This window comes from Pseudochaenichthys georgianus, chromosome 7 (genome assembly GCF_902827115.2).
Source record: "Pseudochaenichthys georgianus chromosome 7, fPseGeo1.2, whole genome shotgun sequence".
NCBI classification, from domain to species: domain Eukaryota; kingdom Metazoa; phylum Chordata; class Actinopteri; order Perciformes; family Channichthyidae; genus Pseudochaenichthys; species Pseudochaenichthys georgianus.
This window is the reverse complement of record NC_047509.1, coordinates 24,640,426-24,759,257: the sequence shown is the minus strand read 5'-3', so window position 1 is coordinate 24,759,257 and position 118,832 is coordinate 24,640,426. Positions and strand designations below refer to the sequence as shown.

Below are 118,832 nucleotides of genomic sequence, written 5' to 3'. Positions count from 1 at the left end.
GACTCTGCGTTGTGTTCCGTATGTGCGATGGGTGTCATGCAGAGGGGAGGAAAACAGGACACAGTAGATTGGGATTGTGGTGGAGATGCTGAGCAGTTATTTAATTGTTGCATGTAATTATTATTATACTGCGTGCTTCTTAGTTATTCCATCTTTTGCTGTACATACATTGTATGCAACTCTATATTTACTTGTTATCTACCACACTTCCTTCTACATCATACACCATCATTATACATGATGGTGTATATAGGATATATATATTTGTATACATTACATATCTGTAAATTGTATAATTTAATTTTTCGTATTTGGGATTGTTGGAAACGTCTTTTTGATCTCTCTGTCTATAAACACAAACTGAGTAAGATTGACAATAAAGTTGACTTTGAAAAATATATATATTCTTTATGAAAATAGTTGCCTGTTGGCGAAATGAATCCAAATGAAACGTTGGACTGAACTACAACTACGCCTTTAAATCTCTACGGACTGTTCTTCAGTGGGATGGCAAGTTCCTATCTTTAAACATTTATTAGTTTTTTCTCAGAACAGATTTGATTGAAGTTAATTTAACTTTGCCGACCATGTAAGGTCATTATTAAAAAGGTACAATCAATTTGTTTAGGGTTGACTAAAATAATGATAAACATTTCATTTGGATAATTTACTGACAGAATAAGAAACTCAATAATGCTCTACTCACCTGTTCCTTTTTATAAAGTGAAACAGTTGAAACGATAGATTTTTAGTAAACTTAAAAACAACCTTCTCCAAAAGCTATCAAGGAATATACCGAATACTTATTTTAGAACTTTATTACATATTATTTGTATATAGTTTGAATGATCCATAATTGACAGAAGCTTGTGTTTACACTGACCTGTTACTCATATAGTAATGTCTTTGTAACTTCAGTAAACCACTACCTCACTAATTTCTTTCATTCATCACGGTTCAGTAAACTAAGTGACACATGAACCGGTTTGATCATTATAACAACGTAGGATTGCAACTCTTTGAAACTGTAGGTGGCTCTTAAAAGAGCCGTTGTGTTTGGGTGTGCTGGTCTCAGGTCAGTCTAAGCCAGGGCTATTCAATTACACATTCAATTGGGCCAGATTTTATAACTACAAAATTCAGCTGGGCCAGACATTCAGCGGCCTGTAAAAAGCGGGTAATGACACATTTTAAACCAACACATATTACTGCGATGAAAAACATGCCATTTGTATTCATTGTTCATCTAACAAAAGTGCATAAACACAACAAATTAGCATTAATTTAACAGAATCTGAGGCATCAGTGCATAAAAAAAAAAGTGCACAGTTGTAGCATTACATGTGTTCGCTTTAGAAGTAAAATATTCAGGTAATTTTTTTCGACCCAGACACATTACAAAGTGCATTTAAATACAAAAATAACTGTCAAACCCTTCAGTGCACAAACCCATAACAAGGGATAAGGGTAACTAACATGAATGAATACTACACTACACGTCTACTATGGTAAACTAGGTGCTTACTATCACCGCATGTGTGATTTGTCATCGCTGACTTTCTCAATGGGAGAAGTGACATTTTTAGTTTTGAACAAGAGCAGTGATTTTTGGCTCATAGGATGTCAATGCAATCCTAAGACATTGGTGAAGAGTGCTGTCAGTCAGGGAGCAGCGAGTGCTACTTTTGATTGAGTTCATGTGTGAAAAGCTTGACTCACATTTGTATGTTGATCCAAACATATTGAGCACACAGATCGCTACTTTCTGAACGAAGGGAACTGCCGTTTGTTGACGTCACTCCAAAACTTCGCTGGCCCGTTAGTGCGCTGCGCTTGGGGCATCCGGTTACGGATGAATGCATGTCAATAAGTTTCAGTGTACATTTCCCCTCGTCGATGGAGGGGACCACTTCCTTTGCTCTGGTGGATACGCCCCCCTCCATTGCAACAGTGGAGGGGTCTCTGACAAAGCCCATCACCTCTGTGGGCAGAGCAAGTCCATCCAATTGACCAAAGTTCTCTTTCAACCTCGCAATGAAATCTGTCATCACATCCGTGATTTGTGCCGGGGATGTGATGTGTTTGTGGAGCGTCGGAAAATGCAGCATCCGACCCGTACTCAAGTCGGTCGCGAAAAGGTCCAGCTTGACTTGGGCAATGACTCGCGCATCTGCTCCACAAGATCAATGACCGTTTTGTCTTTGTTTACACTTCAGAGTTGAGAGAGACATGTTTTAGAGTTGCTATCATAGGACCATCGTTGCACTTTCAAAAAACGTGCTGCGTTGTGGTTTGGTGGTTTCTAGCAACGCGGAGTGTTGCGTTCATGGTCTGTACTAGTGTAGGAATTTGGCCACGAGAGGCTATCCAGGTTAGGTTGAACCAGCTTCGTAGCATAGGCCCCTGGTTCAACCTAACCTGGATATGTTTGAGTTAGCCGGTTGGCCTAATCCAAAACATACGCGCTCTCGCTAAACTGTACTACGACGCTGGTTATCAAGTGGATCGCTCAAGCCAGCCGTGTCCTATCTAGTTAGGTGCGCGTTCACATGAAAGGGGTGGTATTTGGAGCATTCGACCAATCACAAACATGGAGAAGCGTACTGACAGCACAGCGTCATACTTCCTGAATGAAAAGTGAACTTTAATACTTGTCAAATATGAAGAAGTTATACTTTAAACATCCATGACTTAAACACTTTATCCAGGATAAAAGCCACATAGCTGCACCTGCAAGGTGAATACAGCTGGCAAAAGAAAAAGTGTTTGAATGCATACATTAACAGGTTTATGATATCACTGCCCCGTCGAAAACACGATCTGACTTCAATTACATTTGTCTCGAGTGTTTCGTCAACTTAATGTGTTGCTTAAAATAATACTTCTGCATACAGTATGTGACACTGTGATTGTTGCACGGCCAGATACGGCTCAGCTGACTCAGATAAGGAGATATATGATACATTATGAAGTGATATGCCGCGGACTGTACTTAATGTACTCTGATCCGGTTACTTATGTTGTGGCCGATATTTAAGTACGCTTTCTTAACGCTAATGTTATAATAGTCAGATTGCTCTGAAGATGGAGGTGATATTCTATTAATGTTCACGTTCACACAGTCGGTGATTTTTGCCGGCCGTCTTTCCTGCGACGGCAGTTTTTCTGTATTTCCTTTCTCCTGTAATATGACTTGATCGCTTTAAACTCCGCACACTGAGCTCTGATTGGTCAGCAGGCGGTGCTTTCACTGAGTTGAGCTCTTAGCCTGCAACCTAACCTGGTCCCGACCAGGTTAGCTGCTTAGCATATATTACCATGGAGATCTAGCCTGCTAAAAAGAGAACCAGCTTCGGATGACCGGAAAGCCGGAGTTTTCCCTGAATTTAGCCGGCTAAGCGAAAATCCTGCTTCGCAGTATACCCCCCAGGCAGCTCCCGTTCGAGCATATGCCTTGAGTTGCACATAGCTCCAACGATCACACACACACACACACACACACACACACACACACACACACACACACACACACACACACACACACACACACACACACACACACACACACACACACACACACACACACACACACACACACACACACACACACACACACACACACACACACACACACACACACACACACACACACACACACACACACACACACACACACACACACACACACACACACACCGGGCTGTTTACTCAGATGGTATGATTTAATATTCTTTAGGTTTTAAGAGAAAATGGCCAAAACATCATGACTAATAATCAAAATGTACTTGAATACACACACACACACACACACACACACACACACACACACACACACACACACACACACACACACACACACACACACACACACACACACACACACACACACACACACACACACACACACACACACACACACACACACACACACACACACACACACACACACACACCATTTGTATTGAATGAGAGAGGTTCCAGGTTGTTGTGTTTAATATTCATGAGAATATTTGTCATTGTTCAAATGATAATAAACATTAGCATAACGCATATTTGTCCACTCATATGTTGATAAGAGTATTAAAAACTTGAAAAATATTCCTCTAAGGTACATTTAGAACAGATAAAAAATGTGCGATTAATCGTGATTAACTATGGACAATCATGCGATTAATCGCGATTAAATATTTTAATCGACTGACAGCCCTAGTTTAAAGGCTTTACAGTCAATTGAACTTTCACGTTTGATTTGATATACTTTAAATTGATTTCCTCTGATCAGGGATTGAGTTTACAGCACTTTATTGATCTGAAATCTGTCTATATTTGATTTAAAGTTGAACTTAAATGTTCTTTCTTGTTTATGAACAGAAGGAAAATCGAGCTTCACTACTGTGCCCAATATATGCTCCGTGCCTACGCTTTATCTTACACAGAAATTATTATCATGTTTGTCACCAGTTCCTGAAATAATAAGAGGTGCCGTGAATCATAGGAAACGATCAGGAGCCCATTGACGTTGCCACTGATAGTTGTGTCAGTCTGAGTGTGTGTGGGGAGTTAACATGATCTCATATTGTTTCCTGTTTCTCGCAACACTTCTCTGAAAACACCAGAGAACTGACATCTCTGACCCACATGCACACACACACATCCACACACATACTGTACATACACAGGCTTCCTTTAGAACTTTATCTGACTCAATTTACGAGTCAATCTAAAGATGGCTTGAAGTGAGAAAGCCTCATCCTTCTGCAGAATTTAGCAGTGTCCTCACATGGTGATGACCATTTTTTTTTTTAAATGACTGAAAGTAACATTGCTCTAAAGTTGGTTGCTTAACTTCCTGATGTTCTGCTCTACCAACATGAACTTTGTTTTGGTAAGTAATCCAAATCATAAGTTTTATTTTTTATCATTTTCCTGATAATTTAGCTGCTATATGTGGATTATAGATCATCATTTATACAGTTACAGTAATGCAAGTACCATAAAAATGACCAACCTCACACATTATGTCTATTCTGCTTATTGAAGGTTGGTTAAAGTGAGGGAAATTGTTATATGTGTTGTCATTTGTATATACTGCAGTGACTGAATCATGGTAGAGCATAGGTGACTGTAGGTGATGTCGCTCTGAGAGAAATATACAGTATTCTCTTGTGTGGTTTAAGTGTTAAGTTAGCGTTCAGACTTCACATGTTGCTTCTTACCCTTTGATTCAAAACACCATGGCTGTACTGTTGATGGGAAGGCTCATATGTGGATGGTTTTCTGAACGATATGGCTGTGTAGATATTCCGCTGACTGTCATCAAATAACAATAACTACTTTATGCGACTGAATCCACTGAATCTTTTGCATTTGCATTTAAATAATAAGATTTGATGTTGTCTGTGAACACCAGTAGGAAGCTTAGCTGCTGCACTATGAAATAGTTGCAGTGATAAAGTGACTGCGATAATGTTCTGTTTACTATCCCTTGGTAGTGTGTTTTTAAATATAAATATATTTGTTAAATATTTGAATATACACAAGAAGACCTGAATGATGTATAAAAAGGTTCATGAGAATAACACAAAAGATGCCCGAGCAATAACATGATGAGTTTTATTGTGTCATGTTTCTACTACAGCTGTAATTATATATGGCAGTTTGTAGTAGCGTGAAAGTCAGTTACCTTTGTGAGAATCTTCTTTCCACGCAGACCTGTAAACCTTTTTTTTTTGTAGGTGTTCCCACTGATACTCATCTTCCTATTCATCGGACAGAGTTACACTGAGGTTAAAACCCAAAATTCAGATTCATGTTTTAAACTATGCCCAGCCGGTAAGTTGTGAAAAGCGAGCTGTAGGACCTTGGCCTTGTCTTTTACAGTTATAGAGGAATAATCGCATATGATCTCTTCCCCTTTCTTTTTTCCCTTTTGTTTCCCAGGATATCATAAAGTTGGTCCATGCGAAGGGAAAGCTGAAGGGTACAGATGTGAAAAGTGTGTTGATGGCACATACACAGCAATAGAAAACTCCGTAGGCGAATGTAAGCGTTGTGAGAGTTGTGGATGTAAGTACCTTATTCAAACCCAATTATAGACCCATAGAAACACATGCTGTCCACCTGTGGGATATATATATTTGTGTCAGCTTTTGACGAAGATAATGAATTTGATTGACATTTTCTGGTTATTTAAATGAATGCTTTTTGTTGCAGTCCACATTTTTCCTTCTAACTATGAGATTAATTATAATTTCTGCTACATCATTCTGATGAAAATGACTTTGAAACTGGAAAATATGATAACATTAGCATATCATATCTATTGTTGTTGAGTAGTAGAGGAAAGGTATTCAACATAGCTGGTTGAGGCTATATCTAAGATTAGAGACTTTGTGAATTCATACGCTGAGTGACATTTCTATTTTAGTAGTCATAGTATTAGATCATAAGAGTTTGTCTTATTGTCTGTTCCAACCACACAGACTGAACCTGGAAAGAAATATGCTTTTCTTCTCTTACGTAGGATAGCCTGAAAAACACCTCGAAACTGATTATATTGTTCCCTTTGCTTGATTTTAAATCTCTTATAAGTACAAATCGATAGGTACTTATCATTTTGCATATCTATTTGAACATGTCAACTTGTTATTGCATTTCTTCTGAGTTTTCTATGGTTGATGTCATAGAAAACTATGGTTGATGTCAACAGGTCTCACCTTGTTAAATATGGGTTGAATAAAAAAACGAAATTTATTTAAATTCCAGGTTAAATAACATCTTGTCTTTAAAGTTATTCTTTATTCCAAAAGTTGAATTAGATCGAAGAAATAAACTGAATGTTAAAAACAATAATCTAAATAATCCCCAAATCTTGTTTTCTGGTTTATATTGTCCTTTGAAAAACCCTGAATCCATTGTGTCATGAATGTGTTAATGCTGTGGATTGAGACAGACTGGTTTTTGTTTTTTACCCAGATCATCAGTTTGAAGCTAATCCATGCAACTTTACTAGTGATAGGCTGTGCAAGGATTGCAGTTGTAAACAATGCAAAGGTAAGTGAAACCGAAGGGAATTGAAGCCCCAAACTAGCATTCACATCTGCTCTTTTGATCCATATCCTGGCGTATTCAATATAAAACCAACACTCTCCTAGGAAAATGTATAGTATGTTTGACTCTCACAATCTTGTGTTTTTCAGGACCCAACAACCACAGGGAGTGCAAGTCCTGCCAAAGGTGGGATATCTTGCAATGTGACAGTTGTGGGAAAAGACATGTTTAGATTTGATCTTTTGTGACATTTTTGAGAGCGCAGATAGAACTGCAATATCAAGTGAGGGCAGAAATCAGAACAAAAAATCAGTGTACTGTAGTGATGGCTCCTTTACGCACATTGACATTTTCTGCCATTCAATACATTGTTTCTCAGATATGTTATCATCATCACTATCTCTTTATTTTTTAACTTTTCTTAGTTGCTATGTATTAAACATTCTATCATATTTATACATTTAGAGTTAATTTTCGTATTTTTTTTATTATCATCCTATAATACTTTCAATTTCTGTTGACGATTCATTTTGAAGATTGCAACCAGAGTTTGTTAGTGTCTCATCCTCCATAAGGTTTCTGTCACCTAGCCTGACAAAAACGTCTGTTTGGTCGCAAACAAAAAATGTGACAAATAGCCAATCAAAAAAATTCAATTAGACTGACGGAAGATGAATCTCTAACAATTTTGATAATCTATTGTTTCATCAAGCAACAATGTCAACTTTTTCTGACAGCTTCTCAACTGTTATAATTAGCTTTACCTCGTTTATGTTATTTGAAATTATGTGTTCAAAAACATTTGAAGACTTTTTTTCATTATAAACTATGCAAAAAGCTATTATGGCCATCAGCATTATGGTTGCACTCAAAGGGCCGGTTGTAACTTTAAGACTATATAAATATACATATATAAATATATAATACATATAAAATAATGTATTATATTACACTATTGGCTCTGCCTTGGATTTTGATCAGTTCTGGTAATAACTCCATAAATAAAACATCTGAAAGCAGAAGTCTAGGGCACATAATTGAAAGCAAATATTCAACAATTACGGCAATTGTATTGTATATTATATTCTTTGCAAGATAAAATGAGGTCACGGGCCGGATTTGGCCCACGGGCCTTGAGTTTGACACACCTGCCCTAAAGAGGTGATTTTGTGATGTCATAAAACTCATCCCTTTATGTATGGATAAGACAAGTTGTCAGATTCCACTGTTGTCTTCATTTAGTCTCTTCTTTTTTTTCAGCGAGAAGTGTTTGCATCTCCCAAAATGCAAGAGGATATGTAAACAATTTCCTATAATTGCAAATCAATCTTCAACTACAACTGCAGCCACAACAGCATCTACAACTTCACTTTCAAATGACGCTCCAAATCCTGGTGTGAACCGAGTTCCACCGAATCCCTGTTAGTGCTAAATATCTGTGGTACTTTAACATGTGAAATGACAAAATAACTCTGGTCTATTGTTTGTAGTTGCATACTCATATGCCCTAACATACTTTATTAGCTTTGGATATTTTAGTAAGTAAAACAGAGTCTGATTGATTCCTCTTTGTTTAAGCGGTCCTGTTGATTAGAAAGAACTACAGAATGTCCGAAATAACAGTGTTTCTCTGTGTCTTCACCAGTGAAGGAATTTCAGTGGCTTTTGCTCACTGGGGTTTTGGTGCCGTTTCTGGGCTTACTGTGGTTCGTGCTTTTCATTAAGAATCCATTCAAATGTCTCTGCTGGAGAGCGAAAAATGACCTGGTGCCCCCTGTCGAAGATGCCATATTGAACGGTAACTACTGGTGGATTATTTATTAGCGTGTTTAATTTTGTACAGTAAAAAAGTCCAGCAACTTCTACCTCTACTTCACTATGCTTCAGAGGCATACTTCACTGTTTTATTCTATTATATTTTTTAATTGGTCATTAATCAAAATATTGTAATGTTTTTCAGAATAACTTTTCCCAAAACTGAATATTTAAGTGTTTTATATTAAACTAATGAAATATTTTTTAAATAATTGACACATAAAATGCTTCTTACAATTCAATTCACCTGTAATGAACATCCAATATAATAATTTAACACATCCATGTGCCTTTCTGAGTATAAAATAGTATATTTTTCTGTTTATACCACTGTCCTTTTAATTACTTTTTGAATGGAGGGCTTTTACTTGTGGTATTGTGAACAGATATATACCGTTTTTTGGGGCGTTTGATAATTATCTACTGAGAAGATTTACACACAGTGAACAAAAAGTTAAAATGTATTAAAACATGTGTAATTTGTAGATGTGCAGCAGATGTTGTCACACAAATAAAGATACCTCATTTAGAAATCCTTACTTAATAGAATGATGTGTATATAATGCAACTTCAGAAGACATTTATTGCCACAGAAAGTATATCAAGTGTTAAACAGAAAGTGTTTTTCACAAAAATATAACCGAGTTTCAAATGTGCTTTCTTAACAAGCAGGAAGCTTACTGATAATATCTGCTTTCCTCCTAACAGAACAAGGCAGTCATCAAGATAGCAGCCCACACACACTGGTTTGTGCTCGTTTCATACATTTTGTGTTCATATTGAGATCTAGAATGGCACTATTGGTGGACATGTTGACCACAATTTATTGTCAAATTTAACTTAAGCTATCAGCTGTGAACATTTTTAGAATCACATTCACATTAAAAAGAGGAGGTTTGACTGAATTGAATTGGAGTGATTTGAATTTATTTGTTCTTCTTTGTACTTTGAAGACATTACACATATCTGAGGAAACTCCCATGATGACTCTCAGTCAGAGTGCAGCCACACCAGAACATCCTGCCCACATCAGGCCTCTCCTACCAGAGGGTGAACACAAAGGTAAGATTCAGCATCACAGCCTGTGAAGAATGTTGTGGTCTCGTGGTGTCAATTTACTGTGTTGGTTGAGATCATTGTTTGTCTACTGGTTCAGGGGGTGTTTCTGAAACCCCCCTCATGTTGCATTGATAATCTACCTACAAGCTTTTAAAAATAAATGTTTTTTAACGCATGGCATTGGCAATACATCTTCCAAAAATAAGCATTTCTCTACTCTCAGGCTTTTCCCAACAGGCCCTTAAGCTACCCCTCAAAATAAATTACAATTACAGGCCCAGATGAGACCTCTTCTGTTAAGTAACATCTTTGAAACGACCTTCTCGGCCCCAATCAATTATTCAATAATTAATAATCTGGATTTTGACGGTACACTGTAGCACAAACATGTTAAAGACTGCTCTTGCTAAGCTCTTAAATTACATCCACAGACGTTTGTCAATCCGAAACATCACATCTGAGCATATTAAAATGACGAGGAGTTCCCCAAGCCTCTTACCATTATTGTGAAGAGGACACAAAGATGTATTCAAAGATTTGTTTTAAGCATTAAACAAATCAGTACTTGTATGTGCCAAAATGTTTGTTAAACATAAATATAATAAATAATTGTCTTTGGATCCAAAGTAGAACAATACAAGTCTGTTATCGCCTTTAGTCGCCACCGTAAATGACCACAAACCATGACCAAAATTGTAGGGTAATCATTTTCTCAGGCCTACATTTTAACATCTACATTAAGACAAACCAGCCTTCTATGCCCAAAAGAGTATATCAAGAATTAGAGGTCTAACGTTTTAGTAGGACTTAGAAAAAAGAGCCTTTACCATTACCTTGTGTTTTAAACGTCTTATTCAAATAAACTTAATCTGCTTTGCCTTGCCTTACCTTTGAGTATAAAATACACTTGAATTATAATACTGCATGTTTTTACAGACTTAATGGGCTGCAGCTATTTTTTACAATCAACATTTAGTTTAGTAAAGTAATAAATTAAAAGTACTGTAAGATGTTGGCAGTGCATTGATCTGCTCTACTTGAGTCTCCCTTCACCCTTTATACAAGAAGGTCAGAGGTCATCTCATGATCTTACAACTGCTGCTACTGCTACTAACAATATTGTTTATATAGTCACAGGAAGCAAACACAGTTATGGGTTGTTGTGATCCGTTTCAGCACTGTGATGAGAAATAGAATAGACACATATTATCAAAGCGGCATTTTTCTTCATGAGAGTATGAAACTACTTTCTCAACATTTGTAAAGAAACATTTGTAAAATTTGCCTGAAAAAGAGTAAAATCAAGACTTTTTGTGAGTGTTTATAAAATTGCTTTTTTGAGTTGGAACTACGCTAGAAGAAAAGATAAATTGTGTGTGATTGATAGATTAATTTGATCTTTGATCTAAGATCATCTTTTACGCAAAGCTACATGTATGTCATTACTGAAAGTCAAAATGTTGTCTCTAAACAATGTCAAGCTAATATAAGCAACTATTTTGCTAATGAGCGAAGCGTTTCAGTAATTTAATGTTCCAATGATTCCAATATTCACTAATTCCAACTTCTCAAATAAAAACATGTCTTGCATTCCTCTGTTATATAACATTGTAAACTAAACTATTGCTATTCAAACCTTTGGTTCAAACAAAACAACAACATGTGAAGACGTCCGTCTCATTTGGCTCTTTGAAATTGTTTTTTTTCATACTGGTGCAATGTATTGTAAAAACAACAACTCTTGTCACCAAGTGGTAAATTCTCACAATGTGTAAACTTTCTCTGCATCCATATCGATCTCTTGCTAGGTGTACATGCTTTGTAAGAGTATTTGCAAAGACAACTATTTAACATGGGTTCAAGTGTCACCTCACACCTACTTTGCAGAAAGAGGAAAACATTAAGGAGGTTTCGTTTCTTTTACGCACAACTTGTCATTTTGACACTTTCCCTAAATCTGATAACCGATGTTGTGTGCTATCTTCAACTGCAGTGTTCTCAGTCTCAAAGCAGCAGTCCTTTCATCTCTGCATGTTTAGCACACGATGTATCATTGATCAAACGTGTGGCCCGCATTGTGGAGGCGGTAACTGGGAAACAGGACACCCTCACTTCTTCTCATGGGTCAACAGTTCGACCTTAGGGGAAATGGCAAATCAGATAGTGAGTGCATGTCTCTAACTATGAATGATTTGCATCCGTGTACATCATCTTTTAAACCCTTTGAAATGGTCAACAGCCGCACGTGTATAAGTCGTAGTGAGGGTAAAATGTTAATTAAAGCACATATTTTCCAATGCTTCTTTTTATGGCAGTGTAAATGTTAAACACACAGACACTTTGTTATCTGTGGGAGGTGAACATAAATGGCACCCTCCCTTTTAATTGCTCACTCTTTAAAACACTTTAAAGCAGTTGATCAATGCTTCACTCTAATAATGCAGAAATAAAACCTTTTCATATTGAATGTAGTGAGTGCAATGACGATCTCTTGTTTCTGCCTCCGCACCGTTTTTTATATCTTGATGACCTTCAGCTTAGCTTGAGTCTTGGTTTGCAGCACACTCTTGCAAGTGACCTTTTCCACAGCAGAGTTTTGATCTGCTCTGATTATCTCTGATCCTCTTTCTAGTTATCAAACAAATTGAGCAAACTGAGCACTGGCCAGCCATCGTCCTCTATGCCATCATCAAGGAGGTGCCCCTGCGTAGGTGGAAAGAGTTCTTGCGTCTGCTCTCGGTGGCGGATCAGCAGATTGAGCGGGTGGAGCTGGAGGCTGGTCTGGGTATGGGCTCCATGGAGAAGCAGTACCAGATGCTGAGGCTGTGGAGTCAGCGCTCCTCTGGCTGCCTGAATGATGTCTTCTCGGCCCTGCACTACATGGATTTATCTGGCTGTGCCCAGCTACTGCAGGAACACCTGGACAAGCTGCAGTGGAAACCTTAACTGGAGCCATGTTTCCCAGTCTGCAGAAGTTACAAAGACCATGGTTTTAATGGGGCACTGCAGGACACGTGAGGCTTCAGCACCTGGGAACACAAGAACCATAAGAGGAAACTGTGCTTCCTAAAAAGGACACCAACTGGAGCAATAGTTCATCCCCAGGAAACTGAAGTGACGTCAAAAGTGACTCATAATGAGTAATGCAGATGTTTTGTTTTCTACATGTTTAATGGTTGAACATCATCAAATGCCCTCCAGATAAGCGTAAAATGTGTGCCTTTTTGAGTCTTTATTTGGTTGACAGCTGATATTGTACATATCAGTTCCAGGTGGGTTGCAGTGCAAAGTAATCTGAAGAAACGGCTTCCTCAAATACATGTCACAACAACTAAACTATTTTAGAAAGCCGTGTCATGGCCTGTAACAACTTAGGGCAGAACTCTAGTAATATAGGTGGAGATTTAAGAAAAACAACATGAATAAAGGGGAATCCCCTTCTTTTTCTATACAGCTTAATCTCCAGCTTCTCGTGACCCTGCTCTTAAAGGCCAACTGTTTGGTTAGGCTCTTGTTCAGTTTGAGTATTTAAACTGTGTGAACAATCTTTGATGTTGAAGCAGCACACCAGACATCCCTTTTATCTCATTTGAGAATGAAAGTGTATTGGTACAACGCTGCTCACGTCAGTTTTTCAGTTTCCTGCAAATAAAACGGGTCAGGGCGCTGAAGACTGGGTTTTTCCTCACCACACATATTCCATCTAAACGATGGTTTCCTGTTGTGTGGTTGAAGGTATCTCACTTTGAGAGTTTATGTGTGTCATTCCAGTTACTGCAGGCAGTAATGCACTTTCCAGTAAATCCATGTAATAATGTTTTTATATGAATCTAGGTCTGTAGTTTTTGGCTTTTATCTTTGAAATATGCATTGTTTACACATTTTTAAATGATTGTGTTTTAATTTGGTACAATAAATACAACGCTTAATGAGTGGATTATTATACTGAGACTGTCAGGGTTAGTAATTGGGTCCTCACTGGAGTCATCTGGTACAAATGTGTGGTACCGTGGTATAGTAATAGCCAGACCGTTATCATAAAAGAAGGATGTGATGAATAAAAGTCGTGGCCACTAGGTAGCAGTATTGGTATTGTGGTGTTTGAACAGTGGCAGCTGGTGCGCAGTTTTGAGAAAAGGACCCAATACAAAGAAAACGTAGCAGGGTGTTGAGGAGCTTTTATTCTTGAGGTGGATTAGACCAATCTCATGAATTGCAAATTCCGCTTCAGCAGCAGGAACAGCTGTCCACATTGTTCTTGGTATAAAGTAGAGATACAGAGACAGATTTTAATATTGGCATTATGCTTTTACATTCAAATAACGCATTTAAAATTCTGACAGAAGGGTAAGATTAATATTTAGTTCTTCATACACATTAATATGTTGCAAGTGATACGATTTTTAAATTTTTAAAATACTGATGGGTTTATATTTCATAGGAGATATAAATGTAAATTATATGTATGGCTTGTCAATTCTTAATATTGGCCATTTTACACTATACATGAAACAAATAGCTTCACATTCATATGGACGGGCTATTTATGTAGATAATAAGACAACTTTACCCTAGAGCTTTTTCTTTGTGAAACTGCCTGAGATTTGACTTTTTTTTCATGCTTTCAGCGTTCAGCACTCCTATAAGCATTCACTGTCTTTTTCTGTCTACGTTTTCTGTTTACGAAAAGGAGCAGATTTTTTCGCTGCCTTTAAGCAGTGAATCTACGAGCTGCGTCTCTTCCAATGAGCACAGGCGTTAGGAGTTTCCATTGGCAACCGGACGCGTGGAGGAACGTCCCATCAACAGAGGACAGAGACATGAGGAGTTTACCACGATAAGAAGCACATTTCAGTTGCTTGGTTTGTATATTATTGCTTTTTATGTGTCTTTCCACCTGCTAAAGAATTTTTTCTTAACCCCAAAAAACTTCGCTGCACTTTTGTTGTTTGAGCGGACACCGTGTTGCCGTGGTAACTCTGAGTCAAGAGCTATTGAGTTACAAAAAATAGGGCCCGGACCTATTTTCAACCACAGAAAATGAACTGACAACGACCGTATTGGTAAGTCGTTTAACAATGACCAATTAAGTTTGTTAAGTTGTTTTGATATAGGCTACTGTTTACAACAAAATGCAAAGCAGCAAGCAGGTGGGCCAGAGAAAGAGAAAAAGTATTCCGCCCCTCACAAGGGTGCTACGTTTTCATTATGCACATCATCTGTTGAAACCATAGACTGTATATATAAAGGTTGAAACTAGGAATCATTTAATGAATTCTGACCTTTTTCTAACTTGTTTGTCAATCTAATAGTAGTGCACTCGTTTTTGTTGTCTTTAGGGTAGTGTATGTCCTTGAATTTACCACAGTCATATTTTGTACATCGCTTACGTTATTGTAATAGGGTAATATATATATATATATGTATATATAATATAGGCCTATATATATATATAAATATAATATATTTTCAACACAATTCCAGTATGAATAATGTTCACCTATTTTTAAATTGGTTAAGACTTTCTAACATGCTTGACACTAAGTAATTAAGTGAGTCTTAAGACCATAATATTGTTGCTTAAGAGGAAGTTTCATCAGTATTATACTGCAGCGTGAACCAGATAATTATAAGAATGAATGATGGCTGAGTTTCCTTTGAATGCTTTAGTTTCAGGGTCCTGGTATTGTTCACACTGTCATAATTCTTGAATATGACACATCTATTGTTAATGATAACTCTGCTATTAAACATACTAACTTGAAAGGGAAAAATAACTTGAATATTTATTTTTCAGGTGACATCAATGTTGTCATCACTGTGATCAGCTGCAACAACGGATTGAGGGGCTCTGCTGCCTGACCATGACAGCTGTGGTCCGACCTGGGGTCAGTGTCTCAAAGCTCTGTGGGGATGGAGACAGGCTCCTGGGGGCTGGAGATCTGTGGAGGGCCACCTCCTTCTACATGTCCGCCTTCAGGACCCACGCCGCCTCCACCGTGTCCCACATGCGGAAACTAGAGTCCGGCCTGGATGGGGTGATCTCTACTCTGGAAAGTTGGCTCGACAGTCATGGGGAGAACCTCCCCGCTGAGGCTCTTAATAAAGGTCTTGCAGCTGTGTTTCTATCCACACTCTGCCCCAACAATCTGTCTGCAACCATTTTCAAGATGGAGTCTCTCCTTCAGAGTGGGGGGCATGGCTGTGAGGAGATGTTTGCTCGCTGCAGTGCTCTGCTTGAAGGGATGCGAGACCCTTACCCAAAAGATGCCTCTCGCATGGTGTTGATGTTAACTGGTGCCCTGGCCTGCTTGTTCTCGGAACCTCACAGTGTTAAGGGATTGAAGCTTTATCTCAAAGCTTACAAGAGTAACACATCTGAAACTGTCACAATGGTCAAAAGCAGACAAGCTCAGCATGTACCCAAAATAGTGAAGGCCTTTGTAGACCAAGTACTGCACATACATCCCTCTTTAACATTTGACAGTGAATGTGCAATTACAACAAAGGACAAGGAGAAGCTAGATGTGGAGACTTCTACAATTTTAGAGTTGTTATTGGCTATCTCACCTGATAACAGAGAAGTGCAGGAGCTTCAAGCAGCATATTTGTGTTTGAGTGGCAGGTTTGTTGAAAGTGCAGAGGTCTACTCAGCTCTCTTGCATCATGATGGTCAGAACTTGTCAGAAAGGTCATTCCAGGTCACTCCTGAGAGAAGAGCTGGGCTCCTAACCAGTCGAGCAGCTGCCTGCTTGTCAGCTGGTGGACGGACTGCGGAGGCTTGCAGGGATCTGGGGGAGGCGTTTGAGACCCACCCTGCCAATGCCCGGATTTATTTTCAAAAGCTATTCACAGATAATGGCACAGGGTTGGCTGCTCGTAACCATCTCCGTCAGCAGGCAGAGGGAGGCCTGTCTGGGTACAGAGAGAGGGTCCTCCTCCGCCCAGACCTGCGGTCCACTGAAGGAGTTGAACTACTGGACCCTGTCATCACTCGGTTACGGACCCTGTGCCACTTAGAGGCTGACGGGGGAGGGAGGGAGCTGCGGGTACGGCTGGCCGACTGTCTTCTCCTCAGAGGGGAACACAAAGAGGCCCTCTCCATCTGCAGCCAGCTAGCGGCGGCCAAAGGTCAGCAGAGCTATCAAAACACAGTGCAGGTTCTCCGTGGATATACACGACTTCTCTCAGACGACCACAAGGGGGCGTTAGAAGACTTCCAGGCTGTGATTGAACACGATGCCCCCCACCCGTCCAGCTGTGTGCGGGCCCTCTGTGGCAGAGGGCTGCTGCGCATGATGGGGGGATCAAACTACCTCACAGCTCTAGACTATGTGACAGCCAGCGGGCTGCACCCTCAGGAAACAGCGCTGACTGTCCGCTGCTTGGTGCCATGGAACTACCGGGGGCTGCTGTTCACTGTTTTACTGGAGCAGGGACGGGTCATGCTGGAGGGGGCAGCAGAGCACAAAGCCAGGACCAGTGAAGACTCCCAGCAGCCCCAGCAGGGGGATAAGCCACAATCAAAGAAAGACAACCACAGATCAGGGTATAATGTTTGTCATACAGTGTACTGAATATGCCTTTTTGGGGGGAAATGTTTATTAGTCTCATTCATTTTATGATTAATTTTCTAATTGAAATCCTCATTTGAGTTTTCTCACCAACATGCATGTTCTTAGTGTTGCACGTTTGCCTGCTCTGTGCTTCAGGACTCCTGCTGGTGTCCAATCCCTGGCTGTGCTGCTGGTGGAGCTGCAGCCCGGTGCTGATGGGTCTCAGATTCTGGCAGCAGATGCCTTGTACCAGCTTGGCCGGGTGGAGGAGGCCTACCGGCTACTACTCTCCATCAGGCCCACCAACCCTCGGGCACCTATCCTGGCTCGTCTCGCCCTGCTGCAGCTGCACAGAGGCTTTCTTTATGACACCAATCAGGTATGTGGGTCAACAAGTGAGGTCCAGAGGCATTCATTTGGGCTCCTTATTTTACAAATGTTTCATTGAAAGAGATACAGATTCCTTTACTGTCCTTTTTCTCTGCAGCTGCTGAAAAAGCTCATTCAGTGTGGTGATACCAGCTGCTTGCGCCCCTTGTTGGCTGTGGCACAACAGAAGGACCGGGCTCTGCTGCAGGCGCACTGCCACTCTGTTGCCAAACGCATCCTGGAGGGCACTAAAGAGGAGAGTGCCATGAGGGAGGCTGTGGCATACCTCTCCATCGCTATCATGGCCTCTGGTGATTAGAATGTGATTGATGAGATATTGATGTAGTTGCTACTGTTCTGTTTCTGATTGTTGACATAATTAAAAGTCGGTTAAACTTTCATTTAGAGATAAAGAGAAAGCCTGGCTCAAAACTGAAATTTTTTTCTGTTTTTGGCTGCAGTTAATGAAGAGTGTTTTTGATCAGTGTTTCTTCATTTATTGTTAGTGCGTCTTTAAATATGGATCAGTCGATAACATGTAAAATGATTACAGTGTGAATATGGTAAGACCAACCATATAATTGTATGTTTCCAGGTGGTGAAGCAGCAGAATCTTTACTGGAGAGAGCGAGGTGTTACGCACTGCTGGGCCAGCGAAAGACGGCCATCTTTGATTTCAGTGCTATTCTGAAAGAGCACCCTAAACATCCTCAGGCCCTCTGTGGGAGAGGCTTCACCTATCTCATGCTGAACCAACAAAAGGTATTCTTAAGTCAAAACGTTCTTTAATACAGTACTTCAAATAATAAAACATTTCCCCATGGCCTCTAGATTTTTGAGCTTACACATAATTAGCTGCATGGCAGTGAAAGGTAAACTAGAATTTCAGGAAGCTCATAATAGTATCTTCTATAATACTGCCATAACATGCCCATAGGAAAAAATTGCCACAATATACTTACCGCATACAATAGTCAATATAACAGAACTAATAAAAGGATAATTTGGACACAAAAGAACGGCAGTATTTCAGGGGATGAAATGGCGTTTTATATTTTTACAAACATTTTTACATTTTGGCTGATAAGTCATTCATAAACTGTAACATTAATACTGCCTCTCCCTCTCAGGAATGCACTCATGATATCTTGGCAGCCCTTCAGATAAACCCTGACATGGGTATCAAAGACATCCTGTCTCTTAATGACAAGGCACGGAAGCTCGTCTGTGATTGGCTGCATCAATTCTGTCGGAGCAATCTGTCAGATCTCCTGCTCACTAACACTGTCCCCTGCCATGAAGAGCAGCTCAAAGAGGCTTTTATAATTGTCGGAGCTCTGATGAGGACGGACTGCAGAGAGCCCAGGTGGCATCTCCTCTATGTGGACATACTCCTAGCCAAAGGTGAGCCGGGAACTTTGTCAAACTCTGCCCTAACACTCCCAGGGGGATCTTTGATGTCACTGAATGTAGTTTGGATAGGAGATTTTTCAGGCTGTCCTGTGTGGACCATTGAACCTTGGGCTCCTTGTTGACTCTAATCCTTCCTCCTGCTGTTCTGGTCCATCTGCTCAGGTGAAGTGAAGGCAGCAGCCGCTCATCTGTGCCAGGTGTTTGGACAGGAGCCAAGAGATGCAGTGGCCCAGGCCCGGGTGGGCGTGGTGGAGGCCTGGCAGCAGAACTACCACAGCGCAGCTCGCCGGCTCAGCAAACTGACTGAGAAACACGCATCCAGTCTTCCCCCCCTGCTGGCCCTGATCCCATTCAGTCAGCGGAAACGCATGGCACAGGTAAGCCTACTGTACGTGCAGGAATCCTGAATTCAGCTTGCTGCATGCCAGAACTTTTGTGTGATGGCTATATGGAAAGATAGTTGCTAGAGAAAAAATATATATTTATAAAATAGAAAAAAGATCTATGATATGTTCAAATATAAATCGCTTGTTGTTTGGTGTTCAAGAGTCTTAGATGTAGCAACTGAACTGTCTTCATGGTTTTGTTTTTCTGTCTCTTTTTAATTCTGTGAAGCTCCTCGAATCTTTTCTCAAGATAATTTCTCATTTCCAGATTTAATCTCATCTGTCGGATTTTTTTCACACGCTATCATTCTTATTTACTTCCCTTATTATGGTTGGACACAGGGCTGGCTAAAATATATTTTAAAATGCTAAAACTATACAAAACCGTGCAAAACTGCCATGTCACTTCCATCAATGTAGGTTTCTCTCTCTGAAGGTATCACGATAAATATTTCAAAGTAGTTTACAATGATGGAGAACATCAATACAATGCTTATAAGACAGGGCAACAGCATATTTCCTGAATCTCGATAAGGTATCGTAAATTAGCAGTATTTATGTATAAATAAAGTGTATAAAGGTATTGTTCTGTATGTATATTGTAACAGGCAGCAGCTCAGGAGGCGAGCAGTGTGTCTTCAGGTGGCCGTTGGGACCGGGCCCTCTCTCTCCTCTCTGTGGCCGTACAGGCAGCAGGAGATCACAGACTCCAGTATCTCCGGCAGCGGGCCGCCTGCCTCGCTCAGCTGGGCCTACACGAGCGGGCCGTATCCGACCTGGACCGAGTTATCAAGAAACACAGTGGGTCCCAGGCCAGATGCTCAGATGACCCCCGGGTCAGGGCAGAGGATCTGTGTCGGCGGGGCCGCAGCATGGTGCTCTGCTCCAGAGAGGCAGCAGCTCTGGAGGACTTCTGTCAGGCCTTGGAGCTTCACAGGAAACAGGCTCTTCAGTGTGTGGAGGCTGGACTGGGGAGGCTTCGTCTGGCTGAGTGCTTCCTGCGGGGGGCGCTTCAACTCTACGGGGAGCAGCAGCTCAGTAAAGCCTGGACACTGATCGAAAGTGGGCTCCTTGTGGATGGTGAGAACGCAGAGCTCCGCAGACTGAGGGCAAGGGTCAAAAGAGAAGAGGCCAGCTCCTGCAATATCAACTAGTGTTTATAGTCCGAAATTCACATAATGGAGACATGTCAGTGCCTAAACCTTATGAAATCTTCATGTGTAAGTCGATTTAACACAGTTTGATAGCAGGCTTGATAAGTACATATTATGTCTTTATGTAATTTAACTTCATTTTGGAGCATTGAAAAAATAGTGTGTTATAGTTTTCAGCATTGTCTTAATTGCAGCAAATGTTGAAATTGAGAGGAATGTGAATGGTTGAGGATTATAACACCACACGTTTTATTGAATATTTTATTATCCCGTATTTTATGAACAGATTTAACTATGGCACTTCATACATTTGATGTCTGAAATATCACTAATATGATTATTGTGGTTACATAAACAACAGATGATGGTCTTGATCATTATATGATATAAAGGAAATCATGCAAAATGAAATAAAAATATTGCTTAATGCAAACAATCACACCTAGATAAGATATTTAAGAAAGTGTCCAATGTGCAGGTTTTGTGCTTTTGAGATAAAGAAGGCACAATTCTTTTGAATCATATCCATAACAGCAAATATAATTGAATAAGCATAAATACAGGAAAACATATACTAGTCTATATAAAGCAGGTTTAAACACAAGAACAAAGTCAGAAGTTCAGCACTCTTCTCAGTGCACCTTTTTGCTGGTGCTTGCTACATGTTCTTTGGTATTATGCCATAACAGTAATGTATTGTGGCTCCATATTTCCGAAGACGGACTTCTCCCACTCGCTCATCAGGTCAAAGTGCAGCGGGCGGGCACAGAAGGTGCAGGAAGCTGTGGCCGGGCTGCTGACCAGGAGCCCCGCCTCCTGCCATACCTCACACAGTTTATCTGTCAATCAAACATAAACCCTCATTAGAATGAAAAATGAAATGCCAGAATGTATTTCTCTTTTAAATCTCTATCTTAAAAGGTAATCACTCTCGAATGGATGAACATGAATCACTTTTACTGGCTTTTGTGTCCTGTTGACTTGATTGGGACATTCACTAGAACAACTCTGGATCCCACTCATCCACAAAGTACTCCATCATGGTGGGGTTGTGATGAAGAGAGGGAGTCAGGCGCAGCAGCTCCTCCCCACGAGGCACTGTGGGGTAGTTGATGGCCTGGACGTAGATGTTGTGTCTTTCCAGCAGGGTGTCGCACACCTTGGTGTTCAGCTCAGCATTGCCCACCTAGGAAATGGATCATGAAAAGTGATGTGAGCCATGTAGTTAAAGCCTTCATTATTATACACAGAATGTATGCGATCGACTTGCTGGGTTCAAGAGCGTGCCACGGGAAATAATATTAATAACTTTCTGTGTTAATAATAATAATATAATAATGCATTTCAGAAAACATTTATTAGAATAATGATTCAATTAGCAATATATGATGCATGGTCATGACTGATGATATCACGAAAAGATTTAAGTTTCCTTAATTTCAATGCAAATGTAATTATCTTAATGGCTTATAATCGCTTTTTAAGATCATTGGTTTGAATATAACTGGTGAATGAAAAAGGCTAATCATTCCAGTGGCACACTTTCTGTGTGGAGTAGACTTCAGGATTTTTTCACTGCAGACATTTTGAGATTTTACAGTATTACAAATGTAACATTAACAGTGTGTGACAGTGAGCCATAGCAGAATACCCGGAACCTGAAACTAAAGCAGCTAAATGTATTCAGGTCTCATTCAATTCAATATTTATCATATGCAGCCTTTCTAACTGGGACATTTCACAAACAATAAAACACCTATTCAGGGATGTGCATAAAAGCATGTTATACATCATAACATTAGGTAATTATACTACCTACAATGTGAAGGGTATATACAGAAGAAATATGTTATTAGTGCAATATTTGTATCCTTTTGATGTAACAGGCAGGATGCTGTTATCCAGTTCCTATATCTGTGACGATTTTAAGATAAATTGCGTTCCCCAAAAGATGCTCTAAATACAAATTCTAACAACTCGAATAGTCAGGATAGGAGTAGGTGGAGTAGGTGGAGTGAGGTGGAGGTGGAGGTTGCAGCGGTGAACCTTCATACCCGGATGGGGATGATGTGGCTGGGACAGTTGACCACAGGAAGGCCCTTGTCCATGAGCAGCTGCCTCATGTGTTTGACGTTCCTCTGGTGGGACCGGCGCAGCACCTGGCCCTCGGGGCTCCTCAGGACCCGGACAGACTCCAGGGCTCCAGCCAGGACCATGGGGGGCAGGGCGGTGGTGAAGATGAAGCCGTTTGCAAAGGAGTGCACAATGTCCACCAGGGCGGCGCTGCTGGCCACGTAGCCTCCAACGCAGCCGAAGGCCTTGCCTGGGACAAAGGACAGAGGTAGTGTGGAGTGAGGAATCAGGGTCCTTATATTGAATCTAACAAACTTGACTTGAGTATTTCCATTATATTACTTTATCTACACTATTACATTTCACAGGGACACATTTTACTCAATGCTTTTTTTTTTTACAGCTAAACCTTGTCATTTTTCAAACATGCTTTGTTATAGATAAAACTATACCTAACAGTATATAAAGTACTTCAAATATTATTTTCCTTATAATAACTAGTATTAATATAGATATATAACCTGAACAATAACATAACAATTGGAAAATGGCTATCTTGCATAATGTGTACTTGATTGTGCATTTTATTTATTTCTACTTTTCCTAAAATAATAATGCTCGGCACAATGACACTTAACTCACTGTTACATTTTGAAGTCCCAAATCATATACTTTTACACATTTAATTGATCATAATTGATTTGTTATTTTTTCAATGAAGACACGTTTTCTGTGTTGATTCATAACAGTAATATGTTATTTGAGTTTGAGCTTGTTTTTTAAATGTATTACCAGGTAAACACTTGCCTGGTCTAGTTGACTATAACCATTCTATTGTGAAGTGTTGTAATCCAGGGTAAATTCACACAAGATAGTTGTCATCATAAAGCTACACACAGCAGCACCGACTCCCTCATGATGGTTTTATCAGAAAGACCAGAGAGGGAGTAAAGCCGGCTCCCAGCTGATAAAACCTTTGATTTCTCTAATGAGAGCGCACTCCTCTCTTGTCCTCATTTAACCAACATGAGAGACATATCATGCCTGTAGATGAGTATTGCTGCCATGTTGGCAACATGACAGTGTTAGTTAGAGCAAGCAGCTGTAAATGGGAGTTTGGCCAAGAAAATAAGCAGTTAATCTAAGACAGTTTAAAACCGTTGGCCTTGCACTTTTGGTGTAATAGTATACAGTTTTTCAGAAATGGAGATTAAACAAAACAGTTGGCTTACTATTAAATTGACAAGAAGGTTATTTCTGTAAATGTTACTCACCTAAGGTTCCAGAAACAATGTCAAGCTTGTGCATAACATTGTCCCTCTCTCCCACTCCAGCTCCATGGGCTCCGTACAGGCCCACTGCGTGAACTTCATCAACAAACGTCAGCGCTCCGTAGCGATGAGCAACATCACACAGCTCCTCCAGAGGACATATACCACCTGAAAGCCAAGGGCAAAAAGTGTCAGTGTATCCAACTGTGTGAAATAGCCAAACAGTAAGAAATTCACTTGGCAAATGTCATCACTGTGTCAGAGTTAGGAGAGTAAGGTTTTAATATTAAAATGAATACCTCTCCGAGTGTTTATATTAACACAACCTTTCTGTTTCTGTTTTTAAAAAATACTCCTCGATATGGTTCCAGTCATCCATTTAGTCTACTTCAGTTTGTGTTTATGGAGCTGTCAGCAGGGTAAGAGCACACCAAGACAGAGCTGAGAGGAGAACACTACTTCCTCCCATGGGAGACAGTGATTAATGGCAAATAATATTGACTGAATTGATTAGCTATGAATCCTAAATGACTGCTGGAATTGACTTATAATCCACATAGAGAATTAGGACCTTTAAAAGTAGCATTTTTACTCATGAAGGGTTTTTAAAACCTGGACATGCCCATTGTGAATTTGATATCTTGGAACATTGTTGCATTAAAAGTATTAAAATAGATTGGCTTTAGTGTGAGCAGATTATTTCCATAACCGCACAGCCACAAATGTAAAGTAAAAAATGATAATCTTACTTTTTTACCATTTATTTATGAACATCTTTTACATAAAAACAGTGAGCAGAAAGGCATTGTGTAGCAGGTAAACAAACCCATCCTATAACTCTGTTCAGTATATTTAACATCTTTTAAATCTTGATTCAAATCATTTGATATCAAGTATTTCTGCAAATAAAGGCAACATTTAAGTATGTTTACCCTCAACAATAGACATGAAATCTATATAATCTGATCTATAAGTGAAAATTAAATTGTTGTTGTACTCACCGTCCATCGAGTGCACGGTTTCGAATGCCACTATTTTCGGTGTCTTGGGGTCGGAGTGCTGCAGCAGCTCCTCCAGGTGTCGGCTGTCGTTGTGGCGGAAGATGAAGCGCTTGACTCCGCTGTTCCTGATGCCCTGAATCATCGACGCGTGGTTCCCTGCATCAGAGTAGATCTCGCACCCTGTACGCCACCATGAACACAACATCCATGAGACCAGTGGAGCTGACTTCCCTTGAATAATACTGAGATTTAATCAACTTCTCTACAATGTCAGGGTCAGAGGTCAGTATTTACCTGGCAGCATCTTAGCCAAAGTGAAGAGGGTGGAGTCATTTGCCGCAAAGCAGGAGGAGAAGACCAGCGCTGCGTCTTTCTGGTGAAGCTCAGCCAGCTCTTTCTCCAGAGACACATGGAAGTTACTGGTGCCGGAGATGTTCCTGGTCCCGCCTGCGCCTGCCCCGTGTCTGTCCACAGCATCTCTGAGAACAGCCAGAACAGAATCATAAAACACTCAGCTCCCATAATCTGTTATATTAAAGGTGTCCTGTTGTTTTCTTTCATATTATCTGAAGGCCATCTTCAGAAGCTGCAAAACCCACTAAGTAGCAAATAAATACAAGTGACATACATTTGGTAGGAAAGTGAAAAATAGATGACTTTGGACATGATAATAGCTGGATTCTGCTTTAGTTTTGCTTTTTTGCAAGAGCTGAATCAATAAGACTTAGTTACAGAAATCAAAAAGTGTGACTTGAATGCCACAAGACTTGAATTGACTTGAAACTTGCCAGTAAAAAACTTTCACATCTCAAATTTTGACCTGAAGTAATCTTGTTAGAAAAGGAAGTCAGTGACATGCAGGTCCTTGAACATATAACCTTTCTGAAAATGAATTGTAAGGTGTATAAGGACTTAATCTTGGGTATCTCTCATGTAATACATAAAGATATGTAGAGCTATGAGAGAAAAAGGCAGTCGGACAAATGAATTTGAATTTTATACTAGTTTTAAAGCATTAACAAACATTTACTTTTTCCCCTTCTCCTTTTACCTGATGGCACCGAGGACGGGGTGCCGGCTCATTCCCAGATAGTCGTTGCTGCACCAGACGGACACCTGGGAGCCCCCCCGCCCAGAGAGGGAGTAATCCTCAGCGAAGGGGAACACCTCAGCGCTCCTGTTCACCATCTTGAAGACTCTGTATGTATGGTCCTTCTTTTTCTCAGAAATCTTCTCCATGAAGAAGTGGTCGTAGTCGTAGCTGGAGCCGACTGCAGGGGGACAGCTCGGACTTTAAATCAGTTACAGCACTCAATGAACGAATAATCTAATCAGACAAATAAAGACTTTTACCGTACTAAGATGTATTTTATCCTACAGTAAATACAAAAGCTCTTGGGTTGAAATGGACAGATGACAGGGCTCTATGCTACGTTGGGATGAGGGTGGAATTGGTACTTATAGAGGGTTTGAGTTTATTTCAACTTTAAACATATGTTGTCTTTGAGCAGGTGGGTGACAGTGGCGGTTTGAGCTGATGTTGGGAGGATTGAATCCTTTGAACCCTTCAACAGAGAAGTCATCAAACCTGTGAACGAGGAATGCAGGAGTGTCACTGTGAGAGTTTGTCTCCTATTGAATATCTGACTTCTCCTACAGTTTGAATGATGTCCTTCTGGTGCTATGTTCGTTCACTTTAGCCTTATTACAGCTGGCTTGTTCTTCTTACCTTCTTGTACGTCCTCCTGCACCTCGGGCCTGGCTTGGACCACCCCGATCTGAGAGGTGACGAAGGGGCAGCCCTTGGATACGGACACAGCCACCTGAGTAGCGGTCTGAGCGAACAGCCTCCTCTGCTCCACAGTGGGCAGGGGCTTCGGTTTGGAGGGTGAGACGCTCAGCTCGGCCTCCAGGTAGTCTGTGCCGCTCAAACTGATCTGACGGGCGATGATGGGGCATTGGTAAGCCAGAGAGAGCAAGGCGGCTCCTGTTCTCCTCAAAGCCGGCTTATTCGCAGACTTCAGGAAGGGGCAGTGATGAAGGAAGGTGGCCATTGTAAAGCAGCTGTTCTTACTCTGAGATAGTACAGAAGATAGGAAATTATTATTCTACACAACCTCAAAGACATATGGCAGATCTGAATTGGGCAAAAACATTTGACTCTGAAAATTCACACTTTGTTCTGTGTTGTCCTTATTATAAGGAGGGAGGAATATATGAAATGGAATGTCAGTTCAAAATCTTTTGACTATGACTTTAATGCTTATACGTTGGCCACCTAGTTTGTGAAGTTTGGTGAAATCATCAGGATGGTTTATTTGTTAAGTAGTATCTGTATTATATGTAGCTATTTTGGTTTCTGTCTTCTTTCCTAAATAATGGTGTTTTCTAAGCTTGGTTTGACTAGCGTTTTGTATTTACTTGTTGCTCCAAAATGTAAAATGATGATGACTGGATGTGACAATCCCATCATACTTCACAGAGTTAAATGGTTCTGATGAGCCAGAAAGACCTGGAGAGCTTGGGTTTAGCTACGCAGAGCAGACGGTGCCTCCTCCAGGGTGCGGCAGGTTGCTGCTGCTTATCTTAACTCTGCAGGCGCTCAAGTTCTGCCCTGACAGACGTCATCAGCTGATGCAGGATACCTTTACAATAATCCTTAATAAAACCCAGCAGGTTTTGCATCTGCTCATTTTTGACAAATACGTTTAATTTCCCTGCTGGTAAAAGTTTCTTCGACTCAGCGGACAAAATTAATGTTGCTGTGATACTCGACCAATAAATAACTCACAAAATGATAAAAAAAAGAAATTAAAATATATCTTAATTTGCTTATGGGCACCTGTATGTGTAGTTCAGTTTACAAACAAATGCTGGCTGTATCACTTCCCTCACAATCCCCTGCAGTCAGCTGATAAGGCAGTTCTTGGAATCTGTGGCTCTCTCTTGTGGGAGATGTAATCTTCCCAGTAGTGTGTCAAACACCAGGGTCTTTAAAGGCCACAAGTAAGTCAAAAGGTTTATCTGAGTTATGTTTTTGTTTTGGTTGAATATATTTAACTTTTAATCACAAGCAAAATTGCTATACAGGCTGTAGTTTCCACATCTCATGTTTCTTCTATTGACTGTCCGCAAAAGTATTTAGGGATACAATGTATGTGCATTGATATTCATTTATTTAATGTGTTCTCGAATACACTGATAAATAAAAAAAGCTTACATTTATGTACACAAATATTCCTTATTTGATGCTGTGTGTATATGTTGCAAAAAACAACAAAACCTTTATTTATACAGATAAATCCCATTGAGATCATTGATCTCTTTTTCAAGGGAGACCTGCTCAAGTAGTTCCACATGAAACATAAAAACATAAATAGAACAACAAAAGGACATCATACAGCATCATTTACAAAATCATCCACATAAGCAGGTACCAATAGCTTCCGATTGAGTAGCATCCAATCGAGCTTTAAAAACATTTAGTGGCACCAGATTGTTCAGTTTCCATTTAATCTGCAGACTATTCCAAGACAGAGGAGCTGCGCATCTAAAAGCTGTCTTCCCTAAGACAGTCCTAGCAGTTGGCACATTTAATAAAACCACAGCATTCGATCTCAGGCAGTAGCCACTTACAATTCACTGTGAGATCAGGGAGCAGATATAAGATGGAAGTTTCCCTAACATGGCTTTGTATATAAAAATGTACCAGTGACTGAGCCTCCGTACAGTTAGTGAAAGCAAACCAGCCCTTGCATACAGGGTACAGTGATGGGTTAATGCTTTACAGTTTGTCACAAATCTCAGTGCACTGTGATAGGCAGCATCTAACTTGACCAGGCAATTGGCAGGTGCATTCATATACATCAGATCCCCATAGTCCAGCACAGGTCAAAAGGTCACAGTGACTAGCCTTTTCCTGGCCTCAAGCGAGAAACAGGACTTGTTCCTGTAGAAGAAACCTAGCCTAACCCTCAGTTTTTTAAGCAGGTTATTGACATGAAGTTTAAAAGTAAGACAATCATCAAGCCAGATACCAAGGTATTTGTAACAGTTAACCACTAAAAAAAAAATATAGTAGTTTATCAAACAATAACACTAATTCTAATATTTGTATAATTACTACTACTACTACTATGACTATAAATCAAATGATAATAGTAATACTACTAGCTACAACAACAACAACAGAAATAATAATAATTATGATTTGTATTTTTAAAGATGTACCGCTATTAACTAATTAAACAACCACAACTGTTATGTAAATACCATATGTATTATTTGACTAAGTGAATGTACGTAATGTTTTCTATTTGAATTACTGTCACCTGCCCAGGGGCTGGGGATGAGAAGGAGATATTAGCTATAACTGTTTTTTGATATAATATTACATATAGCCTCTGTCAAACCATAAATACATAAATAAATAATAAATGAGAAGAAGCTTACCTGTTGACCTGCACTGAGGACGAACTTCAGAACAGAAAGTAGTCAGAAGGTCAGAAAGAGTCAGAGGCAATCATCTCTACTCCCACCCCCAAAGACCCAGGGGGTGTGTGTGTGCGTGTGTGTGTGAGAGTGTGTGTGTGTGTGTGTGTGTGTGTGTGTGTGTGTGTGTGTGTGTATATGTGCACAGCAGTTTTCAAATATAATTAAATACATTTACTGAAGTACTGTACTTAAGTTAATTTTTGAGATACCTGTACTTTACTTGAGTAATACATTTTCATGTGCTCTTATTTTTATTCTATCATATTTATTAACAAAACATATGAAATAAGAACAGCTGAAACAACACATTTGTTTGTAGGAAATTGGCACAAATGATGTCATCATCTTTTGTAATGTTAAACGAATCTTATCACGTGTGAATATTTGCTGCTTTTCCTTTTGAATTATTTGAATGAATTTTATTTTATTTTACATTCTTCAGGTTTGGACTGTAGGGTGTCACTTTGGGCTCTGGGTAATTGTAACAGTATTTCTCGGCTATTTCAGAGTTTAAACAAACCAAACGATCAATAATGGAGAAACTAACCATCAGATGAATACACGATTTACAAATATTTTTAGATGTAGTTGCATACAAAAAAAATCATGCGTCCTAATTAGATAATGATATAATATATAGCAGCATAATATGTAACAGCAGATTTACTTTTGATTGATTAAACTATCACTTTAAGACTATGAGGAGTTTTACTTGTAACAGAGTATATTTACAGTGTAGTACCTGCTCCACCCTGGTGTAGTATGGGAGGTGCAGAGATGCTGATAGGGTTCCATGTAATATGTGACACTCCTTCATGTGAAGGGACTCTACAGTGTTTACAGTGGTCATCTCACTTAATCTGAGTTTGAATAAGGCTAATTCTAATAACTACTTAATCTGTTTACACGTTATACACAATGAAGTCAAATTAACTCACAATTTTTGAGGAATATAAATGGTATATTGACACATTAATAAGCCATACAATACAATAGGCAGTATTTTTATTTTACTGTACAGCATTTAATTGTACCTTCTAATTTTAGTTAACTTGTATATTTCTCCTGCATGCACATTAGTCTTGCAATTTTGTTTTGCAGTACTTTTATTGTTTTTTATTTGATTTATTGTTTTATTTTATATATATTTATGTTGAATTGTTGGAGTCTGGGACTTGGTCATTGCCATAATAACTACACGGTAGCTGTGAATATGACAATAAAGCTTTTTTAATTTGAATTTGAACAGATTATTTATTTAAAATTCAAATCAATCTAGATAAATAGTTTACTGCCTGTCAATTTGAGCTCTTTTGATCAGCTGTTCTCTGAAAACCTCACTGCCTGTAATTGTTTCATCTCACAGTGTGTGTGTGTGCGTGCGTGCGTGCGTGTGTGTGTGCGTGCGTGCGTGCGTGTGTGTGTGTATTCTCACCAGCAGATGGTGCATTTTATGAATCGCTGCTCGTGTAGAGGCGGAGTTAGTGGACGTGCAGCAGGCAGAGGGCAGCAGGCAGTGTCCACATCTCCTCCTGACGAGATCACAGCTCCAACATCATCCTCCACCGACCACCCTGACAAGGACAACCCTCCCAAAAGCACAGGATCCGGACAATCTTTTTACAATTTTAAATCAGAAATCGCATCGAAAGCGTCAAGATGCTGGCCTGCACGGAGATGATCACCATGTGTCTTCAGTCTGCAAAACACGATCACATGAGGAAACAGAAGGAGCTGGACCGCAACCAAAATCAAAGCATCTCTCTTTTTCATGATGTAAGTCCACCCTTTCTTGTTTTTTTCCAATGTTTAATTGGCAATATAGGCAAAAGATCCCCCCTTCTCACTGAAGTATGGTTTGTATACATATTTATACCTGTTTTGGTATAAATATGGAGGAGGGTCGTCTTTCAGAGGTGCAATATGAGTAATACACCGTCCTTCATCCTGCTCTTTATGAATGGTTTAAATGGAGGTAGGGAGCCGTCCATTCACATCGTGCTTGATGTGCAGCAGCCCTATTATGTAAGCAAGGTGAGTTGAGTGCATGCCCATTAGTGCGTGAATGACACAAATAAATGCCTTAACACATTCATCTGACAGACCATTTTATTCATTTGGTCTGTAAAGCACCACAATGTGATTGTTTGAATTTGGTTGTTTTTTCATTTCCCCCCACATGATGACGAAGCTCATGACATTGGTTGTACCCTAGAAGAAACATGATATATAAAGCATGATGCAATGATTTTTTTAATGAGCAGCTTTCCCTTCACACAGCTGCAAACAGAAACATAAAAATAGATGGATGTTACATCCTGAATTATTTAATCAGGAGTAAGAGTGTTGCTAGAGAGAGGGTTACATTAATATGCACAGAAATGTTCCTCTACTCGGCTGCCTTTTGCTACAGTGGTGAAAAATATGGTGAACCATCCATATACATATTTATAAAAAAACAGCAATCAGCACATGCAAAAATACAGTAAAACATTGCTTTGTGTTTGAAGCCTCTATGTCTGTTTTGCCTCTGGGCTACTCACGACACAAATACAAAAACTGATCAGCAGCATCATTTTCCAGCCTTCCTGACAGCTGGCCGTAAATACATTTCCTCCAGGCAGATAATTGGCAGGTAGAGGGGGGCAGTAAGCCTGCAGAAGGTGCGCATTTGTTCAAATGCAGTCAGCATCTATTCACTCCAGCCCATAACCTTTGTTTACTGAACCTATTACTGTTGCTGGTGGACTGTCCTTTTTTCATAAACAACTGCAGAAATAAATAGTACACTCGCTGGAGGACAACTTTCTAACTTGACTGTCATTGACCTGCATGTTTCTCTTTTATGTTTAAGACCTGAACCATACTGGTGCCCACATATCTGCAGGAAAAACTGAACATTTAACGTTTGCCGATATCAGTCTCTCTAAAATAGGATGTTTGTCTATTTATATAATCAGTCAAGCTGAAGGACTGCCCTATGCTTTTTGTGATTTTCCCTTTCCTTTAGTGTTATATAGGTTTGTGTGCAAAGTTTCTTTCTCAAATACTCCCTCCTGCCTGAAAAGCCTCAATTGGAATCCTTTTTTAATCTCTAACATAGTGACATCATCATGTTATGCTCGCGCTTCTATTGGCTAGCGCTCCAACACATTGTATGTGATAGGCTAAGGGGCAGGACATCTCTAAGCAGTTGACCAATCACAACAGAGCCGGCCAGCTAACCAATCAAAGCAGACTGGGCTCTGGTTTCAGACAGAGGGTGAAAAGAGGTGCTGCAGCACAGGCAGTAAGAGAAAAATAGAGGCTCAAAATACAAATACGAACCTGAGAATTAGCATAATATAAGGCCCTTTAAAGTAAGCTTGAGAGGCTAATTGGAGGTAGTGTCATGCGTTTGATAAACAACCGGATTTCTGTAGATATGCAACTAATGAGTAATTCTGATCAGTCTAACAATTAGTTATTAATCATTTGATAAATGAAATTAGAAATGTCCATCCCTGTTTCTTAAAATCCCATGTGATAACTTTCTTGTTTTGTCAGTCAAAACCCAAAGATCTTCTGTTCAATGTATACATTAACAGAAAACTCTGTATTTGAGAGGCTGAACGTTTTTGTAATTTTTGCATCAAATCTGACTTCAGCGTTGAACTCAGATTTGAAAAAATCATTTCAATTTTTGAATTGATTTTCAAAATAGTTTACAATCCTTTTGACTCATTCAACTATCGGATTAGTCAGCTAAAGGATGCAGCTCTAATGAAGATGTGCTGTAGGTGTCGGTCCACCTGCTGTAGTTTTATTATGAGTCAGTGTGACATCAACAGCCCCCATAGGAAATTACAACCGAGCAGCATCCAAGCAGCTAACACTGCTTTTAGAAGATCTTCATTGGCTCAGTGGGATGAGCTTCGTTGACTCATTCTTAACGACACAATGGAGGAATGAGGACCAGTGAATCTCCTTCTCAGGTTTCTCCTGAGCCGACATTCTCAATTTGTTTCCCAGATTTAATTTACGGAGCAACTTGGCTTCCTCTGAGGCATGCTGCACAAGATGCTGGCATCAGCACTTTGAGGAATTTGGGTACATTTGACAGTGATGACACAGCTTCCAGGTTACATGGCATTATCTGCAGCCAAAAGCCTTCATGGCTGCTCGTCACTCCGGAGATGATACCTGTAAAAGGCAAATAAGGCATTTAAAGGTTATCAGACAAATCAGAAATAAACCGTATATACATATATGGCTAATGTTTGATTACAAATATTTTTCTTTGCTGGTATTTAATCAGAACACTAGTACTGAATGTTTTGTAAATTGAGTTGCAACACTGTTTGTGACTTATCTAATTACCTGTTATTGCTTCAGGGCTCACTTTTGGTCTAATTATCAATGAGCAGTGTCATTTGTGTTTTAGCTATTTGAGTATTTTTGATTTGTTTTGAATGTTTGTAGTAGTATATTATTCGTACTTACAGTATTTATTTTTGTAGGTCTAGCTTTTAAAATGTACTGTTAATATGTTGGACAGTAAAGGTCCTTACTTTGTGTATATCTTGGTTACAACCCTTTAGGGCATAAATGTAATGCATGGCAAGGCAAGTTTATTTATATACCACCTTTCAACACAAGGCAATTGAAAGTGCTTTACAAAAATAAAAGACATTGAGAGCATTAAGAAATAGTGCAGCAGAAACATGTTATATAATTACATTTAAAAACAGTCATTTAAAAGCTATGTACAACATAGTGTAGCCCTTCAAGGGCCCTCTGAATTGGAGCATCCACCTTTGAAGGTTCCTGAGACATTCAGTGCCATTTTTCTCTTTCTGTACACACCTTCAGTATCATTCTTTCTCATATAGATTTCTTTGAGGCTCAGTGGATGTGTATTGAATTGAGAGGATGTGAGCAGAGCGTGTCCTTTACGCTATGATGTGCTAGAAAGGTGACAGCTGGATGTGCTCCGCTCTACTCTGATGAAACACTAAATCAACCAGTCACTGGACTCTATCAGTCCACACAGGCTGATTGAGCAGGGGAAAAAAACAACACTTTGAAATAAAAGAGGTGCCATTCTCACACAGAATACCTTTCACTCCAACGGATCAGACTTCTCAGGTTGGGTGTTACACAGAGATGGGATGCAAGATATCAGTGATGACTTCATTAGTGTGCGCATAGCATAAATCAGGGAATTCAAAGGACTGTTACATCCTGCTCGCAGAATTTGCACAAAACCAGGGAAACAGCATGATCCTTTTCAATGCCCAGAGAGAGAGAAAAACATAAAAGCTATTATTCCACAGCTCCTGTCGGGTGAATATAAATATCAGCTTTTCATTTCCTGAGACGTCTGTTTTGTTATTGAATTGTGGAAATGACAGCTCCTCTTATACATCCTCCTTTACATATAAAATAATAAGCCACTCACCAAACTCGTCTTCCTTTTTCAATATAGTTGAATTATGTTTTTAAATTCTTCCACTTTCTGTCATCCATGCCTGCAAACAAAAACGTTAACATGATCTTCTCCTCTTATTGCAGATATTCCGCCGGGCAGACAAAAATGGTGAGTAAGCAAAAATATTCAGCTAATTAGACTACACGGCTAGTTAAAATTCAATTAAGTACCTCGTTGCAAATTAGATGCACCAGAGAAATAAAAAGGAATGACTTTGATGGTTCTGTTCAGACAGTTTCTGAAGGGGTTTATTGGTGCATCTGTGTTATGGCCATCCTTGAGATCGAAGAAACGCTATAAATAACAAAGGTCAGGTGCAGCTGCATCTTTTTGGTTTTGGGATGTGATTGAATCTGACAGGATGCCCTGCAATGCTCGTCTCAATGACTTCCAATGATCAAACCTCAGTGAGACCACAAAATACTCAAACCTGAACCTTACATAATCTTCCACACATAATCAAGGCAAGGCAAGGCAAGGCAAGTTTATTTATAGAGCACTTTTCAACGCAAGGCAATTCAAAATCAGTAGAAAATAAACGTTTATCTCCAAATTCACTGGAGACTTGCACCTAATGCGACTTTAATATATTCCACCTGCAAACATATCACCATTACATTTGATTAATGTGTTACAGTTACATTTAAATGTATGTGAACTCTTACTTCAAAGGAAGCCCCCCCCCCTTGCATATCTCCTGGGAAAACATAGAACATTCGGCTCTGCATGAAAAGAAACAGTGTTGACAAACAGGAACATGTTTGTGCTCTTAATGTTCTATTCATGCACTGCATCTCCCATTATATGGAATGTGAAATGCAAAGGATACATGCATGCAGAGTAGAGACAAACTGATCAGTTTCCCCGGGGGGGGAGGGGCGGTGAATGTGTTACATAAGAGTGGGATTAATGAACCAACATGTGCCGCTATGAGGGGGGGGGGGGGGGGTCCTTGCAAGTTCCATGCTTCAAGTTGTGTCTCCTCTACTTGTGGCTGATGGAACTTTAATAGAAATAGAGGTTAATTCCGTATCTCCATCTTGCATTTTCGTGAAGCTTTTTGCTCCTCCAGTTCTTTCACACCACGCGCCGGCCTCTAGCTCTCACACAAAGCTTTTATTTTTCACTCTGTGTAAATCGAAGGGAGATACAGAAAGAGAACTCTGGCGTAAATGTAAGATGTTAGCTATCTTACATTTGCAGCTCTGCTCGGTTCTCCTCTTTACAAGCTCACTGAGTCGTGCACCCGAGAGGAGAGCCAATCAGCACTGAGTGGGCTGCCGTGAGGCGCCTGGAACACTGCGGATTTACCACATAATGAGGGGCTGGCTACCAACCAGCTACACTCTTATTCCTCCATGCTGTTGTAATGAGGAATTATAGTTTTAAGAAGCAATAAAACAATCGTGTATATTACACGAACAATGAGTACAAACTGGAAGCCTCGTGCTGAGATTCTAATCCACTTATATTGACGCACACTGAGTTCAGACATGCACACGCGGATCTGATCAATATATTGACAAATAGGCAATTAGTTTTCAGTATTTCAAAATTAACGAGGAGACTTTCATACAAATAGACTGAAGTGTTTTCATATGAGCTGGATTTTTATAACAAGCAGTGCAAAAAAGGATTAGTCAAGGCCATTGATTGGTTTTGTTGGAAGTGTTACAACACAAAAAGGCAGTGTTTTACTTCATTTATTTTTCATGATTTGAAAACAGTTTTCGATTTAATTGTTAGGTGCTTAGGGGAGTTTTTTCCCTCTTGACACTAACTCAATAGGAACCGGTGAGAGGTTTCTGCCTCACATCCTTTGTGCTGTACTTCCTGCAGAGGATTGTAGACTGCAGCATATTCCTCAAAGGATGCATGGATGTACAGAAGAGCTGCCGCTTTAGTTGAAAGAGAGGAACATTATCAGTAATGGGTGAGAAGCTGATATCTGGCTCTCATTTTTACATTTTCGGAACACATCATAAAGTGCTTTTCTAAATACACTGAACAAGAAATACAAATAAATGATCAACCAATATTCTTCAAACTATTCCTATCAATGAATTTCACTTGCACTTTTGGATTTAATGAAAGGATGATTTGCTGCTAAGGTGTTCTTGAGGGTTTTTAGCTTGGGGCTACCCATAAGGAAGCTCATTCCTGAAAAGACTGAAGCATCAGCACTGGGAGAGGTTTTCATTAGGGTTGCAGGTAGAGCTGCAGTTTTGCTTGGTTTGAAATTAAACAATTAAAGCTATTACACTGCCTCGATGCTGTTATGAGGTGCTGATGATTATCCATCAGAGGTGTTGTATCGACAGTTGTTAGTCTCGAAGCAGGGGATCGATGCTATACAAATCTGCATAATCTTTGATTGGATCTCACTGCCTCGAAAGCTCAATGTTGATAACAGTCCAGCTCCTTCACTCACACATAACTGTATGAGATTCTTTGTTTTCAGTAACACAGTTTAGCTGTGCATGCACTATTCCAATACAAGTGGTAACACATGTGGAAGAAACAGACAAAGAAAACAAATCTTTACTTTTGAGAATCAGGAAGCAACAAATGTTTGCCACATTTACGAAATAGGTAAGACCATTTAAATTATTGTTGATAGACTAAACAAACGAGTGTCCTGCCTTCTCAAAACAAACCCTACAAAGATCTTGATCTGGTTGAAGGAGAGTTAAGTTATGGTTAAGGTTTTTATGTGTTTAGCCAACTCAAAGCTATAAAAGCATCCTTCCACTTGAGTAGTGGAATGCTCTCAGCCTAAGAGAGTCTAACTAATCAATTCATTGAGTAATCGTTTCAATACTAACTGTTGTTTAATGCTTCAAAGCCTACTTCTGCACATTCTTATTAAGCGCCTAATTACTAATTAAGTGTGGAAACAAATCGTACATCTTTCAGGCAAAGCACTTGCTGCACAGATTACTGTCCTTTAGCTTGTGACACAAACACTGTCTACAGTTAGAAGCTCCATCACTGCAGCTCTGCTCTCTGAGAAGCTGCGAACGCTTGCGTAACGTGCCACTGAGCTGCACTGAAACTCGTATTCGGGCTTCTAATCGTGAATCCACACTGAAGAAGTTGTGATGGAGAAGGCTGGAGAATGAGTCAGAGGTACAACAGATTGTGGTCACTCCTACATCATTTGGAAAAAGAAGATTTGTACAGCAAAGTTTGAGTTGGGAATTTGTATTGAAATAGTTTCATCTTCCATCTGAGGTTTAACGCCACAACAAATGCTCCGTGAAATCACAGATTGTTCTCCTTAAGGGTTTAATGATAACAACAAAACAATGTTTAACAGTTCACTTGTTATTTAATGTAGCAAACACAGAATACAACTGGCTGATATCAGCCAATCTCTCCCAAACAAGCCTTTACTGTATGGTATCCAAAGCTGTCCATTGTGAGAGATGGCAACTACTCAAAATAGTTCTCACACATGATGATGTGATTTCCTCAGTCTGAGCTCTGTTGCCTCGTGGGGATTAGAGTCTGGTCTCAGAAGATTTCAGTGCTTACAGAGCAAGACTGGAGAGATCTCATTACCGTCTGCAGTTATTCTGCAAGTAAGGTCTGCTCTGACTACTCTAACCATCCCTCAATCCCTGCTCCTAATTTCCACAGCACCCTGCAGGCCTGCCTGAGTCACATGCAACTGCTCTCCAGAGGTGGCCTGGGATTACCTTAATCACACACTTGTCTTTGTGTTTATTAGCTACAGACAGTTATAAGATTCATTGATGTGCAACCTTTTGTGATTGCTATAAAGTTGCCCAAAAATCCAAACATTGCTTCATTTATTTTACAGTATCAGGTTTCAGGATTGAGGAAATTAAAGCAGTTATAGGGTTGTTTCAAAAGAAAATGTGTTCCTCACTTAGGTAATTATTACTCCCAAGAGCATGGATTGGATTTTGGTCTTTATCACTTAACTAAAAAAGCATCATTAATAGCAGTAAATGAGTCCCTTAATGGAAATAACTTAATCATTGACAGAGGTTTTAAAGCTAAGTAAAGACAGTATTTTTTATACTATGCCGCAGCACCTCTGAGTTTATCGCTGGAAATAATTTAGTGACGTGAAGTCAAAGTAGCCTTGTATCATTAACTTGAATAATGGTGAATACTCTTCATTAGGGTGATAAAACCTCTGAGGCGTCAGTGAGTGTCATTTTCACGGTTTATCTCCTTTCAGATGACGGGAAGCTGTCCTTGGAGGAGTTCCAGTCGTACTTTACTGATGGTATCCTCACTGACGACCAAATGCAGGAGCTGTATTCCTCCATCGACAGGAAGCAGACAGAGTAAGCTAATCTTCCTTTTTGGACGTCCTCCAACTCTGCTGCCATCTGCAGCCCCTTCTGCTGTTGAGATGTCAACAACACCTCACTTCAGTGAAGAGATTGTGTCAATATTCCACAAGGAGCCCTAATTCTGGTGTGAAAGCCTCAGAGTTTGCGATTTGCCTGCAGATGAGAACAAACACTATTCGACTAACATGTATCGGAATACATTGCCTGGTATTATAGCCCAAGAAAAACCCAAGAGGACTTTTTTTGCTGTGTCTGTGGGCACAAAACAGATGAAATCTCCTTTTTGCTGTTGGCATCACTGAAGTACCAACCAATCACAGTGAAGAATTGCCTCTCAAGTGTGGCAGATTTAGCTGCACCCTTTTTTGTGTGGTGTCAACTTTAGACAGAAAGCTTGCAATACACAAACGAGCAACCAACCTCGATCTGTCATTTAAAGATAAGGTTAGGGTTGGGTTAGCCTAACCCTAACCTCTGAATGTGCAGTAAACATGTTCTAGGTTTAGTTGCAAGGCAGTAGTGCTTGTGTGTAGTGTTTTGTCTACTGTATGCACTTAGTGAAAATCAATGCCTCTTTGTTTAATCGAACACAGATCATGGCTTAAACTGAGCACTGAGATAAATGCAAACGTTAGTATGCAAACATGCTCGCAACGACAATGCTAACTGGTGATGTTAAGTAATTTTTTTACAGGTATAAAGTTCCCTATTTAAGGCTATCATGCTAGCTAAATAACACTAACACTGAATATAAAGTACAGCTGAGGATGATGGGAGTGTTTTAAGGTATTTTGTTTAAGTTACCCATGTTTAAGTACATGATAACCTGATAATTGTTGTTGATAAAAAGTCAGAGGTTCACACATGTCTCACAAAATGAACTTGAAGAAAATATTTCAGGCTTCCAAAGACTTTATTTAATATTTTTGTTTTCTTCTCATTGCTTTACAGCAACCTGGACATAGACAAACTCTCAGGTACAGTAAGCATGCGTCATTCATGCTACACAGATATGATCACCACTTAAGCCCAATGCTTTCATGTTTTTACATATTTCTATTTGCTAGAATTGTCAATCACCATAACTTAAACACAACATGTCCCAGTCTCAGAAGTTATTGGAGGGACCAGACCACTTCCATTCTATTTAAGGCAATCAATGTTATTAGTCATTCGACAAAGTATGCTCAACTAATGTTCCTCTCCTTCAGGGTACTTATCTCCACATGTGGGGGAATACGTCAACGTCCTGTCTGCTCTGGAAAAGCTGAATGTGGCCATTTTGAAGGCCATGGATAAAACTAAAGAGGTGAGTGATTATTGCGTTCACGCCTGCACCATGATTAATTTAGCAAGAAAATACATGATTGAATGTAGCTCGACATGAGTGGACTTTTATCCATTTCAGCTTGTAGAACATTTGTAAGCGGCTGTCATGCCTCCGAGCGTTCAGACTCTGGCTGTTTTTGTTTGTGCCTCTCAGCTGTCAGTGTGAAACCCTCTCAGAGGTATTTGAGATCGCTCTGCTGTCGCACCTTTACAAGAGAACTGCCCAGCATGACAGACTCTGCCTGCTGTCTGCGCTGCCTCTCTTCACTCACAATGCATGAGCTCACAGAACCTTAAATCACAGGAGCCCTTTTAAAAATGGTTCTACTTAGTGTGAGAAAAATGTGCAGACGTTTGTCCCTGTGAATCTGCTGGATAGCCACTAAAGATTTTATGCAAAAATCATCGTAATGGGCTAATTTTTCATTTGTTCTTCTTTTCATGTTAATTGTGTAGTCCATTAAATGTCAAATTATCATTAAAAATATAAAATTTCCGAGCGCCTAAGGAGATATCTTAATATTCAGTCAAAACAAGGAGGATCACTGATGTATTTTATCATGAGGAGTCATGAATGTCCGAATTTTACTCCAATAGTTAAGACCTTTCATTCACAACTATGTGAAAGTGCTAAAGGAAAAGCCAGGGCACAACATGAAATGGGCACCAATAACGTCTGTAAACAATTGATTGGCACTCCATCTAATAGTTATAGAGACATTTCAGTCTGAAACAAAGTGGTCTGACTGACGGACATTGTGCTTGCGGATATCATCAACTCAAAGATTTTCAGCTAAGATATAACAAAGAGAAAAGCACCCTTTCCCATTTTAGAGCTACATTTTGTGTTTCATCATCACACGACAACACTGACTGCACTGCATTGTTCAATCAACACCACATACTGTGAATTATCTTTTGCTTTTTATTTCAAACCAGTATCCAGGAACTAGAATCATAACATGTTTTCATACCTTTGGTTTTACTCCTCACATGTTCCCTCCTAATTGTAAATGTATGGCTATAGAGCTGAAATGGAGATCAATGCTTTTCAGTTCAAAAGAAAGAAATCTCCAGCACTGTTTCTCTTACATGTTCTCCAGATAATGAGACCGAGTTGCAGTATACATCACCAGCCTTGGAATGTGAAATATGCTAATTAGAGCGTTATGAAATGCTGGTCTGAATCCCGGTAGAGCAGAACCAATACAAAGTGTATTGCATGAGATGTAGAGGAGATTAAAGTGTCTGCGCCCGACTGTGCAACATCAGAGAACTTCTTCTGAGACAAAATCGATAGCTCGGCTCACTTATTTATCGGTCTCAGCTAACCCTGTACGTTAAGCAGGCTAGGTGAATATTTAATTTCATTTGGAAGAGAAGATAATCAGGTGCAGGGAATATATCTTATTATGAGGTTGGCATCCTTGATTTTCAGCATCTCATTCTCACTGCAGTGCAGGCAGAGGCTGTTCCTGATGTAGAGAGAGAACTCAGAGCGATAGTAGAGCGTAGCTGACAGTAACTAAGGCTGACAAACCTCCCACTGATCTGACGTCAGATGTTCTCCACAGCACTGCATCACAAACACACAATTATTTTTCCACTGCTTAAATCTCCTATTCTTTTAGTCTCTTCCCGTCTCTTTTAGACACACGCTTCTGTTTCGTTGTTTTATCTCCTGTCTCTGAACATCCATCTTCTCTGACATTTTCTTTTTCTCCTGAAACCTTTCCTTGCTTTATATCACCCATGGCTACAGCTCATGAATTTTTCATGCTGCTATTAGTCAGTCAAAAAGCTTTATTTGATGGTGATCTTAACAGGGTTCATTGCCCATGAAGTAAAAGCAGCCACTGCACTTACTGTATAGAACATCCTCCACAAACTACACATCCATTCATTATCATCACATCACTCATCATTATCACTCTTTCTGTTTTCCATTCATTCATTCAGTGTGATCTCAGACTGACACAATGTTTATGTGTTGAAAATACTATTCTTACTTTGCTCCTCTCACCAAAACAACAGCAATGAGATACCTGATTAATAACGTGCAATTCTTTTTTGAGAATGACACATAATCCTAACAAAGCACAAACAACCTTGAATTCAAGGTTTCTAGGGTATAAGAAATGATCTGAGAATCATTCAATTTTGTTTGAAAACAAGATTAACAAACCATCATGTGACCTAAGATTGTCATCGTCATAACTACACTGTAGCTATGTTCGTATGACCAATAAAAGCCTTGAACCTTGAACCTTGATCATATCAACAGAAAGAATGCAAGAAACATTTCTCGAGATAGGAAATGAGAGAAAAATGTAAACAACAAACAAATATTTTCCCTTATCATGGCTGACCTTGTTTTATTTGTCCCCACACTCTTTTATTCAGGACTATCAGGGTTCATCAGTGCTGGGTCAGTTTGTGACACGTTTCCTGCTGAGGGAGACCTCCACCCAGCTGCAGTCCCTCCAGTCATCGCTGGACTGCGCTATGGATGCGGTTCATGACCAGGGCTGTACTGGGAGGAGGATACTGAAGAAGCCAGAGGAGCTTCCTATCCAGAGGGTGCCCAAGCGCCCCGGCCGACGCATCCAGAAGAACATGTGTCTCTCCCCGACCGACCCGTACTCTGGCATGCTCACCACAGGTAGGTTCCAGGAACAATGGGGTTCAGAGAGTGGTTGTATATGAGCAAAATACTGACTATTTCATATTGCAGCTACTAAGCTCATGAGGATATTCACAACAACAACAAAAAGCATCCCGTCATTGTTCAGACTTCCTGTGTTGTGCTGATGTTTTGTTTCTGGGGTCAGGGGTCAGCGTGGAGCCAGACAACCACTGGGGCTCCCAGATCAACCAACTGGAGCAACTCATTGACAAACTGGAGTGCGAGGTCCGTATAAAATCTGTTCATGTGCTAAGCTCTGATAAGCTAACTGCTAACTGCTTGCTTCATATACAGTACAATGGACAGACATGATCATGTAAATCTTTCCATCTAACTCCAGAGACAAAATCCCCGAAATGAATATAAATTCCTTTTATAGAAATTATTATTTTTTAGAATCTCAGCCCTGAATGTTTATAAAAGTCTTATTTTTGGTGAGGGTCATCTCCAAGGCATAGACGATTATATTTGACCCTAAACACCATTTACATGTCATTTTTTTTTTTTACATGATGAGTTTTAGATGCATTCTGGTGGAGCTTAAGTCTCCTGTTATTCTGCAATAATAGAGACTGTCCTTTAAAACTCTAAATGTAATTTAACTGCAGATTCTTGGCATTGCACGAGATTTGGATCTTGTGCGGTATGACTTTGTGTTATATATGATGTATATTGTATGTATTCAAATTTCCCCTCGAGAACCTTAACGTATTTGAATCTTTATCAGACTGAATGGGCACTCATTTCATTTCATTCCAAACCTTTATTTAACCAGATTGGACCCATTGAGATCATAGATCTCTTTTTCAAGGGAGACCTGCAGCATATAGGTTCCACATGAAACATAAAACAATAAAGGACATCATACATTATATTTACAGGATACATAGTTATAGACATTTACAAGTGCCCATTGTATCGGCAAGCATTTCATTTAGCCTAGCTTTAAAAACATGCAGAGGAATGAGATTGCTCAGTTTCAATTCTTGCTGAAGATTGTTCCAAGCAAGTGGAGCTGCGCACATAAAAGCTGTCTTACCTAAGACAGTCCTTGCTCTTGGCACATCTAACAAGACCACATCATGTGACCTCGGACAATAGCTGCTTGCAACTCTCTGTGTTATCAGCGAGCAGATATAATACGGGAGTTTACCCAACAAAGCTTTATAGATAAACGTGTACCAATGACTGAGCCTCCGTACAGAGAGTGATGGTAAACCTGCCTTGGTATACAGGGTACAGTGATGAGTAAGCGCTTTACAATTTGTGACAAATCTCAGAGCACTGTGATACGCAGCATCCAATTTGCTCAGGTAATTGGCAGGTGCATTCATATACAACAAATCCCCATAGTCCAGCACAGGTAAAAAGGTCACAGTGACTAGCCTCAGTGACTAGCACTGATTATAGACTGTTAGGTTGCCGTACAGGTCACTCATCATATCCAAAAGATCACTGTGCACATTTATAAAATCGTGTTCATCATCAACGTATATAGAAATCATCCATTGCATTTGCAAACTCTGAATTTGAATGGTAACCATCAATGATGATTGATAGTATTTTTGATTTGGCTGTTCATGGCTATCCATTGCCATCCCACTCTGCCTTTTATTCTTCTTTATTCTACTTTTATATATAAACAACATGCTTAGTTTCAGTTGTATGAACTCACAAAAAACGCTGCCAAAAGGTTTGTCTCGTGATGGCTTTCTGTGAAGATCAGGTTTAATTACAGACGCTCATCTGCTACAGACAGAGATGTCAGACCGTATGAGCTCTTCTGTGTGTTTTCAGAGACACAGTGTTTGCCCAGCGGACAGAGGACAATCTGTAAAAAGTGTGTGTGGCTGTTCAGGCCAACAACACAAGCTGTGTTCAACCACACAAACTGAATGTCATGCATAAATATCATCCTGTGCAAACATGCTGTGATTCACTGAAATACTCAACGCTTTAAACAGAAACACAGATCAAATATGTTGACAGATGTTTCAAATATTCTGACATTTACAAAAGGCCACCAATATGTTACCTGTAGGTCTGAATAAGAGCATCAGTAGCTTTATGGTTCTCCTGTGGGATTTATTTAGTTTTTTACTTTGCATTTTATCTTCAATAATAGATGAGGCTTTCTCCAAGGTTAGATACTGTATCAGAGCCTGGGGGATAATGAGCTTGCTTGCTAACACACTAATGACTATTGTTCTTATCTCGGCCATGCAGAGAGAATATAGTGTTTAGGCTGTCGGAGGGTTAACATGAATATGGCTTCCTTGTGGGAGCCAATGCTTTGTGACAGATTGTATATACAGGCCCTTATTTTGCTGGACTCGGTTTTCTGGTTCTGCTCATAACCACTCATGAAATATGTATGTCCCTATTTTCAGAGCCCTCATCTTGAACCTCTCAAAGAGGACACATTGGCAGGGACATACAATTCGGTGAGTCCAGCATGTGTGAGCTAGTGTCTGATTATATTATATTAATATATATATGCAAAGATTTTACTGGTAATTGTTACATGTTCTTTGTATGTTTTATATTTATATATGACATGTTTGAAAAGCTGGAAATCACGTCTACAATTACAACTACATTCAAAATGAGGCAAATGTGTTATTGAAGATGTGATTATGACTTTTTCTCTCTTCAGAACATTCTTCTGATCCAAAGACAAATGTCTGTGAAGGAGAAGGATGTGGATCAGTTTGAACAAGCTCTTAAAATCTACACAGAGACCACCAGCAGCCAGCCTAACAACCTGCAGTATGTCCCTCTCTCTGCCTCAGGGTCTCTCTGTGATTTAATGCTGCCACTTGAAATTGCTTACATGTTCAAGACCATATGTGATAATCCCCCACTGCCCTTTTTTTTCTCTCTGTCTGTTTTATTTGTAGCGTTTCAGTCCAGAACCTGCCAGACAGATCTTGCTTCATCATGTACGAATTTTGGCAAGATCGTCTCTCCTGGATGAGGTATGATCAGAAGAGCTTCACAGTATATTAGACAGGAAAACATGTTCAGAGAGCTTCACTGCTGAACCAAAATGCTCCCTGTACACCAGGCTGTTCACAGCTCTCTTTGAAAGCATTACTGTCAAGCTGAGAGGCAAATGACAGGTTCATCCTTTTCCTTTCCCCACAGCTACCTGCAGTCCTCCATCAGTAAGACCTTCCAGCGCTGCATCATCGACTCACTGGAAGAGCCGGAGATGGTCTCCACCATGCTCCTCCCAGGTAGAAACAACACCTTTAATATATTCGCTATCTTATTGAAAGCTGCTATGTTAACGTTTTGATTCACACATTTTAAATCAGATTAAATTAGAGCCTTTTGGTAAAATGTTATAGCACATAATAATAATAATAATCTGTATATTTATATGAAAGAAGTAGCATTTCCAAGTGGTATTATTGTTGGTACCGCTGTTGCAGACTTTTTAGAGCTATTTTTATTGAAAAAAAGTTGGCATTACTGCTCAGGAATTACTACATTTATACTCCAAACTTACTTTTCTTCTTTCACTCTCCACCATTTTCATTACTGGTGATAGAGAGGCGAAGTCCCTCCCTTTCTAGGGAGCTCCATGGGAACCTTATTTCGGAAAAAATATGTATTGAATTCAATGGGGAGAGAAAGATTATCTTTCGATTCCGTTTTGAATTGTGCCACAAATTACACATAAGATGTTTGTCAATTTAAAAGATAATTTTGCAAGTAAATGTTGAGAGCTGTACATACACACAAGGGAGTTAGTCGGTTCCGTAAGAGCCAGCATGCGGTACCCGAGGGATTCTGGGATTTGTAGTCTTTCTAGTTGCGTATTTTTGTCTTATTTCAACAGTTTTACGACAAACTGTGACTTTTTTTACATGGAAATCATTTTTTAAGATTGACAAATATCATATGTGTAATTCGTGGCACAATTCAAACGGGATCGAAAGATAATTTTTCTCTCCTCATTGACTTCAATACATAATTTTTCCGAATAAGGTCCCATGGGTCGGAAGTAAAATGGGTGGACGTCGCCACTCTATAGTAAGTTCAAAAAATGTAAAATGATACGTTTTGGTAACTATGGATAGCTATCGAGGCGGAAAAAAAGGTACCCTCTTCTTGTTGGGCCATAAATGAAGCCTTCATTTTCCTAGAAGATTGTACCTGGTGGCAAACAGGATTTCAGGCGTTGATGGAAATAATCTAAACGCAGGTGGTGTCATTATACTATCCACTGCCAGTGAATAGACAACTATTTGCTAACACCATTTGAAAGTTTAATGCGTGAGAAAAATTGATGATTGTTATCTAAGGAGTCCATTGTTTTCTGTAGTAAAAATAGAAAAACATGTTGGCTTCTCTTTCTGTAATTTGCTCATTTGTGTGGTGCAAGCAAAGAGCATTTGCCATTGACACTTCATTGTTGTTTCATTTAACAGCCTCTTGGTGGATCATGAACAACAACTGACCGAGAAAAAGCTGCTGCTACTCAACACAATAAAAGCCGGAGGAAGAGCTGATTTATCTGTTTAAATCTTTTTTTGTTCTTTGAAATCCACTTTTTCCTGATGGCATGAGCAGGATTGTTTTGGCAAAGCTATGCTCCGAGGGTTATAACACAGAAGACTGCTCAGATAAATCAGTTAGGGAGTAAAACTAATTAAAACCTTGGAGATGAGGAATTGAGGCACGCAATATTTTATTGTGTGATCAGGATTCTTGCTTCTGATTTGATATAAATGCAAGAAATGAAAAGAAAAAGACCTTTGCATGATTTCTTATTTCTCAGTGCTAGTTTATTTAAATCAAAACTACATCTTAGAATAGATATCATGTACCCGATGTCACAAAAATATAACACATGAATGACAACTGATCTGTCCATCCATCACTATCCCTCATTCTCCAGTACAGACTAAACCAGTCTTAGTGGTAGGGTTTTCCTGCATTTCCCCTTGTTCTGTCTGTGGTATTGTGCTTTGTTGTCTCCTTCAAAGCTTCGCTGCCAAGCATCTTTTATGCTGATGGGTTAGAAAGCCAGTAGATAGAACATACTGTAGTTGATTGTGGTCCGCATCTAAAATGTTATTATCAGTGTGTCACTCCTGCACTTTAGAAAAATATGAAACGTGCACCTAATTGTAAAGAATGGATATTTATTGTAGATCGTCTATTATTAAAGATACAATTAACTGATGTTATAACAAGCCAATAGCTGCACTGAAGTGTAGTGAGACATTAGCAGACGATAACAAATTAAGTTTACTTGTACTGTTACTCTAGAAGAAAAACCCTCAAAAGCCATTGTTTTGCATTTGCAGTGTAAACAGTACAGTGACACATAGAAGTCTATATTTTGAGTACATAAATCCAGGAGAAGGTGTTCTGTGTGATGAAAGTCCTTTCAGATTGTGTACAGTATTTAATGAAAGCTGTAAGTAGTTGTTGTAGAACATTGGTAAATGTACAGTATGATAGTAAAGTAAGCTGTGGTTGCTCCGATAACGTGAGAATGAATGTGTTCACTCTCTCTTTTTTAAAGTGTTTTATCTTTTCTTTTATGAAGAATATACCGTTGTTATGTGGATGCTATGTTTGTTTTTTGGCATGAAATAAAGTTCATGGCTTGTTGATGACATTAATGTTTCATTGATTGTGCCCTGGCTAAGAATGAGTACAATATTTATGAATTGTGATCTAATTGAAAAATCACAGGTATTTACTTTCAAATGAAAAGTACGGTTTACTGTATACTTTTAATTGAAGTTATTTGACTTCACAGCAACTTACTTAACAAAATTAAGCAGTGTAAGTCGTGGATTTTAATACTTAAAAAAAATCCAACTAATACATAATCGAATTAAAATGTAACGTATGAGGATTTATTATAAGCATTCTTTTTATTCTGATATTGAAAATCACCCAATGTAATGTGCTACCACAGCAGCTGAAAGTTATACTCACATCATTCTTAATAAGTAGTTTATATCAATCCTTTTACATATCACACATGATTCCAAAAAAAACTCCAGCAGGGAGAGATCCAACATGTCAGTCCGTATAACATTATAGGTTTTCTCTATGGTGCAAACTGAAGAAAGTGAGGATGATGCAGTCTTTCACAGCTGCATGAATGCTTGTGCTGCTTCAGATCTCAAACTATAATCCTTTCCTGTTACGATTTTCTCCTCAGTGACAGTGAGGCTCCTGCTGGTATTTTCAGGTGAAAACAACTGCCAACAGCGTGGGATAAAACATCATGTTTCATGTATTGGCAGCAAGTCAGGTGTCCCGCCTGATTTTCAATCCGCCTACAGCCTCTATTTTCTGCGCTAGCAAATTATTCTTATTCTAAAACAGACTGAGAAGACACTAGTCATGTAAGGTGGACATTAGGGAGGTCAGTGTGGTGTGGATTGATTGCTTGTAAATGGGTGCCATATGTGGGGTTTGGCATCCATTAGCTGTCTTTCCACCATGTCAAAGCACTTTAACAGCTATTTGATCAATATGGAGTATATTGTGCTTGTGTTTGTGCTTGCGTATCATTAAGATTAAGTGGTTAGTATAGTTGAAGACAGGTTGAGAGGAGAAGAAGTGATGTGAGAGTAGGGGAGAGGGGGGTAAATTGAGCCAGTGGGTAAGTTGAACCACCCCTTGTAACCAGGCAACGCCTTATAGTTGTAATCACGTGACTAGAAATTATTCAAGCTCCTCCCATTTCTCATTGCCTGTGAAAGAGAGATGCTCTTGGTCTAGTACAGGGATGGGCAACTTTTATGGTGGTGGGGGCCACATCATTGATGTACTGGCCACCAGGGGGCCACAGATTCACTTGGAACACACACACACACACAAATTCCATGTGTTGTATGTAATTATTAACAAATATACTAAGTCTGACATCTTCATTGACATTTTACAATCAAAGGGAACATCCCCAAAAAATGGGAACATCCTCTAATAAGCTCACTAAACAAATATCAGTTCACAGAAATGTTATTTCATTTTTACAAGTGGCGTGTTTATATTGAACAGGTTATTAAACAGTGGAATACAACTATTTTAAACTATTGGAAAGCACGGAAAATGTGCGTGTATTGAGATTAACCATTAGATGACATACACATGAAGTCATGAACACTAACCCAGACATTAGTTGTCTAACTTGAACCTAAAACACTTGTAGCCAGTCTCTGCATTCCCCTTATTCCACAATAAGGGGAATGTCAACACAGACACCTGTCAACCAGCACTCTGCTGTTCCTCAGCACCACTCCCCCACCCTCCCGCTGAAATTATGAATGAAAAGCGTAGTAATCATAGGTAACACGGCAGGGTCCGTGACAGTTCGTTTTCATCTGATTTCAAATAAACAAAGTCTTGGTTTTAAGAATATTAAACTTGTTTCGCCAAATTCAGATGATAAAAACAACTTTTAAGCTTTTAAAGGCATAATTACAAGAGGCAACTTAACGTCACAGCAGGCATAACAACAGCTGGAGTTTCTTGTGAGGGTTTCCCTGGGAAACAAACACAATACACACAAATGCGTCACAGATTATTTCGCGGTATTTGAAATCATCTACGCAGCTCGCGACGTAACTAGGAGTCTAGTGGACGGTATCAGTACTACAAGTAAAAAAAAAATTCTAAAAATGTTTTTTTATTAATTACGTTGTTTATAAATTAATCTGAGGGCCGCAAAAAGAGGAGGTGGGGGCCGCCATATGCCCATCCCTGGTCTAGTAAGTAAACATTTTTACAAAAAAACGTTTTTTGCTTGTCAAAGTACATTTTCTATGTCAGCTATATCGGCTGTCATGTCAAAAAAAAATCCAGGTTTAAATCATGGTTTAAACACATATATTGTATATGTTGATGTGTTGGCAGCGTATTAAACCATGTGAATCATTAAGCTAAAGATGACTCTGAAATGTAATGCTAGGCTATTTTTCTAAAATGGTGGCTATGGGGTAAAGTGAACCATGGGCCTTGGGGTAAGTTGAGCCAGTTTTCCAATGGAGAAATTAATGAAAGTAGGCCAAGTTGATAATAAGAGCTCATTGTAGGCTACATTTAAAGTTGAATTTACCCTGTGTTTGATTGGTAAAATGTATGAAATTGTATCACCATTTCTATGATTACTTTTCCTTTCAATCAATTCAATCGAATTTATATAAAACATATTTGAAAAACTAAACTTGTATTTGGTTTGTTATTTATTGTTTAAAGTTACCTTTAAGATTTGTTGTAGGTATGCCCAGGTTTGAACAGTGGTTCAATTTACCCCCTGACCTGGATCAACTTACCCCTACACTGGGGCAAGTTGATAAGTAATATTTTCACTGTCCTTGATAAAATATTAATTATTATCATTGCCATTGATAGGAGACATCCTGAATTATAGGTGTGTGCTTTCATTTTACTATTTGTCATTTCTCCTTGCTTAGAGGACAGCATAACTAAAAAATGGCTCAACTTACCCCACTCTCCCCTACAGAGAGTACAGAAAGATATTGGTAGGGGAAAATCAGGGTCATCTGTCAGGGTACAACTCAAGCAGAAAACCTGAGCTCCAGGTTTCCTCGACACACACAAACACACTTGAGTGGCCAGATTTGTGATACACTATAAGGAGGATGGATGGGGGAGGAGGAAGTGGGAGTTTGCAGTAGAGGATGCAGAGAATGCAGCAATGATCCATTGCTGCATTCTCTGCATCCTCTACTGTATCTACAGTTACATGTCTTATAGCATTTTCCAGTCCATCTCAGTGACAGTTTATCAAGGAGGATTTACTTAAGACCCTATGGGCTAAATATATTTTTGGAATCAGAGGGCGTTTGATCCGTCTTATCAGATGGGCTCTAATGTCATTAGCTATTTGCTGTGGCATCAGCGGCAGATGACACAAACACAAGTGGAGCATCAGCTCACGGGCAGAATAACTGCAGAGAGGATGGAGTCTCAGTTTCAGTTTATGTTGTACAGGTGATATAATTCAGCATTATTTGACCACTCCTGCCCATAACCAGGAACAGTGAAGGCTGCTCTTTTGCTTTGAGCATAACCATACATTGCTGCAGCACTGAGTGCATACAGAACACTGCAGTAAGTGAGCACATCATTTAATTGTGCTCACTTTTTGAAGTTAGTTTCAAGGTCTCCTAATGGCTTTGTAGCCACAGAGATGCCAGAAATGAAGACTGAACCTGCAGCACTTAATTGTGTCCCTGTCTACAGCCTCTGCAAATGTGTGTTATTTTACTGAAAAGGAAAAACATTTACAGTTTGTGAATTATATACTGAGTCACTGTTTCAATCAATCAATCAATCAATCAATCAATCAATCAATCAATCAATCAATCAATCAATCAATCAATCAATGTTTATTTATATAGCCCAATATCACAAATGTTACATTTGTCTCAGTGGTCTTCACAGTGTGTACAGAATATCAGTATGACAATATGACACCCTCTGTCCTTAGACCCTCACATCGTACAAGGAAAAACTTCCAAAGAAAACCCAGTTTAAAGGGAAAAATGGGAGAAACCTCAGGGAGAGCAACAGAGGAGGGATCCCTCTCCCAGGACGGACAGACGTGCAATAGATGCCGTGTGTAAATTGAAAAGATAATACATTTGCAACATAGGTAGTCCAAATGTTTGGAAATGCATGTGTGTATAATAGGAAGATGAATCCACGAGGATATCCATCCAGGACCTATGATCCAGGACCACAGCCACGACTCAAGATCCAGCGCTCGCGATCCAGGACACAGGACCGCAGGATCATCCATGCCTCCGGATCCCGGCGTATATAGACACCAAAAAGAAAGACATTTGGGGAAGCTGGGTTAATCGGAACATGAGAGTACACAAGTATAGACAGAGAGAAGGAAGAAGTAAGATGTCCCCCGACAAACTAAGCCTATATCAGCAAAACTAGGGGCTGAATCTAATCAGCCCTAACTATAAGCTTTATCAAAAAGGAAGGTCTTAAGTGCACTCTTAAAAACGGATAGGGTGTCTGCCGCCCGAACACAAACTGGAAGCTGATTCCACAAATGTGGAGCTTGATAAGAAAAGGCTCTGGCTCCCATTGTACTTTTAGAGATTATAGGAACAACCAACAACCCTGCATTCTTGGAACGCAATGCCCTAGTAGGACAGTAGGGTATAATGAGTTCTTTAAGGTAAGATGGCGCCTGCCCATTAAGGGCTTTGTAGGCGAGAAGAAGAATTTTAAATTCTATCCTGTGTTCTATAGGGAGCCAGTGTAAGGCAGCCAGAACAGGAGTAATGTGGTCCCTTTTCCTAACTCTGGTTAGTACACGAGCTGCAGCATTTTGAATCAGCTGAAGCGACTTGATTGACTTCTTGGTACTCCCTGATAATAAAGAGTTACAATAATCCAGCCTAGAAGTAACAAATGCATGGACTAGTTTCTCTGCATCGTTTTGAGGCAAGATATGCCTGATTTTTGCAATGTTACGTAGATGGAAGTAGGCGGTCCTTGAAATTGATTTTATGTGGGCGTTAAAGGATAAATCCTGTTCAAATATAACACCAAGATTCCTTACAGTCTCACTGGAGGCCAAATTAATGCCATCCATAGTTAGTATGTCTTTAGATAATTTGTTTCGTAGATTCTTCGGGCCAAGTACAATAACTTCAGTTTTGGTCGTGTTTAACATCAAAAAGTTTAAGGTCATCTACGTTTTTAAGTCCTTAAGGCAGTCTTGAATTTTATTTAGATGATTAATTTCATCAGGCTTGATTGATAAATATAGTTGAGTATCATCCGCATAACAATGAAAGTTTACAGAATGATTCCTTATAATATGTTTGAATAGCCTGGCTACAAAAAACACTTGACCAGCCACAGAGTAGTTGAGAGGTTCAAGTGGATGTGAACTCAAATGCACCACAAGGGTCTACGAGGGATGGAGAGAATTAAATGAACAACTAAAATACAAATATACGGGATAAAAAGATATGGAGGCAAAGAAGAAAGAGCAGCAGGGAGGTAAGTAAACCCAACTTTCAACATCGTCCTCATCACGGTGAAATGCAGTACGTTTGAGTAGAGGAGACCTAATGAAAAGACTGATGAAAAGAGATATGAAACCAAAAGGAATGTGGGCGAGTGATTGAAACCGGGGGTGGTTGATATTTGAAGAGTGGAGAAACGGTCAATTGGCCCTGTGCAATAGGAGAATAAAAGGAGGGAGAGGACATTGAGAAGATGCAAACCTAAAAAAAAAGGGGAAATGGGACAGTGAGGTTTAAGATGGCAGAGAGTGGGATTTAAAATCTTTCGGTAAGCCTAATGGGAATAATGATGATCATTTAAACATGTATTAAAAAATTACATACACTGTAGGTGATAAATCTGCAAGATAATGAAAAACAGAAAATAAATAGCAAGGCAAAAAAACAAAACATGAAAGCAATCTGACTTTAAGTGAATACAAAATGTTGTAATGGTCACTGGTGGCCATGTTTTGCTGATATGTTTGTTTCACAGAGATGTCATCATGTGATCACTGCCAGATGTCCATAGTCACTTCCTGTTCGTCTACCTATGTTATTCATTGGTAAGAACTTTGAGGTTTTTATATTACACTCACCTGACACCTGAATTCTGCATTTAACATGACTCACAAAACAATATATTATAAATATTGCACTTTTGTAGCACTCCGCATATTAAAAATGATGTCAAAGCTCTGTTTTGATAAATGTCTTCCTTTTGTAGGAGCAACTAATTCTTTATTTCATTTGTAAACATAATAACTCCCCAGATAGAGATTTAAGATGTCGTTTTTGAGGTATAGTGATGATTATGACACACTGCTGTAGTTTAGTGTGTCATAATCAAGTCCAATCCCCAACAGTAAAATGGCATATACATAATGGGATTAGCTGTACCATACCATAGGTGTTTTTTTTTACTGAATAATTGTTCTACCATAAATTGGTTATTTTACTTAAATCCAGGTTTGAATTCTTCCTCCACCTTTGGTTACAACAATCTATTTTTAAACTCTGCGTCTGAAAGTATTTAATTAATACCGGCCAACTTTTAACACATTGTTGTCTTGCAGCAGATACTGAAGGAGATGGAGCACAAACTACCAAGACTTGTACATTTACGTATTTTTCACAGAGCAGATCGATCCTTAGAGCCTTCCTGTAAGACGCTGACTATCTCAGAGATGCTTAAAAAAGAAAAACCCCAACCCAGTTTATTCCTCTATGTGGGCCATCTTTCCTATCTGTCATAACTGTCGCCGCAAGCAGTAATTAATGTGCCACCATGCTGATGCAACACATTGGGTGTAGTTATCATATCAGTTAAAATCATGACAGCAATATATTTTTAAATACACAATGCAGTCACACCACTTATTTATCCAAAACACTTTTAGTCTATCATAATGTTCCTGTCTGACAAATTGGCCTTTCATAAATTAATGTGTAATAATTAAAACATTTCAGGCAGAATTTCAATGGTAGAGTGGAGCTAATTGATCAGAATAATCATCATTGTTGTACACATTTGCGTCACTTGAACAAACTACAGCATTACATTCTTACACAATAACATATGAGAAATACAAATCATTTGTAGTAATTAACAGTATTATTATGACAAATGATTGCAAATAATTGCAAATGTCCCCTCTGTGGGACGACTAAAGGTATTCTGTTTCTGTATTCTGATAACTCTTTCTTAGGATTCTTGTGTACATTTTGGTGATAATACTTGTAATGTATTTGTATTTTTTTAATCTTTAATACAAAAACTTTACAATGTGTTTAAAGTAACATGGGGGCTTTAGAGAAGAGTATTCTATATTAAGATTTGGAGCTGCATCTTGCATCTTGCATACATCCATCAATCCAATCCACTTTATTTCTATAGCACATTTGAAAAACAGAGGGTTTTTCAAAGTGCTTCACAACGAACATATTATTATAACAAAATATAATATTACAAGAATAGATAGACACACATAAGAATACATACAAGGCACATAAAGGCTATGGACAGACAATAAAAACATACAAATAGGGAGAGCATATCTAAGACTGACTCGAAAGCGAGGGAAAAGAGGTGGGTCTTTAGGCGGGACTTAAAAGTTTGAAGAGTGGGCGACAATTTGACATGGGGCGGCAGGTCGTTCCAGAGCCTGGGGGCTACCGCTGAGAAGGCTCGGTCTCCCCTGGTCCTTTTCTTTGTTTTAGGGACTACCAGCCGCAGCTGATCAGCCGACCTCAAAGCAGTGATAGACGTGCAATCAGTACTAAATGCACATTAATACATGGGTATCTCCTCTTGCACTTTAGGTAACACTGATGCTCTCTTCAGGAAGGGACAGAGCAAGCTGTTCTTCCTGAGGAGGCTCAGGTCATTCAATGTGTGCACGAGGCTGCTGCAGATGTTCTACCAGTCTGTGGTGGCCAGTGTGCTCTTATTTGCCGTGGTGTGCTGGGGTGGAAACACAAACACTAGGGACACTGGCAGGCTGAACAAGCTTGTGAGAAAGGCTAGCTCTGTAGTTGGAGTACAACTGGATAATTTGGAGGAGGTGGCAGAGGGGAGGACGAGGAGGAAGCTCGACAGCATCCTAGAGAACCCCTCCCACCCACTCCATGCAGAATTAGTGAAGATGAGGAGTACGTTCAGCCACAGACTCATCCCTCCACGACACAGCACCAAGCGCCTCGGACAGTCCTTTGTGCCTGTAGCCATCAGGCTGCACAACAAGGGGTCAATAATGTAAAAAAATCCATCACTGGACATAAATATACACTGTTTTCACAACCCATGTTAATATATTAGTAGTAGACCAAATATGTAGATAGATATGTCACTATATGTACAGATGTCCATTTTCACTTGTCACTTTAACTCATTTCGTACTTCATAATTTATATGACCAAATATGTATATATGCTGACAGTTATTTTACTCTTATTTTTACTCATCTCCTATTTCATAGTCTTTTATTATTATTATCATTATTATTTTAATTATTTTTCTTGATTTTATTTTATTAATCTGTGTGTGAATCTGTGCTGTCCTGTTTTTCACGCTTACCCTGTTGCTGCTTGTACAACTGAATTTCCCCATGGGGATTAATAAAGGTCCATCTTATCTTATCTTGTATCTTCTCTTGCACTTTATATGTCGTTGCTGCTATATTGTATTACCATGTCATAAATACTTGTGTATGCTGCTCTTGCTCTCTTGCACTTTTTTGCATAACATGTATTTTGTTTTTACAATGTTTGTAAAATGTAAATTTCTTAAATGTTTTTATGTGAGGGACTGCGGATGGAAATTAGCTGAAAGCTAAATCTGGCACTGTTACGCCTGACACATTTGAATGTGTTAAGTGTTCATACCGTGCATTGTCCCTGTGAAATAAACGATTACATAAATAAAAAGTAAGCCCTTGAGGGGGTGTACACCTGTAGGAGATCGGAGATGTACTGAGGGGCCAGCCCATTAAGCGATTTAAAAACAAACAATAGAATCTTAAAATGGACAGGAAGCCAGTGGAGGGAAGCCAGAATTGGTGTAATGTCGACATGTCGGGAAACATCCTCTAGGGTGCCCCATGCATAGCGCGCCGTCAAAAGCTGCTTCATAAGTTACGTTTCGCTGCACCGCTCCGCTCAGGGGGGGGATTGCTGCTGGTTGTGCTTGATCTGTTGGGTGGCATGTCTTTTCTGCCTGGGGCCCCCAGAGTGTTTTGCTGCGCCACTGCTCATGCTTGTGGGTTCCTGTAAGCAGCCGAGCCGCAGCATTTTGCACAAGCTGCAGGCGTGCAAACGAGGTCTGGTTTAGGCCGGCATAAAGTGCATTACAATAATCTAAACGAGTCGAAACAATTAAAATCAATCAATCAACCCAATAAATCAATCAATGTTTATTTATATAGCCCAATATCACAAATATTACATTTGTCTCAGTGGTCTTCACAGTTTATACAGAATATCAGTATGACAATACGACACCCTCTGTCCTTAGACCCTCACATCGTACAAGGAAACACTTCCAAAGAAAACCCAGTTTAAAGGGAAAAATGCATGAATTACACGCTCAAAGTCTAAAAAAAGGATAAAACCGGTTTAATTCTGGAGAGGAGCCTGAAGTGATAAAACTGGACTCAACCACAGAGTTTATCTGTTTATCTAATTTAAAAGCACTGTCGATTTTGATGCCAAGATTTGTGACTATGGGTTTTGCAGGGAATCAAGGTCAATGGAAGGGACATCACCATTTGGTCCAAACACAATTGGAGTGCAGTAGTGCTGAGAAATAGCGCCATCTGGTTTCCCCCGAGATAACTATACTACCTTACAGTAGGCCAACCTCTGATTTCTCTCCTTCGTTTCTCCACAGAATCAGGTGATCATTAGCAATTATTAGCAGTTTCTGACCGTCTCTGAGGTGGACCTATAGCAGGGGTGGGGAACCTTTTTCCTCTCAAGGGCCATTTCAATTTTTTCAACATCCTCCGAGGGCCGTACAAATGATTGACCTCTGCTTAAAAAAACTAAAATCACAGCCCATTCATTTGGCCTTTCTTTCCTCTTTTCCAGATATCTTACCATGACTCGCGCATGCATGCACATGCACGGTCAACACACTCTCACTCCCTAAGCGTCCAATAGCGACGTTTGGTCAGTGTCCGTGGCGTCCAATTGTGACGCTCCTAGGCTCCTTCAGCGTCATAAAGGGACGCAAATAGCTTTCAACTGATTGCAATATATTCCCATCTGCGTCGGGATGTGACGCTCATGGAAGCACGGCATTCGTTTGTGTCGGCTGCCCTTAAAGGTAATGTGAGCGTCCATTCCCATTGGATAACGGAGAATTGTACACCCGGATGTAAGTATTCCTCTTACTGTCGATTGATTTTACAGTGATATCTGCACTACTCATCGACTAAAAAACACCAGATTATCCTTGTTAATTACACAACATTGATTGGCTTAAATTGTGTGCAATGCTTTTGTATTTTTCCCCTTCGATTCGGAGAAACACATATTTGTTCTGAGTAAAGGATGGCAGAAGACACTACACTACCCAGAATCCCCAGCTATCGTTTGGACTACACCATGTGCTCTGACAAACCCCGTTTTTAACACTGTATGGAACCCATACAGTGTTAAAATGATGAGGACATCACACACGACCTCTAGGATGAGCTTCCGCCCCCAAAGATAAGAAACATGCAAATCTTATTTCTTGCACGGCTGTTGTGAGACAATAACTTGTATCCTCAATGCATAACATGCATTTTCATTTCCTTCGTCTATTATTTTTAAATGACTTACGAAATATATTTAGAAAGCTTAGAAATAGACTTATTACCTTAAGAATATTTTTATTTACTCCCTGTTGTTTATTCTCTCAAATCCGTTCACATCTTGCCTGTTTATGCACTTGTTGACGACAACAAAGTTCAACTAAAAATGAATTATCTGGAATTTGCAATGCTTTTCTAGTTACTCACAGGTGTAAACTATAGCAGTAACAGCTGCACGCTAATTGCTATCATCACAGGCTGAATGTATGTGTAAATCTAGAAGTGATATCAGTCAGGATCAAATCCTATGTGTAGCAACGTTATGCATTTTACCGATGCTGACAAACTATTGCGTGTATCAACTAATCATTGATATAATATGATTACTATTTGTGGTGGTCATTTTTTGACTGCTGTGTCTTTAAATCCCCCATGATCCCTCGCGGTTTTTGTTGGAACGTTGTGATTTAAAAACTAGCTGCTTATAAACTCAATAATTGTATGCGACAACTACCTGCAGCATTTTTACAAGAGTATAATTATTATATTATAGTATTACATACATTATAGATCCAGTTCCAAATATAGTGACACCGTGACTGTAAGTAACTGTTATGTGTCGTCCTACTTATTCTCCCCGCCCCCCTTTTGCATTCGGGCATTCAGAAGGCTTGCTATCTGGGCTACTAGCTGGGAACTTGTTTCTCTACCTCGCCCAGGGGAAAGTCCCCGGACATATGGCAGAGAGTGTCCTGGTTGAAATCAGTATCGGCTTGCGCTTACCGTTCATTAGCTGAGACGTTCTCGCGAACAGAGCTTGGTGATCGCGAGCCGACTTTGTCAGCGTTACTAGTAATGCAAGTGAGCTGAAACTCACGCGGAAACAGAACGGGGCTCATTCTCGGAATGTCACATCTTTTCAGAGGTGGGAGAAGATTGTGTAAAAAATAAATCTCTTACAAGTAAAAATCCTGCATACAAAAGTATAAGCATGCAAAAAATACATATTATTTCACAACAGCCGTGCAATACATATACTTAATGTGTAAGTAAAATAACTACGCTAATTGGCCCTTTTCAAAATAATATATTACGTGTTGTTTATCAAATCATTAATCAAAGTAACGAAAGGTATTACAAAAATATAGTGGAGTAAAGTTACACAATTGATCTATTTTAATGTTCTTAGTTAGTTTATACCACTGCATTTTTTACAACAATTTTAGATAATCATAGACTTCAAGTAGCCTATATAAGGCTATAATTCCCATAATGTAATTTTAAACAGGGGCAATCATAACAACTTTAAGATTTCTATAATTTATTTGGATATGACTTAAATCAATAATTACTTATAGGCTTACTAATGGCATTGCATTGATCTACAACCTAATTACAACTGGGTCTCTAGAAAACATTCACAAAATGATACAACGCAAACCCAATTTTTTTGAGTTTGAGAAATATTTGTATTTATACATAGACTTACTATTCTCCCTGTTGTGCATTACTGTAGTTTATATGTTGTAGTTTATGTAGTAGGATATTATGTAGTTGTGCATCACCTTTAGTTTATATTTTAGGTTTATATATTAGGTTTAAATACCACAAGATGAATCCCTATAGTTCCAGAAACAAGTTTCCAACTTGAAACATGTTTTTAGGTCGCCATCCAGTGGTTGAATATGTGACGTGCAGCCCAAGACAAGTGCCTGACATACATTTAGGGAAATTCACCTGACATTTTGCACTAAAACCTTAAATCTCTCAAAAGATGTCACAATCTTCTTCATCCTTTTTTTGTGAAATGCTCCAAATGTTATTTATTTTATCAATTGCTTGAACATTTTAACAGATCAAATCAAATCTTAGAAGCTGAAGTGAAATAGTTATATTTCTATGTCTAATTGTTTAAATTAATCACTGCCCAAATTGCCCAACAACAAGTTGATTTACCTCTTGAACAGACTTTTCTATACAGACCAGAATGTGTCAGCATTGTAAATGACATTTTATCTCAATGCTTTTTATCTGGTTAAATAAAAATAAATAAAAACAATTATGAAGCAGTATTGGAACACTTTCTTTGTTGTGCTGAGTAGTTTTGGACCTCTTTGAACACCTGGTGTCAATTTCACAATTCCACAATATGGTGGAAAAATCATCAGGTGATAGAGAAGCATCATGTGCCTTATCATCATTACTCAGCATTGTCTGTCCTGAACATGACCAGTGGGTATCCATTTTCTCTCTGGTGTTACCTTTCTGCACAACAGGGAGAACAAAGACACTATTTTCCCATGTTGACACCACTAGAGGGAGCGCCGGATCTACAGCATCCTGACTAATGCATTCTGACATGAGAACACAGACACAGGCACACATGGACATAGTGTTTACTACTGGATTAGCAGCAAACAAAAAGCTTACAGCATCACATGGTGGCCCCTCCAAATGGAGCCTGCCAGTAACCTACTTCCCCCTCTCAGCTATCCCATCATCCATTTGGAGTGGGCGTACTGTATAGGCTCAGGCAGCAGCAGCATCACAAAGGTTCAGCTCCTCCCTGCTGTATCCTGGAGAAACAGAAGGAGGGAGGGAGAGGATCAGGGTCAGATGAATACCAGTGTGAGTGTGACGAAGGCAGCAAATGAAGAGGAGACTGTGTGTACCTGTGTGTGAGAGAGGACGAATCAGGGAGGGCTAGAGAAAGAGAGAGAGAGTTGGACTGGGGTGGGTGGCATTGTATGTGTGAAAGAGACAGAGAGGAAACCCAGACAGGAGGAGGAAGAGGACCTTAGAGGGAGGAAGGAAAAGGGGGGCACGAGGGAAAAAGACAAGACAAGAGGACCCAGATTAAGAAGGAAGATGGCTGAGCCGGAGCTGAAATCCAGGAGCAGCCGAGAGAGCGTTGCCAAGGCAGCGAGCCAGGAGAAGATAGGGGGTAGGTAGTGCATGCTCACACTCCTGTAGATACCACAGGGTGCATGGCGGCATTATGCCGCCATGCACCCTGATGCAAAAGTACCTTCAGATTGATGTGGCTATAGAGATGCATCAGGGTGATTTGGGTGTCTATGTGATGGTGAAAGGTGGGATAATGTGAGACGTTGTACACATATATACAGCTACTGTTTCCTGTCCTTTACTGAAAATCTAAACACAATAAACTGCTTTTGGGTGTGTCTACCAGAACAGAGGGAGAGGTGAATAACAACAATCACCTCAGCCAATAGGTTTTTACAATTAATTATAATTAGCCTGTTTTTCAAAAGTTCATGCCAGCAATGTGCCCACACTATTAAACAACAATGCACTATGCGTTGCTGCTTGACACATAAAGGAAACATTTCTGTTTTGTTTTTGTTTTCATATATGTTTGGTATTTCATTCTCCTAAATGCATACAATATCTATATAAGAAATACTTCAAATAATACTTTTTCACTTTGATCATTCTCTTTCTTTTGTGATCTCTGGCAAAACTAAATGTTCATACCTCAGATGGGAAACTCTTGTCTGAACTTCTGGTTCTGCTGTCCTCTCTCCTCCAGCATTTGAATCAGAACCAGACCAAGATGGTCTTATTGTGGAGCATCCAGCGTCTCCAACTACCCCCATGGTCCCTTCTCCCACTAGCCCTGCGACAGACTCTGCCAAAGGGGAGAAGATCGTGCTCAAACGCAGCATCACCCTCTTCAATGGAGTGGGGATGATCATAGGCACCATCATCGGCTCTGGCATTTTCGTCACTCCAACAGGCGTGGTCAAAGAGACCGGCTCAGCGGGGCTCTCCCTGATCGTCTGGTCTGTCTGTGGGGTGATCTCCACCATGGGCGCCCTGTGCTACGCCGAGCTGGGCACCACCATCACCAAGTCTGGGGGAGACTACACTTACATCCTGGAGGTGTACGGAGAACTGGCGGCTTTTCTTAAGCTGTGGGTGGAGATGCTCATCATCCGGCCCTCGTCCCAGTATGTGGTGTCGCTGGTGTTCGCCACCTACCTGCTGAAACCTCTGTACCCAAACTGCCCCGTGCCCGATAGTGCCGCCAAGCTCCTCGCCTGCTTGTGTCTAAGTGAGTGGGGGTTGCTGGCCTTTAATGTTCTCATTTTTATTTTATTTACAGATGACACATTCACATATTTCACTTTATTCCAGCTGTCTATTCCCCTAATGCCTTACTTGTATGTTTTTCTTTAGCCTCCCTGACGTTTGTAAACTGCATCAGTGTGAGAGCGGCTACCAAGGTGCAGGACTTGTTCACAGCCTCCAAACTGCTAGCCTTGATCATCATCATCCTCTTTGGCTTCATCCAGATTTCAACAGGTGAGTCCTACTTGGTCAAAGTCTACTAGACAGAAACACAGATGTTTAATGTGTCAAATGTTTCTTAAATAAAGATGTCAGGTCCATAAACCTGTGCTGTATATAGCATTCTGTGGCCATAGGTCTACACAACACACCTACAACAACAGCAGCGTTACATTACAAACTCATTCTATAACTTAAGTTTTACATTTGAATATTTTTCACTATTTGATATCATTTTAAATTTGAAGACTGACGTCTCGATAACGATGTGGACAAGTTGATGCTGAGTAAAATCTCCCACAAAACGTTATGGAAAACAAGCTGGCTTGGTTTGTCTTTTGTGTCAAAAAAACTAATGCTAAACACTACTAAACATAATGTGTATGTTTGATAAGGCTTCTGCCAGTATTATCATCATATTATATTAACCTTGGCCAAACAAAATACATGGGTAAACCCTTTTTTGAAACTGTTTTTCACACTCCAAACCATCTTCAATGGTTGAATAAGTGTGTTTTTGCCCCTTCCTAACAAGCATCCAATATGAAAAGTGTGTGTTCCCCAGCATGCAGCTGTACACCTTGTCTTAAACCAACTCCCACTTCTTTGTATTACCATCAATAGGCCTACTGTTTGTAGGTTTTATAGTTAACATGCGTTATTGTCTCAGAGTTTATTGGCGCTGCTGAAACCGAGGTTTATTTCTTTTGTCTCTAATGATCAACAAATTGTTGACTGACACTAATGAGCTCGACCGAGCAGACTGCCCTCCTTTCAGTTTGTTAGCACATCAGTTGCTGAGTCTGAACACAAGGCCTTCTGTCTGCAGCATGATGAGTCTGAGCAAGTGTGCAGCCAAGAAAATGTGTGTGCGTGGGTGTACTTTGAAGTTGAACGCTGATGAGCGTAGTTAATTTAATAAATATCTTGTCCGTACAATGTGAATACAGACAATTTGTAACACAACATTCTAAAATGTATATCCTCATGTATATTGGATGTTTTAGAAACATTAATGCTGCAATAAAGAGGCAAGTGCTCTGATGAATGCAGTCAGTCATTGTCCTTCTCAATTTGAGCTGAATCTTCCATACCATAGCCCTAAACATGGAGGCTGCTGTGGAGCATTGCAAATCCATCTCTAACAGCAACAGATAGATGTGCTTTTCAAAACTGAGATAGCAAAGCAACTCTAGCTCTAGTCACGACATTCAAAATAAAACCGCGTGGCAATCGTCTGCTCCGCTTTCCATCTGTTGCCCCCCACTCTCTGCCTTTTTTTCCTTCAAGGCCACACCCACTCCCATTGTGCTCCACACAGCGTTGCCATGGAAACTAGGTGGCGAAGCTTGCCGGCTTTCAGAGCACGGGAGGGAAGGACAGAGTGAAAAAATAATGTGTGTTTAATAGGCCACCCATAGTCATTACCATCTGAAAGCGACAGGTAGAGGAGAGAACCATGCGATACATACACACACACACACACACACACACACACACACACACACACACACACACACACACACACACACACGCACACGCACACGCGTGCGCACACACGCAGTACATCAAAGCAGATGTTCAAACCTGCAGGCAAGTGTTCCAAACTGCCTAGTTGAAAATGTCAAGCCTGTCAAAGGGCAGGCAGCTACAGCCTGGCCTTCATGCACGAATGAAATGAAGCAGCAGCAGCAGCAGCAGCAGCCATGAGTAAGAATCCATTACATGTCTATGAAGTCATACAGTTAGTTCATGAACGTATGCTGCAAGTATAGAGAGAGTGACAGAGTTATGTTTCCCTTTCAGTTGTTTTAGATTCCTGTAATTCCTTGTGTGTGTGTGTGTGTGTGTGTGTGTGTGTGTGTGTGTGTGTGTGTGTGTGTGTGTGTGTGTGTGTGTGTGTGTGTGTGTGTGTGTGTGTGTGTGTGTGTGTGTGTGTGTGTGTGTGTGTGTGTGTGTGTGTGTGTGTGTGTGTGTGTGTGTGTCTAGGTGATGTGCCATACCTGACACTAGAGAAGTCATTTGAAGGCAGTAAACTAGGAGTGGACAACATTGTCTTGGCTCTGTACAGCGGTCTCTTTGCTTTTGGAGGCTGGTAAGGCATTTGCGACTTATTTCAAAATGTTTTACAGACCGGAAATAGTCACGATTTATTTGCAGCAACTGTATGCAGTGCAATACAGATTACAGTTATTCCAGTCTTTATCTAATCGCTAACATATTGTTGAACTCTTTGTATTTGTTTTTAGGAACTACCTGAATTACGTGACAGAGGAGATGATCGATCCAGAGAAGTAACATAAATGTTATGACGGTTGTTTTGATCATTGTACATGCCAACCACATGACTTCCCTTATCCATTACTGAGCTTGTTTACCATCAGTTGACTGCATGGAGATAAAGTGTTCAAAATGAGTTTTTGTTGCAATCCAAAAGCAGCCTCAAAAACACCTTGAGAGCTGAATAAACACATTTAAGTTGTAGTTTTGGAGTATTTAGATGTTCCAGTTGTTATGTATTGTGTTAAATAATCTAGAACAGTGTTTTTCAAAGTGGGGGCCCAACCCCCCGGGGGGCCGCCAGGTTTTTTTTTTTTTAAAGTTACATTTTTTTTCTTTTTTAGATGTTATTAATAACTGCATATCTATCAATCTATGTGTCCTTTGATGCCTTTTTAATATTTTTTATTTATTCATATTTTACTTTATTATTTTGTTTTTAAATCACACGACTGCCCTTCAAGCCAATCAGAATCGAGCTGCCGCTACTGAGAGTGAAACTGAGTATCTGCTCAGCTTTTGGAGCAAGTGAGAGCTAGTGAATATTTCACTCTGCAGCTGGATGAGAGCACGGATGTAGCAAATATTGTTGTTTATATGAATATAAATATGTTTATTGTTAATATTACTGTTGAATATTATATATAATATTATTAAGGCATAAGTAGCTTTCAAAAATGCTAAAAATATACGTTAATTATTCATACTGTTCAAGATTATATAATATTATAAAGACAGAAATCACTTTAAAAATGCTTTAAAAATATGTTTACTGTTGATATTACTGTTTAATATTGTGTTAAGAATGTTTATAACAGAAGATGAATAAAAAAATTGTTTAGAACAATAACTGATTATTAATTATTAATACAAATATATATTAAGAAAATGTATTAAGCTGTATGATTAATTTGTCATATTTTCCATCATAATGTACTCATCATTTAAAAAAAAAATTGCAACAGGGGGGTCCCCGCCAGAGGATAATGCCATATGGGGTCCTTGGCATGGCAAAGTTTGGGAACCCCTGATCTAGAACACTGACTGTTGTAAAATAAAACATATGAATTACTATGGTCACATTTGCCAAACAATTCGACATCATTCAAAATACAAGAGATTGTTCCTCAAATGACCTATTGACCTTTCCCCCCAGGAACTTGCCCTTGTCCATCATCATATCGATGCCTATAGTGACGGTGGTGTACGTTCTGACCAACCTGGCCTACTTCACCACCATCTCCCCTGAACAAATGGTCGAGTCTGAGGCTGTTGCCGTGGTGAGAATCATGTATCTTTCATAAAGTTCCCAAAGCAACAACTCGTTGGTATGAGTAGTGTTTTCTGATTTATGTTGTTGTGCTTTTTGTCAGACTTTCGGGGAGTACCACCTTGGTGGGATGTCCTGGCTGATTCCTGTCTTTGTGGGACTGTCCTGCTTCGGAGCCGTTAACGGATCCCTTTTCACCTCAGCACGGTGAGTGTTTTCACAGAGAGCCGGGGTAAAGGTTAGGGTTTTCCCTTTAAGACTGCTCCTTTTCTCAGAAAAAGGAGGCGCCCCCTCACCCCCCTTAGTTTACTTGGTTAGTTTTGCTCATTTCCTGGAAGTCTTTGGGTTCATGATTATGTTATTTGATCCCATGAGACTCAATAATTGAGCCAAGAATGCCGAATAGTACTGTTTGATGAAACTTCAAACTACAACAAGAAAAAAGTCTGTTCCTGAAGTTGGGATAGTGAACTACTTTTAAATTCCTCATAACTTCTGTACCTCTGAACTTATTCTTTGACCAACTTCTACACATATACAATACTCTATCTATATGATCTTTTTACCAGGGAAATATGTTTTTGATTGAGCCTCCCTAGAAACTTCTTCGAGTCCCTCTGGGGACTTTACATCATCTCAACAAAAGACTGCAACAGGTTAAGGCTCAATATTTGCTTTGCGGATTACATTTCAGTCGCAAATTGGTCTTTACAGGTTCAACACCCAATGTTAGAAGGATGTGCCGTTTCATATACATTGAGGATGAAACATGTTACATAGGCCAACTATTGCATCACAAAACAACCACTACATAGCTTTCCCTCTTCCAGGTTGTTCTATGCTGGAGCTCGAGAGGGTCAGCTCCCTGCTGCTCTGGGATTGGTCAACACAGACGTCTTCACACCGGTGCCGTCCCTCATCTTCACAGTAAGACTCCTGCTACCCATAATAACTATCCCATGGTTACTCTTGTGTTTTATCAAAGATCACATTTAGAAATTCTGGGTGTGAGAAACAACCTATAATGACATCCAATAAGATTTAATTAAAGGTGGATCAAGCATCAATATTGTTTCTGACAGGTGTCCTCTAGTTAAATATGGTTAGTAGTTAGTTTTTTTTTTTGTTATTTGTTTTGAGTACGATTATTTTAAGTAAAGACATTTGAAGTTCACAATGAAAGCATGTAGCTTATATATATATATATATATATATATATATATATATTTACATTTATCTTAAAAATGCATAACTAATACAATCTTGTCTTCCTTTTCCCTTGTATCAGTGTTTGCTGTCCATGATGTACGCCATCTCCAACGACATTTTCTCTGTTATCAACCTCTTCAGCTTCTTCACTTGGCTGTGCGTGGGTATGGCCATTGCCGGCATGCTCTGGCTGCGCTTTACCAAGCCCGACCTCAGAAGGCCCATCAAGGTAGAGTACCAACGTCTAAAAGGTTGTTTTGCATGTTGGTAAATGCTTGTTGCACTGGAGATTTTCAGGGGATTCTTTTTTAGAGGAATTGAGATTCACTGAGAGGTACACAAGTCAGGTAAGACCTTGGCTTTACCTCAACCTCAGCCTGTTTCTTTGTCGAAAGCAACAAAATATCTCCTGGTGTTATAGAGCATCCACTTTTCTTTCTTTTAAAGAACGCACCATTGTTTCACTGCTCTTGTTATTATTTTGAAGAAGAACCATGCTTTGTTTTCAGAATAAGAGGGAGTGGGGTTTGGCTCTTTGTTTCTGTTTCATCATTGGAATATTACGTTGGTTCTCTAGAGCCTTTCATCTTTGCTTTGAGCCTGAGCCATTTGATTTGAAGATAAACCTCTAACAACGAATTACTATAGCTCGAAATATACTTAGTGTAGGCCTACCCAATTTTAAGTTATCCTCAAGCAGACTCGCCCATTTACAATGTATAATACATAATTGCATTATAATTATTGAGGCATAAATGAATAACGATACATAATATTTTGTTGGTTATCATTTGTATTTTTTTTCTGTAATAACAATTAACTTAAGTGTTCATATAGATGTGTAAAGCGTTATAAATTGTACTAAGGAAGAAGTAGCATTAAATGGAAAATCTTAAGTAACGTACCTCAAAATTGTACCAAAAAAGTACAGCACTTATGTAAATGTACTTAGTTACTTTAAACCACTGGTGTAAAAGGAGGATAATTGAACACAAATGCCTCAATAAGCCAATAACTTAGATGGTTTCATCTATCATTATTGTATCACACCATCTCTTATATCTACAATACTCAGTATATAAAATGTATAGTGTTTTCCGGCTTTTAAGATATATATGCATTATTTATTTACAACTTATTGCTGTACTGTACATAACCAAAGGCATAATATTGTATGAAGCAGGGACGTGCACAGGTATGGGCTATTGTTGCCAGGGCCCGTCTTGTCTGACCTGCCGCTCCGGAGAGAGTGAGAGTTGTTTTTTGTTTCTGTTTTGGCCGAATCAACATGATAAGCCCACAATTTGTATTGTATCGTCTCGCTGCGGGAAACACACCTTGTCAGCGCTGTCATCTGCCCCCAGTCACGTGACTTTGCTTACAATCCGACAGCTGAAAGCAAAGGAAAGCCCTCCGGCCTCATATGGCTATGGTGATCATACCAAATGCCTGCCTGGATTTGGTGGCCAATCCCCGGGTCAATCTGTCCCCGGAAATGTCCCCGTTTTTAAATATGCTTTTATTGATTTTGAGTTTCCTCATGGCAGTTAGACTATAGGGGACAAACCAGGGGACTTTACTTGACACCGTCGGTTATTTACAAAAAAAAACACCTAAATAAATATACTTGTTATTGTGCTTCTGTCTTTCTGTGCCTTTTACTCTGCTCCGTAAACTCCCTCATCGCTCGCTCTCTTTTCTTGATCGCCCTCTCACATACGGGAGAACCCTTCACTATCCCGCTTTATTGTAGGATTTCTGCCATGTCTCCACCACTTTAGTTTGACCATCTCTGTTATTAAATTATGGAATACTAAATAAATAAGCAATTAGATACCTTACCGTTACTGCGCTCATAAAGAATGATAAGAATTAGAATAATGCGTATTGAACTGGTTTAATTAATTAGTGAGTTTATTTAAGGTGATTAGCTAGAAGCCCTATTTTATCAGTAAGCCTATGTCTGCACAGCAGTTACAGTGGTCAAACTACATTAAAACACAATTGTCCCCATTTTTTCTTTAATAGTTACTCATTTCATTTCATTTCAAACCTTTATTTATACAGATAAATCCCATTGAGATCATTGATCTCTTTTTCAAGGGAGACCTGCTCAAGTAGTTCCACATGAAACATAAAAACATAAACAGAACAACAAAAGGACATCATACAGCATCATTTACATAATTATCCACATACACAGGTACCAATAGCTTCCGATTGAGTAGCATCCAACCGAGCTTTAAAAACATTTAGTGCACCAGATTGTTCAGTTTCCATTTAATTTGCAGACTATTCCAAGACAGAGGAGCTGCGCATCTAAAAGCTGTCTTCCCTAAGACAGTTCTAGCAGTTGGCACATTTAATAAAACCACTGCATTCGATCTCAGGCAGTAGCCACTTACAATTCTCCGAGAGATCAGGGAGCAGATATAAGATGGAAGTTTCCCTAACATGGCTTTGTATATAACAATGTACCAGTGACTGAGCCTCCGTGCAGTTAGTGAAGGCAAACCAGCCCTTGCATACAGGGTACAGTGATGGGCAGGGTTGGGAGGGTTACTTTGTAAATGTAATCAGTTACTGATTACTGATTACATGGCTCTGAAAGTAATCCGAATACAGTTACAGTTACGTGTCTCGATTACTTTTAGATTACTTTTGGATTACTTTCTTTTTCCATCTAAAATGGGTATGTTTTGGTGAACAGGAGACACAAAAAGCAAAAGGAAACTGAACGTGTTTTTACTGTTTTAATGGCTTATCAAGAGCACATCTGAAACGATTTAACAACATAATACACTTGTTGGGGATGCAGCTTGGGATGTGAGGAGTGAGTGAGGGACACGGCTTAGAAAGGGCGTGTCGCCTTCTGTCCTGCCAGTGTTGGCAGGACATGAATTAAAATGTCGAACTCGGACTTCATTTTAAGGACATTTCGGCCAGGGGTGGAGAGCTATATTTGTTTAAGCACCGGATTGGCAAAACAGGAGAGGAGAGTGTGTGCACCAGTCTGCCTTGATCTATGAATTCATGTCTGTGACTCTCACGGTATCTGCTGCCCGCAGCTGTTTTATAGAAGAAAAACCTGCTTCACTTCATGACATCTCTGCAGCCCCAGGAGGCAGCGGGAGGGTTAACTCAGCCTCTGAGAAGACGAGCTCGCACCGCCTTTCGCACCGCCTTCACTGTGTTTACCTTCAGAAATAATCATTAGTAAGGCTAAAGAGCGACCGCAGGCTGATGTGTTTTAACCACACACACCTCTATATACCAACCTGATCTCACCAGAATGCGTGACTCCACCACGACTCCTTAACACCACAATGCGTGGTGGAGTCACGAACTTTGTTACATTTGCGTGTCTGCACCACGCAAACAACCCCAATGTAAAGTGAATGAGGCTCCTTTGTCGTGGTGCACACACGCATTTCTACAACGTCACGCAGTGAGCTTTTATTCTATAAAACGGTTTTTAAATCTACTTTATAGCTTGTAGTAACTCACGGGAGGCTTCTTTTATTTTATTTGTATTCATAATTATTTTTATTTTTCGTCAGAATGTAAAAATTACATTAGTTACGAATTTGTGTTCTCAAAAAACAGTGCATTGTGTGTAATGCAACTTTGATTTTTATTAAATTAGTTAGTTTTTAAGGAAGACCAGAGCTTCAGCTGTGTCCAATAGATTGTTCCCTTCAGTTAACGTTATTTAAAAGATAATGATCATGTCCTCTGCAGAGGCGGCGCTAGGGGGTGGCTACTTGGGCTCAAGCCCCGGATGTTTTCTGAAAAGCCCCGGATGTTTCACTTAAAAAAAATAAAAATAAAAAATTAGATTTTTTTTTTTTTTTTTAAATGTCTCGGGAGTAATGTGCAGTACCGGAGTCCACCAGAGAGGCAGCCGCTGCGGGACATTAGCCTGCGTACTGCGTAGCCCTCCCTGCCCTGAAGAAGAAGTGATCCTTCCTATTGCCTGACGAGTTTTAAGCTAATAGCCTAAGTTATGGATATTAGAAAGTTATTTTCATCGAAGCAGGCGCCACAAGCTGCAGCAGCAGCAGCAGCAGCAGCAGTATCAGCAACTGACAACAATGTCATCACCAGCAGTGAAGAAATGGATGATGTTTCAGGTGTGTGAATCTAATGGTGATATCTGCACTCTGGCTGACTGAGTAAGAAGTGAAAAAGAGTGATGTACTATAACGTTAATCTTATAGCTAGTAAACATGGAGTAACCAAGGCAAGGCAAGTTTATTTATATAGCACCTTTCAACACAAGGCAATTCAAGGTGCTTTACAAAAATGAAAGACATTCAGACAAAGGCATTTAAAAACAGTAAAAGATAATAAAAGAAACATTAAAAGAAAAAATACATGAATAAAAAGTTACAGTGCAGTTTAAGATATAAATACACAGAAGTTCCACTTTACTGATGAACACAACAGCTCAGTTTAAATTAAAAGCAGCGACAAAAAGATAAACCACACTAAGTCAATACCCTTATATGTTAGTATGTATACAGAACATGACTACAAATTATTCTAAGATGTAACGTTAACCCTTCATACCTCAGTCTACTTTTAAGACACTAAAATAACGTATTCCAATTTTTATTTAGTTTTCACGCGTGGAATTATACCGGCTCTCGTTTCAGTACACATAACAACGGAAACATAGCAACAGAACTGACAGGCAACGGAACTGACAGGCAACACTCTGAATCCGATTGGCTGTGACTGCATCCACTCAGAGTGCCCGATTCAGAAACGTGACTCTTGCACTCTTTACGTCACAAACAAAGATGGTAGATGAGAATAGATCTATAAAACGATAAGCAATGCGCAGTGGATCGGAAGAGGACGGTGTGTCGGCGTTGTTCGATAGCGGTGCGGTATGCTAATGGGAACACACGCCAAACATGCTAAATCACATCAGAAGGCAACATGCAGGATCTGTTTGGTATTTTGAAAGAAAAACTATTTATATACTTTATATAGGTATGGCCCTACAATATATTGTTCAAATATAGCATGATATGTCCCCTTTAAGGTATTATTGAGGTAGGGTTAATGTTGCTCTCAAAGTGCACCAGATTGATGCTTTTAACTTCAATATTTAAAAAAAATTCTTCCTGAGGGGAGCATGCCCCCGGACCCCCCTAGAGGAGGCAACGACCCCCCTAAAGGATGTTTGGTCCACCCCCCACTTGTAAAAAAAAATAGCACTTTACCCCTGCACCCCTCCCCCCCCCAACAACTCCTGGGCTAAGCCCCGGATCTCCTACAATCCTAAATCCGCCTCTGGTCCTCTGTATTGTATTACGAGCGTCCATTCCCATTGGATAACGGAGAATTTTACACCCGGAAGTAAGTAGCCTATTCTCCTTACTGTCGATTGATTTTACAGTGATATCTGCACTACTCATCGACTAAAAAACACCAAATTGTCCTTGTTGATTACACAACATTGATTGGTTTGAATTGTGTGCAATGCTTTTGTATTTTCCCCCTTCGATTCGGAGAAACAAATATTTTTTCGGAGTTTTAGGATGGCCAAAGACACTACACTACCCAGAATCCTCAGCTATCGTTTGGGACTACACCATGTGCTTAGCTTGACCCCGTGATCAGTCCTCAACCTCTGTAATTGGATGCGCGACGTTTACACAGAGCGTCCAAAAGGATTTTGAAATGGAATGAAACCCATCGACGGCACACTATTCAAAACAGGAATCGAACGTGTCCTACCCCCCTCCCCCCCTTAGGTCACAGGCTCCTCCAACAGTGCTACGCAATAAAACAGATACACAGAAAAAATAGTGAAATAGTGCAATAAGAGTCTATATACAAGTGATTGGAATATGATATATTAGATAAATAATTTCTAAGTAGCAGCCAGATGAATGTTATGGATGTTGTTTCTAAGTTCAGGTGTTTAATAATTGTATAGCCTGTGGGATGAAGCTGTCTCTGTGTCTGGTGGTTTTAGTCCGAATGCTGTGGTACCGCCTGCCAGACGGCAGCAGACAGAACCGTTTGTGGCTGGGGTGATGGTGGTCTTTTATAATCCTGAGGGCTTTCTTTAAGGTTAACCTGGTATTTTTACTCCACTACATTTATTTTAGTTACTTTACAGATTTGGATTAATGATGTGAAATATAAACAACCCTTAAATCAGACTTTAGTTACACCTGAATGAAATTCAGTGAAGGTGATTGTCAAGTGCCAACAATCAGGCGAGATATTTGATAGTTGGTGCTTGAGAAGACTAAATATTTATCTGCAGATCCGTTTAAAGCATATTCATTACTCGTTATTCTCTAATAGTTCATTAAAGACTGTATATAATTGCTATTTTGCACATCCCTTTCAAGATTTTCTAAGGTTTATTGACATATCATATACACAACAGTGTAGTTATGTAATGAATGAACAACTTGGGTCACAGGTTCATCAACAGTGCATACAAGACATCTATCAATGTGTGTACTTCCACCATTACACTGTCGTATTCTGCACATGTCTTTAAATAAAGCCTTATTAGTTAGCACATCCTCCTATCAGGCACGAAACTGTTTTACTCTAGATATCATTTGAGTATCTTCTTGATATTCTCTATTCTATATTTATATAATTGACCTTCTACTTTCCCACTATTTTATATGTACTATTAATATTTGAATGTTTTCATAAAATATAACACATTCAAAAGTGCGTTACAAAAATGAAAGACATTAAGAAAAAGGCATTTTAAACAGTCATTAAAACACAATCTTCCTGCATTGCAATTACTCTAAACGTGTAATAACGTGCTTTAACCAGTAGGTGGTTTGGGTTAAAAGGCTGTCAAGTTTACAGTGTTAACAAAATAAAATATACTGCTGTTTCCGGTTTAGTTTACGACGAATATTATTTTGTTATTGTTTTGATATTTGTAACACAAAAGCGATGGGAAAAACCCATAGCAACCAAAAAAAGATGGTATTAACATGACCCAGTCGTCTAGTAGTTAATAAAAAACAATAATATCAAAACAAAATATTACTACTAACTTTATTGTGAAATTAAAACAGAACGGTAAAAGAATAGTTTCTGGTCTATTCTGATGCCCGATCTCTGTAGATAAATAAAGAACTAAGACAGATGTGTAATATTTAATGCAGCCAAACCATTTATTACAATGCATTCATGTGATGACTATCAAAGAGTAAAGCAAGCACTGCTGAATAAAGTATGATTTTCTCTTTTACGAAACGTTTTTTTTTCATATGGAATGCAGTTGGAGGTCAACCAATCAAAGAGCTTGAGGGCTGATCACGGGGTTCATGGTGTAGTCCCAAACGATAGCTGAGGATTCTGGGTAGTGTAGTGTCTTCTGCCGTCCAAAAACTCCGAAAAAATATTTGTTTCTCCGAATCGAAGGGGGAAAATACAAAAGCATTGTACACAATTCAAACCAATCAATGTTGTGTAATTAACAAGGACAATTTGGTGTTTTTTAGTCGATGAGTAGTGCAGATATCACTGTAAAATCAATCGACAGTAAGGAGAATAGGCTACTTACTTCCGGGTGTAAAATTCTCTGTTATCCAATGGGAATGGACGCTCGTAATACAAGACATGATCATTATCTTTTAAATAACGTTAACTAAAGGGAACAATCTATTTGACACAGCTGAAGCTCTGGCCTTCCTTAAAAACAAACTAATTTAATAAAAATCACAGTTGCATTACACACAATGCACTGTTTTTTGAGAACACAAATTCGTAACTAATGTAATTTTTACATTCTGCCGAAAAATAAAAATAATTATGAATACAAATAAAATAAAAGAAGCCTCCCGTGAGTTACTACAAGCTATAAAGTAGATTTAAAAACGTTGTATAGAATAAAAGCTCACTGCGGGACGTTGTAGAAATGCGTGTGTGCACCACGACAAAGGAGCCTCATTCACTTTACATTGGGGTTGTTTGCGTGGTGCCGACACGCAAATGTAACAAAGTTCGTGACTCCACCACGCATTGTGGTGTTAAGGAGTCGTGGTGGAGTCACGCATTCTGGTGAGATCAGGTTGCTATATACACTTTTGTTCCTCCATGTTTCGTTGTTATTGTTTCAGAGCGAGCGGACCCGCGATTTTTTTTCAAACGCTTTTTTGGCCCATCTGCGGCGGTAATAGGTTTTGTGCGCTGTGATGATTCCGCTGTACCTTTAGTAATGAATATTAAATGTTGTGAGGAAATCTTTCCACCAATAATTCCAATAAGTAATCCAAAATGTATTCACTTCAGGTTTACGAAAGTAACTGTAATCAGATTACTCGTTTTTCAAATGTAACGCGAGCTGAAGTTACTTGATTTTTGTATTCTGATTACGTAACGCTGTTACATGTATTCCGTTACAACCCAACCCTGGTGATGGGTTAATGCTTTACAGTTTGTCACAAATCTTAGTGCACTGTGATACGCAGCATCTAACTTGACCAGGCAATTGGCAGGTGCATTCATCAGATCCCCATAGTCCAGCACAGGTAAAAAGGTCACAGTGACTAGCCTTTTCCTTGCCTCAAGCGAGAAACAGGACTTGTTCCTGTAGAAGAAACCTAGCCTAACCCTCAGTTTTTTTAGCAGGTTATTGACATGAAGTTTAAAAGTGAGACAATCATCAAGCCAGATACCAAGGTATTTGTAACAGGCAACAACTTCAAGTTTTGTTCCTTGCGTAGTTACAATATTTAAAACAGGCTCTGGTGTCTTTTTTGCTTTTGAAAAGAGCATTACCTTGGTTTTATCCACATTTAAAAGAAGCTTTAATTCAGAGAGCTGAGTCTGAATAGTGTTAAAAACAGCCTGTAATTTAACAACAGCCTCTTTAATGGAGGGACCTGCACAGTACATCACAGTATCATCCGCATAAAAATGTAAAGTAACTTCATCCACATTATCACCTACGCTGTTAATATATATGGAGAATAAAAGTGGTCCTAAAACAGAACCTTGTGGTACACCATTAGAAATGTTTAACCACTCAGAAGACAGTCCATCAAAATGAACACATTGGGACCTTTCAGAGAGGTAGTTCACAAACCACCCCACTGCAAGGCTGGATATGCCAATACTGAGTAGCCTCTGCTTTAAGATGCGATGATCAACGGTGTCAAACACTTTGGAAAGGTCAATAAACAGAGCTGCACAACTCTGCTTATTATCTAAAATACTAGTAATGTCATTCACCACTTTCATTGTGGCAGTGATGGTGCTGTGTTTCTTTCTGAATCCTGACTGATGTTTAGACAGGATATCATTTATAGATAAAAACTCGTTTACTTGTTCACTCACAAGTCGTTCGAGCACCTTAGCCAGAACTGACAATTTAGAGATTGGCCTATAGTTATTTAAAATAGTTGCCTCCCCTCCTTTCAGTAAAGGCAAGACATAAGCAGACTTCCATACTTTTGGAATTGCATTTGTGCTGAGGGAGAGGTTAAAAAGAGAAGTAAGAGGTGGAGCAATAAAATCTGCAGCTATCTTTAAAAAGAATGGTTCTAAGTTGTCCGGGCCAGCCGGTTTCCTAGGATCTAACTTGGATAATGCTTCATGAACAATACCAATAGTTAAAGGAGTAAAACTGAAAGGGTTTTCCAGACCACATTGTTCAGCGTCAAGGATTGGAGCGTTCACAGAAGCAGAAGTACAGTCAGTGACAGAATCAAACATAGAGCCACAAGACACAAAATGCTTATTAAAGCAATTTAGCATAGTAGCCCTGTCTGATATAGTGCCAGATGCTGTGGTAAGGCACGGAGGTAGCTCATTTGGGATATCCATCCATCCATCCATCTTCTCCCGCTTATCCGTGGTCGGGTCGCGGGGGTAGCAGTTCCAGCAGAGAGCCCCAAACTTTCTTTTCCCTGGCGACATCAACCAGCTCTGACTGGGGGATCCCAAGGCGCTCCCAGGCCAGCGAAGAGATATAATCCCTCCACCTGGTCCTAGGTCTACCCCTTGGTCTCTTCCCAGCTGGACGTGCCTGGAACACCTCCCTAGGGAGGCGCCCAGGTGGCATCCTAACTAGGTGCCCGAACCACCTCAACTGGCTTCTTTCGACGCGAAGGAGGAGCGGCTCAACTCCGAGTCCCTCCCTTATGACCGAACTTCTCACCTTATCTCTAAGGGAGACACCAGCCACCCGGCGGAGGAAACCCATCTCGGCCGCTTGTATCCGCGATCTCGTTCTTTCGGTCATGAATTTGGGATATCAACAGTGGAAATCGATTTTATGGCTTTCCAAAATTTCCTAGGATTATTCAGGTTTTCTGTGGTAACCGACAAATAGTACTTTGATTTATCACTTTTTATTTGAGATGTGAAGCTATTTCTTAGCTGCCTAAAACGTAGCCATTCTACCTCTGAGCCTGATTTCCTAGCCTTAGCCCAAGCATCAGAGGTGGGACCAAGTCATTGTTTTGCAAGTCCGAGTCAAGTCTCAAGTCTTTGCGCTCAAGTCCGAGTCAAGTCTCAAGTCTTTGCGCTCAAGTCCGAGTCAAGTCTCAAGTCTTTGCGCTCAAGTTCAAGTCAAGTCTCAAGTCCTAAACTTTGACAAAACGAGTCTTAAACAAGTCATTATGTGTTTTTCACCAAATGTAATGACTTCGATTAACAGAATAATACTTAATAATCAAATTGCTCTTTATTAGTCACACTAATAATTTAATAATCAATTTTCTCTCTGCTGGTAAAGTAACGTGTTTTTTTCTAATTTAAGAGGGATCAGTAAGGTAAGGCTACCGTGACAGTTTGATTCAGAAGAAGTTTCATGTATAAGATCCCTGATGTTGAGGTGACAGAATGTTTATCACTGTGTACAACATGTTGTAAGGGACCCACAATCTATCTTTATGCAAGGGATAATGTACAGCGAGCGGGCTCTATCGGGAAAAGAACACCTGCATCTAGATCCCTTTGCAGGTGGTACTTTAACTATATTTTGATGCTAATACTTTTGTACTTTTACTTGTAACATTTTGAATGCAGGACTTTTTATTGTAACCGAGTATTCCTACACTCTGGTACTTTTACTCGAGTACAAGATCTGAACTTCTCCCACCTCTGACAGTAAATCCTGAGTGGTTACCAAAATAAAGGTAACCAAAAAAGGTTATTTTAATTTTACAAATCCTGCACTCAGCTTTGCTTTATCCAATATCATTGAAATGCAGCCAGATGCTGCTTCTTTTTTCGGTTTTCGCTAATTTCTTGACTTTTTCCGACGCACTTGCATTTAAATCCGTCTCCCCGTCGCTCTGTGCAGCTGGCCTGTACCACTACACCTGCTGTGCCCCCCACCCTTCTTTCACATAATGGTATGAACCTAGTGTGTCCTCGCATATGATTGGCCGCATGGTGGCCCAGCTAAATAAAGTCCCGCCCCTGCCTGCAAGGATTCTCAGCAAGAGTAGGAGCGGCTGAAGATTCTGCTCTCCCCGACGGGAGTCTGCTCTTCTAGCGGCAGCTCGCGATCGGCGTGTTGGAGACCCCTGAATTAAATGATCAAGTCACCTCAAGTCAGAAGGCTCAAGTCCAAGTCAAGTCCCGAGTCATTGGTGTTCAAGTCCAAGTCGAGTCGCAAGTGTTTTGTGATTTTGTCAAGTCGAGTCTCAAGTCATCAAATTGATGACTCGAGTCTGAATCGAGTCCAAGTCATGTGACTCGAGTCCACACCTCTGCCAAGCATTATTTCTCTCATGAAGTAGACTGGACAGCTTAGCAGAAAACCAGGGATTGTTTCGTCCCTTCACTCTAAATTTACACAGAGGTGCATGTCTATCTATAATTTTCATAAAACCAAGATAAAACTAAGACCATGCAGTTTCTACATCAGCACACAGATTGATTTTACCCCAATCAAAATCAAACAGATCATGTAAAAAACCCTGCTCCACAAAGTGTTTTTTGTCTCTCTTTGTGATGATACGTGGTTTAACCTTTTGGACCTTAGTGTCCCTAATTGTGGCTACAACACAGTGGTCACTCACATCATTAGCAAATACTCCCACAGATGAGTATTTATGTGGAACATTTGTTAAAATCAGATCAATTAAGGAGGATTTATTTGGGGACTTAATATTTGGGCGAGTAGGACTGTCTATAATCTGGGTAAAATTCAAAGAGGTACACAGGTTTTTAAAATCCTCTGACACAGAAGTTAACCAGTCCCAATTAAAATCACCAAGCAGCACTATTTCCTTGTAGGAAAGTTGTGATACCAGTTTTGCCAATGACGATAAAGAGTCCTTGACAGCCGAGGGGGCCCTGTAGCAGCCCACCACCATGACCTGTTGACCCTTTGTTACCTCAATATTCACGGCTAAAAATTCTAGCTGTTTACTAACAGATTTGGAAACCATATTGGTTACACAAAACTTATTTTTCACATAAATGGCAACGCCACCACCTTTTTTAGCCCGGTCAGTACGATATACACTGTAACCATTTATGTAAATGTCAGAGGCCAAAATGGATTTATCTAGCCACGTTTCTGATAAGACAATGACATCAGCATCAGTCGAACTCGCCCAAATACGGACAAAATCTAATTTAGGTAACAGACTACGCACATTTAAATGAATTAAACCTAGCCCAGATCTAGATATAAGATCAGCAGGAGTAGCTATTTGACTAATACTGCTAGGTGGACCTGGATTTGGCTGTACATTTCCTGATAGTAACAACAATAAAAATACCAAGCAATTTTCCTCTTAATCAACACACATACATTGTCAGCTGTTCTAGAGTCACCAGCAAACTTCGCGAAAGTGAGATTAGAGTTTAAAAAACAATTCTGAAGGACCATCGTGGCAGGCATGTGAGAAAGACAAACATTTTCCGAAATGAATGTCCGCGACAGTGCAACCAGCAATTGTTTGTGCAACACCTCCGAAACTGTACAGGGGATGTCCACTGCGGGCGGCAGAACATACCCGAATCCAGTAGATTGTTCAGGACGACTAGCGATCTTCTCCTTGTCCAGCACAGCCAAGAAAAGGCACAGCAGAAACACGACACCCGCCATTCTCCCAGTCCAGCACAACAGTATCCACGCTGTTCCCGGAGCAAGGTGGAACCAGGCCTCAGCTACAGCAGCACAGCAGAGCAGAGCAGGTGGAACCAGGCCTCAGCCACAGCAGCACAACAGAGCAGAGCAGGTGGAACCAGGCCTCAGCTACAGCAGCACAGCAGAGCAGAGCAGGTGGAACCAGGCCTCAGCTACAGCAGCAGAGCAGAGCAGGTAGAACCAGGCCTCAGCCACAGCAGAGCAGAGCAGGTGGAACCAGGCCTCAGCTACAGCAGCACAGCAGAGCAGAGCAGGTGGAACCAGGCCTCAGCTACAGCAGCACAACAGAGCAGAGAAGGTGGAACCAGGCCTCAGCTACAGCAGCACAGCAGAGCAGAGCAGGTGGAACCAGGCCTCAGCCACAGCAGCACAACAGAGCAGAGCAGGTGGAACCAGGCCTCAGCTACAGCAGCACAGCAGAGCAGAGCAGGTGGAACCAGGCCTCAGCTACAGCAGCAGAGCAGAGCAGGTGGAACCAGGCCTCAGCCACAGCAGAGCAGAGCAGGTGGAACCAGGCCTCAGCTACAGCAGCACAGCAGAGCAGAGCAGGTGGAACCAGGCCTCAGCTACAGCAGCACAGCACAGCAGAGCAGAGCAGGTGGAACCAGGCCTCAGCTACAGCAGCACAACAGAGCAGAGAAGGTGGAACCAGGCCTCAGCTACAGCAGCACAGCAGAGCAGAGAAGGTGGAACCAGGCCTCAGCTACAGCAGCACAGCAGAGCAGAGAAGGTGGAACCAGGCCTCAGCTACAGCAGCACAACAGAGCAGAGCAGGTGGAACCCGGCCTCAGCCACAGCAGCACAGCAGAGCAGAGCAGGTGGAACCAGGCCTCAGCTACAGCAGCACAGCAGAGCAGAGCAGGTGGAACCAGGCCTCAGCCACAGCAGCACAGCAGAGCAGGTGGAACCAGGCCTCAGCCACAGCAGCACAACAGAGCAGAGCAGGTGGAACCAGGCCTCAGCCACAGCAGCACAACAGAGCAGAGCAGGTGGAACCAGGCCTCAGCCACAGCAGCACAACAGAGCAGAGCAGGTGGAACCAGGCCTCAGCCACAGCAGCACAACAGAGCAGAGCAGGTGGAACCAGGCCTCAGCTACAGCAGCACAACAGAGCAGAGCAGGTGGAACCAGGCCTCAGCCACAGCAGCACAACAGAGCAGAGCAGGTGGAACCAGGCCTCAGCCACAGCAGCACAACAGAGCAGAGCAGGTGGAACCAGGCCTCAGCTACAGCAGCACAACAGAGCAGAGCAGGTGGAACCAGGCCTCAGCCACAGCAGCACAGCAGAGCTACTAACATTAGATGTTAAAAATGTGCCTGAATAACGAATTTAGCAGTTGGACATACAAGTCAACTGAGTGTCACTTGCAATGACAGTGTTGTGTTTTTATTTCATGAACCTTTTACATAAAAAAAATGTTAGAATTTTCAAAAGGTCTTATGTTTTTTTTTGGGGGGGAGGTCCTTTTTCCAGTTTAGAGCAATAGCCTCTCCAAATGTCTGTGCACGTCTCTGGTATGAAGTCACGTTACCTTACTTTTGTCAATAATACATTCTAGAAGATCAGTTCTCTTAAATGTAGTCATTTTTGTCAAACATCAGTATTTTTTTCTACCCTCCTCTTGTCTAACAGGAACACATACCTACATCTGTCATATCCTCTTTTCTCAGGTGTATCTTTTCATTCCTGTGACCTTCGTTCTGGGCTGTGTCTTCATGATCTTGGTGTCCTTCTGGGCGGCTCCCTTTGAGTGCCTGATAGGCACCGGCATTATTCTCACAGGCATCCCGGCGTACCTACTGGGCTACAAGTGGAAAAAACCCCATGCGATCAAGAAGATGTCGGGTGAGTGAGAGATGTGTTTTTTGTAATACAGTCTTTGTGTATTTGTTCAGGCAAGGCTGGAGAAGCTTCCATTACTGTTTGTTGTGAAATTCATGTGAGAATATTTGCTCGAGTGCAGCTGTGGGCACTGATACATTTGTTTTGTTTGTATAATCTGTGTGAAGAACTTCAACAAAGGTGTTAATCTAATGTTTAATACATAACTGACAATATTCAACCTGCAGTAACCTAGCAAGAAAAAACGTGTGATGAGTTGTTTCTCCTCAGAAATCTTCACCATGTTCTGTCAGAAGATCTTCATGGCTGTTCCTGAGGAGAGGGAGCAGCATGAGGCGGCTGAATAACGCTGGACACACTGAACTACATGAAGGACTGACTGTCAATATTATCATCTGAACATCCTTCATATGTTTACATTCATTCGCTTGTGATTTGGCTAAAGCAGTTTTGTTGTGAAACGTGAACTATCCAGGCAGGGAGCTGTGGAACACATTTGTAATGTGCAAGTGCAGGCTGGAAAATGACGGAGTGTTTACGTATGCTCTTATTTAGCCTTCAGAGTAAACAACATCTTTTGATTACACTGCAAAATTGGAAAAATATATGTCAGACTGTGACATTTCCCACTTGCCTTTCCTCTAAATGTGAAAGTATTTCCTAAAATGCTAGAACAGGAATGCATTTTGCATGTTAGAAGGTGAATGGAGAGCTGAGTAAGTGTTGCAGACACATAATTTAATGCGTGCGTTTGAAGCTCCAAACAATTCACTCTGGTGGCCTAAAACCCATTTTAAAAAGACTAACAATCAAACTACACATATGTTTTGCCTACAGTTATATAGACTATAAAAACTAACAAGTTAACAGTAAATACTTTCTTCTAGTGGACTCGCAGTAAAAAGACCTTTCCTTAGAAACGTATAAAAATAGGGTCAGGGTTGGAAGAGGAAATCATTAACAAGAATAACACTGATTACATTATACTCATACTAATATTTGTTTTAATGATTCCAATATTTGTATGTTTTTGTATTCATTTGATAAATGAAGTCACAGCACCATGTAAAAGCGCAAGCTAAAGTGAGTTAAAACTGTGTATATGTCATGTTTCCTGGAGATGTGTTGCTGTGAAGTAGGTCTGTTTGCCCGAGTCAGCGTTCTATACTGTACTGTATGTGACGATATTTGAAGAGATGACTGTGGATACCAGCAGCTGTGGCATTATAAGAAACTAATGACCTGCATAGATGTCATTTTGGTTGTATTTAAAAAGCACCATTGTAGGTTTTGTGTTTTGTATTGCTTGTATCTATGATCTGTGTCAGTGCTGATATTCCATATCTTATGTTTTATTGTTACTATAAGACCAGAATGAATGTTGGAAATTAAGTGACATCAGTTTTGCCTTTATATTTTACTGATAAATTCTTACTTTTTAACTGAATATTTGAGGTTTTCCCAAAGTTATTGAAAGCACTTTTCAAGTCTACTTAAGATGCCAGAGGAAAATATATGGAGGTTTTGTTAGTTGGGAAAAGCTTAAAATAGAGATTCCACTTTAACTTCACAAAGTCTGGGTTTTGCCATTACATCTACCAACATTTTTAATAATAATTCATTCTGATTGAAGACTCCCAACAAAAAGTTATATGCCATTCCTCCAAAATACATTTTAGGTAAAGCTTTTGGAAATAGTCTCCAACATTTTAATTGACAGATAATATGTGGTGTTTCTCTTTTGAGAAACACAAGCACTCCTCAAAGATCATTGTGTTAGTAAAGGGAATTTGGAGCAAGGCAGCACAACAAAGTGGACATATATCAATCGAAATCAAAAAATACCACCATGGATATACATCATCATACATAAAGGTAGAAGGAAGAACGTGTAGACTGCTAGAGCTAAAGAAAAGTTGATGGGAAAGTTTATTGAACATTTGGGAACATGATGCACCTTTTCCACTACACAATTTATCAATGTTTAACTGTTAGATAGCTATGAGCACAACAGTGAACAGTACAATAGTTAAATAATTCATTATTTATGTGCCCTTTATTACAATCTATGAAACACATATTTTATCATTGATTGAATGAAAAAATTGTTTATAAAGACCACATCATATATTTCATGTCATGCAAAACATACTGTATCTCGACGTACAAAGTGGTACTGTCAAGTATAAGTAAATAAGTCCTTTAAATGTATAAACCTAATGCAAATGTTATGGAGAAAAGACTAGTATAGCACATTTTGTATCTAAAAAATGTCATTTGTTGCGAGTGTTGTATGTCAGTGACCTTGGCGGGTGCCTGTAACAATACAAATATTTTTGTTCAAAGTTGTTGGTGTTTTGTTGAGCTGAAATGAAAGTTTCCTAAGAAGGAAAAGGTGCTTGGTATTTTTATTGTTGTTACTATCAGGAAATGTACAGCCAAATCCAGGTCCACCTAGCAGTATTAGTCAAATAGCTACTCCTGCTGATCTTATATCTAGATCTGGGCTAGGTTTAATTCATTTAAATGTGCGTAGTCTGTTACCTAAATTAGATTTTGTCCGTATTTGGGCGAGTTCGACTGATGCTGATGTCATTGTCTTATCAGAAACGTGGCTAGATAAATCCATTTTGGCCTCTGACATTTACATAAATGGTTACAGTGTATATCGTACTGACCGGGCTAAAAAAGGTGGTGGCGTTGCCATTTATGTGAAAAATAAGTTTTGTGTAACCAATATGGTTTCCAAATCTGTTAGTAAACAGCTAGAATTTTTAGCCGTGAATATTGAGGTAACAAAGGGTCAACAGGTCATGGTGGTGGGCTGCTACAGGGCCCCTTCGGCTGTCAAGGACTCTTTATCGTCATTGGCAAAACTGGTATCACAACTTTCCTACAAGGAAATAGTGCTGCTTGGTGATTTTAATTGGGACTGGTTAACTTCTGTGTCAGAGGATTTTAAAAACCTGTGTACCTCTTTGAATTTTACCCAGATTATAGACAGTCCTACTCGCCCAAATATTAAGTCCCCAAATAAATCCTCCTTAATTGATCTAATTTTAACAAATGTTCCACATAAATACTCATCTGTGGGAGTATTTGCTAATGATGTGAGTGACCACTGTGTTGTAGCCACAATTAGGGACACTAAGGTACAAAAGGTTAAACCACGTATCATCACAAAGAGAGACAAAAAACACTTTGTGGAGCAGGGTTTTTTACATGATCTGTTTGATTTTGATTGGGGTAAAATCAATCTGTGTGCTGATGTAGAAACTGCATGGTCTTAGTTTTATCTTGGTTTTATGAAAATTATAGATAGACATGCACCTCTGCGTAAATTTAGAGTGAAGGGACGAAACAATCCCTGGTTTTCTGCTAAGCTGTCCAGTCTACTTCATGAGAGAAATAATGCTTGGGCTAAGGCTAGGAAATCAGGCTCAGAGGTAGAATGGCTACGTTTTAGGCAGCTAAGAAATAGCTTCACATCTCAAATAAAAAGTGCTAAATCAAAGTACTATTTGTCGGTTACCACAGAAAATCTGAATAATCCTAGGAAATTTTGGAAAGCCATAAAATCGATTTCCACTGGTGATATCCCAAATGATCTACCTCCGTGCCTTACCACAGCATCTGGCACTATACCAGACAGGGCAACTATGCTAAATTGCTTTAATAAGCATTTTGTGTCTTGTGGCTCTATGTTTGATTCTGTCACTGACTGTACTTCTGCTTCTGTGAACGCTCCAATCCTTGACTCTGAACAATGTGGTCTGGAAAACCCTTTCAGTTTTACTCCTTTAACTATTGGTATTGTTCATGAAGCATTATCCAAGTTAGATCCTAGGAAACCGGCTGGCCCGGACAACTTAGAACCTTTCTTTTTAAAGATAGCTGCAGATTTTATTGCTCCACCTCTTACTTCTCTTTTTAACCTCTCCCTCAGCACAAATGCAATTCTAAAAGTATGGAAGTCTGCTTATGTCTTGCCTTTACTGAAAGGAGGGGAGGCAACTATTTTAAATAACTATAGGCCAATCTCTAAATTGTCAGTTCTGGCTAAGGTGCTCGAACGACTTGTGAGTGAACAAGTAAAGGAGTTTTTATCTATAAATGATATCCTGTCTAAACATCAGTCAGGATTCAGAAAGCAACATAGCACCATCACTGCGACAATGAAAGTGGTAAATGACATTACTAGTATTTTAGATAATAAGCAGAGTTGTGCAGCTCTGTTTATTGACCTTTCCAAAGCGTTTGACACCGTTGATCATCTCATCTTAAAGCAGAGGCTACTCAGTATTGGCATATCCAGCCTTGCAGTGGGGTGGTTTGTGAACTACCTCTCTGAAAGGTCCCAATGTGTTCATTTTGATGGACTATCTTCTGAGTGGTTAAACATTTCTAATGGTGTACCACAAGGTTCTGTTTTAGGACCACTTTTATTCTCCATATATATTAACAGCGTAGGTGATAATGTGGATCAGGCTACTTTACATTTTTATGCGGATGATACTGTGATGTATTGTGCAGGTCCCTCCATTAAAGAGGCTGTTGTTAAATTACAGGCTGTTTTTAACACTATTCAGACTCAGCTCTCTGAATTAAAGCTTCTTTTAAATGTGGATAAAACCAAGGTAATGCTCTTTTCAAAAGCAAAAAAGACACCAGAGCCTGTTTTAGATATTGTAACTACGCAAGGAACAAAACTTGAAGTTGTTGCCTGTTACAAATACCTTGGTATCTGGCTTGATGATTGTCTCACTTTTAAACTTCATGTCAATAACCTGCTAAAAAAACTGAGGGTTAGGCTAGGTTTCTTCTACAGGAACAAGTCCTGTTTCTCGCTTGAGGCCAGGAAAAGGCTAGTCACTGTGACCTTTTTACCTGTGCTGGACTATGGGGATCTGATGTATATGAATGCACCTGCCAATTACCTGATCAAGTTAGATGCCGCCTATCACAGTGCACTAAGATTTGTGACAAACTGTAAAGCATTAACCCATCACTGTACCCTGTATGCAAGGGCTGGTTTGCCTTCACTAACTGCACGGAGGCTCAGTCACTGGTACATTTTTATATACAAAGCCATGTTAGGGAAACTTCCATCTTATATCTGCTCCCTGATCTCTCGGCGAATTGTAAGTGGCTACTGCCTGAGATCGAATGCAGTGGTTTTATTAAATGTGCCAACTGCTAGGACGTCTTAGGGAAGACAGCTTTTAGATGCGCAGCTCCTCTGTCTTGGAATAGTCTGCAAATTAAATGGAAACTGAACAATCTGGTGCCACTAAATGTTTTTAAAGCTCGGTTGGATGCTACTCAATCGGAAGCTATTGGTACCTGCTTATGTGGATAATTATGTAAATGATGCTGTATGATGTCCTTTTGTTGTTCTATTTATGTTTTTATGTTTCATGTGGAACTACTTGAACAGGTCTCCCTTGGAAAAGAGATCAATGATCTCAATGGGATTTATCTGTATAAATAAAGGTTTGAAATGAAATGAAATGAAGGTTCTTCACTGTTGCGTAAATGAAGAGCCCTTATAAACTTGCATCAGTTAACAACAAGGCCAGCCCCAGCCCAGAACTATACTGTAGGTTACTTACGTAACCCCAGGTCTCAGAGTAACATGAAGTGAGATGTCTCACTATGGGATGCGCCTCAACGCGTATGCAAACAGAAGCATCAATCAATCTCATTACGCCAATCCTTATTGGCTGGTGATATTGACGTCTACGTCAGGGAATCCACCCACCCTTTAAGTAGCTTGCGCTACGATGCAGCGTCATTCAAAATAAGCAGCTCTTCTCGCTTCGCCTTAGCAAGAAGGGCCGTCTGGTGAGACATCTCACTTCATGTTACTCTGGGACTGGGGTTACGTAAGTAACCTATAGTTCTCATTCATAACACTCCGTTCGATGTCTCACTATGGGATATTGAAACTCCCGTATTGCTAGACATGCTTATCTCGAAAATCACCAAAACAACCAGAACTTAGGTAGAATCCTGTCTCAACACGGGGCCCAGCACTGCGCGGGCCACACTCGGAGCAGATACATCTAGCCTCTAAAAGCGGACAAAAGTGAGCGGTGAGGACCAGCTCGCTGCACAAATGTCTTGGATGGAAACACCCTTGAACAAAGCCCAGGATGTAGCCAGTCCACGAGTAGAATGAGCACGCAGGACCGTTGGTGACTCAAAGCGCTTTACATATACACACATTACACATATATCATACATGCAATGGTCAGAAACTGTGGACTATACCCACAGGAGCAAGTTCAGGTGAAGTGTCTTGCCCAAGGACACAACGGCCTGACGCAGTGGCAGCAGGAGCGGGTTTCGAACTGGAGTTCCCCAGCACTCCCCCTTGATCTGATGATCGGATGCACAGACCACTGCGCCACCCGTCCCCAAGTATAGGCCGAATCCCGTTCCCTCCCCGTTTGGGAACGAGGAAATACTTGGAATAAAAGCCGCTCTGACTCTGTTCGGAGGGTATTATAGATATAGCCTTATTGTCTAGTAGCGAGAGGATCTCTTGCTCTAGAATATGGGCCGACTCTTGCGAATGCAGAATGCCCGAAAAGTGAGGGGGGGTAACAGCGAATTGGAGTCTGTAACCCCGTGTTATTGTCTTGAAAACCCAAGCAGAATCTGTGAGCATCCTCCACTTTTCGCTTCTCAAAGCGAGCGGAGATGTCACATCTCTGTCATCTGCCCTCTGTGTCTTTATTTGTTGTGTTATGGGGCCCTCTAGTGTCTGAACACGGTGGTACCCCAGGTTGACAACCCCGGTCGACACTGCGCATGCGCGTGGCGGTGATGCCTTCACAGCCCCGTCCATCATCCGCCTTCTGAGAGAGGTAGCAGCCACTCTTAGAAGGGGGGTAGACGTTAGATTGTTTATTGTTTTTATTGTCTTTCTTTTCATTTTTATTGACTGCGCCCTTGGCTTTAAGCCTGGAAATGACAGTGGAAAATGATTTATTAAAAGACAATAGTGATGACATGTGTTTGTGTGACTTAAACATGCAGCGTATCTTGCTGTCGTTGATGTTAAGTCCATTTCCCTCATGGCGCGAACTTGAGTATGACGTTCTGACATCACTCAAGGCGGCGGGAAGATGGGGGCATGGTTGCACCCCGAAAACCAACACATCCTCACTCCCAGGTCGGCCTATGTTGACGTTATGTCAAGTCCCCTGCCGGCTTTTTCCAACGCAAGGGGGGGGGCCTTAGCGTCCATTTTCAATGCAAGGGGGGGGGCCCTTAGCGTCCATTTTCAGCTTTCCGGGATGTCCATGTGCTTCTATGGACGCTCATGGAAGCACGGCATTCGTTTGTGTCAACTGCCCTTAAAGGCAATGAAGACACTACACTACCCAGAATCCCCAGCTATTTGGACTACACCATGTGCTCTGTTTGACAAACCCCGTGATAGTCCTCAAGCTCTGTAATTGGAGAGTGTGCTCCGAGGGTTACCGAGCCTCGAACAGCACTTGAAATGGGATGGAACCACGGCAGACTGTTCAAAACTGGATTTGAACGGGTCCACCGCCAGTAGCCATCGATCAGCTTAAGATAAGATATACTTTATTGATCCCAAGTTGGAACATTTGCGTTACATCAGCATGTGTAACAGTTAAATATGCAGTGGTGTTTATTTGTAAATCATTTAGTATAATCACACAAATTCTGTGTTTTATATTTAACAATTCTGTGTTCTTTATTTATTGATTGTTCAATACCTGACAAGGCCGGAGATGAAATATCTGCATACATCTTATAAGAGTACATTATGTATAATATCAGTTAAATTAAGTGCTTCAACATAGTTAACATTGCTGGAGGTATGCACAAATATTGATAGATGTCTTGTAATGCACTGTTGAGGAACCTGCGACCCAAGTTTTTCATTCAGTGCAGAACTACACCATAGTTGTGTAGGCCTATATGATATGTCAATAAACCTTAGAAAATCTTGAAATCTTGAAAGGGATGTGCAAAATAGTCATTATATACAGTCTTTAATTAACTATTAGTAGAGAATAACGAGTAATGAATATACTTTATAGGGATCCTATTAATATCTAATAATAAAAATAATGAAATTCAATAACATGCTTTAACCACCAGGTGTCTCTTTATATCATCTGTGCACCTTTATGGTGTAAATACAGCCTATCTACCAATAGGAGGGTTTCACTTGACGTCACACCGCTGCGTTCCTTTGGCGCGAAATTCCATTGGAGGTCAGGAAGTAATTTTCGACAGAGGATCTAGCTGCTGTTACCATTGTGAAAATGCCGGTGTGTTGTGTCGTTTACGGTTGTTCCAATCGATCCGGCCGAGAGAAAAACAAGAGGTTTTACCGAGTGCCGAAGGTTGTCGTCCATAAAGCTGAGCAATTTAAGAAGCTAACCGAAAAACGCCGGAAAAAATGGCTTTCAAACCTACATCTGCGGTCGGGAGGAGCAGAGTCATCTAATGCACGTGTCTGCAGCGACAACTTCATCAGAGGTATTAGCTAACTTGGTTTTTGTGGCTTTGTTTATGTATTATTGGGTTGTGGTTAAATGCTTATTTACTTAGTAATACTGATCATGTTTAAGTTACCTGTAGTTTAATATGGACTTTGATGGGACTTTTTAGGGTGCCCTAGCGCTTTGGGTGACGTTGAGTCGGTAGACTGGGCTCCCACTGTTAGCCTCGGTTACCACACAGCAAGTAAGCCCAGATCAGAGGCATCTCTTCGACGAGAGCAGAGGATGGAGCTCAAGGAAGACCAACAAAGACGATCAGAATGTGCAGAGGCTTTGTTGGATCTCCTGCAGACAACCGAGAGCCCAGAACCGACGCAGCCCCCGTCTGACAGCCCACAACCAGAGGACACCAGTGGGATATTAAATGACCAACAAGGTAAATTAACCACCATTATTATTATTAAATATTACAAATGTGATTGTCAGAAAATCAATGCAAACTTTGAATTAGGTTTAGAAAATAGAGTACTAACTTGAGAATCTGCAATAATTGGAACAGAGAACTTGCATGTCTGTAAAAAGGTTGTCAAAAAGATAACTTCACAACAATTCACATTCATATTTGCCTATTTTAAATAACTAATTATGCTTGCTACTGCTATATTGTATGCAGATGCAGGATGCCAGACTGATTTAACGATGGAGGATATCGAGAGGATGGAGGATGTTCTGAGACAGAACACAACAGAGCTGGGAGATCTTCGGACAAAGGCACTGGACACACAGTTCAACGAGGAGTCCTTTGAGAAGAACGAAGAGAAGACAAAGTTTTACACCGGGCTCCCCCACTTCTTAGTTTTACTTCAGGTTTTTCAACTGTGCGAACCCTACATCACCTGTGGCCCTATGTCTGTGCTCTCCAAATTTGAACAGTTCATTTTAGTTTTGCTGAGGCTGAGACTAAATCTCCCTCTGAAAGATTTGGCTTTCAGGTTCAACATCTCTCTCTCCACTGCTTCTAGAATTTGGCATAAGTTAATTGACATACTTCATGAGAGTACAGCATTTATAATTGAGTGGCCAGAGCGACATGTACTTCAAGCTACAATGCCAATGGGATTCAGACAGGCATTTGGATGTAGAGTTGCTGTGATTGTTGACTGTTTTGAAGTTTTTATTGAGAGGCCCTCTAATTTACTAGCTAGAGCACAAACATGGTCCAACTACAAGCATCACCATACTGTTAAATTTCTGATTGGTGTTGCTCCACAAGGCTATGTCACTTACATATCTTGTGCCTGGGGAGGAAGAGTTAGTGATAAACAGATCACAATACAGAGTGGGCTCCTAAAAAACCTGTTACCTGGAGATATTGTCCTAGCAGACCGTGGGTTCGATATTGGCGATAGTGTGGGATTTTACTGTGCTTCACTAAAGACGCCTGCATTCACCAGGGGGAAAAGTCAGCTGTCAGCATACGAGGTGGAAGAGACAAGAAAAATAGCTAATGTGCGTATTCATGTCATAGGATTAGTCAGAAGAAAATATCAGATTCTGCAAAGCAGGGCTATGCCCATAGAGCACATGCTAACAAAACCAGGTGAGGCACTAGCATTAATTGACAAGATTGGGGTTATTTGCTGTGCCTTGTCTAATCTGTCAGTGTCTGTCGTCCCATTGGAGTAAAGTCATGGAGCTGTAGTCTTGTAAATAAGAAACCATGTGTTATTCAGTAAACATCTTTTTGTGTGATGTAAATTGTGTAGCCCTACTCAATATACAACTTTCATCTACATTCAGGCTTAATTCATTCAACAATATTCTAGAGATGACAATTGGTCTGGTGACGCTCCCATGTATGGCCATTGAGGGTTATTGTAAATGTAAATAAGAAACCATGTATTATTCAGTCTTCTTAGTATCATTTAATATTTTCAGTAAACATCTTTTTTACAATAGCAATATATCAGACAGCCCTACTTCCTCTAGTGAGTGTGGTCAGTGCAAATAATAATACAACAAGGAGAGAACCACAACTTCCGGGACCAGGACAGACCACAGGTGCTGGTAATCACGCCTTCTCTCCCTCCTGATCATCTTGCAACTGAAACTGAAAAATGGAACAGCAGACAGGGAGAGGAGGCTTTTAGTCACCTGATAGTTATGCACCATCATGTTCTTGTGGAAAAAAATGAGCACACCAACTCTTTATGACTTTTACCTTTCCCCTTGTAAGTTTCTGTCCCAGCACTTCAGGGAGAACACATAGTCTGAAGAAACTCTCAACTCTGGGAATGATGTTGTCCCACAGGTCCACATCACGCACAATTCTCTCTACAAAGAGGTCATTTTTAGTCCAGACAACAAAGTCGCAGTAGTCAACGTCAACGACGTGGCGCTGAGCCTGTACTTGATGGAAGTAGGCATGTCTCCTGTCCAGCTTCACAGTTCCCCCATCGTTGACGAGACAGAAGCCCTGTTCTCCAGCACACAGGCGAAGATTGGCCTCCTCTTGTTTGCTGTGTGGGCACTAAAAGTTCAATGAAAAGAAAAGTAATATATTGTACTGTAAATAAGTGTCTGCAGCTCAAAATGTATTGGGAGAGGATCCCCAGACTCAGGATCACGTCACAATCCTATACTTACCCGCTTTACTGTAGCACAATACTGAACAAATAACTTACCTTTATCTCACAGATACCAGTTCCATGGCAGGTGCACGTGACACATCCGTCTGGCGACGCTCCCATGTATGGCCATTGAGGGTTCAGCCAAAGCCCGCTGTCTTTACAGCTGAAACCCTGGTGGTGCAGACTTTGTACTCCTTCATACTGCTTTCGGGCAGTTGCCTCGTATTTGCATCCATACCTGTAATGTATACAACAAGGAACAGAAATAGAACATTGTACATTATAAAACAGACAAGTCAAATCAAGCAATCTGATTGGTTCTTAGCCGTGATATAATCAGCGTATACCACGGGTAGAATTAAGTTAAGTTACTTTTCACAAGTCGGTATCCCTCCGCGTCTGAGAAAAACTGTACAGTTGCGTTGAAAAGGAAACTGCCTGCAGTTTGCTTTTCAAACTGGAACAAGAAAGCAGCGGAGAAGTAATGGGGCAGAAACCCTCCTTTTTACGCAGCGGTCCAGACGCTTCGCGTCGGGCCGAACCACGCCCCTTAGCTGTGATATAATGAACAAATACCACGGCCTGTCGTGAGCTATTGCTTAATTATACCATGGTCTGGGTGAATACTCCATTCTGATTGGCTCCCTAATCCCTAATAAATACCTTATTGCAGCTGTAGAGAACTTGTGTGCCTCTGGGTAGCATATGGACTTGATCAAGGACTTTGATGGCTGTGCAAGACTCGTCTGTAGAACCTGCTTCAGTCTTGAGGCTGTGATCCTTCCTGCTCTTTGGCTAAACCATATTGGTGATAAGCTCTGGTTTCTGGTCTCCTCCTCTACTGCCTGGACCTGTGGCTGTGTCAGTTCTTCCTGTCTGAAGTCCTGGCATGCATTCTGCAACTCTGTTGGGGATAGCTGTAGCATCTCTGGTGTCCTATACTGAGGTAGTGGTTTAGGTAGCTTGCTCACAGATTTAGGGACACATTATTTGTAATATGGTTCCCTGGACATCAGTGCAGCACTTCTTGGGGAATTTCTGCTCAAAGTCTTGAAAAACTGCATATACCTCTCTGATCCTCGCTCCAATTTTGAACCCTGGACTGTGGGACGCTGAAATGTGTGCTTCTCACCTGTCCGTCCAGCAATGGCATCATCCAGTTTTTGCTTTTTGGATTTTGCGGATGAAAAGTCTATCATCGCAACTGGAGCAGCAGGAATCTGCACATGTGAGAGACAGACCAACATGTATGTGAACATACATGTAGGTGCAGTGTAACAATGAGACAGGCAAGGACGGCATGAACAGCTGACTGACCACTGGGGTCTGAATACCTTTTTGACATGTGATGGCATTAGCCACTTGCACTTCTCAGTGGTGCAGGATGCAGTCTCTCTCATCTTCACACCTGCTTCGATAGCAAACAGAACTGCTCCAACATGTGAGCAGGATTCTGACAAACTGTATAGACAGAGACATACTAGAATAACTAGATTGATCGTAAAAGCTAGTAATGGTATAACATGAATATTATAGCAGGCATTATTTTGTCTGAGCTTAAGTGTTGTCAAATATGCTTTGGGTTGGGATATTTATTTTATGACTTACCCAGCCATACAGTTACAGTGTGCTGTAACAACCTCTCCATCTTCTTTAGCTACAATCCACGTTTTAATGGTGTTTCTCCAGACCTCTGGGAATGGTTGACCTACAAAATTGAAGCTCCAGTTAACAACTTGCTAGTTAGTAATATACATTTAACAACATCAAGCCATAGCTAGCTAATCTAGTTCTGTTACGTCCCCAGCTCGTTTCGGGGTAAAAGGGAAGCAACACATAACCAGATGGTCTTGGTAAAGAGGTTGTTTTTAATATTAACCTCAACATAGACTGATATAAACAACGTGCAGGCTGTTCAAAGGCTCTGAGCTGTCTATACACAACAGTACACAAAAACGAAGGCCACAGAATATCACAGTCACGAATCAGGACACTTAAGACAGAAGTGGTGAGACGTTTCGCACAAGTGCAACGCCGTCACCAAAGCACAATATATCCTAAGCTAAACACACACACTCACATCAATATCCTAAGTACACACACACACACACACACACACACACACACACACACACACACACACACACACACACACACACACACACACACACACACACACACACACACACACACACACACACACACACACACACACACACACAATAAGCACCCGAGTTAACCTCTGTTAACAATATCATAAGGACACACACATAAGCACCAATAACACACAAACACTGAGGTATGGTAGCATGGCGTCCTAGCACAGATCCAGCGCCCCAAATGTCAACAACGTGGCAGCTTAAGTAGCGTCATCAAGAGGCCTCGGGACCTCTGGTAGGAACGAAACAACGTCGCCGACGCAGTAACCATAGTACCTACATGTAATCATAACACACACATACATATATATATATATATATATATATATATATATATACACAGAACACTCACAGGCCAGTTAATGCTGAAGGCAAGGCGACAGCCGTAACCCTGCCTTACACGAGTCCATGTAGCTAAAGTTAGCTAGCTAGATGTCTCCTAATAATGCTACTTAGAGGTAAGAAGGTATAGGTAGTTAACACTCACCCGGGCAAAAACAAGGCGACAATTGTTTAATGCCTTTTTGGTGCCGAGGTCATTCACCCATCCACACACAAAGTAGTTAAAAGCTTCCAGGCTTTTATATGCTTTCATTTGGCTAGCCGTGTAGTAGGAGGTATGAAGGACGAGGTAGCTGGTGATATCCATCGCCTCGATAGCGGGCAAATCTGATAAATCACGAGAAAAGTCGCTCTTTTTCAGCTGATACGGATCGTATCCGATGTGTACTGTGATTTTTTCACGATATCTGCGGCGTGCAGGTTCATTTAATTGTTTGACATAATCGGTGTCCTCCATGATTCCTGCGTTGATGAATGATTGCGTTTTCACTTCCTGACCTCCACTTGAATTTCGCGCGTCGTAGAAGTCACATGACTGAAACCAAGCTATTGGATCAAATATAAAAGTGAGCCGAATTAGTGTTGATACGGCAAGGAGACGTATTGTGTGAAAAGAAATGTAAGATGTTGTTTAATGGCTGATATATTTATGATCCACGTCACGTTTTCAGTTCCTCATGTTTGTCTTTTCATCAGGGCTCTATAAATACAGAACTACGGCAGATATGTAATATTTAATGCAGCCGAACCGTGTATTACAATGCCGTTATGTGATGACTTTCAAAGAGAAAAGCAAGCACACTCGGAATAAGGTATTATTTTATTTTTTAAAAATGTTTTCGGTCTGTTACCGGTATTTGTTAATGACGATGTGCTCTGAGATGTGAGACTGGAATTGCACAGGGGAAAATAACGTATCTTTAGATACGGATTTTGTTAAACTAATATGTTTGCGCTGTGGACCAACACTATACATTGACGGGGAGGGGGGTAGCAATAAAGATAACACCATTAAACAGTTACACAACATAACAGAAATAATATCGATAGCAGCGTCCCTAGCAACCACCTTGGTAACAATGAAAACGTTGGACGCAATTTCCTGAAGTAATCTTCGTAATAACTAGCAAACTAAAGATCATGTACATCCACTGCACACATCATCTGAAATAACAACTCATATTTTCTCGCATCAAATGACATCAAAACGCATTTTAATGGCCAAACTAACTTTAAAATAGGCATTTTACACCCAGAATAAAACGAAGTTCGGCCATGTTTTCTTTTTCTGCAGGGAGAAATGTGAAGATCACGTGATGTCAAACAGAGTTTATGGTGTAGTCCAAACGATAGCTGGGGATTCTGGGTAGTGTAGTGTCTTCTGCCATCCTTTACTCCGAAAAAATATTTGTTTCTCCGAATCGAAGGGGAAAAATACAAAAGCATTGCACACAATTTAAACCAATCAATGTTGTGTAATTAACAAGGATAATCTGGTGTTTTTTAGTCGATGAGTAGTGCAGATATCACTGTAAAATCAATCGTCAGTAAGGGGAATATTTACTTCCGGGTGTACAATTCTCTGCTATCCAATGAGAATGGACGCTCTCATTGCCTTTAAGGGCAGTCGACACAAACGAATGCCGTGCTTCCATGAGCGTCCATAGAAGCACATGGACATCCCGGAAAGCTGAAAATGGACGCTAAGGGCCCCCCCCTTGCGTTGAAAATGGACGCTAAGGCCCCCCCCCCCCTTGCGTTGGAAAAAGCCGGCAGGGGACTTGACATAACGTCAACATAGGCCGACCTGGGAGTGAGGATGTGTTGCGGAAACACATGAGCATCTAACACTGGAACATGTTCTGGAGCTGGAGAACAGGGAACTTCCAGCTCCTTTATCGAGGAGAGGAGAGGAGGCTGTCAGGCCGCCCTCTTCTTCTTCCTCGTCTGGTGGCTGAAAGTCTGGGCTGGCTGTGCCTGAGCAGCTGCTGCCGGAACCGGAGACTTTCTTGGCCAGCTCGTCCTCGCCTCGTTTCTTCTTCGAAGCTAGAGCGGAGCCAAATATGCCCTCGGGAACAATAGGCATGTCCAAGACGTCCTCTTTTTCCCGGTCTGGAAGGTTTGTCAGGGTAAGCCACCTGGCTCTCTCCTGTACCACCATTATCCCTAGTGCTTTGCCCGTGGCTTGGACTGCACAGCGCTGCACACGGAGACAAATGTCCGTGATCGCTGCGATTTCGTCCCACACGGCAGGCTCAGGTTTGATCGTCATGTCCTCGCAGAGCTCCGCCTGGTAGGCGGTCAGCAGCGAGGAGACGTTGAGCGCCCTGGCGGACAAATCTGCGGCTTTATAGGCTCGTTCGGTCATTGCTGACTGGAAGCGGTCTGCCTTTGCCGGTAGCGTGGGGTTCCTGCTCGGTGCCGAAGCCAGCCGCGGTTGGAGGTGGGCTGCCACTAGCGGTTCCATAGGCGGCGTGCGGAGCAGGCCGAGCTTCTCCATGCCGTCACAGTCCAAAGAGGAGGCACCCTGGATTGGGGCCTTATTGCTGAAAGGGCGGTCTCTCCACGAGACCGACACCTCGTCCAGCATCTCTGGAAAGACTGGGAGAAGCTGCTTCCTCATCCTCGCTGCTTGGGGCAAGTTCTTCCCCTCATAGCGAGATCTGGAGGTCTCCTTGGCCACTTCAGGCCAGGGGATGTCCAGCCTGGACGCAGCGCGTTGGCACACGGTCTGCAAGTCCATACTGACGCAGGGCGAAGCTGGTGTGCTTTCGCCCGGGGGAGCGGACATCGCTTGGCAGCCTGGGCAGATGAAACGAAGATGACATCTTCGTGCTCATCCGAGGCGGATAAGAGGAACTCAGAGGCATCCTCTTCATCCTCCTCCATATAATCCAGCTGTAGAACATCCTCCGCGGGTGGAACCACGGTGAGGTCCAGTTGGGAGCCCCAGCTTGACACAGCGCGGGGCTCCGCTCTCGCGGCTCTTGCCGCCACCGGGCCCCAGCCTGACACAGCGCAGGGCTCAATCTCCGCGGCGGTCGCCACCATGTCCCGATTGCCGGCCGGCGAATCAACGGACATGAAGGGGTCCCGTCCCGACAGGCTAGCTTGGCGCGCTAGCCGTCGGCGGAGGCTCTTGATGGTGAAGCGGGCACAATGCCCGCACTAACCGGGGGTATCGATAGCTTCCTGGGCGTGTTTCAGCCCAAGGCAGGATGAGCAGACCTGGTGTGAGTCCGTGCCCGAGATCCTAAACCCGCAGCCGCAGAGCCGAGCCTCCGACTCCTCTGGTGTGAGGGAAAGAAGGGTCCATCCTCGTTTGCCGGGTGTCGGCGCGGAGGGACAAGCTAGTAACAGGTTATGTTACCGAAAAAAATCCAACCTTATCGTTACTCCGAAAGGAAAAAACGACGGGGTAGATTTTTCTTTAAAAAATATGAACTGGTGTGTTAATATCTTTCTTATCTCCGTCTCCTCTGGTGTGAGGGAGAGAAGAGTCCGTCCCTGCTCGCCGTGGTGTCGGCGCGGAGGGATAAACTAGCAACAGGTATGTTACTGTTTGAAGAAAAAATCAAACCTTACCGTTATTTCGAAAGAAAAAACGGCGGGGAAGATTACAATATTAATTGGTGTGTTAATATTTGTTTAATTCTTTTGCAAAGCATAAAAGTAACCGGCAAGCTGTTGTGCGTAGACGGCTCTGCTAAGATTGTTCCCTAGTTTAGGTTTCATGTTATGTGTTTAGATAGGTTCCTGTTTTATTTTGATAGTCTTGTCATACCCTCATGTGTCTAAAGTACGTTTCCTGCCTTGTCTGTTTTCCCGCTGTTGTGATTGTCTAATTGTCTTCACCTGGTGTTGTCTGTCTATATATAGTTCTCGTCTTCCCCTGTCTCGTTGCCAGATTGTCTTGTGTGTTCCAAGCCTTCCAGCGTAAGAGCCTTTTGTCATTGTCCATAGAGTTATCGTCCATAGAGTTAGATTAGTGTATTAGTAGTTTTTGTTTTGTTGCTTTATGTATTCAGTGTGTTATGACCCGTCTACTAGTGATGGCGAGATGAAGCCTTATGAAGCTTTCTAGCTTTCCAGCCAATTGGTTCGCAAAAGGGTTCATCTCATGAGGCTTCATCATGGGCTTCATTTGAACACAAACCCCCTGTTGGTCAAAGTGTGTAAAACAGGCAGATTGGACATCTCAACAGTGTGCTGTATCTCATACCGAGTTCCCAATGAGTAAAGCCTTAGAATAACTCTAAACAACGAACATAAAATCATATTTTCATGTTAACAATATTTTATTTATTCCAGTTTAATGATTGTGATTGAAAAGCCTAAGGAGGCTGGTAAACATTGCAAATAGGGATTTGTATTCCTTAATAATATTCATAAACTTGTTGTAGCCTGAGAAAGGCTAAACCATATCAAAGAATACATTTATTAACTACATTATCTCATTTAGCTGTAGTTTTTGTAAACAACAAAAAATACGTATTGTTCAGTCGTTGAACCAGGGACCCTGCGGTCATGAGTCAACTGCTTTCTAGCTGAGCCACAGCACACACACTGAATCTCCTTGAAACCGCAAGATATGTATTCCTGTATTTATTGATGTTTTTATTCCTACATTTCTTTATGCTTGTATCTATTTATTATGACATGTTCCGACCGTGAGGGTCTGAGCTCTCTTGATTCCATCGTGTCCCCGGGCCCGCCGGGTACAGGAGGGGTAATATGGTTCTTCTTATTATACATCCATGGGTATTATGAGCGTTGTGGTTCAACGGTTCAACCGATCTGAATCGCTTCCTGAAGCAGTCACGTGGTATCGACAGGCAGCGAGGCTTCGTTTGTCATCGATGACGTCACTGGCCCAAAACGATACAAGCCTCGATACATGCTTCACAAAAAGCATCGGGGATTACTCGACACACGCTTCGAAGCCTCGGTGCAATACGTAACATCACTACTGTCTACATTAACAACTTTATTTTGATACTTTGTTTGTCTCTGCATCGTGCATTTGATTCCACGCCCTTGTACAGCTCTAACAGTACAATCTGGCCAAAACATGGAATTAGCAGATGCAGAACCAGTTAAAACAGCGATACGACTTCAGGGCGAACGTCTACCATCATGAGGAGAAGTTCTCTGTCATACACCAGGCAGTGAGGGACCTGGCGGAGCAGCAACATGGACTCCAAGCATCGGTCAACACTCAAATCAGCGACATGGCGGAGGCGGTGCATCGTGTGCTGGCACGCCTGGACGCCGGTGCCACTGCTCCGGCATTAACTGATGCTGCTGTCACCATAGATATATATAAACACTAGATGACTCACCCGCGCTGCTGGCCAATGGAGACCGACGTTGCCACTTGGCCGCCATCTTGCTACAGGCAGTGCTCTCATTCATAACATTATGGTTTACTATTTAAATAACCATAGCTTGTTCAATTTTCAACCAATTTTCAAACGGTTTGGTTTTTTATAAACATCAAAGATGTAGTTATGATACTGCATACTTATAATCATGGACTTTCATATGAAAATAACATTAATCAGATAAAGCAATAGCTACACACACACACAAGGTATTTATATTAAATATTTGCCGGTGTATATATTTCCATTTATTTTATTATATTGTCAATATTTAAAATAAATTATAAATAAATTATAAAATTAAAATACATTTATATTTTATGTATAAAAATCGGTCTCATGTTACCACTCTGTAAACCAAGAGTTGTTAATTGAGCAATGCCTTAGCTTGAAGAACAGGGACACAACTGTAGATCCTTTCTGACTGAGTGTGATCTACACTTTAAGTTAATGCCCTACATATATAGCTCTGATTATGCTCAGATTGCATTTATCATTTCTCATCTGTCCGGCCGTGCGGCTGCATGGGAGAAACATTCTGCAACTTGCAACTCTGTCTCTCAGTTCATCCACTCGTTTAAAAGAGTGTTTGCACATCACACACCAGCTGTAGAGAGCGCACAAAATTGTACATACATTCAGCAAAATCAACGCTGAGTGGCGGATTATGCAATTGAGTTCCGCACTATGGCTATTGATTGCGATTGGAATGATTCAAGGGACATATTTCGGAACGGACTATCAGAGAAAATTAAGGATCATTTATTGCTTATGGATCCTCCCACAGACTTGGAAAGTATGGTAGCGGCTGCTATTAAGATTGACAATCGCATATGTGAGAGAGATAGAGAAAGAAAGAAGACTGCCGTTTCGTCCAGCAGAACCAGAGGGTTGTCAACAGCTGTTCATCCTGTCCGGAGGACATCATTCGGCTCGTCACCTGCTTCAGAGGCCACAGCGCTCGGAGGAGCCGATGCAGCTCGGCAGGGCCAGAATCTCACCGGAGGAACGACGTCGCCGCCTAGTGGAGGCAAGATGTTTCTACTGCGGTCAACAGGGGCATCAACAAGCCATGTGTCCAGTAAAAGAACAGGCTCGCCGGTGAAAGGGAAGACACTGGTGAGCCAATCTGACTTTTTTGACTTCCCTCCACACACATTAACTCAAGTTATGCTATGTGACGGTAATCAGGTTATTGAACAGGGGGCACTTGTAGATTCTGGAGCCGATGAGAGTTAGCTCTTAGGCTTAAAAGAGCTAGCTCTTAGGCTTAACCTGACGTTGACGCCATTACCTTCGCCGTTAAAAGTGAACGCGTTAGATGGGCACCTACTATTCACAGTGACTCATTGCACCACACCTGTAAACATGACAATCAATGACACTCATGTTGAGAACATAGTTTTTCATGTGTTTAAATCAGCTCAACACACGGTCATTTTAGGTTACCCTTGGTTACTTTTGCACAATCCTGTCATTGATAGGAAAAGTACAAGAGTGTGGAATGTTGTGTAAACAGAAGTGTGTACACGATCAGAGTAAGTTGATACTGAGGAAGATCTCCACTTCTAAAGCAGACTGTCACAACGAACCTCTTTCTGACTATTTTTCTGATTACCCTGATTTATCAAAGGTCCCCACATGTTATCATGATCTAAAGGAAGTCTTTAGTAAATCTAGGGCGAGTGCACTACCACCCCATCGGCCTTATGATTGTGCTATAGACTTGTTGCCAGGATCCACGATTCCCAAGGGCCGTCTGTACTCCCTGTCAGCTACAGAAAAGGGGTCCATGAAGGATTACATCGACACCTCACTCAAGGCAGGGCTCGTCCGACCGTCTTCCTCTCCTGCCGGAGCGGGCTTCTTCTTTGTGAAGAAAAAAGATGGTTCTCTCCGTCCCTGCATCGATTACAGTCCACTGAATGACATCACAGTAAAAAACAGATACCCCCTCCCTCTCATTGACTCTGCTTTTGACCTATTGCAGGATGCTAAAGTGTTCATAAAACTGGATTTACACAACGCTTATCATCTGGTAAGAATAAGGGAGGGGGATGAGTGGAAAACTGGATTTAATACCCCAACAGGACATTACGAGTACCTCGTAATGCCTTTCGGGTTAACTAACGCCCCAGCAGTTTTCCAGGCGCTGGTCAATGATGTACTCAGGGAGTTTTTGAACCTGTTTGTCTTTGTGTATTTGGATGACATTTTAATCTTCTCTCCTGATAAGGAGACTCATGTGCAACATGTCCACCAAGTACTACAGCGCCTACTGGATAATCACTTGTTCGTAAGAGCAGAGAAGTGTGAGTTCCATGCATCAACTGTCTCATTCCTGGGGTTCATCATTTCTCCTGGACAAATCCTGATGGACCCTGCAAAGGTCAGTGCAGTGGCAGACTGGGCCACCCCCACCAATAGGAAGAAGGTACAGCAGTTTTTGGGGTTTGCTAACTTCTACAGACGATTTATTAGGAACTTTAGCTCTGTTGCTGCTCCCCTTCATGCACTGATCTTACCAGGGGTTAACTTTGTGTGGGGCCTCAGGGCCGAGGAGGCTTTTAATGAGTTAAAAAGAAGGTTTACCACAGCTCCCATACTGACTGTTCCTGATCCTCAACGACAGTTTGTTGTGGAGGTGGATGCCTCCAATGATGGGGTGGGGGCCATTCTCTCACAGAGAGCGGCTGGGGATCATAAGATGCATCCTTGTGCCTTTTTGTCTCGCAAACTATCTCCCGCAGAGAGAAACTACGACGTCGGAAACCGAGAGGTGTTGGCAGTCAAGATGGCTCTGGAGGAGTGGAGGCACTGTCTTGAGGGGGCGCCACAGCCATTCTTGGTTTGGACCGACCACAAGAACCTTCAATACATCCGCAAAGCTAAGAGGTTGAACTCACGCCAGGCCCAGTGGCAACTTTCTTTTAACCGTTTTGACTTTACATTGTCTTTCAGACCTGGGTCCAAGAATGGCAAACCTGACGTCCTCTCACGCCTCCATGACCCAGAGCCCATGGCCAAGGATCCAGAGCCAATCCTTCCACTCTCCCGTGTGGTTGGGGTGGTGACATGGCCTATAGTAGATCAGGTGAAACGTGTCAATGGCGAGGGCCGAAACCTAGTGGCTATCCATTGGACAGGCTATTTGTGCCTGAATCCATGCGGTCACAGGTTATTCATTGGTCTCACACATTACTGCTCACTTGTCATCCAGGGGTCAAGCGGACCGTATTCGTCATTCGACAGAGGTTTTGGTGGCCTTCCTTGGTTAAGGATGTCTCCGAATATGTGGCTGCCTGTGTAGTTTGTGCCAGGAACAAGACGTCATCAAAATCACAGATGGGACCGCTGCAGCCTCTCCCCGTTCCCAGCAGGCCCAGGTCTGACATTTCATTGGATTTTGTCACAGGTCTTCCTCCATCCAAGGGTAACACCACTGTCCTCACTGTAGTGGACAGGTTCTCTAAGATGGTCCATTTTATTGCCATGCCAAAGTTGCCGTCAGCTAAAGAGACTGCTCAGGCGTTATTGACTAATGTTGTCCGTATTCATGGTATTCCCAGAGACATTGTGTCGGATCGAGGTCCTCAGTTTTCCTCCAGGTTCTGGAAGGAGTTTTGCACCCTCCTGGGAGCGTCCGTCAGCCTCACCTCAGGTTATCATCCCCAGTCCAACGGACAGACGGAACGGCTGAATCAGGAGCTGGAGACGTGCCTGCGCTGCCTGGTTTCTCAGAACCCTGCAACCTGGAGCGAGCATCTGACATGGGTGGAGTATGCACGCAACTCTTTGCCCACCTCTGCTACCGGTCTGTCTCCCTTTCACTGTGTCTTTGGCTATCAGCCTCCTCTATTCTCAGAAACTGAGAAGGAGGTGGTGGTGCAATCTTCTCACGCCTTAGTCAGAAGATGCCACCATGTCTGGGCTGCAGCTCGTCAGGTCCTCCTGAGGAATTCGGCTCGGATGAAGACTGTGGCGGATCAACGGCGGGTGGCACCTACATACAGACCGGGGCAGCGGGTGTGGTTGTCCACAAAGGATCTGCCACTCAGGGTCTTGTCAAAGAAGCTCGCTCCAAGGTTTGTGGGTCCATTTCCTGTAATATAATCAATCCTGTATCTGTCCGTCTCTGTCTGCCCAGGTCACTACGGGTTCATCCAACGTTCCACATCAGCCGAATCAAGCCGGTTCTGGACAGTCCCCTGGTTCCACCCTCCAAACCCCCCCCCCCCCCCCGTGTTGTTGATGGCGGTCCGGTGTACTCTGTCAAACGTCTCCTGTCAGTGAGAGGTCGAGGTCGTCAATTTCTGGTTGATTGGGGGGGCTACGGTCCTGAAGAACGGTCCTGGGTCCCGTCCAGTTTTATCGTGGGCAAAGACTTAATCGAGGACTACTACAGGTGTCATCCGGAGGTCCCAGGGCCGTCAGGTGTCGTCCCTAGAGGGGAGGGTACTGTTGTGCGTAGACGGCTCTGCTAAGATTGTTCCCTAGTTTAGGTTTCATGTTATGTGTTTAGATAGGTTCCTGTTTTATTTTGATAGTCTTGTCTACCCTCATGTGTCTAAAGTACGTTTCCTGCCTTGTCTGTTTTCCCACGGTTGTGATTGTCTAATTGTCTTCACCTGGAGTTGTCTGTCTAGTATATATAGTTCTCGTCTTCCCCTGTCTCGTTGCCAGATTGTCTTGTGTGTTCCAAGCCTTCCAGCGTAAGATCCTTTTGTCATTGTCCATAGAGTTATCGTCCATAGAGTTAGATTAGTGTATTAGTAGTTTTTGTTTTGTTGCTTTATGTATTCAGTGTGTTATGACCTGTCTACATTAAAACACTTTATTTTGATACTTTGTTTGTCTCTGCATCGTGCATTTGATTCCACGCCCTTGTACAACCCTAACACAAGCGCCCGTCGACCGAATGTTAGCTTGGGTTCAGTCTGTGGACCGTTAAGCTAGCCCGGCTACTGATATTCGAGATGTGCTCTGAAGCGAGAAGAGGTGTTTCAATGACGCTGCGTCGTAGCACAAGCTACTTAAAGGGTGGGTGGATTCTCTGACGTAGAAGTCAAGATCACCAGCCAATCACAGGGTTCGTACGGGTGCTTGAAATCCTTGAAAATGCTTGAAATTTGACATGGTGTTTTCAAGGTTGGGAAAGTGCTTGAATTTTGGGAATGGTGCTTGAAATTGAGATAAAGTGCTTGAAAATGTAAATGCTTTACTTTTACAATAAATTGCTGTCTGACTGAATAGTTCGCTTTTTAGATTAAAGGAAAAGAATTGCTTCGCTTCTACATAAAACAGCTCCGCTGCGGCCTTCCCGCGCTATGCGCGAGACCTGCAAGTGTTTGTGTTACGTGTGACCTGGGCATTCTGATGAGAGTGATAGATGACTGTGTGCCAGGAGGCTGCCGTTTCAACGAGCGTTGGCTAGCAGAAGACAAATACAAGCCATGGCTAAGACGAGGGTCAAGCCCACGAGTAGCCTTCTGCAAAGTTTGCAACAAATAATGATGGGAGAGTCTGCACTGACGAGCCACATGAAAGGTACGCCGTAGAAGAGCATTTTAGGTTAGGCTAACGTTGCATGTTACGTTTGTTTAAGCTAACGTTAGCGAGCTGAATAGCGAACTCGATTGAGGGATAATAATAACAATTGCAGGGGACAATCATTTCAGAGGAGCGTTACAGTCGCCATCGTGTGGTGTTCAGAGGATGAAGCACTCACTGTTGTAATTCAACCCAGTCTCACTGCATTTCGTGTTATATAGTCACGAAATATAATTATTGATTCGACAGAGCGATTTTGAAAGCAATGTATTTCTACTGGTAGTATGTTTCGTGCCTAAACCAAATGTGACTTGCTCTATCAAAATCAGTCACATTGACCCGAAAACACATTTTCGTTTGTATTACTGGTCTGGGGGAAGCTCGCGAGTGTGTTTGTGTATTTTTGTGTTTGTGTACTGGGGAAACACTCACAATAAACACCGGCTGTTGTTATGCTTGCTGTAATGTTACATTAGTCCGTTCTCCGCTTGTAATTATGCCGAAGCTTCAAAGTTGTATTTATCATCTGAATTTGCCGAAACAAGTTTAATATTCTGAAAGCCAAGACTTTGTTTATTTGAAAACAGATAAAAACAAACTGTCTTTTATATAAAATTGAAGTATTATACAAGTAAAACAACATTTTGTTTCAATCCCATGTAATTGTAGAATGAACACAGTCTTCATTTGAAGATGTATAAGTCAGGACAGGTGTCTTGAGTAGTCAACATTACCTAAAATCATTGTGCACATTTGTAAATATTATTTTCCACTTGTTACCATTGTGAGTCTATTTCTATGCAGCTCTGCGTGATTTTGTGGCTACAATTCAGGCTAATACACTACCAGAGGTGGAGAAGTACTCAGATATTGTACTTGAGTAAAAGTAGAAGTACTCAGGTCTTGTAGTGAAATTATAAGTACTTAGATCTTGTACTTAGTAAAAGTAGAAGTACTCAGATCTTGTACTTGAGTGAAAGTAGAAGTACTCAGATCTTGTACTTGAGTAAAAGTAGAATTACTCAGATCTTGTACTTGAGTAAAAGTAGAAGTACTCAGATCTTGTACTTGAGTAAAGTAGAAGTACCAGTAGGAATACTCTGTTACAGTAAAAGTCCTGCATTCAAAATGTTCCTCAAGTAAAAGTAGAAAAGTATTCTCATCAAAATATAGTGAAAGACAGTAAAAGTAGTCATTGTGCAGATTGGTCCATTTCAGAATAATATATATGATATGTTTTATAATGATTGATCATCAAAGTGTTCTCAAAGCTGGTGAAGGTGCAGCTAGTCTGAATAACTTTGTATACTGCAGGATAGCTTGTGGATTTACTCCAGGTGGAACTAAAGTCTGATTCAACACTTGATTAGATTTCACATCATTCATCCACATCTGTGAAGTAACTAAAGGTGTTAAATACATGTAGTGCAGTAGAAGTACACCATGTACCACTGAACTGTAGTGGAGTAGAAGTACACCATGTACCTCTGAACTGTAGTGCAGTAGAAGTACACCATGTACCTCTGAACTGTAGAGGAGTAGAAGTACACCATGTACTTCTGAACTGTAGTAGAAGTACACCATGTACCTCTGAACTGCAGTGGAGTAGAAGTACACCATGTACCTCTGAACTGTTGAGGATTAGAAGTACACCATGTACCTCTGAACTGTTGAGGAGTAGAAGTACACCATGTACCTCTGAACTGTAGAGGAGTAGAAGTACACCATGTACCTCTGAACTGTAGTGAGTAGAAGTACACCATGTACCTCTGAACTGTAGTGGAGTAGAAGTACACCATGTACCTCTGAACTGTAGAGGAGTAGAAGTACACCATGTACCTCTGAACTGTAGTGGAGTAGAAGTACACCATGTACCTCTGAACTGTAGTGAGTAGAAGTACACCATGTACCTCTGAACTGTAGTAGAAGTACACCATGTACCTCTGAACTGTAGTGGAGTAGAAGTACACCATGTACCTCTGAACTGTAGAGGAGTAGAAGTACACCATGTACCTCTGAACTGTAGTGGAGTAGAAGTACACCATGTACCTCTGAACTGTAGTGGAGTAAAAGTACACCATGTACCTCTGAACTGTAGAGGAGTAGAAGTACACCATGTACCTCTGAACTGTAGAGGAGTAGAAGTACACCATGTACCTCTTAACTGTAGAGGAGTAGAAGTACACCATGTACCTCTGAACTGTAGTGGAGTAGAAGTACACCATGTACCTCTGAACTGTAGTGGAGTAAAAGTACACCATGTACCTCTGACTTGTGTTCACTGCCAACCTAAAAGTACCTCAACAATTAATCAATAATGTATTGAAAAGTTATTTGGCTGATTGTTTTATATCGGCTCAGCCAGGTTATATGGGAGGCCCAGTCTACGTACATATCACTCATTTTGAAATATTAAACTTAGTTTTATTTTCTTTAATTTTTCATCCTCATGTAGAATGCTATCACGAAACACACATGTGGTTGTTTATAGCATAAAGAACATCTGATTTAATGTGAGGTAGGGAAATATTCATTTGAGTATGTGTATATAAATATGTAATTTACAACAGCTGTAAGATGCTTGACAAGCTGGAAAATGCACCTTGAAAATGCTTGAAAAGTGCTTGAATTTGACTTTGGAAAAGGTGTAAGAACCCTGCAATCAGGATTGGCGTAATGAGATTGATGCTTCTGTTTGCATACGCGGTGAGGCGCATCCCATAGTGAGACATCGAACGGAGTGTTATGAATGAGAACAAGCAATCCCACGACACGAGAGAGCCTTTAAACACATATGGATGTTTCACAAGCATGATTTTAGTCAGAATGTCGTAAAGCAGCTGTATCATCTCAGCCATCAAGTGTTTGGGTAGTGATCTGTATGAAATGCTCTGTCCTCTGTTGTATGTCGTGTCTTGTTTATATGCTGACAGACAATGGTGCTGCCAATGCCTGTGCTGTAAGGAGAGTTCATTTCCGTTTGAAAAGGAAATGAGATAGTAGCAGTACTGATAGAGACAATATTAGGGATGGCAGATTGGACAGGCAAGGAGCTAATATTGTTCAAGTGACGTATAGTGTATTTTGATACCTTCTGCAAAAATGTACGGCATCAAAAAGAGAATTGACTTGGAATACCAAACTATGGCATGCTAAAATATGCAATTGGAAGTAGTATGTTGAAAAATCTGAAAAAAACGACACAGTATAATGTACAAAATCTGAAAAATGTCAAAGTATAGTATGTCAAAAATATCAGAAAGTGACAATGTAGTATGAAAAAAATAAATAGTATAGTATGTCGAAGAAATTCATAGTATAATATGTCGAAAATATAAAAAATGTTGTATAGAAAAAAGTAATAGTATAGCATGTCAAAAAATTGTCAGAAAAAGGTCATAGTATAGTACATATAGGTATGTCGAAAAAAAGTCATGGTATGTCGAAGATATCAGACAAAAATACATAGTATAGTATGTTGAAAAAAGTCATAGTATAGTTAGTATATCAAAAAATCTGAAAAAAGTCATACCTCGAAGTAATCTGAAAAAAGTCATATAGAATGTCGAAGTAATCTGATAAAAAATAAATAGTATAGTATTCTACATACTATCCTTTTTATTTTTTCTCAGATTACTACATGACATGATCTATTTCTACAATAGATCATGTCATGTATGTCGAAAATATTTTAAAAAGAACATAGTATAGTATCTCGAAAAAAAGTCATATATCAGAAGAAAAGTCATAGTATGTTGAAAAAAAAGTCACAGTATAGTATATAAAATATATCAGAAAAAAGTACAGTATGTCGGAAAAAAGTCATAGTATAGCATGTCGTAATCATCATAAAAAAGTCACAGTATAGTATGTCGAAAATATGAAATAAAGAACATAGTATGTGGAAAATATATATATATAAAAAAAGTATAGTATATCAAAACTTCTGCAAAAATCCGACATATATATAGTATAGTAGTACATAGTACTATGTTGCAAATGTATTATCTTTTCAATTTACACACGGCATCTATTGCACGTCTGTCCGTCCTGGGAGAGGGATCCCTCCTCTGTTGCTCTCCCTGAGGTTTCTCCCATTTTTCCCTTTAAACTGGGTTTTCTTCGGAAGTTTTTCCTTGTACGATGTGAGGGTCTAAGGACAGAGGGTGTCGTATTGTCATACTGATATTCTGTACACACTGTGAAGACCACTGAGACAAATATAACATTTGTGATATTGGGCTATATAAATAAACATTGATTGATTGATTGATTGACAGGGCTTCTCAAACTCCGGACCAAGGTCCGGATCCGGACCGAACTGCAAATCAATCCGGACCGAAACCTGTGTCCCATTTATAAAAAAAAATAATTTCTGATTCTGATGTAAATTAAAGTGGACCTATTATGCTATATTGGACAAATATATTACCTATAAAAACATGTCTGTTAAGTTTTTTGCTTAAAAAACCAAACAGATCACCCATTGTAGCCATGCCTCATACTGCTCATACCCCTCTTTTGCAGCCCTGTTAGAGAAACGCAGATTTTGGGTCCTTAGCTTTAAAAAAAAAAAAAGAGGAGGCGGAGCTAATGCCTGATCAGAATTCTACCGGAGATAAAGTTAAATTCTGCTGTGATAAAACGCCATCCTGTTCTAAACCACATCAAATATTATTTCTGAAACAGTATGGAGCTCAAATGCTTTTTCTCTTGCAGGTTTATCACAAGGTGAGTTCCTTTTTTTATTTCCTGCTTTTTAAACACGTGCTCTACAGTACAGGGCCCTTTCTCATTTCTCGAACTCCCCTCCTCGACTCCCCTCCTCGACTCCTATCCTCGATACTTAGTCCCGCCCACAGGAGATGCGAGCGGAGGAGCCGAGGAGGGGAACCGAGGAGAGAGGAGGGGAAGCAGCAGGCGGTTAGAGAAATGAGAACTCCTCTCCTCTGAGCGGTCATTTTAAAGAAACGTCCATTAATGATGACAGAAGGCACAGCAGCCCTCTGTCTGATGGAGAGATGTGTTCATGATGACTTATATATTTACTTTGATTCATTCACAGTGCGGTATAATGAGACAATAACAGGCTACAGATGCGGACACGCACACACACATATATAGGTATATATTTATATAAATATATACAATTTCAGAATCAAACAGAGCACTCATAATAACGTAACACTATCAGAGACTGGATATATCCCCCCCCCCCCCCCCCCCCCCCCCCCTCTGGTCGCTACAATGAGGGAAATAAATTACGGGCCAAAAGTTGTATTTACAATTAAAAGTAAGCAGAGGACACCAAACCAACTGAGACCTGTCTGTCCGCTGCACACACACGCACATACAGCTCCTAAAACAGGCTACAGCCGTTGTGTATTTGATTGTGAAGCACTAAATGGTTTTAGAAAAATATCGACTCTTTGTTTGTAGATATCTACTAAACTACAGCAAATACAGAGAGTAATGTAGGCCTGTTATACTGAGTGATATATATTATACACACTGCTCTGCTTTCTGCACGGACCGCAGCTGTTCTCACTGTAAACATCGCGTCGCGATGAAAGCAGTTAATAAAATAATATCCAGGGGATGCATGCAGAGCTGTCATTGGCTGAGATAAGTCCGGCCGTGCGTCACGACTCTTTGAAACATCTCTGTTGCCGGAAATGCATCCATGAAGGAGCCGTGGAGGACCCATCAGTGTATCCTCGGTTATAGCTCCTCCAGAGAGCCTCCTCGATGCTCGGTCCTCGGTCCTCGAAGTGCATTTAGAGAAATGAGATGTCCTTCAACATGGCGTGCTAAAATTCATTTCCGGGTCACTACCGGAGGACCGAGGAGTCGAGGAGGGGGATTTGATGAAATGAGAAAGGGCCCAGGTTAGCTCTGAGTGTTAGCGAGGCTTGCTAATGTCAACAAAGACGAGATTACACCCAAAACACGTCAGGCATTATTTCTGATAGCAATTTTCTGTGGGTCCTCTGCCGATTTGACGTCAGATCGGCAGCAAATCTGTATCCGCTCGTTGTACCCCTGTGAGAGGGTTTTATTTTCTGACGCTGCGTGAGTTCCCCGATGCACCAGGGACACATATTTATATATAAAAGACATCACAAAGTGCATTTTGCATGATAAGTCCCCTTTAATGTATATTTTCTTGTGTCTGACGCATTGTGAGAATGAACGTGCATATATATTTACTTGTGTGTGCGAGCGTGACACGCATTGCAGACCGCAAGTTAACCGCACGTTTACCTTGACTTTCTAATGCTTCTTCTTATGCCATTTTTGCCGAGGTTCAAGGCATTGGCTACAGACAAACAGTGCAATTTCTCCCATTAGTTCAAGCCATCATACTGCATGTATTGAATGTGTGTGTGTGTGTGTGTGTGTGTGTGTGTGTGTGTGTGTGTATACACAGGGGCGCCGTTTACCGACAGGCAAGTGCTTGGACCAGAAGGGGGCCCCCAAATAAAGTAGATTAATCCAATCCAATCCAACTTTATTTATATAGCACTTTAAAACCTCAAGACCAAAGTGCTGTAGCCTACAGAGAGATACATAAAATATAAAATCACTGGCATTGATGCGGACCATTGACCTTGTATAAAATTCACAAGTGGACCTCAAAAAAAAAGTTTGAGTACCCCTTGTATAGTATGTCGAAAATATCAGAAAAAAGTCATAGTATAGTATGTCGAAAAAAAGTAATAGTATAGTATGTCGAAAAAAACAACAACAACATAGTAGCCTATAGCATGTCAAAATATCAGAACAAAGTCATAGTATACACTAGTAGTAGTATAGTCGTGTATACTATGTTCCTTTTTTTCATATTTTCGACATACTACGTAGTATGTCGGAAAAAAGGAACATAGTATCGTATGTCGAAAAAAGTAATACGCATGTCGAAGAAATCTAATAAAATGACATAGTGTACTATGTTGAAAAAAAGTCATAGTTTAGTGTGTAGAAAATATCCGAAAAAAGTCCTAGTGTAGTATGTTGAAAAAAAGTCATAGTATAGTATGTTGAAAATATCAGAAAAAAGTCATAGTATGTCGAAATTAAGTCATAGTATAAACATATTCACAATATCAGAAACAACAACATATAGAATGCCATACACATTAACAGTATAGTATGTCTAAACGAAATGAAAAAAATAAAATTGTAAAGCTTGTGACTGCACGTCCACAGCAGATGGCGACAGAGGAGCATCAGAAGGAGAACAGGAGCGGCCCAGTCCAGTCCTCACTGCATCAGTCAGCCGTTACAGTGTTCATAAAACATCGATCATTAAAGCTATATGAAACAATATTTTTAGTTTTCCTCTCCATGCTTTGGCATTAAAAGTATATCCTGCTGCTTAAATCCATTTTAAGGGTACTTTTGCAATTCCCCTTCTTTTGACGCCTACAGAGTAATACATTCACATCTGAAACCTGCGCAGGAATTGTACAGCTGTTTAATAAATATAGTTATGACGATTGAAGAACCTTTGATGCATTTTATTGTCATTAAAGCATATCAGTATTATAAAACGAGTAAGTAATTGAGCTGAAACAGAGTGATTCTTTGCGGTTTGTAAATGAAAAACGATGTGGTAGGTTTTCCTAATAAACTCTAGGGGGCACTGCGTCATCATCAAGGAGAAAGTGAGAGAGAGGCTGAGTGAGAGAGAGATGGGAGAGGGAAGAGGGAGGGGGAGAGCAAAAGAGAGGGGGGGAGGGATGATAGATTCCATTTCTATTCTACCTTTAATCCAAGTGTGAAATTCATAAGTAAAATGCAGTCCTATTTTTCTTCTCATGTAGTTCTCTGAAAGGCCGTACTGCGGCATCAACGCTGAGTTTCATCCTCACACCTTTACCCGAAAACACAACCAGCGGGCTAAAAATGTTTGCTTGATATACTTTATTGATCATGTCTTTTTTTATGAAAAGAAAGGTAAAGAGTAAACTGTGGAAAGGTTAGAGTTTAATAAAGGTATGGAAGCCCTCAACTCCAGGTGACAGCGGTCACATTAACTTTTGTACAACTTCAAAGATAATTCTCCTTATTACCGTCAGACATATGCAGCCTAGTGCAGCTATTGGGTGCTACTTATCATATAACTAATGAATGTGTTCAGAGTCAGAAACCAAATTATAAAAAAACTAGAGACACTCACATTAATTTCTCCACTTTAAACATTTTATTACAGACAAAAGAAAACAAAATAAGTATTTGTGACACAAAATGAATCTAATGCTGGTACACTGGTCCTGCACCAATAACCATTTCTGAAAAAAATATTTATTATTCTAATAACTATGTTGTTTGATCAATAATAATAATAATAATAATAATAATAATAATAATGCACCCTGATCAAAATAAGCCAAAAAATGTTACTTCATATCATTCATAAATAGATGTGAAACCTGCAACCAAATTAAATAGAATGACCATATTGTAAAACATATGATATTCAACAAAGAAAATGGGTTCTCTCATCACTGGCTTTTTACAAATTAAAGAAGTACATTTGGCAGGTTTATACACAAACTTAAAATATCTACTCCCATGACTGTTCCTCCGAAACGCAAATCCTGCTACAGTGAAAAAACAAAATATCTTCAGAATTTTTTTTCTTCACAAAAAATGATAAAGATGAGTTCAACACAATTCTAAAACACCTAATAAAACTAGTCAAAAACTTTAAAACCCACTGTTATGTTTTTTTTTTCTTTAGTAACATTTCACATTTAAGCAACTTTTTTTGTATTCACCTGTACAAGTGGTGTCAGGACTACGGGTAGGTGGACAGGGTTACAGGTGGGGGCGGTCCTTATTGACCGAGAGTAGGAGGAGCTAAAAGGAGAGGTATCAACCTTTGACCCCTACAGTTCTGTAACGTCCTGAGGCCATGTGAAGAGAGTGACACTCTCTATCAGAGCTTCACCAGTTAAGAAGGAAATGGAGAGTTTTACAGTCTCTGCATTTCTCTCTCGTTTGGAGAGAAACAAGACCAGTGAACACAGTTTCAACACAACTTTTAGTGTGTGTATTCCCTCACTGAATCCACCTGCAAGAAAATCACATAACCAAACACAAATAATGTTTAAAACAAAAGAAAGCAAGGGACTGCAGCTAAATACACACATAAGAGGGATCCATTTTGGTGATATTTACAATCACTCTGTGAGAAATAAAGGAAAAGAGGGAGTCCTTTAATAGGGGCGAGGATGATTTACAAATGTCTTAAGTGTAAGTGACTATCTTCATTATAATTTCACTTTGCTTTTACTCAGTCGGGTGTTTCAGTCTGTCCTGAAGTACATCCACCCCTGCTGAGGCGACTATATTCTATATTCCTGCATTAGCTTTTCTACCCGAGACCCCTATGCTTTGAGTATGCTTAGAGCATTTCATCTCCCCATTGAGGCCAGTCCATGGCAAACACAGAGTAATGGAGTGAAGAAGAAAGAGAGCATCTTAAAAAAATGAGAAGACTTTTTTTTGGTCTTCATTTCCAGTATGTTGGCATGAGCTTAACTTACTGCCCTCGCAAAAAACGGAAAGTTCACTGATAAGTAAAAAAGCAACAAAAAAAGCAAAAAGCAAGAGAAGTGCCCCAAGCTTCTGGCCGATCTAAGTGCTTGGCAAATAGGTGATGTTACTGTAGCAGTCTTTGGGATTTTCGAAATCCGTCACAAAAAGAAAAAAAAAGAAAAAGGAAATGGTGTAGAAGCAGATACATCGATGACGTTGTTATGGTGGAAAGCTCCCTGGAGTCTGACATTTGGAGGTCTTTCAACTTCAAGTGAGGTAGAGAGGCTTGTCCCGACCACTGCTGGAGGAGAAGAAACTGTATTAATGTATGTCTGGATACAAGTGAAAACAATGATCGACTAGTTGTATTTCTGTTTATCCTATATTTCACCAGGAAATCCCAGTGAGATGATGAAATCTAATTCCAGAAAGACAGGGCTAAGAAAGAAGCTCAAAAAAATAAAAGCTGTCGACAAACAGGAGACATCAATTAGTATAAAGAAAACTACAAAAGTCAGAATTTGCAGTTAACTTCGTACTCAAAATGTCAAATACAGAGTCTGTTCTACAGTTATCTTAACTGACACACTGGAAATAATTCAGAACGCTCCAAAATTACAAACTACTATGATCTGACACTGAGGGAAAAGGTTTAAGCAAAGACTCAATCGACTTCAAAGAGCATCAAACATGATTTGACCCAGGCCTGATCCCATTTGACATACAGATGAATCAGCTCTAAATACAGGAGATACTGACTTCCAGCACTGCTGCCTCTCGGAATAGAAACACCAGTTTCAGGTGCGAGAGAAAATAGCATTCATCTTGTACCTGCTTGAATAGCTTGATTCAATAAGGCAACGTGTGCTGAGCGAAACACAGGGAAACTTAATTGGATGTCAC

General features: G+C 40.6%; 7 protein-coding genes across 12 annotated transcripts in view; 4 read left to right on the top strand and 3 right to left on the bottom strand.

Moving 5' to 3' along the window:
- The first annotated feature begins 4,621 nt into the window (after window positions 1–4,621).
- LOC117449688 (tumor necrosis factor receptor superfamily member 1A) lies at window positions 4,622–14,037 on the top strand. The gene is made up of 10 exons (XM_034087504.1): window positions 4,622–4,885; window positions 5,736–5,832; window positions 5,941–6,066; window positions 6,976–7,053; window positions 7,200–7,236; window positions 8,311–8,471; window positions 8,696–8,848; window positions 9,574–9,611; window positions 9,819–9,927; window positions 12,557–14,037. Exons 1-10 carry the CDS (start codon window positions 4,853–4,855, stop codon window positions 12,868–12,870), a joined length of 1,146 nt encoding a protein of 381 aa, XP_033943395.1. The 5' UTR covers window positions 4,622–4,852; the 3' UTR covers window positions 12,871–14,037.
- A 610-nt stretch (window positions 14,038–14,647) lies between these two features.
- Window positions 14,648–21,477, top strand: ttc34 (tetratricopeptide repeat domain 34). Its single transcript, XM_034087501.2, has 8 exons — window positions 14,648–14,987; window positions 15,722–17,473; window positions 17,637–17,859; window positions 17,968–18,160; window positions 18,445–18,611; window positions 18,980–19,253; window positions 19,425–19,639; window positions 20,257–21,477. The coding sequence occupies exons 2-8, from the start codon at window positions 15,789–15,791 to the stop codon at window positions 20,800–20,802; spliced, it is 3,303 nt and encodes a 1,100-aa protein (XP_033943392.1). The 5' UTR covers window positions 14,648–14,987; window positions 15,722–15,788; the 3' UTR covers window positions 20,803–21,477.
- A 72-nt stretch (window positions 21,478–21,549) lies between these two features.
- On the bottom strand, window positions 21,550–29,659 carry alas2 (aminolevulinate, delta-, synthase 2). 3 transcript variants are annotated; one of them, XM_034087502.2, is made up of 9 exons: window positions 29,600–29,659; window positions 26,877–27,222; window positions 26,199–26,418; window positions 25,442–25,626; window positions 25,148–25,327; window positions 24,150–24,314; window positions 22,857–23,125; window positions 21,757–21,988; window positions 21,550–21,641 (listed from the first exon to the last, which is right to left on the bottom strand). In XM_034087502.2, exons 2-8 carry the CDS (start codon window positions 27,199–27,201, stop codon window positions 21,800–21,802), a joined length of 1,533 nt encoding a protein of 510 aa, XP_033943393.1. In that variant the 5' UTR covers window positions 27,202–27,222; window positions 29,600–29,659; the 3' UTR covers window positions 21,550–21,641; window positions 21,757–21,799. The 3 variants fall into 3 exon arrangements, 2 of the variants coding, with proteins under 2 accessions (XP_033943393.1, XP_033943394.1); XM_034087503.2 differs by having other exon boundaries at window positions 21,551–21,641; window positions 21,763–21,988; XR_004552495.2 differs by having other exon boundaries at window positions 21,558–21,641; window positions 21,732–21,988.
- Window positions 29,660–31,123: 1,464 nt separating this feature from the next.
- On the top strand, window positions 31,124–49,095 carry LOC117449015 (N-terminal EF-hand calcium-binding protein 1-like). The gene is made up of 12 exons (XM_034086334.1): window positions 31,124–31,417; window positions 35,195–35,219; window positions 39,325–39,433; window positions 40,394–40,419; window positions 40,654–40,751; window positions 43,175–43,433; window positions 43,603–43,682; window positions 45,848–45,901; window positions 46,114–46,226; window positions 46,358–46,435; window positions 46,605–46,696; window positions 47,897–49,095. The coding sequence occupies exons 1-12, from the start codon at window positions 31,301–31,303 to the stop codon at window positions 47,923–47,925; spliced, it is 1,080 nt and encodes a 359-aa protein (XP_033942225.1). The 5' UTR covers window positions 31,124–31,300; the 3' UTR covers window positions 47,926–49,095.
- A 13,279-nt stretch (window positions 49,096–62,374) lies between these two features.
- On the top strand, window positions 62,375–86,174 carry LOC117449947 (large neutral amino acids transporter small subunit 1-like). The gene is made up of 11 exons (XM_034087887.2): window positions 62,375–62,737; window positions 63,347–63,871; window positions 63,997–64,122; window positions 66,097–66,202; window positions 66,357–66,401; window positions 67,544–67,667; window positions 67,761–67,864; window positions 68,488–68,584; window positions 68,946–69,095; window positions 83,655–83,829; window positions 84,097–86,174. Exons 1-11 carry the CDS (start codon window positions 62,662–62,664, stop codon window positions 84,171–84,173), a joined length of 1,605 nt encoding a protein of 534 aa, XP_033943778.1. The 5' UTR covers window positions 62,375–62,661; the 3' UTR covers window positions 84,174–86,174.
- Window positions 86,175–94,108: 7,934 nt separating this feature from the next.
- LOC117449965 (uncharacterized) lies at window positions 94,109–96,152 on the bottom strand. Its single transcript, XM_071203623.1, has 4 exons — window positions 96,017–96,152; window positions 95,003–95,186; window positions 94,540–94,848; window positions 94,109–94,428 (listed from the first exon to the last, which is right to left on the bottom strand). The coding sequence occupies exons 1-4, from the start codon at window positions 96,145–96,147 to the stop codon at window positions 94,390–94,392; spliced, it is 663 nt and encodes a 220-aa protein (XP_071059724.1). The 5' UTR covers window positions 96,148–96,152; the 3' UTR covers window positions 94,109–94,389.
- Window positions 96,153–116,566: 20,414 nt separating this feature from the next.
- The window catches only part of LOC117450026 (TOX high mobility group box family member 2-like), a 73,731-nt gene continuing 71,465 nt past the window's right edge, over window positions 116,567–118,832 (bottom strand). For 3 of the 4 annotated variants that reach the window (XM_034087994.2, XM_034087997.2, XM_034087996.2), the window contains one exon: window positions 116,567–118,230. In XM_034087994.2, coding sequence (XP_033943885.1) covers window positions 118,197–118,230 — 34 coding nt within the window. In that variant the 3' untranslated portion in view covers window positions 116,567–118,196. The remainder of the gene's footprint in view (window positions 118,231–118,832) is intronic. The other variant, XM_034087995.2, reaches the window with a different exon arrangement.

What these genes read in the sequence shown, in the direction of transcription:
- ttc34 (XM_034087501.2), top strand. Translation starts at nt 15,789, where the DNA reads ATGACAGCTGTGGTCCGACCTGGGGTCAGTGTCTCAAAGCTCTGTGGG. An exon ending in AAAGACAACCACAGATCAGG is followed by an intron (nt 17,474 to 17,636) that starts GTATAATGTTTG and finishes TCTGTGCTTCAG; the next exon opens with GACTCCTGCTGGTGTCCAAT. An exon ending in GGACATACTCCTAGCCAAAG is followed by an intron (nt 19,254 to 19,424) that starts GTGAGCCGGGAA and finishes CCATCTGCTCAG; the next exon opens with GTGAAGTGAAGGCAGCAGCC.
- LOC117449015 (XM_034086334.1), top strand. Translation starts at nt 31,301, where the DNA reads ATGCTGGCCTGCACGGAGATGATCACCATGTGTCTTCAGTCTGCAAAA. An exon ending in CCGCCGGGCAGACAAAAATG is followed by an intron (nt 35,220 to 39,324) that starts GTGAGTAAGCAA and finishes ATCTCCTTTCAG; the next exon opens with ATGACGGGAAGCTGTCCTTG. An exon ending in CTCTGGCATGCTCACCACAG is followed by an intron (nt 43,434 to 43,602) that starts GTAGGTTCCAGG and finishes TTCTGGGGTCAG; the next exon opens with GGGTCAGCGTGGAGCCAGAC.
- alas2 (XM_034087502.2), bottom strand. Translation starts at nt 27,201, where the DNA reads ATGGCCACCTTCCTTCATCACTGCCCCTTCCTGAAGTCTGCGAATAAG. An exon ending in TTTGGCTAAGATGCTGCCAG is followed by an intron (nt 25,328 to 25,441) that starts GTAAATACTGAC and finishes GGTGGCGTACAG; the next exon opens with GGTGCGAGATCTACTCTGAT. An exon ending in GCCACATCATCCCCATCCGG is followed by an intron (nt 21,989 to 22,856) that starts GTATGAAGGTTC and finishes TCCATTTCCTAG; the next exon opens with GTGGGCAATGCTGAGCTGAA.
- LOC117449688 (XM_034087504.1), top strand. Translation starts at nt 4,853, where the DNA reads ATGTTCTGCTCTACCAACATGAACTTTGTTTTG. An exon ending in CAGTTGTAAACAATGCAAAG is followed by an intron (nt 7,054 to 7,199) that starts GTAAGTGAAACC and finishes TGTGTTTTTCAG; the next exon opens with GACCCAACAACCACAGGGAG. An exon ending in GAGTGCAAGTCCTGCCAAAG is followed by an intron (nt 7,237 to 8,310) that starts GTGGGATATCTT and finishes CTTTTTTTTCAG; the next exon opens with CGAGAAGTGTTTGCATCTCC.
- LOC117449947 (XM_034087887.2), top strand. Translation starts at nt 62,662, where the DNA reads ATGGCTGAGCCGGAGCTGAAATCCAGGAGCAGCCGAGAGAGCGTTGCC. An exon ending in TGCCGTCCCTCATCTTCACA is followed by an intron (nt 68,585 to 68,945) that starts GTAAGACTCCTG and finishes CCCTTGTATCAG; the next exon opens with TGTTTGCTGTCCATGATGTA. An exon ending in TGCGATCAAGAAGATGTCGG is followed by an intron (nt 83,830 to 84,096) that starts GTGAGTGAGAGA and finishes GTTTCTCCTCAG; the next exon opens with AAATCTTCACCATGTTCTGT.
- LOC117449965 (XM_071203623.1), bottom strand. Translation starts at nt 96,147, where the DNA reads ATGATAGACTTTTCATCCGCAAAATCCAAAAAGCAAAAACTGGATGAT. An exon ending in CTGGTATCTGTGAGATAAAG is followed by an intron (nt 94,849 to 95,002) that starts GTAAGTTATTTG and finishes TTGAACTTTTAG; the next exon opens with TGCCCACACAGCAAACAAGA. An exon ending in AGAAACTTACAAGGGGAAAG is followed by an intron (nt 94,429 to 94,539) that starts GTAAAAGTCATA and finishes TCCATTTTTCAG; the next exon opens with TTTCAGTTGCAAGATGATCA.